Source organism: Pelobates fuscus, chromosome 5 (genome assembly GCF_036172605.1).
Source record: "Pelobates fuscus isolate aPelFus1 chromosome 5, aPelFus1.pri, whole genome shotgun sequence".
In the NCBI taxonomy this organism is placed as follows: Eukaryota; Metazoa; Chordata; class Amphibia; order Anura; family Pelobatidae; genus Pelobates; species Pelobates fuscus.
The window spans coordinates 266,985,835-267,130,013 of NC_086321.1; positions in this window are offsets into that span (position 1 = coordinate 266,985,835).

Genomic DNA, 144,179 nt, shown 5'->3' on the forward strand with positions numbered 1-144,179 from the left:
AAACACAAGACACATGTATACAGACATACACACAAGACACATACAAGACATACATACAAACACAAGACACATGTATACAGACATACACACAAGACACATACATAAGACACACACAAGACATACATACAAAGACAAGACACACACACATAAGACACACACAAGACATACATACAAAGACAAGACACATGTATACAGACATACACACACAAGACACTTACATAAGACACACACAAGACATACATACAGACACACACAAGACATACATACAAAGACACATACACAAACAAACACACATTATATTTAAGTCACCCTCCTGTTTCCTACCTTTAAGGTGCAGGAGGGTGACTTTCCCTGGGGTCCAGTGGTGGCTCAGGTGCATTGGAGTCAGAGTTCCCACTCTGACTCCCTCCTCCTCCTTCCTCCCGCGCGGCTCTCTGTATGCTGGGAGGAGTGACCGGGGAATCACTTCCTCCCAGCAGATTTGATGTCATCACAGGGGGCCCGGTCGCGCTGTTAAAGCGCCCAGCGCTGACCGGGCCCCCTCACAATCCACATCCATCGGGTGGCCCTGACAGCATGGGCCACCCGATGGACTCCTCCATATGCGGCCCCGGCGGTTTGCCGCCGGGGCCGCAAGTGGTGATGGCGGTACCCAGTCACAGTGGTACCGCCGGCTCGCGTGCGCCCGCCTGCCCAATTTATAAAAAAAAAAATTGAAAATCCCTACCGCCCACCTGGAATCCTGAAACGCCCACTAGTGGGCGGTAGGGACCAGGTTGACGACCCATGGTTTAGCGGCTAACCCTGTCAATTTATCTAAGCGCTGGATTTTGGTGGAAATTTGGTGGAAATGGTTGAATCCCAAAAATCGCAATCCTTATATTTACTAAAGTCGAATCCATTCGGAATTAGGCAAACCTGACTGAATCTGAATCAATCAGTCAGATGCATTCAGTGTCCACATTAAAATCAGTGTTTTAGCATCACTTCCTCCCAGCAGATTTGATGTCATCACAGGGGGCCCGGTCGCGCTGTTAAAGCGCCCAGCGCTGACCGGGCCCCCTCACAATCCACATCCATCGGGTGGCCCTGACAGCATGGGCCACCCGATGGACTCCTCCATATGCGGCCCCGGCGGTTTGCCGCCGGGGCCGCAAGTGGTGATGGCGGTACCCAGTCACAGTGGTACCGCCGGCTCGCGCGCGCCCGCCTGCCCAATTTATAAAAAAAAAAATTGAAAATCCCTACCGCCCACCTGGAATCCTGAAACGCCCACTAGTGGGCGGTAGGGACCAGGTTGACGACCCATGGTTTAGCGGCTAACCCTGTCAATTTATCTAAGCGCTGGATTTTGGTGGAAATTTGGTGGAAACGGTTGAATCCCAAAAATTGCAATCCTTATATTTACTAAAGTCGAATCCATTCGGAATTAGGCAAACCTGACTGAATCTGAATCAATCAGTCAGATGCATTCAGTGTCCACATTAAAATCAGTGTTTTAGCATCCAAACACTACACAAAATATAGGATTTAGAATATTTATAAAACACCAACTTTTAAAAAAAATTTGGGCCCAAATGCATTCGGTAGGATGCACACTCGCAAATTTTTTTCCATTTGCTTTTTGAAAGTCAACGATAATTTGAAGAACCACTTGCCTGTTGGCAGCACTAATCGTCAGCAGTGCAAGGGTTAATCATGTGCCGGCTGGCCAGATCACTGGCCAACGACACTAACCACGGGTGAGGCTAACTATTAAATGGTAGGCAAAACAGTTGCTATTTCTGATGCAAAGTGTTAAATATTGAGAAACGTTCTATTGATTTTCATGGCTCCTTATTTAGCTCTTTGTACCAGAATAGCACTTTTATCGTAATTAATTTCTCCATAACTAGTACACACTACACCTCAAAAAAATAATAATCTAATTTGCCTACCTATTACCCTTAAATGTATGTTGGTAGTTGGGTTCTTTGTCTTTGATGCTTTAATTACTTGAAAGCAAAGGTAGACATAACTTTTGCATTTTGTGTTTAAAATTATATATTCCATAGTTATATATTTAATTTCATTATAATATTCAAAGTTTTCTTAATATCCCACCCTATTTGGATGAGATGTCCTCTTCAAAAAGTCAACATTTGATTATTTTGTTTAATTATCCTTCTTTATTTCAGACATCTGTTCTCACTTTGAAAATCATGATTATATGACTAAAAATGCATACCGTTTAAATACCGTAGTGATCAAGCTCAGCCATGGTGATTCTCTCACTGGATCTAGGGTTTAAAAACTGGAGGTTCTCCCTCCATGTCCCAATGGTATTTTGATGATTGCTGAACATGGTCAGTTGCCCAGCTCTGAGTTCAATGCATTGGGCATATTATATTCAATAAAAAAGATAGGAAGCTATCATACTGAAAATAGCCATTAGATGGCAACAATATACCACTTTGTTTTAGCTTAGCTTTTCCTTTCTTAATATCACTACTGATTAGGATTAAATTAGGGATTGATATTGTGGATGAAGATTAGGTTTATAATAAATTATAGGTTTAGTATTCAGTTTATATTTAAGATGGGTTTAGAATTGATTTTAGGATTGGGATTAGGTTTTAGATTATGGTTTGGATTAGGGTTAGGGCCAGCAAGGGAATCCCTCTGCTGAAATCCACTATTTATAAGGTTAGGATCGAGGTTAGGTACAGAATTATGGTTAGATTTAAGGTGATGTTTATTATTAGATTTAGGGTTAGATTTGTGCTTATGATTTGGTTTATAACTAGGGTTTGATTAAGAATTTAGACTGGGATTAAGATTAAAGGGACACTATAGGCACCCATACCACGTCAACTCATTGAAGTGGTCTGGGTGCAGTGTCCCAGCACCCTTAAGGTAATCAAGGTAAAGTCAGCTGACGGCGGCGGGGAAGGAGCGGTGGCAGACGAAAGCGATTGCCAAAGGACATTGGCGCTGGACCCAGGTAAGTCACTAGAAGGGGTTTTCACTGTAGAAACATAGAAACATATTATTATTATTATTATTATTATTATTATTGCCATTTATATAGCGCCAACAGATTCCGTAGCGCTTTACAATATGATGAGAAGGTGGATTTAACTATAAATTGGACAATTACAAAAACTTACAGGAACGATAGGTTGGAGAGGACCCTGCTCAAGCGAGCTTACATTCTATAGGAGGTGGGGTGTAAAACACAATAGGACAGGAAATATCAATCAAATAGGGTGGGAGTGAAGCAGAGCTGGAGGAGAGAGTAGAGTGCTGCCCTTTAGGAGAGCGTAAGAGACAGGTATGTGAGGTAGAGGTTAGTCTGGGAGGCCATAAGCTTTCCTAAAGAGATGGGTTTTAAGGCACTTCTTAAAAGATGCAAGACTTGGGGAGAGTCTGATGGCGGTAGGCAGGCTATTCCATAGGAAGGGAGTCGCCCGCGAGAAGTCCTGCAAGCGTGAGTTGGCCGTACGGGTGCGAACAACGGACAGGAGGTGGTCATGGGCAGAGCAGAGAGACCTAGAAGGTACATACCTATGGATCTGTGAAGAGCTATAAGAGGGGCTTGAGTTGTTCAGTGCTTTATAGGTGTGAATTAGTACCTTGAATTGACTCCTATAGCATACAGGAAGCCAATGTAAGGCCTGACAGAGGGTTGAGGTGTGAGAGAACCTACTAGAGAGGAAAATCAGTCTTGCGGCAGCGTTCATTACAGACAGTAGCAGAGCAGTACGGCTTTTGGGAAGACCAATCAGGAGAGGGTTACAATAATCCATGCGGGAAATTACTAGAGCAGGGGTAGGCAACCTTTTAGCAGCACTGTGCCAAAATATGATTGTGATGTCCTGTAGCGTGCCGGTCCTATTTCTTTAAATTGAGGTGTGTATGTTGCCATATTCTGCTTGTGTTATTTATACTGCATTTGCTTTGTATCATTGTATTTGTGCGTATATGAGCTATTATATTGTATATGTTCATTAATAGTTTGTGGTATCATGTATAATACCTATGAATTTGGGCTGTGTATGGGGGCTGTTTGTGGAATTGTGTGTGGATGGATATGTCACATTGTGTATTTGGTAGTGTGTGTATGTGTGGGGCTGTTTGGGGTATTGCATGTGAGAGGCTGCATGTGGGGTTGTGTGCATGTATGTGGATTGTTGGTGGTGTTGTGTTTGTGCGGACTGTGTGTGTGTTTGTATTATTTGAATGAGGGGAGGGTTATTCTGCAGCTCTGAGGCTTCCCTGGGTTTTAGTGGGGACCAGGCTGGCCAGGTACAGCTCAAGGACAGAAGCTGCAACAGGAGGCTGTGGGCTGCTCTACTTCAGTGTGGATTCCTATTCACAAGTGCTGGGAGGAAGTGATCTGAGATCACTTCCTCTGCGTGCTGCAATGCATAAATGGAGAATTGTCCTTCACCACCTTTTCATATTAACAGATATCTTAAGTTTCACTGGGACTCCTGACAGGCCAGAGCCTGTTTGGCTCTTGTACCCTTGAGTGCCGTGCAAAGACACCTCGAGTGCCGTGCATGGCACTAGTGCCGTAGGTTGCCTACCCCTGTACTAGAGCATGGACAAGCTCCTTGGTAGCATCTTGCGTAAGAAAGGGGTGGATGCGGGCTATGTTTTTAAGATCGAATCTACAGGATTTGGCAACATACTGGATGTGAGGCTCAGAGGTGAGGCCAGAATCAAGTATGACACCAAGTCAGCGCGCTTGCAAGGATGGACCTATTTGGGTTCCACTAACTTGAAGGGAGAGCGAAAGAGGAGGATCAGTATTAGAAGGAGGAAAAACAAGGAGCTCAGTTTTAGAGAGATTGAGTTTCAGAAAGCGGGAGGACATCCAGTCAGAGATGGAAGAAAGGTAAGCAGTAACACGTTACAGGATGGCAGGGGAGAGGTCTGGGGAGGAGAGATATATCTGGGTGTCATCAGCATACAGGTGGTAGTGGAATCCAAAAGAGGCAATAAGTTTGCCAAGAGAGACAGTATAAAGAGAAAATAGAAGGGGACCAAGTACAGAGCCTTGGGGGACTCCAAACGAGACAGGACGAGGGGAGGAGGTGTCATTAGAAAAGGAGACACTGAATGAGCGTTTGGAGAGATAAGAGGAAAACCATGAGAGGACAGAGTCACAGAGACCAAGTGATTGAAGACTTTGAAGAAGAAAAGCATGATCAACTGTGTCAAAGGCAGCAGAGAGGTCAACAAGAATTAGTATGGAGTAGTGGCCTTTGGATTTAGCTGTGATTAGGTTGTTAGTAACTTTGATAAACGCAGTCTCAGTAGAGTGGAGAGGGCGGAAGCCAGATTGAAGAGGGTCAAGAAGAGAGTTGGAATTGAGGAAATGAGACACATGGGTAAAGACAAGTTTTTCCAGAAGCTTTGAGGAAAAAGGGAGCAGGAATATAGGACGATAGTTAGAGGGGGAGGACGGGTCAAGAGATTTTTTTTCAGGATAGGTACTACAGTGGCATGTTTAAGGTCAGCAGGGACAATGCCAAAAGAGAGAGAGCAGTTAAAGATGTGCATTAAGGAAGGCAAGAGACAAGTGGAGAGAGATCTAATCAGGTGAGATGGGACAGGATCGAGCGGGCAAGTAGTGGGGTGAGAGGAAAGGAGAAGAGCAGCCACCTCTTGGTCAGTAGCCAGGGAGAATGTCTGAAGGGTAGCAAAGCATGATCTATGTGTGGTTGAGAAAGAGAATGGCAAGGAGGGGAGAATTCTTTCCTTAGCTGTTCTATCTTGTCGGTAAAGTAACTTGCAAAGCTATCGGCAGTAAGGTTAGTTTGGGGGGTGGCCACAGCAGGGCGAAGAAGAGAATTAAAGGTGTCAAAGAGATGCCTGGGATTGTGGGAGCATTAACTAAGTAGAGAGGAAAAGTAGGACTGTTTGGCGAGGGCATGGGCTGCGCTGTATGAACACAAAATGAATCTATAATGGAGAAAATCTGACTGGGTGCAAGACTTCCTCCAGGAGCGTTCAGCACAACGGGAGCATCTTTGCAGGTAGCGTGTTGATTTAGTATGCCACGGTTGGGGGCATGTCCTCCTCGAGGTGCTTGTTTGGAGCGGTACTGCAGTGTTCAAGGCAGAGGTGAAGGTAGTGTTATATGCGGAGATGGCCAGTGAAGGACAGGAGAGGGAAGGGATGGATAGCAGTTGTGAATCAATATCAGCTGACAGCTGCTGGAGATCAAGAGAATTAAGGTTTGTCCTGAGTTGAGGGGGGTTAAGCTTAAGGTTGTTGGGTGAAGGGGTACACGAGAGCAAATGATAAGAGGTGGTGATCAGAGAAATGGTGTGTTGCAGATATTAGATACTGTACACGCATAAGAGAAGATTAGGTCAAGGGTATTGCCAGCTACATGGGTGGGAGAATTAGCCCACTGTGATAGCCCGAGGGAGGAAGTAATTGAGAGTTGTTTAGAGGCTGCAGAGGTCAAAGGTGGGTTTAGGAATATTGAAGTCCTCGAGAATTAGGGATGGGATATTAGAAGAGAGGAAATAAGGTAGCCTGGCAGCAAAGTGGTCAAGGAAGAGGAGAGGGGAACCAGGGAGACGATAAATAACGGCAAGATTAGCAGAGAAGGGTTTGAATGTATTTCAATGTAATGCCCTAAAATGCTCCATTCGATTTGCCATTTTTAAATTAATAACTGCAATTGGCAGGTTATATATTCAACTCTGTAATTTACCAACAACAATTGAGCACAATTTTGTGATTTTTATTACAGTAGCACATATTAAGTTTACAAAATACATTGCTAAATTGCAATGTGCATGTAAAAAATGCAAATATAAAATAATACAATAATCGCTGAAAGAAATTGGAGCTAAAATAGCTCTGTAATAGTGCTCAAATTATACCATATGACGTAGCCCATGATGTCTATAGATGGTATGCATTTATGGGGTAATTTTAATTGTCATACTGCTACAACGTCCCATTATTTAGGACAGGCCCACTAAATTTCATAAGGTGCACCAATCATACACAAATTAATGTTGACAAAACTATAAAAGAAATGTTTTTTTTCATGAAAATTTTTTTTTTTTTTTTTTAATTCTTTATTTTTGCAGTGCCTGGAATGGTTACAAGAGTGCGTATGGTACCCCAACGGCAATCCATACGTTAGAATTGAACATACATTACAATGGGTATTAACAGTCAAAGCACTTTTTTTTTTTTTTTTTTTTGAGTAAGTGTTGCATAGTGAAAGAGGCTTCAGCGAAGGGTAGGAGTACAAAATACACGAGTATGTAAGACTAGTTGGCCTCGTTTACATGTCGCAGTCTGCTGTGAGATGTGGCTAGCTGCGCGTATATTGATAAAATACATGAGATGAGTAAAGCCACTCTTTACAGCTGTAGTTTACATAAGAGTCTGCCAGGGTGCATATGAACGATAAACATGTGTAAAACAAAAACAAAAAAAAAAAAAAAAAACAATACATATGAACAAGAGAGTGGTTTTAGGTTCTGAAATGTGTGGCTGTTGTTGCTCAGAGTAACTGTGCGAGCTCAGTGTGCTTAGTTGGAGGTGTGAGCTGGGTTCTCACTAGGTAAGTCTGAGATAGGGTAGCCTGGGTTATATCCCTCACTATCCTCTCCGAGTGGGAAAATGAGGGGGTATGAGCCTTGTTCTGCTACTCAGGGCGGGCAGGTCAAGACAGGGGCTAGTGGTAATTGTAGCTATCCCGCATACTAACCGCACCGGTCTGGGGCAGTCATGTTCTGTGTGGGTTTTAGCGGGTCCAAGATGTAATAAATGGCTGGGGGGGCATTAAGCCCGTGGTTGGGGCGCTTGGGCACTGTGTAAGCCCGGGAGGGACATTTTACCCCTGCTTGCCATGTATCTTGCTCTTAACGGTGGCTGACCGTGTTAGACTACCGTCTGGTTATGTACTGTGGTCGCGTAACCGTAGGGGCTAAAACATATAGTCAGCATAGAAGCTGATTGTAGTTGTGAGACGGTGACCGCGGAATAGTACTGCCTGTGTTGAGTGCCTTAATGTCGGCATTACTACGTCTATGTGGTAGTGTCCCCTTCTCATGCCCAGTGTATTGCCTGGGCGGTCTGGGGCATTCTGGCACAGTAGGAGGCCTGGGATAGATAGGTTGAAGGTCGAACAGGCTTGTAAATGGCGAGGCACAAGGTAGAGGTAGGCGGCTGTGAAAAAGCCCTGCGGGTGCAGTGATGTTAGCATGCCTACATAATCGGCCCGACCTCTAGGAGTATTTTAATAGAGGTCAGTCATCCTTAAGAATGGCCGGGGAGTTTCCCTTACACATTAAACTTATGTGGCTTCGCATCTTGTGGTGTCTGAGTGAAATTATATAACTAAGCAAGTAACAATAATAAACATTAGTGAAACAAAATTTAAGGAAGAGGGAGTTTAAGTCTCTGATTGTGTCAAAAGTAGAATTTCCACAAAGACGTTAGGAGTCCCACTCTGCGTTCAGGCGGTCAGTCTGGGTGTAGGCCTCATACGCCGTTCAGCCGGTATTCCAGGTGCGTCTTATGGGGCGATCTTGAAGTCGTTCTCCGTGGCCCTTAGTCCTCATAGACCCAAGGACAACAACAAGAAGGTAAGTGAGGGGCTTTAAGTCCGCCTTTGGTTACAGCGAGAGTCTACCGCTTTTGTCATTTGGGTGATGTTTCTTGGGACAAATGTCTCGGAGGTGTCCGGGTTCCCCATGCGGGAGTTGGAGGGCCTACCAGACTGCTGAATGGCGTCCTGAGGGAGGCCCCATGCCGCCAAGTGCTTTTTCGCTTCTGGGAGGTCAGATATGAGATATGTGCCAGTCCCGTGGATTACTTGTAGTTTGCGGGGTGGGCGCCATTGGTATTGTATGCTATGTGCGCGGAGTAAGGTGGTAAGTGGTCTGAGGGCCGCGCGCCATTGCATAGTTCCCCTAGACAGATCCGAGTAAAAAAGGAGGGACATATCTTCAAAGGTATATGGCGTAATTCCCCTGGTGGCTGCCATTACTGCCATTTTGTCTTGGCGTTTATTGAATTTAACAATAATGTCCCTGGGTGCTGTCTGTGGCGCTGTTGCGGGTTTGGGTATTCTGAATACGCCGTCAATACTTATGCCCTTGGCCTGCTTTATTGGGAGGATTGTGCTTACCAGCCGCCGAATGAGATGAGGCACCTCGGCGTCCGAGACAGACTCCGCTACACCTCTGATCTTAAGGTTTGCGGCCCGTCGCGTGTCCTCCATTGCCGCCATTTTATGTTCCGCTTGGATGTGTTGCTGTTGTAGGGCGGCGAGGTCTCTCTGCAGAGTGGCAAGTTGCTTTGTATGGCTTGCTGTGTTTTGCTCGACGACATCCATGCGGACCGACAGGCCTTGGATGTCTCTCTTCATGTCCGCCATGTCGGCCTGGATGCCTCGTCGGAGCTCGGCCAACAGTTCCCTCATCTCCACCTTTGTGACCGGAGACGCGTCCATCTGTGCCTTAGGTGTTGTCGGCGGTTTTGAAGCGGGCAGGGCAATCTCCTCTTGGTCGGAGAATGGGTCGTCGGAATTATTGAAGTCGTCTACATAGCTCGTGTAATCCGCCATGTTGGGCTCCAGGGCCCCCTGCGCTCTCCGCCACAAGTCACCAATAGTTGCTCCCGGACGTGTGCCGTCCGATTTCAGTTTTTTGCTCCTCTTTCCCATGCTACCTAGGTTGTATAAGTTGTAAGCTTGGTCGAGTGTTTTTTGGGGGATAATAGTTTGTATTTTTGCCGAAATAAGCTGGTATTAGCACGGAGCTCTTCGGAGATGCGACCGTTCCGTTCAGCTGTTGGCTCCGCCCCCCCTTTCATGAAAAATTTTTGTGTACTTTTTTATTATAAATGAGAAGTTATATATGTATATGTCGGATAAAATTAAACCATCTTTTGTTCTTTAACAATCGAGATATATGTATTGGGACACTTGAAGAGAAACCCTAATTTTTGGTGACAAAAACCTATAGCTCAAATTCAAGTTTGGTTTTGGTACAGAACATGGACAATTACCTTTGTCCTTAAAGAATTCTAATGAAGTGGCTTTGGTGCCTATTGTGTTACTTTAGTAACTGCCAATAGTGTGTATTTATCTTGCTGTGTTTCAAAACATTATTGTTTTTAAAGGGCAGTAGCATTATCAATTCATATACTAATACAGTTCTATGCATTTCTGCCTTAATTACTTTTACGTATATTTCATCAGCTTAAGGTAAACCATTTTAGTTATTTTATTACCAGATAACAACCTGTTTATTCAGGCTTTGGTTAGTTTATTTCACGATCATGACATATGTATGTCAAAGTACTTGGCATAGTTCCACACCGCACAGCTGTGTGCATTTACATCTACAGCACACCATGTGGCAGATGGAATCTGCTTACATATGAGTGTTAAATGTATATAAGTAATGGTTGCCTGTGCCCCCTATAAGTTAAGGAACACTCCACTGCCCAAATGGGCAAAAAAACTCTGTTTAGCAGATATACCCCCAATACATACATGCACATTTTTATGCATTTACTAGTTTGCTGGTATATCGTAAAAGAGCTTGCAAAGGCCTGCAGATTTAATGAACTACAGCCTTTGCAAGCCTCCCTGGCCAACAAGAGTTCCAGACTGGCTAATATCAGTCATGTGCAAAATTGGTGTTTGACACTAGCACGCACATGCTGACATCAGACAGCCAATGGCAACACGTCCACCCTCTGAGCCGACCTATTCCTCCACTTACCCAAACCTTCTATGCTGATATTGGGGAAAGTGGAATGGGGAGGAGGGGATGGCATTGAACCATTGGCTGTCTGATTCCAGCATGCTATACGTGCTTGTGTCAGACACCAATTTTGTATAGGATTGTAAGGGGAGTTTTAGCTGGATTTTTTTTGCTTGTTTTTTTAAGTTGGTGGGAACCAGCACTGCAGAACATGGTATACTCTAAGTAAAAACAGTGTTTTATCAAAACAAATAGTAAACGTTTCAGCATATTATATTTTGGTTACAATATGCTAATTCACTTGTCAGGTAAATTAGATAGTAGTTATTATTCAAAGATGTATGTTGTATCAATAAAAATGCATTTTGTAGCCTTTGCATAAATATGTAATGAAATCCTTGCAAATATATAAAACAATCCCAGACTAAAGGTTTCAATGCTTTGATATCTAAATAAGTGTTACCTTGTTATTACTTCCTGTTTTTCTATGTCTTTTATAAATTAAAGGGACACTTTAATTACCATAACCAAACATACTTATTCTTCTGGGTATGTTTCAAATTGCCTTTTAGTGCTGTCTTTATTTGTTTGTTTTTTGTAAAGCCTCATTCAATATTTTAAAACTTTCTCTGGATTAATATTTTGAAAAAATAAATACTAATGTAAAATATTTGTAACTTTATAAACACTTGTTAAATGTATCTTAATCTGCACTTTGTTGTTGTACACTTTATTTTTTAACATCTCCAGTGCCCCTTAATGTAATTTGATGACTCATTTGTGGGGTTTATAGTGGAGACCATTTTCTGGACAGTGTCTTATTATCTGGACTGTAACAGGATTATTCACTAAGAGGAGAATTGCCAGAAATTTAAAGTCAAAATAGCCAAACTGGAAGTACATCTGACTTGAAGAATGTTGCTATTGCTGACTTCCTTGGGTGCATTATCATTATTTATACTGCTGTAGATTCAAAACCAGGTATAACTCTTTTTAAGATATTCCGAGCTGAAAATGTAAAATGAGATAGTAGGGCAGAACATGTTAATATCAATTGCTAATTGTAGATCACTGGAACAAAGGGATGTTTACTCATAAACACTTAGGAGGATTTTCAAAATTAAAGTTCTAGTTCTCTCTATGAGGTTTTGTTACATATGTGTATTATGTTTGTAAAACATATTTTTCAAGTAATATAGTTACCATTTAAACACTCGATAATTATACACAGCACCACCTATACAATTGTATTTACCTTACTTATAAGGTAATATAAAAAAAACAACAATAACAAAAAAGTCCCTATGTATATTTAAAGGACGGTGGTGTTTTAAGTATCACTCCGATGGCGATTAAAGAGTAAGGTAATATACCTATTGTTACTGGTAGCATTTATACGGCCCCATCACATTCAGCAGTGCTTCGCAATTATACAAATGAGATAGTTGAGAGGTGGAAGAAGGCCCCACTCAAATTACATACAATTTAGGAGCATGTGAGGTAAGCGGATATACAATTACCGTTAGGTATCTTGCCTAGGGGCACAGACTGATAAGGTGGTCTGATCGGGATTTGAAACAGAGTTAATGACTTTTGGATGTATAGATGAGGCCTGTCGAGTATAAAAATAAAAACCTGTGGGGTATTTGCATTCACCTGGTATACTTCAAGTTTTTTAGAAAGGTTTCAACTAGATTTAATATCAACTTGGGATTTGATTATCTGGCTATCCTTACATAGATGTCCACAGCTTTCAAAAAATAACTTTATTATTATTATTTATTTATAAAATATTTTACCAGGAAAGATACATTGAGATTTCTCTCGTTTTCAAGTATGTCCTGGGTTCAAAAAACATTGCATTGATACATTAGGGTACAATAAAATACAAAAACAATATTAATACATAATATATACAAAATTTAACATAGAACAGGTAGGAAATATATAATCAACCATGACAGGTGCATTCTGTTTTGAGGTATGTAGAGAGGGATCTTTTAAATGACTTTAGGCTTGGGGAAGATTTTAAAGTGTGCGGGAGGTCGTTCCACAATTGCGGCGCTCTGTAGGAGAAGGAGGATCGGGCTGCTTTCTTTTTGTATTGAGGTAGACTAAATAATGTGCTGGTACTGGATCTGAGGTTATAGGAGGTGGGAACAGCCGAGGAGAGCATTTTTCTCAGGTAAGGTTGGAGTTTTCCAGAGAAGCTCTTAAACACAAGGCTGGAAAGATGAAGGGTGCGTCTGGATTCCAGCGACATCCAGTTTAGTTCTTTTAGCATGTCACAATGGTGGGCCCTGTAGTTACATTGTAGCACAAATCGTCAGAACGAGTTAAACAATGTATTGAGTTTATTAATGTGGGATTGCGGTGCAGATGCATATACTACATCGTGCTGTACATTGCTGTACAATCTTTTCCTTTACTGTAGGGCTTAGGCAGGATTTGTTTCTGTACAGGGCACCTAGTTTTGGATAAAGATTAGATGCAAGTTTTTTTTTTTCTTTCAAGAGAAGTCAATCTGCTTACTTTACTCTGCTTATGTATACATATTCTAGCTAGCCATATCTTTTAGCTACACCTCAAAAACGCATTATCAAATGGGAATATTCAGATACACTTACCATATGTCTAAAGCTACAGTGTAGTAAAAGGGACATATCACACTCTCTGTTGCTATAGAATATTTGCATAGCTGAACTAGAAGGAAGACCTATATCTGGAGCAAAATGTGTGGAATGTGGACTAACCAAAGTCAAGTCATTAAGTTCTTGCCCATTCTCAGAGTTCTTGTATCTTTTGTTTGATTTTGCTTAAAGGGACTCTCCAGTGCCAGGAAAACATATCTGCAGTGCCCCCCTTTCCTCCTGCCCCATCCTATGTAGGCTCCACCCACGCTTCTCCCACGCCGAAATCAGAAGGCGGGGGGACACCTAATACGCATGCACGCATTAGACCTCCCCAAAGGAAAGTATTATTCAATGCTGTCCTATGGGGTTTCCGGCGATGCTGGAGGTCCTTGTGCTATGCATGCTAAGAACATGGAAGTCCCTCTAGTGCCTGTCTGATAGACAGTCACTAGAGGAGGACTTAACCCTGCAAGGGTTTGTAAAAACTGCAATAATTACACTTGCAGGGTTAAGGGTGGTGGGGGTTGGCACCAAGACCACTCCAATGGGCAGAAGTGGTCTGGGTGCCTGGAGTGTCCCTTTAAGTGCATTTGCTTAGAATCTCCATAAACTATGGTAATACAGATCAGCTACATCTCACTCATGAGCCACAGAGAAGTTCAAAAAAGTTCTTCATGTTGCTACTCGTGCAGAGGGGGTTTGTCAGCATTTTAGATCTTGACCACCCTTGTTTTTGGTGTGGAATCAGTCTTCTATAAGCCTGATGATGGGCAAACCATTACATTCTCAGTGTTTTTCATATCATGTGTTTGTTTTTCTTAAAAGGGACATATTGCAGTATTCTCTTACATAATATTTACTTAGCTTAACTGGGGCAAGGGCAGTTCTTTCTAACTCCAATAACCTTTATAGGTATTACAACGTTTTAACTAATGTTCATTGATAGATGCCATTAGGACATTTAGTCAAAAGGCATTAAAAAACACTGAAATGTGTAAAACTAAACTTAATGACATATGATAATAAGAACAGAAATTATATATTTTTTGGCATTTTTTATTTTTGCGTTAATACATATTACACAGAATATATATGTATAGGTAGGATCTTAATAAATATGATCAGCATAAACTTATAAAATGAACTTAGGAGCAACATATTTCTTTTGGCCCTAATTAAAACCCCAATAGCCAGCTTTACAGGGTAAACCCAGGGCCCATGTAACCCAAGGGCAGAAAAAACAAGATGGGATAACCCACTGAAGAGCTTTCAAGAAGAACCATTCAGTGGCACAAATGGACTATGGAGTTCACATCCTATGTTTGGGTGCCAGTAGTGTTCCTCAGGATGGGTAGGAAGGTCCAGTTGCTGCCAGAAAAAATCCACAGCCTTAGTAGATGTGGAGCAAGTCTGTATAGCTCGGCAGTCGCTCAACCTTCTCCCCCTTATTATTATATTTTAATATGAAAAAGTGCCCATTGCTTAATTAAAGATTTATTTTTATTTTTATTTTAACAAGAATTTGTGTCAGTTAATAAGACTTGAATATTGAATCTAACCACCATACTGGAAAAGAAAGTTGTCTTTTCTACAAAAATATCACTCAATATGCTGATGTTTAGACACTTCAAAAACATGCCATAAGCAACTCAAAACAGCTAGCTGACAGACTCAATCCGGGTTTATCTAGGGTAAGTAAATAGAAGAAGAATATATTCTATTTGGCTAATAAACCAAGTCAGTGTTTGCTTATTGTAAGGTCTGCCTCTTAGCAAGAAGCATGTGATTGGGTTTGTACATACTGCAGACTGTTACTTAATGGTTGTGAATAGAATAGAGCCTTTTTTTATTACTGGTTGCAACAATGTAATAATATTAATAATATTACTTTACTGAGAGGGTAGCGGATGCATGGAATAGCCTTCCAGCTGAAGTGGTAAAGGTTAACACAGTGAAGGAGTTTAAGCATGCTATTCTAGCTATAAGATAAGGCCAGGGACTAATGAAAGTATTTAGAAAATTGGGCAGACTAGATGGGCCGAATGGTTCTTATCTGCTGTCACATTCTATGTTTCTATGTTTCTATGTTTCTATGATCAATTATATAGGAAACATGTATTAGTAATTTAACACTTATATAGTTCATAATTGCAAAGCCCAAACTATGAATGCCTAAATTATCATGCATTTTTACCCAGACAATATAATATCAGGCAGAAATGTAAAACAGCATATCAGGTGAATTTTGTCTTAAACGTTCTACAAACATATCCACATTTCAGTGTTTGCTATAAGACAAAAACTAACCTTAGAATTGGCCTGTTGTTCCCAAAAAGTTCCAATATTATTAACCCCTTAAGGACACATGACATGTGTAACATGTCATGATTCCCTTTTATTCCAGAAGTTTGGTCCTTAAGGGGTTAAGGGACCACTCAACATGGAAGTCAGGTAGTGAGTGACACCTGTACAAAGATTTGCATGAGCATGTACACTCCATTTATATTATAAATCCACATATTCCTCGGTTTTATCCTGCACATATCTTCCATATTGCTGGTCTTACAGTGAGCTGCCTCAAATAGTCATCTATGTGCACATTTAAGCTTCACATTCTGTTCAGTGGCAACTAGTGATGTCGCGAACATAAAATTTTCGGTTAGAAAAACCGCGAACTTCCGCAAATGTTTGCGAACCGGGAAAACCGGGCGAACCGGGCGAACTGCCATAGATTTAAATAGGCAGGCGGATTTTAAAACCCACAGGGACTCTTTCTGGCCACAATAGTGGTTGAAGGGGGGGGGGGGGGGAGACCTCCTCTCCTTCCCCCCCCCCCCGGCCCCAACCCCTGGGTGGCGGGTGGGGGCCATAAAGATAATGAGGGGGGAACTACTGTCCTCCCCCTCTCCGGCCCCCACCCCTGGGCGGTGGGTGGGGGCCATAATGATAATGAGGGGGGGACCTACTGTCCTCCCCCCCCCCGGCCCTCACCCCTGGTCGGCGGGTGGGGGCCATAAAGATAATGAGGGGGGGACCTACTGTCCTCCCCCCCGCCCCCACCCCTGGGTGGAGGGTGGGGGCCATAAAGATAATGAGGGGGGGACCTACTGTCCTCCCCCTCTCCAGCCCCCACCCCTGAGCGGTGGGTGCCCTAAAAATAACAATAAGGGAGACCTATTGTCCCACCCCGGCCCCCACCCCTGAGCGGTGGGTGGGGCCCTAAAATTAACAATAATGGGGGGACCTACTTTCCCTCCTGGCCCCCACCCCTGAGCGGTGGGTGGGGGCCCTAAAATTAACAATAAGGGGGGGACCTACTGTCCCCCCCCAGCCCCCACCCCTGAGCGGTGGGTGGGGGCCCTAAAATAACAATAAGTGGGGGACCTATTGTTCCCCCCTGTCCCCCACCCCTGAGCGGTGGATGGGGGCCCTAAATACAAAGGGGGGGAACCGTAGTCACCCCGCCCCCACCCCAAAAAATTATCTCCCTACCTACCCCCCTCACCCTAAAAATAATGAGGGGGGGGACCTTTAACTAGAAACCTGTAAAAAAATGTTTAGATAAAAACAACTTACCATTCAATATTTTCTTTCTTCTAAATCTTCTTTTTTCAGCACCAAAAAAGGCCAAATAAAAAACCATAATAACCGACGTATTTAAAAAAAACGAGCGCACAAAAAAAAAATCCACCTTCACCCATGGAGGGCTCCGTGCAGACTGAGCTCTGTAGGGTGGGGGAAGGCTTATAAAGCCTTGCCACACCCTGCAATTAGGCTAAGAACACTCTGATTGGCTGGTTTAAGCCAATCAGAGTGCTCTTTGTCATTTTACACAGCATGGGACAATTCCAAAGAACTTTCCCACACTGTGTAAAATGACACAGTGCACTGCTATTGGATGGCTTGATGTCAATTTACACAACTGGGACAATTACACTTTCCCACGCTGTGTAAAATGACACAGAGCACTGTGATTGGATGGATTTCAAGCCATCCAATCACAGTGCTCTGTGTCATTTTACACAGCGTGGGAAAGTTCTTTGGAATTTTCCCACGCTGTGTAAAATGACACAGAGCACGTGATTGGATGGATTTCAAGCCCACCAATCAGAGTGGTCTTTGTCATTTTACACGCGAACCGGGCGAACCGCCATAGACTTAAATAGGCAGGCGGATTTTAAAACCCACAGGGACTATTTCTGGCCACAATAGTGTTTGAAGGGGGGGGGGGGGGAGAACTACTTTCCTTCCCCCCCGGCCCCAACACCTGGGCGGCGGATGGGGGCCATAAAGATAATGAGGGGGGGACCTACTGTCCTCTCCCTCTCCGGCCCCCACCCCTGGGCGGCGGGTGGGGGCCATAATGATAATGAGGGGGGACCTACTGTCCCCCCCCAACCCCCACCCCTGGTCAGCGGGTGGGGGCCCTAACATTAACAATAAGGGGGGACCTACTGTCCCCCCCCAGCCCCCACCCCTGAGCGGTGGGTGGGGGCCCTAAAAATAACAATAAGGGGGGGACCTAATGTCCCCCCCCCGGCCCCCACCCCTGAGCGGTGGGTGGGGGCCCTAACATTTAAAATAAGGGGGGACCTACTGTCCCCCCAGGCCCCCACCCTTGAGCGGTGGGTGGGGGCCCTAAAATTAACAATAAGGGGGGGACCTACTGTCCTTCCCGGCCCCCACCCCTGAGCGGTGGGTGGGAGGCCCTAAAATTAACAATAATGGGGGGACCTACTGTCCCTCCCGGCCCCCACCCCTGAGCGGTGGGTGGCAGCCTTAAAATTAACAATAAGGGGGGACCTACTGTCCCCCCCCGGCCCCCACCCCTGAGCGGTGGGTGGGGCCCCTAAAAATAACAATAAGTGGGGGACCTATTGTTCCCCCCCGGCCCCCACACCTAAGCGGTGGATGGGGGCCCTAAATACAAAGGGGGAGAACCCTAGTCACCCCCCCAAAAAAAATTATCTCTCTACCTACCCCCCTCACCCTAAAAATATTGAGGGGGGGGACCTTTAACTAAAAACCTGTAAAAAAATTTTTAGATAAAAACAACTTACCATTCAATGTTTTCTTTCTTCTAAAATCTTCATTTTTCAGCCCCAAAAAAGGCCAATTAAAAAAACGCAATTAAAAAAAACGAGTGCACAAAAAAAAATCCACCTTCACCCGTGGAGGGCTCCGCGCAGACTGAGCTCTGTAGGGCGGGGGAAGGCTTATAAAGCCTTGCCACGCCCTGCAATTAGGCTAAGAACACTCTGATTGGCTGGTTTAAGCCAATCAGAGTGCTCTTTGTCATTTTACACAGCATGGGAAAATTCCAAAGAACTTTCCCACGCTGTGTAAAATAACACAGTGCACTGTGATTGGATGGCTTGAAATCCATCCAATCACAGTGTTCTGTGTCATTTTACACAGCGTGGGAAAATTCAACTTTCCCACGCAGTGTAAAATGACACAGAGCACTGTGATTGGATGGATTTCAAGCCATCCAATCACAGTGCTCTGTGTCATTTTACACAGCGTGGGAAAGTTCTTTGGAATTTTCTCACACTGTGTAAAATGACACAGAGCACTGTGATTGGATGGATTTCAAGCCCACCAATCAGAGTGCTCTTTGTCATTTTACACAGCGTGGGAAAGTTGAATTTCCCCACGCTGTGTAAAATGACACAGAGCACTGTGATTGGATGGATTTCAAGCCATCCAATCACAGTGCTCTGTGACATTTTACACAGCGTGGGAAAGTTCTTTGGAATGCTGTGTAAAATGACAAAGAGCACTCTGATTGGCTTAAACCAGCCAATCAGAGTGTTCTTAGCCTAATTGCAGGGCGTGGCAAGGCTTTATAAGACTTCCCCCACCCTGCAGAGCTCAGTCTGCGTGGAGCCCTCCATGGGTGAAGATGGATTTATTTATTTTTTGCGCTCGTTTTTTTTTTTTTTTTTTGCAATGGTTATTATGGTTTTTTATTTGGCCTTTTTTGGGGCTGAAAAAAGAAGATTGTAGAAGAAAGAAAACATTGAATGGTAAGTTGTTTTTATCTAATTTTTTTCTTTACAGGTTTTTAGTTAAAGGTCCCCCCCTCATTATTTTTAGGGTGAGGGGGGTAAGTAGGGAGGTAATTTTTTTGGGGAGGCAGGGGTGACTAGGGTACCCCCCTTTGTATTTAGGGCCCCCACTCACCGCTCAGGGGTGGGGGCCGGGGGGGACAATAGGTCCCCCCTTATTGTTATTTTTAGGGCCCCCACCCACGGCTCAGGGGTGGGGGCCGGGGGGGACAGCAGGTCCCCCCTTATTGTTAATTTTAGGGCCCCCATCCACCGTTCAGGAGTGGGGGCCGGGGGGGACAGTAGGTCCCCCTTTATTGTTAATTTTAGGGCCCCCACCCACCGCTCAGGGGTTGGGGCTGGGGGGGACAGTAGGTCAAAGTAAGGGTTTAGAATGCAACTAGTACAGGATTATGAGGGTTGGTTTGACAAGTTTAAGTACCAAGGCGGCAAACTGAATTATAGCCTTGGATTTTCCTTGGGGAGTGATTAAGTACATCTAGTATGAAATACATGAAGCAGATTGCTTTGTGCAGCTGTGCTATAGTATGTTGATGTTGGATTTTAATAAATTACATGGAATTTTCACTGTTCTAGATTTATTCATGGCTAACACTTTATATATATCATAATACATTTCAGCTGTGCTAGTATTTCTTAGCAGTTGTGCTATGTAACAATGCAAACTTCATTTTGCTAATAAGAAACTACATTTCATGAAGATGCGCCTGTCACATATGCTACGCTGAATCGAAATATGTCAAATACGTTGGATATTATTTGTTTTGTTGGCCTTGTTTTATCTGATTTTACCTAATTTTCATATCTACTTCGTTACATTAATGGGATGATTTTTATTTTTTTTTTATATCTAAGGCCATTCTGTAAGTAACTAAAGGTTTTTTTGGTATGGCCAATGGCTATTTAAGTGTAAGCTCACCTGACATGTCAAGGCAAAACCGCTTAGGTGAGTCCTACACTAACAATTTACCTTACTGCTTCCAGTTAAAAGGTAAAATCTCAACACGGGCATCTGCAGCAGAGAAGTGCCCAGCCCCAACGAGGCATAGGGTGAACCACCCAGGGTGTATCGGGACGCTGCTTTTCTAGCTGGGCGACCTCACACAGCAGCCTGGTTTATTCAGCTGCCTTATCCATTTTCTGTTCATTATACCAAAGTTTTATCAAGATACAAACTCATCCTTGCTATATGATTTATTTTCTGTTATTTACGCAACTCACCTTATCTTACAGCACTTAAACCTGCACCAGTTTATTAACCTCTCGCAACTTGTTTGGCCAGTGTTTAATATGTGATTAGCAGCCTACCATTAAGTACCCTAATCTGTGTATATCTGAGTGAGAATGCCTGGATACGTTAATTTACTCTACACAATAAAAGAATCAATGCAGTATACCTCCTGCTAAGATTCAAAAAAATGTGCAATCTGCTCTCACACCTTACACCTTACAATTGTTATGCAAGCTACTACTAGGTTACTAGAAATAGGCCTTTCATGCTACATGCCTGTTTCAATTAATGCATCCTACTTAAATCAACTCACTAGCACACCATACGCATGTCTCACCACTCTCACTGACCCAGCTACTCAATCCAAAACACTGCAGACTAGTTACAGAAGTTGCTATAAAATAAAAATGTGCAAATTTTCCATTCCACTGTTTAACCTTTGTACCTACGCATATGTATAACTGTACGCTGTTGTGAGTATGTCGTCAGAGAAAAATCAAATCAAATAACTTGGCTAGAAGAAATACTTGGTAAAGAGTCGCCAAATAAACTAATAGCGATAGGCATACGACTTCTATCGAGAGATCCAGATAAACCCCTGGAAGCTATAATCAACAAATGGCAGAGGGATCTTGGAATTCAAATTAGCTACAAACAATGGAGAGAGGGTTTTATTTTAGTGTATACAAATTTACATTGTCTTAATTTAGTGGAGTGCCAGTTAAAAATTGTAAATAGATGGTACATGGTACCCAGCAGAATAAGTGAATGTTCTAATATGCGCGATTCCAACTGCTGGAGATGTAATCTAGAATGTGGGGACTATTTACATGTCTGGTGGGACTGTGGGCCTATTCAATTATTTTGGAAAATGATTATATCAAAGATAAAATCTTTGAACTAATTTTTTCACCACAGATATGTCTACTACATTTAGACATCAGAGACGTGGCCAACAATGTAGTCACCCTGATAATTCATATACTGATGTCTACAAAAAATGATTATTGCAAGGTATTGGAAGATAACTCTGGTTCCAACATGGCCGGTAGTTAATGAACAATTGAAATTCCAATAAAAAATGGAAAGTGGCCTAATTAGAGGTCAACAAGATAAATATAATTCATGGCTTTCTAGGTTAGGACACAGCTAAATCTCTCCCCCTCTTGTGAGTGTGAGGTTTGTTAATATATAAAGGGTTATTTTAAGTTGAATTTCTCCAGAGCTCCAGCAGGAATTAGGTTTTCTTTTTTTTCTTTCTTTTTCACGATTTTGACCATGGCTATGTATGTTTTGTTTTGATTTTATGTTATGGTGCTGTGTTCTAGATGAGTTAATATCAGGGGTGATACAATTGAAGATGTTAAGTTCAGATATATTAATCCTGATTATTATTAAAAATTACATATGATTACGTGAGACTTTCGTTGTTAGACAAGTTGTGAACACTGTATTATGTCTAATGTATGTAATGTATGTATTGTTGGAAAAAAAAACTTTCAAATAAAGATGAAAAATATTAAAAAAACTGTACGCTGCTGTGGCGCTAACATTGCTTTGTATTTACCTGCACAACAAAAAATATATTTTTCATAAAGTGCCAACAAATTGCATCACTGTTCAATAGGTGGACTAATAGATATGTATTTGCATCAAGACGAGCTGCACGCACAGGAAATGAGCTTACATTCTAGATGGAGTAGGATAAAACTGTACAAAGGGAAAGATGTATTTCATGTACAGGAAAACTAGGTGGCTAGAACATTGAAGAATAGTTTTTTAGATGACACAGTTGCAGGAGGGGAAGCAGGGTAAGTCTATAAGTATTTGTTCAATGCTAAAAACGTACTATTTAATGCTGATTTATGGTTATACTTTAGATAAGTCATAGTACAATATTAATAAACAGATCAGCTTAACCTTTGTTAGCAATACTTGGTCTGGCTTATTTTTATTCCTTATCTAGAGTGAATCTGTCGTGATTACATTCACAGTACATATCCTTATTTCTCATTGATTAAGGTGATATTTTATTGTGTCCTCTGCCAAGTCTGATGGTTCTGTGCAATATCTAGATCGTCCTCTTCTGGACCTCAGATGTCAATCTCCCAGTTTTTACAGATCACTGTGTGCTATATTTTATTCTTGTGGATTCTTCTTTGCATTATCACTTTCGGCTTTTAAGTTTTTTTATGGAATTTGTAAATAAAAGTTACGTTTTAACGACTGTTATCGATTTTTTTTTTCTACTGCCTTTACTTAACATTCCAGCTCTTGTCTTTTTATAACTCATATTCTTTCTTGTTTTTAATTTCAGTGTTTACAGTGCTTTCAAGGGAAACCTCTAGAACACGCTTCCTCAAACTCCGACCCTCCAGATGTTGCTGAACTACAACCCCCATGATTCTATGAATGAAATAGATAAGGCGATCATGGGAGTTGTAGTTCAGCAACATCTGGAGGGCCGGAGTTTGGGGAAGCCTGATCTAGAAGCTGTCACTTAGACAGACACTAGAGGAGCTTCCTAATCTAAAAATAGCATGCAATATAAACAAGATACACAACAGCAAAATATATTTTAAGGGACAATAATACCATATTGGGATTTTGAAATCACTTATAAACTGCTCAACCTTCAGTGTCATGATTAATTTAAGAAATCTCTAGAACGCCTCAATGGCATAATTTTAAGTCTATACCAACATTATGGAAAAATTGCACCTCCTAAACAAACTTACAGTAATTTGAGTTATAGAAACCATAATGTTCAAACTAAATGAAAGCAGGAGCTGCTTAGCAATCACAGTACCAACTCTGATGACATTGCATGATGTAAAAATGATGACCGTACAAAGTTTTTCTATTATATAATGTGCAGTGATATGATTTGTTATTATGGGTGTCCTAAGAAATAAGCAATGTGCTATTGCAGTGGGTCACAAAATGAATCTTTCATAGGAGTACTATATAATAGTTTTGCTGAGGTTAAGAAATAGATTGACCTAGTCTAAGAGTGTGAACAAATCATTTTAGATTATCCCACATATTGAGTCATCTTAACCTGAGTATTGCCTTGAAACTGCTTATCCTTCCATTACTATTTCAATTACATTATGGGAGACACTGTCACATGGATTTAAAGTGAACTGTGCAAATCACATTGATGGCAAGCTCACCTACAGATTGGTATACCTCTAGTCTCAACATTGAGCTTTTAAAAATGCCTGGCAATATGTACAAATTAATCCATAAAGTTACCGGAATATTGCTTCCTTAATACACATAACCCACTTGTTGGAGTGCTGAGTATTGAGTACAAAGCCACTGCATAATCAAACGATGCAATCTGTATTCTACATTTAGACTTCACTGTTATTCTAATGGCATAAAGGTAAAGCCCAGGAAAGAGAATTGTGATGCTTTTTAAAATTATTTAAAATTATTTTAAATATGCTGCCTCCAAGAGACCCAAATAAAGATGTAATATGAATTATTCTGGTGGTTTTAAATTCTACCATTAAAAAAAATAGACATTCTGTTTTTTTTTTTTTGGTTTTTTTTTTTTGGTTTTTTTTTTTTTACAATTATGCAATCTTTTTTTATTTCCAATCATTGAATCTCATCTTTACAGATAATTACCCTAGATCTCATTCTGGCAAAAACAAATTGGTGAGAAAATCAAAAACTGTCAGCTTTTATACCAAAAATAAGCTGTGTTACATGGTGTGCGTGGACATTGCACAATTATAAGAGTGAGGAAAGGAATGACACAGACAGCACCAGCTTTCATCCCTGTCTGTCTAGTCCTTCAGCGCAGACATGATATGTTATTTTAGAAGATATTCAAAATCCACTAAATTAATTCCATGATAATTTACAGACAGATGTGGAAAAAAAAAAAACTTGCGGGTGAACTCAAAAGACATCTCGTGAAGCTGGGCATGAGACCAGATGTACTAGAAAGCTGTATCTCAAGTCTTTACAGTCATAACCTCTTTATTTATCGGATTGGCTATATAACATTATAGAAAAATATATTGGGGAATAATATGAGTGGATCCCAATCTACTTTTAAACATTGAAGATATGTATACACCTTTGAATTACCCACTCATCCCTTTATCCTTTAAGGTACACCATAATACTACACTATACTTCATATACTTCACAGGGCAAATTAAATGGACTTCCAAATGTTCCAATCCTCACCAAGGGTTCCAAATCATGGGTCCAGAAATATACAGAAACTAATGATCTAGGCAGTGTTCCCAATTCCTGTTATTTGATGTATACGTGAAGCTATAATTAAGTTACCAGGATTGACAACCCTCCCATTAAACAGGTGCCACCTAACTAGTGTCTTTCAAATAAAAAAAATATAATCTTTATGAATAGATTTTAACAAAAGTACTATGGACTGCTGAAGGTAATATGCATTAGCACCCATGTGCCAGTTTAGTTAGGCCAGTGAAGTCTTGTTCTCAAGGTAACATAAACTGTGAAGGGCTTTACAACAAAGATTTTATAGTTGTCATCTATATTTTGAATCAATTTGACATTCCATCTTTGAAACACCTTGCATTGTCCTTTCATATTCATCATCTGCTAACATTTTCCAAGTAAACTGTTACAAATATATGAAACATTCTGTTCAAAAAAACTGTGATTTATCTATTACAGTTGTCATTAAACTCAGTCAAATGGAAAAAGTGATCCAATTATTTTATAGGGACAGGTATTTGATTTAACGTTATTCTGTAGGTAAAGATAATTCCGGGTGATATTGCCTGTAGGACAACTTGAAACGTATTGCAAGAAAGGTTCAGAAAAAAGCTCATGCAATCTGCATATCTACAATATTAAAGGTGATGCTTCTCTGTTCTCTATATCAGCAGTTCCCAAACTGTGTGTCGTGGCGCCCCAGGACACAGGGGAGGCACAAGTTAATTTCCTGGCGCTATGATGATAGCACCGGGAACTGTGCCTCCCCTGTTGGCTCTGCAGGACCGGAGGGGAAATCAAAGATCTCCCTCTCTGGCATGCTAGCACTTTGCTGACAGCTGGCGGGGAGGGAGGGAGAGAGGACCCAGGGGAGCTCTAACCTGCAGCTCCACCGGGTTCTCCTCTCGCAAGCTCGGATCGTTGCCGCGGTTACCCCCTCCTGAGGCTGCTAAAGTTCACTCTTTCCACTGGGACCACCAGGGCTTCCCCACCAGACCACCAGGGATTGGAGGAAATGTCCCCCCATCCAGGCAAAGGTAAGCAAGGAGGGGGGATATAATTTTTATGTTTAATAAAAAAACTAAACAAAGTAGATTTATTAACTTACCCTCCTACCCCCACAGACCCCACAATAACTCCCCCCATACACACACACTGTCCCTCCATACACACACACACACTACCCCCCATACACACACTGCTCCCATGCACACACACACAGTACTCCCTATACACACAATTACCCCTATACACACACTATCCCCTACACACACACACACACACACACACACTACTCCCCCATACACACAATTACCTCCCCACACACACACTGCACCCCCCCACACACACTGCACCCCCCCACACACACTGCACCCCCCCACACACACACACTGTTTCCCTCATGCACAAACTGCCCCACATACACACACAATGCACCCCTCACATACAAACTACATCATTCACAAACACAATGCACACCTGTACACACACTGCAACCCTCACACACACACATATTGCACCCCACACACACACACTACAGCCCCTATCCCGGCAGACCCCAGGCAAGTTGACTACTTAGAAACAGTAGTAAAGGGTCAGGATTGGTAGAACAAACTGGGAAAAGTGAAATTAAAGCAGCTTTCCTCCAAAAGGAAGGGAATCCCTCTACCCCTATAGTAGTGAGGCAAGTACAAAATATAAAAAAGTATAGAAGATTAGCACCACTCTAAAAAGACACTGGTGAGGATATTATAACCAACATAAGATGCCTTAAATAGGTCTACAATAGATAGATACACTTAAAAATGGGATAGAATAAGACCTAAATACAAATAAATATAAAATAAGATAAATAGCATAATAAAAAAATAAAATATAAATTATTGAATATATGTCCAAGATAGAGAGTCCAATAAAAGATGATGGTATGGAGGCGGGGCTTGAAGCAGAGCGGTCGCACTCACAGAGAGCTCCCCCACGCGAACCGCAAACAAAATGCTAAACAAGGTGATTTCCGACGTTCACCCGGGCTCAACTGCTCATAACCGACCCAGGATTAGCCATGGGATGCAAGCATAAGAAAACCTGAGCGGATAAAGACCCGACCACCCACGATATCGGGGAACTTCTCCGACACTCGCAAAAGTCCGCATGGGACAAGATGGCGGTGGGAGACGACGGATACTCACTCTCATCCGATTATTTCTCCATAGACCACGGAGAATGTATGGCACAAGCTCCTCCACCCAACCCTAGGCCCACAATACTTAAGAGCCTGCTGGCAGAGCTCAGAACCAACATAGCAGCAGACATGGGCGGTATAAAAGAGGCAATGGAGGGGGTCACTACCAGGGTCCTGAGGCTAGAGGCCTCAACTACCTCCCAAGAAGCAAGGATAGCATCCTTAGAACAAGCACTAACTGAGGTGCAATCACAACAAAGCATATCAACCAACCGGATAAACACCCTTGAGGACCAACGAAGGTGCTATAATCTCAAGATCCGAGGCATCCCAGGTTTATCCGGTTCAATAGGCCAGACAGAACTACCGCACTTCATCAGGCGCCTGCTGGCCGATCTATTGCCACCCAAACAGGCAAAAGCAGTGCGATTAGATGGTATATTCAGACTGCCAAAGCCCACAACAGCTCCAGCCACGGCACACACAGACCTGATCCTCCATTTTCAAAACCTGCAAGACAGAGCCCAGCTGTTGGCGGCCGCACGGGGAAAAACATTTGAGGGAGCAACGCTGTCCCTCTTTCAGGAACTAACTAAAAGCACCATGGGATGGCACAAGACCATGCAGCCATTCTTACAACACCTCAGGAACAAGAGCATCCAGTATAAATGGGGGACACCGAACATGATCACCTTCACATATCAGAATACCACATACCGAGCTCGGAGCTACCCTGAACTGGACTCTCAACTGCGCACAGCTGGCCTACTGTCGCCCCCCCCCCCCGCAGGGAAAGCTCAGACCTCGCCCGACTGGACCCGGACGCGGTCACTGACTTTATCCCAGGAGCACCCGACCGCTGCACCAACGAAAGATACCCTGAGGGACACTGCAATAAGGGGTTTCTCCTCAGAACCCCAGAGACTGCTGATAATGCACTCTACAGAATATGACCTCCTGCCCAAGAACTTACACATGGTCAACACCCAAGTTCCTCCTTCCCATAGTGTTTTTGTTGATCAAAGTTGCCTTTTCCTAGTTTACAAAAAATCCGTATAGGTCTCCCCAAAGTAGATTTTACACACCCGAGACACATCGACAGCGGCACTCGCACCCTATGCCGGGGACGCAAATACTCACAACCGGGTTCATTACCGACCGCAACTGCATCTGACCTACCTCCCCACACGAACATGGAAGACACAGATACAAACATACCCATTATGAAAGGAGGGTATCCCTGGTGAGGGACACATACCATACTAGGGCACCCCATCCACGATGAGGCTCACCCTCACAAACCGGGGACTGGATGGACAGTTACATTGGGGGGACCCCACGGACCTCACACCACACATACAACATACGCCTCCATAGCTGGTTTTCAAACAGACCCATAAGACAACACATGTCCAAAGACAAACCCCAAGAAGGCACACTCCTAGAATCCACCAGGTCTCGGACATGCCCGAAACAATAGACGACACCACAACTACACAATTAATATATAAAAAGTGCTATGTATATATATATATATGTCGCTACTGTATTAATATATGTTGCTAAGTATGCCTGCATGAGCTGTTGTGGCTAGGTGGACATTTCTGTTGAGTCTGAACAAAATAAAGAATAAAAAAAAAAAAATGTTGATGGTATATACTTTCCAGAGGAGCAATCACAAACTTGTTCAAGGAAACTTTTCTTGTTGGGATATCAGATGCGGTCTGTATGTGAAAAGAAGGAGAGGATAATGGTGCAGTACGTTCAGAAAATGTAAAAATAAGATTCAAAATATATATGGTTCTACTCACGTTTTTTAGAGCTTTAAACCAGCTCTAGTATGAAAGACGTACAGTGGTACAATCCCTACTTATAGGATGCGTGAAGAATGTTTTCAATGATGTGTGGACCAAAAAATAAAAGGAAACAACAATAGTGCTCACTGTATAAAATCAACCAGAAGAATAAATAAGAGAATATTAGTCACATTTGCCAGAGCAGACAAACTGCTCTATGGATATCACCTAAGGATTTCTTGAGTAGCTCTTGCTGGGAGTAAAATCAGGATACCAGACAAAAATCCCTTGGAGAGGTGGAGATCTTAAAAAAAAAAAATTTAGGTCAAAAAGAAATTAATGTAGATTTTTACCTTTGCCTCCAAATTCCCCAGAACTCAATCAGTTTGAACAGGAACAACAAATCTGATCCATAGAGGCCCCCACCTCACAACTTGCAGGACTTAAAGGATTTACTGATAATGTCTTGTTGCCTAATACCACACAACACGTTTAAAGGACCACTCAAGGCACCCAGACCACTTTAGCTTAATGAAGTGGTCTGGGTGCCAGGTCCAGCTAGGGTTAACCCATTTTTCTTATAAACATAGCAGTTTCAGAGAAACTGCTATGTTTATAAATGGGTTAATCCAGCCTCCAAATCCTCTAGTGGCTGTCTCACTGACAGCCGCTATAGGTGCTTGCGTGATTCTCACTGTGAAAATAACAGTGAGAGCACGCAAGCGTCCATAGGAAAGCATTGATAATGCTTTTCTATGAGACCGGCTGAATGCGAGCGCAGCTCTTGCCGCACATGCGCATTCAGCCGAATGGGAGGAGAGGAGGAGGGTCGGAGGAGGAGAGCTCCCCGCCCGGCGCTGGAATAAAGGTAAGTTTTAACCCTTTACTCTCCATCCAGCCCGGCGGGAGGGGGTCCCTGAGGGTGGGGGCACCCTCAGGGCACTATAGTGCCAGGAAAACAAGTATGTTTTCCTGGCACTATAGTGGTCCTTTAAAGTTCTTGTGGAGTCCATGCCTCGACACATCAGAGCTGTTTTGGCAGTACGAGGAGGAACTAGATGATATTAGGCAGATGGTTTTAATGTTGTGGCTGATTAGTGTATATTTGCTGAACATAATTACCAATCCACAGAGGTCTAAATACATTTTTTGAGGTTTGTGTAACTTATAGTACAGTGATTTTGTAATGCCATGCTATAGATAATATTAACCAGCATTAATTAAAGGCAACAATGATCATTAGTAATTGATTGTAATATGAGTGTATTTTGACATTCAGCTGCAGTATGACATTCGTACTAAGTGCCTCTAGCTATGTGCCTACTTAGCCTGAAGAAAAATTGATCCGTAATTCACACCACTTGCTTAATTAGTGCTACACAGCCTTACTATCACTGGATTTAACCTGCAATACCCTAACCTATCTTGGCATCTACAGCTGAAAAAAAAATATATAAACTGAAAATAATAAAACACCTATTTTAGTTTAACACATAGTTTAAGCGTGCATTATCTGTTCTTTTTTTACTGTTTGTTTGTTTCCATATCCAGTCACAGTAATTTAATTAAAAAATGAAAGGGTCAAACATATAATATGAACCATAAAGTATATACATGCAATCATTTACAACTATAATGGCCTTGCCAGAAATTACCCTGCAACTGTTCCAGTCTTGAAGCAGCCTCCAGCTAAGGAGCCATTGCAAAGAAAATTGTTTCCCCTGCTGTGTGAAAAGCAACTTTATAATACATTTAAAATATCCAAACTGCTGTCAGTGCAAGGCAACTTTAGTGCAAGTGTAATATGTGAGCAAACTAAATGAAATAAGGTTAGACAGAAGAGAGACTTGCATGCATAGGCGTGCGCACGGGGTGTGCCTGGGCACACCCTAATCCCCGCGGCATGCGCTATGTATTGAGACCGGCAGGGGAGATCTCAGCCTCCCCATACCGGCCCACAGGCATGGAGGGAGGCAGGAGAGGACCCGGGGAGCTATTGCCAGCAGCTCCGCCGGGTTCCTCTCGCGAGATCTGAGCATTGCCGCGGCAACGCTCAGATCTCGCGTGAGTGAACTCCAGCCCTGCAGGGCTAGAGTTCACTCTCCACTGGACCACCTGGGATGGATGGCGGCAGCAGCAGCAGGATCCCCCCTCCCAGGCATAAGGTAAGAAGGGAGGGGGGATAACTGATCTGCCCCCACCTCCACTGGACCACCAGGGAAAGCAGCAAGGAAAGATCCCCCCTCCCTACATAAAGTAAGAAGGGAGGGGGGATATTAAGTAATGTACCTCCACCCCCCACAATCACCCACACACATATACACAGCACCAACACACATACAGCACCCACACACAGCACCCACACACAGCACCCACAGACATACACAGCACCCACAGACATACACAGAACCCAGAGACATACAGCACCCACACACATACAGCACCCACACACATACAGCACCCACACACATACAGCACCCACACACATATACAGCACCTATACACATACACAGCACCAACACACATACACAGCACCCACACACATACACAGCACCAACACACATACACAGCACCCACACACATACACACATACAGCACCTACACACATACAGCACCTGCACACATACAGCACCCACACACACAGCACCCACACACACAGCACCCACAGACATACAGCACTCACAGACATACACACATACAGCACCCACAGACATACACAGCACCCACACACATACACATCACCCACACAGCACTAACACACATACACAGCACCAACACACATACAGCACCCACACACACATACAGCACCCTCACAAACACACAGCACTCTCACGCAGAACACTAACAGTACCCTCACAAACACAAACAGGACCCTAACAAACACACACAGCACACTACCAGTACCCTCACACACAAACATCACCTTCACACACAGTACATTTACAGCACCCTCACAAGTGCACATACACACACAAACAGCACCCTGACACACAGTGCATTCACAGCACCCTCACAAGCACGCACACACAAACACCCACATAGTACACTACCAGCACCCTCACACACACAACACACTAACAGCACCCTCACACAGCACACACACACACAGCTTTGTGTCTGTGTGTGTATATATATATATACATACATACATACACACACACACACATATATATATATATATATATATATATATACACGCCGCGTGTGCTTGTGCTTTAGGGTGCACACCCTAATGTAATAGGCTGTGCACGCCTATGCTTGCATGTTAATCCTAAAATTTTAATTGAAAATAACTATATTCATACTTTTAACTAAATGTGGCCCTAGCTGACAGAGATGCTGAAAGTTTCTATTAATACCTGGATCTCACTGATTTAAGCATGGATTTAAACCTGCTTGCTCTAAAAAGGCATGGTGTCATTTTCTATTCTTTCTTTGCATTTGTTCTCAAATAAACTGCAGTTTGTCTGAATTCTACAGATCATTGGTTCTGCTGAATTCCATAAATTGTAAGGCTGGGCATGTAGTTGTGGGAGGGGCTTGGTTTCCCTTCTAAAGGACACCAGATCACTCCCCACTATCGTTTCGATCTGGCAATTTGCCTACCGGGACTTCCGGTTAGTGCAAATTGCCATTTAGCTACCTTCACTTCGAGGGAACTATTACCTGATCCTTCCAGCCCCTGGGCATCCAGTTCACAGCCTTCTGAACGCTTCAGAGCCTTACCATACCTGCTCCTTGTCTGTATGTACGCGGTCTGAATCAGCGAACCCTATACGTGGTCACTCTCTCCTGGGTTTCATGTTTCTTTCCGTCTGCAGGATCTCCTCTCCTGGGTCTCCCTGGTCTTGCTGGAACCCGCCTATCCCTCCGACTTTTCAGACCTCACTCCTGGGAGCTTCCCCGCAGCTCTCATGCCGCCGTTATGGGGACACAGCATCATCCTGGTTTTGCACTATACACTTAGCTTTGTTTTCGCATGAACACATTCAAGTTGTTTTGTTTCCTTCCTCTGTTTCGTTTGTTTTGCACAAACGCTTGTTTATTTGTATGCACGAAGGGGCTGCATTGTGTGGTTTGGTTAGTTTTCCATATCATTCGTCTATTTGTCTTTGCTTTCGGCTATTTCACTTGCAGTGTTTGTATGCCTAATACCATTCGGTAGATGTAGGGCTTTTGTCTCTTTTCAGTCGAATGCTCCATGTATTTGTTTTTGTTCTGTCTTAATTACACAAGCAAATTTAGCTACATGGTGTTCGCGTAATTTCCTAACAAATGCTCCCTTTGTGTTTAAATTTCGGTTCTCACGACCATTTACACAAATTTGTTGTGGCACACGTTTCCTGGTTTGTCGGTTGTCCTGCGACAAGCAGGGGAGGCCCCTCCAGTGGTCCGTGTTCATATTGCATCTCTCTCACAGTATTAGTTATATTTCTCGATTGCATCTCACTTTCCTTTATTTATTCTTGTTGGTTATTAAGACTGGTACGTTGCTGATTTTCATGCGTCAGTTTGTTTTTGTTTCTTGGTTTCTCAGTTCTCATGTTTTTTGCTTGTATGTCTATTTATTTATTTTTGGTCAGGTACTGGTACGAATGGTGAGTATTCATTCCTTGTGTCTGCTGTCCTGCCTATACCGCCTTTCCATGCTGTTTTTTATGGGTAACTAACCATATCACTATATGTCATGGCTCATACATACTGTGACACAAACATACGTTTCCTTTAATTGGCATGGGTCCACGATCTGGCCCTTAATACTCATACACACTGTGACACGAACATATGTTTTCTTTTAGGTGCATGGGTCCATGTTCTGGCCCTTACTACTCATACATACTATGATGCGAACATACATTTCCTTTTAGGTGCATGGGTCCACGATTTGGCCCTTATTATTCATACACACTCTACTACGTCCATACGTTCCCTCTAGGTGCATGGGTCCACGATTTGGCCCTTACATCTCACACTTGTACGTTACATCATCATATCTTAGGTGCTAGGTATCTACGATTAACTGCACAACCCCCTACTTATGGTTGAACCTGACATTTCCCATCCTCCCTTAGTTAGTTTCGTTACTGGCTGACAGGGCACCAGGTGTCCAATAGCTAATACTTTCCCAGGCCTCTATGCCTTAGGTAAATGGTCCCATGAGGCCAACACCCATCCTCATACTCTGAGGTACTGCGCCCATTGGCCTAACTCTTGGTTAGTCGCCTCGCATGGTGGCATAGAGAGGGCCTCACCTGTCACTCCCATTCTATCTTATGCTTTACAAGTCACCGAGAGGCCAACAACCCGCCACAATGTTTGGTGGCCATGAAATCCCCTTGCGCCAATGCATAGATAGAACCTCTCAAGCCGATTGGCATCTAGCAGGGCCTCACTCGTCACCAACCACGTTTAATGGTTTCACCACTTGGCAATAGCTTGTAAGCCAGTACGTTCTTAAGGTACACACAATTACCTCACGTTATTTCACACATTTCAACAACTAGAGGGTGTAAGTCCTGTCCCTGACCGGCACTTATACTTGGTCTGATACTACGTAACACAGGAGACATGGCGGGTCCTGCTTCTATTAGACTTCGGACTGTAACCTTGTATCATAGCAGAACCTTGTTTGGCACATAAGGTGCCAGCAATAGCTATATTTGGTATTCAACATTGCACTAGTAGGTCTTGAATTAGATATGAACGTGACCGAAAGCATTCGGCTTTTCATCAATCGTAATAGCATGCCTCTTTTTGCTTTCAATGTAAGGTCCCTCACAAAGACATATTGATTTCTATACTTTGCCACTCAACTTGGCTCCCCCTACATGGCAGGTGTCGCACTGGCTGGATCAGTTTTAGGCCAGTCTCACAAGCTCTGTAGATATACACGCAGTGGCATACATACTGTGGTTGCAGGGGTCGTGGCTGCGACCGGGCCCGGCCCACAAGGGGGCCCGGCTGCCCTGTGACCCGTTATGTATGCCAGTGTGGCCAGCCTCTTCTCCTGAGTGACCCAGGAGCTGGCCACCTCAGGGCCCCCCGAGGCTGGCCCTGGTGTCACCTGACGGTCCTGCGGGCATGCGAGGGAGCACTCTCCCTTGAGCGGTCTCTGCCCAGCTCCCTCGTGCACCGCACTGATGCCGGACTATGACATCAGAGAGCGCTCAGGGGAGAGTGCTCCCTCACGCGCCCGCTGGACCAGCCGCTGGACAGCACCACTGGACTGGTGTGTGTCTGCTAGTGAGTGTCAGTGTGTGTGTTAGTTTGTGTGTCAGTAAGTGTGTTACTGTGTGTGTCTGTTACTGAGTGTGTTAGTTTGTGTGTGTGTGTTTGTTAGTGAGTCTGTTTGGTGTCTGTTAGTGAGTGTGTGTTTGTCAGTGAGAGTGTATGTTTTGTAAGTGAGTCTCTATGTGTTTCTGTCAGTGAGTGTGTATGTATGTCTGTCACTGAGTGTGTCTTTGTCAGTAAATGTGTGTGTCTGTTAGCTAGTGTTTATGCGTCTGTTCGTGAGAGAGTGTGTGTGTGTTTAAAACCCCTTCAGCACCTTTCTCCCTCCGCCCCGATCCGTCTCTCAGCTCCGAATGCGCATGGCTCTGCAAGAGCCGCACGCACATTCAAACCGCCCATAGGAAAGCATTAATCAATGCTTTCCTATGGACGTCCAGCATCTTCTCACTGTGATTTTCACAGTGAGAATCGCAGAAGCGCCTCAAGCGACTGTCAGTGAGACAGCCACTAGAGGCTGGATTAACCCTCAGTGAAACATAGCAGTTTCTCTGAAACTGCTATGTTTTCAGCTGCAGGGTTAAAACTAGAAGGACCTGGCACCCAGACCACTTCATTAAGCTCATGTGATCTGGGTGTCTGTAGTGGTCCTGGCGTACATACCACAGTCGCCAGGGCCGTCTTTAACATTGATTGGACCCTGGGCAAGCATTTGTTTGGGCCCCCTGGATCCTGCCATCCCTCGCCCTCCCCCGAAACTTTCACTCTCTGGCATGCAATCACGCCCTCCACCCCAACACAGTGGTAGAACTAATGTAGACAGGGCCCTGGTGCAAGACATTGTTTTGAGCCTCCCCTCTAGCGCAAGAGCAGATAAAAGATAGATCCTCATCTGTTGTACAATTCCCTCGATGCTATGCCAGCTGGGGATCTACCATTTGACCATTCTTGCAGGGCTGTATTTGTGAGCAGTGTTTGTGCATTTGAATGTGAGCATGTTGTTGTATACAGTATGTGTGTGCATGTAGGGTGTAGTATTGGTGTTTAAGTGTAGGGATGTGTTTCTATATACTTTTTGAGTTTGAATTCAGGGGTGTGTTCTATGTAATGTTTGCAGGGGTGTGGTTGCATGTTTTGTTTGATTGCCTTGATGAATGATATACATTCACATATATACATACACATTAGCACAATGATACATGCAAACATCTGGACACATGCACACACTGACAAAGACTGGCGTATACACACACAGCCACATACATAAATACACGTGCACACACAGAGATAAAGACACTGGCACATCCACACACAGAGATACACACACTGACACAGATATATACACAAATACATATGTATTTGTATGCAGTGTTGGCGTAGGAATGCGGAGATGTATGCGCTCTCACACAAACAGTGATACACACAGGAACACAGATACACATGCAGTGGTGTATTTGTGTGCATTGTTAATGTTGGAATGCAGGGTTGTATTTGTGTGCGATGTTAGATGGGATGTATGCATTGCCACACGCACAGATACACACTTACACATACTGACACTCATACACACACAGGTACATATACACACTGACACAAAGGTACATGTACACTGACACAAACACAGCCAGATAAACACACACTGACACACAGCCCGATACACACTTACACACACTGTGTCAGATACACACACACAGTCAGATACAAACACTGACACAAACACAGCAGATTCACACACACACACAGTGAGATACACACACAGTGAGATATACACACTCCCTGTCAGATACACACAGTCAGATACACACACACACAGTCAGATACACACACACATTCAGATACACACACTCTGATACACATACACACATACAGTCAGATACACATACATACACACACACACAGTGAGATATACACACAGACAGTGAGATACACACACACACTCAGATACACACACACACACACAGTCAGATGTACACACAGTGTGATATACACACAGACAGTGAGATACACACACACTCAGATACAGTCAGATAAACATACATACACAGAGTCAGATACACACACAGTCAGATACACATACACAAACACACAGTCAGATACACACACTCAGTCAGATACACACACACACAGTCAGATACACACACATACAGTCAGATACACATACAGCCAGATACACATACACACACAAACACACACAGTGAGTCATATGAATTCACATAGTTTAGCCTCCCTCCTTACCTTTATAGAAGTGTGGCTTCCCTGTAGTCCAGTGGGAGCTGGATGGCTGAGACTGATGGGAGTCTTCTTCTTGGTCTGTACCTCCTCCTTCTCTCCATGTATGTCTCCTCCTCCCCAGCGGCACTCTGTTAAATGGGAGGAAGTGACCTCACAACACTTCCTCCCAGCAGGCCGGAAGACAGGGGCTCGGTCAGGAGCTCTCTTAAAGGGCCGGGGGCCCCTGATTACATCACCTGCTGCAGCCCACTGGGATATTTCTCAGTATGGCTGGCTGTTCAAGCTGGCTGTTATGGCTGGCTGTTCAAGAGCAATTGGGCCCGGGGCAGCTGCCCTGTTTGCCCCTTGTTAAAGACGGCCCTGACAGTCGCAGGGGTCGCAGCCCTGCGACCCCTGCGACCAGGTGCCCGCCGCCATGTGTTGCGACCCCAGCCCACAGTGGTTGCAGGGGGCCCACGGATCAATTTTCGCACCGGGGCCCCGTGGGTCATGTGTACGCCACTGTATACACGATATACATTATAGACATCTATATGTGTGGGTATATGGTGGGTGGGGGGGGGCGTGTGTACCAGAATATATACGTTTATTTGTGCATGTGCTTGCGTTTTCGCACACACTCTGGTTAATTATATTTCGAACTATTGTACTTCACTGTCATGTTGGTGTTATGCAACTTATCCTCGGTTCCTATTTCATAACTCAAGGTCGGTCGGTTATTCTCCTTCACTTGACAAATCTTATGTATCTACATGTACCTCGTGCGTTTCTTGTCGTACATCGTTAGCATCCACATACTGGTCACTGTGATCGTGGAGAACTGTATTCTCTTTCCGGTTCCCCCAACTTTGCGATGTGATTTATTCCACAGGGTCGAGCTTTCATATCCAGATTACTTAACTTTCCCACTTTCTGTCCAATAAGCTCCTAACGGCACTTGTCTAACATGCCACCTCCTATTTGCGCTCGTGGTGGAACTATCTTCTTCAGGGAGGGGAGGCATGTTTTCACCCCCTTTTACCATCAAGTCCCTTGCGATTTGGACATGTTGTGGGCAATTCAACTTTCAGGTGTCGCTCAGATAACCGGCCACCTAAACAAGGAAGACACTGTACACCTGCTTCAGGTATCTACAGGTCAAAGATTTTTTCTAAACAACCCTATATAAAATAAACGGCGAACAAACCAATGACGTTCTTTGAACATACATGCATATCAGGAATCATGCCTAAAGGTCTCATTACGCTGCTTTACGCTCACCTCTGCTCGGAAACCGGGGAGTGGGGTGGCCTAATATACATTGATCAATGGGAAAAGGATCTGGGAGAAGAATTAAAGTGTATAGAATGGCAGGAGATATGGGAAGCTAGCAATACTGCTTCTGTTTGTGTAACCCTACAGGAACAATCATTTAAGACGATGTTCCGTTGGTATACGACTCCGGTCAAACTCTATAGGATGGTGAGTAGAATCATTACCTTCAGGCTTTTTGCTGTAAACACAGTCTTTTCAGAGAAAATGCAGTGTCTACATTATAGCCTAGTGATAACTTTACTGGCCACTCCTCAGATAGCTGTTAGAGATCCTTCCTGGGTCATGGCTGCCTAAAATGCATCCAAACATTCAGTATCTCCTTCCTCTGCATGCAGACACTGAACTTTTCTCATAGAGATTCATTGATTCAATTCATCTCTTTGAGGAGATGCTGATTGGCCAGGGCTGTGTTTGAATCATGCTGGCTCTGTCCCTGATCTGCCTCTTTGTCAGTCTCAGCCAATCCTGTGATTGGATAAGGCTACCACTTCTGATGATGTCAGCAGACAGCTTGTTTTATTTTTTGAGGCAAACACCATGCAAAGTTACAGCTTCAGGCTTGAATACAGTAAGATGTTGCTATATTTATGGAGGCATGAGGGGCCCAGGGGGGCTAGATGGTGGTGTTAACACTATAGGGTCAGGAATACATGTTTGTGTTCCTGACCCTATAGTGATACTTTAAGCTATCTTTACCCTTATTTTCTCGATATTGGACCCTTGCCCTGTCTCACCACTTCTGAACCTTTCTGCTTGGATTTTGACCCTTTGGATAGCCTGACGATGAGGTCCAAAAGGACACATAAACTATGCTAAACAAACTGAAATCCAATCCCATCTGCAATAAAACGAAGAAAGATGAGCAACAAATAGTTGCACCATAGAGAATGTACGTAAAATTATAAAAAAGAAAAATCTATGTTATCCAGAGGGTCATTGCACCCCAAGTCAAAGGCCCTGCACCTTACATCCCCTAGTGGAGGCCTAACAATACACTGATGGGACAAACAGAGTCTTTTCTAACCCCCCTGGATGGCCCACTGACACATTTGTAGCCACAGGAGATCAAACCACTCTTCACATCATTCCGGTTGATTTAATCTGAGAGTGATGATAGTAGTAGTGGAGGAGATTGCACTGGTGGTAGGTTATGACAACTACCTAGTACTTCTCTAGTACTTTTTGTTGTGCTTGTTCGCTTAGTAATACAGACTTGTGGTATTGTTTCAGATGTGGTTTCTTACCAGCACAAGTGAGATGACTCTTCATATAGAGATAATAGTGCTGTAGCGGCACCCCGGTGTAGTAGGGGTTTACGCCGCTGAGAAGGTGTCCTTTCCCCCAAGCACGAAGTTAGCTAAGGCATAACAGGTTCCCCATAATTACGACATCCAAGTAATAGTCATCCCCTCCAAGCACGAGACGAGACTCTGTGTTGAGGGTCAAAGTAGGAATAATGTTTATTCTGCAACTCGGGCTTTTATGCCATACAACAACTCCTCCCCGTATCCGGAGGAGATAATACATTTACAGTGGGAGTCACTCCCACTGTACCAGACAGAATATTTTACAATTATTACAAGTTTTAATACCACACACAATATGCAACGAAAATACATTGTGCTACGTGTATTAGGGAACGGAGATCTAAGGGAACAACATACGTGAAAATCCCCTAGATCGGTTGGGCCGTTCGCCAGATACACGTTTGCACCAATTACGCAGGAACTATACAATATAAACGAAAACTCTTTTGGATCCGGTGTCTTTATTTCGGTACTTTGGATCCGTCGACTAGCATGGGCGTACGTTGTCGGTAAGGTCGGAATTCGTCGTGTGGAAAGTTCGGTCATTAGTCCATGCGGTCAAAATGGCCGCGACCCATTGTTCTCTCCACGTGGCGGTGTATACCGTACGGATCCACAAGTACCCAAAATCCACAATAATCCACATACAACGGCAATTCTCCGAGATGGTATCTGTTACTCCAAAAAGGGGTCTGTCACAAGTGCTATATCTACAGTGGCAGGGGAGACCAAATTCTTTTCACAGGTTTTATCACCACTACCAACACCAGACAACGGGGGTGCTACTTTGGTACACTAGAGAGTGGCTGTGTGGCTATGATGACCCCCACAAAATAGATTCTGCTCTGCTCTTCATTAGAAGTGAAGATACCAAAAAGTATAACCCTTGAACTAGCTATGGCAGAAGGACCTGCAGTGCCAATGGCAGCAGCAGCACAAGTCATTGCGGCTTGAAAAGGTTGGAGAAAAAAAACAATTGCCTCCTGAGTGTTGAATCGGACATGCTGTTAATCACTATTCAGAGGCTGCATACAACAAATAGTGGTGGAAGCAGCAGTGATAGAGGTATCAGCGACCCTACCGCTGATGGTGGACTGTGGAATTGGTATGTGGAATTGATATTTGTAATCTTCCAATTATCTACTTTTCCATTTATTCGAGCCGATATATGCCATTTTACTAATCATTGGAATCTGTCTCCAACATTACCGATATTTTCGATAATACTTATATTCGCAGTTGTTACGGCACCCCCAGGCATAAAAGGGGTTAACAGCCATTTAGGAGATATTCCTTTCCAGATATACAGGCAGCTACTGAAGACACCAATGCACCGAACCGGATAAGCATATGAATGCTCTCAAACATATGAATGCTGTAAACAGCCGACTAGGAAAAAACCATACGAAAGGTTTACACTCCTAGCAGTCGAACTGGAACAGCATACAATAAATCCCCCCCAAGAACGAGACAAGGCTCCGTGTTGAGGGTCAAGCAGGAACAGACAGAGCTGTGGGTTAATTGTTCTTATCTACACATTCTTACACATTAGTACCACCCACAGGGTTTTGTAAAACAACCAATAAACACGTACAATACACTCAGACACTCCCACACAAAATCATCCCCTCTGCCTGTGATACAATTACCTTACACAATGGGTTAATGTAATTATCACAGGCAGAGAAATACATTTTTTCCACATTATTCATGACTTTAAAAGTATACATGACATTCACATTTTCAGAATCAGCATACTCCAAATACAAACATATGTCAAAATCATCCATATTGGTCCAGTGGTCCAAAAGATAGACCAAAGTCCTTTGTGAACAAATGAAGCATGGCTTTTCTGCCCAAAGCCAGTTCCACAGAGTCTTCTATCCTGGAGAAAATTGGGAAGTAATCCAATTATCTCAAAGGACAGGCAAAACTCCATTAAACACATGGTAGCAAAAGACAATAAAATACATAAAAATATATAACTGTGCAGCTATTGCATAAAACAGGTACATTCAACATATCCCCAGAGAGCTTAGATCTGAGTGCACATTATTACTGAATGGTGTTCAGATCACATACATACAGTTCAATTGCCATGGAGCCAAAGTCTTTCACATAGTCTTTCATTATATGAATGGGCTCCATGGCATAGCTATCTGGGGTATCACTGTTCAAATAGGACAAGTACCGAATTACCTGGCTTTCGTGTCTTTGCAGGGTAAAATCAAGCGTTTCAACATGGGGCCATAGTCTAAAGGCAGCAGGCAGGCAACCAGGCTCCTCCAATGCACATTGGCGAAATTGGTCTCGTCACAACAGTAAGTTGGCTTCCGCATCCAAATACCAATCAATGTGAGATGTGGCATGACTAGCGCCATGTTGCACGCTGCTGTGAGCAGAACATCTGTGTGTGGAGCGGAGCACGAGGCATTAGGTAAGAATGCGTTTGGAGGCATCATGCAAGAAAATCAATGACACAAATTATATATAATAAATGTTTTTGTCATATAACAGTCAATATTGTGTCAGTACCTGGAAGTATGGTGAACTGCAGACAGAGGTGATGGGGAGATAAGGGAAGCTTGCCCCCACACTCTGAGTGAGAGAGAGAGATACGAGCAAGGACACTCCACTGCCAAAATACAAAAAAATAATTACAATTTTAAATTACTATTTATTAGATATACCCCTAATGAAAACATGCATGCATTACATTTTCCATTTATTTCATTGGGGTTATATCTAAAACAGCTTGCAAAAACTGCAGATCTCTTTTCCAGGTACATCTGCTGTTCCCTGCATTTGGCATTTAGGTGATCAGTGTGTAGTGCAAAGCTTGTGTTAGTCTACCTTACCGTTCGCTGCAGTCTCCGGAGTCTCTTTTTTCTAAGTCTGGCTTTCTATTCGCCTCTTTTCATTCCAATTCGGCCAATTATTATTATTATTCTCGCCATTTATATAGAACCAACAGATTATGTAGCGCTTTACAATATTATTAGAGGGGGGATTCAACTATAAATAGGACAATTAAAAGAAAACTTACAGGAATGATAGGTTGAAGAGGGCCCTGCTCAACTGAGCTTACAGTCTATAGGACAATAACCCTTACAACATTCAAAAAGCCATATAGAGTTTTTGAGATTTGGACATTTGTATTAAAGATAGTGAAATCCACACTAAGACTTTAAAAAAAAGGTTGATTGTAACAGCTTTCTCTCTTTTGACAGTCATTATAAATGCACTTGGATAGAGAATATCCAATACAGCCAGTTCAGAAGAATTAGGAAGACCTGTTCAGAGTTGGATATTTGTCGAACACAAATGGAAGAAATGAGACAAAGGTTCGTTGCTAAAGTGTATTCAGAACCCCTGTTGGATAGAGCTATGAATAGGGCTCTATTCATTACAAGAGAAGATACACAGCAGTAGACTGCCATCGGAAGAACACAATAGAGTCCTGGCATTCATTAGCAGATTCAGCAGACAATCTCATGCAGTGAAGAAGACTCTAGTGAAACACTGGTATATACTCAAGGGTGATCCCACACTTAGTCGACTTCTGGATGACAAACCTCAGATTATTTTTTCTCAAACTCCTAATATGAAACTTATGCTGGCACCTACTATTAAGTTGAAGGTCTATGGTCATGATAATGAAGAAACAACATTAAAAGGCTTCTAACTGTGTAAGAAGTGTATAGGGTGTAGAAACATAGGATCAGGATCATACTAGCAACACTTTTTTTATTTGGATAAATTGAATAAATACAGATTAAAGTCCAATATGGACTGCAACACATCAGGTGTAATATACCTCTTTATGTATCCATGCCCTAAACAATATGTGGGACGTACAAAAAGACCTCTGAAAGTAAGAGTCTCAGAACACATACGTAGCATCAAGATAGGTCTATAGACACACAATCTCTCAAAACATTTTTGTGAATCTCATGGTAGAGAGTGGGCTTACAATTTTTAACCATTGAGAAAGTCGATGTATACAGTAGAGGGGGGGGGACCTAGATAAGAACTTGGATCAAGAGGAAACTTGATGGATTTTACTTTGAACATGCTAGCTCCTAGGGGTCTCAATGCAGACTTTGAACTTAATTCCTTTTTATGAGAAAACATTTTTATAGATCGATTATGTCTATATGTGCTCACTTATGGCTCCTGCTTGTACTTATTGTTTTCAGACCTATTTATATTTTCAGTTTTATTCCATGTTGTTATATTTATTTTGTATTTTTATTTTATTTTACATTTTTTTCCTTTTTTTTATTTTCATTTTTTCATATCTATGATTATTTTTAGCTTTACTTTTATTTATATTTTTCATTTTTTATTTTTATTTTTCTATTCTTCTATATTTATTTTTTACTTCTACAACTATATTTTTTTCTTATTTGCTTATTTCTAATTTTATCTGTATTCTTATTTTACTCTCTATCCTATTTGTCTATTCTTTTCTTGTATTCATTACAACTTTCTATCTTTTTTATTTGTTTCCTCTTTTGTATATTTTTTTATCTTTTCTACTTTTCTTTTTCTCTTTTTGTGATTCTTATTTCTGATATATTGACGTATTTTGCTCTCTCTAGATTTTAATAAGTGTTTTCCATCAAATATATTATTTTTTCACTGACGATATATATTTTCTTGTTATGTCCACTTTTCATCTTTAACATAGCGCCACTTTCGTTTTTATGAGCTTTTTATGCTTTTTCTATTTGATATAGGACTATTAACACACCTGTTATGTCCATTTTTCACTTATGCTGGTTATATAAGTGCCCTTTTCCGAGACTCAGGACACTAAAGCCTCTGATGAAGTGAGGCAATACCCTCACGAAACACGTAAGTCAGAACTCTTGAGTGTTAGACGCATTATCATACAGCTTTGCATTCAACAATCCTGCTGTTGCTTTTCTCCGAGGAGAATCCGGAGATCGATCCGGAGTAGAGTGGACAGCCCCCTTGGAGTGAAACTTCGGGTGGAACGCTCCGTGGAACGCACGTCGACCTCACCGGCGGTTCAAAATACAGCACGGACTGCAGCTCTCACACCTCATCCATCTACATGATCACTGGAACAGGTTTCAATGTGAACTGCTCTGAGCTAGTCTATAATGAATTTATGCAATATTTGCTTGTGGATTTTTTATTTTGAATATTCATTTTAGCACACAGTCTTTTTCACCAATACTGTTTTGCTTTTATTGTATTCTACCAGTCATATTTACTGTTCACCAGTAAATTATATCAACATTAACATAGGGGTCACACCACACTGTGTGTTATCCATACATACAGATATAGTGTGACTATCTCTAGGTTACATACTGTGGACTGATTTTTTTTTACCAACATTTATACTTTTTGTGGACTATTTAACACTATATTTTAAATACTCTGCAGACTTATTAAGGGCAGGCTATTTCAGTTGCTGCCCGTTCTCAGAATACTCTTGCGACCTGTTTTTTGATCTCCACGACTTATTTTACTTCAGCTGTAATGGATTGCTTTTCCCTTTTAATTTTGTATATTTATGATTTGATTGGACTCTCTAACCATGCATTATATATATATATATATATATTTTTTTTTTATTACTTTTTGCATTATTGTCTACTGTAGCTCCTGGATACGTTCTTTAATCCTTTTTTTTTTTATAAGTGCTATTCATTGCATTGTTATTTGTAACTCTAGAGGACTGGTGACCCTCTGTCCAGTTTTAGAACTACTCTGTTTTACTATTATTTTTTTTTTTTTATCTGTTTTCCCTACTCTACTTCTTCTTATATTTAGCCTTACTACTTTTATCTGTATTTTTGTATAACACTTTTATTTGTATTTCATGATATATCTTTGCTATAGTAATGCTTCTGATCTCTCTTTTGAAAAGCCAGTGTATGCATGATGGTGCATGGGACGCTGCATTCATTCCATAGTCTTTCTGATCAGATTTAAATTGAATAAAACAAATATATCACTCATACCTGACTTCTATAAGACTCACACCTGACTTCTATGAGGTTTCTACAGAATCAATTTGGTGTGTTGTAAGTAAAAAGATAAACCCTATTACCCGAATTATTCAGAATTATCATTAGTGGCTCTGAATAAAGTTGGAAAAAAATTGGGTGATTGTCTTCGCTTGGAAGTTGGAAGAGAGAAAAAAACATTGTATAAGGCTGTGGAAAGCCTCTTTAAAAAAAAAAATTCTATATTTATATGACTGGAAAATTTGTATTATAAAGACACAAAAGTCATGTACAGAAATTCTCGCTATTTTACTTAAAGGAACACTATAGTCACCTAAATTACTTTAGCTAAATAAAGCAGTTTTAGTGTATAGATCATTCCCCTGCAATTTCACTGCTCAATTCACTGTCATTTAGGAGTTAAATCACTTTGTTTCTGTTTATGCAGCCCTAGCCACACCTCCCCTGGCTATGATTGACAGAGCCTGCATGAAAAAAAAAAACTGGTTTCACTTTCAATCAGATGTAATTTACCTTAAATAATTGTATCTCAATCTCTAAATTGAACTTTAATCACATACAGGAGGCTCTTGCAGGGTCTAGCGAGCTATTAACATATCAGGGGATAAGAAAATCTTAATTAAACAGAACTTGCAATAAAGAAAGCCTAAATAGGGCTCTCTTTAAAGGAAGTGTTTATGGAAGGCTGTGCAAGTCACATGCAGGGAGGTGTGACTAGGGTTCATAAACAAAGGGATTTAACTCCTAAATGGCAGATGATTGAGCAGTGAGGCTGCAGGGGCATGTTCTATACACCAAAACTGCTTCATTAAGCTAAAGTTGTTCAGGTGACTATAGTGTCCCTTTAAGGAACATTAAAAGTAAAAAAAAATCCAAGCCTCAGAGAACAGAAAACTGCAATACTGGCACTGACCAGTAGGGGTCGCTGTCTGTGGAGAGAGGCAGGGATAGGAAGTTACAACTTCTCCCTCCCTGCTTGTTTCTACTCACTGACTGCGTGGGGTAGCAGCTCAGGTAAGTGAAGGATGGGGAGAGACAACTGGGAGGACAGGCTACAAGGAGATACTGGGTGACATGGGGACACTGAGAAACTAGGGGACAGTGGGAGACATGGGGACACTGAGAAACTAGGGGACAGTGGGAGACGTGTTATGGATGTTATGTTTGGTTTACATGCAACTAACTCTATGGTTTATTTTTTTATTGCACTTGTTTCCTGTTACTTCCTTCCTGTAGCTCCTGAAACATGGCTGCCATACACTAATAGCTTGCAGTGTCTTTATTTATATCAACTGAAACAACATGGGGACACTGAGAAACTAGGGGACATTGGGAGACATGGGGATACTGAGAGCCATGTAGACACTGGGGGGGGGGGGATTAAAGAGAGAGACAGGGAGACACAGACTGGGATAACAGGATGAGGACAGATTGGGGTTTGGACAGGAGGAGAGACACAGATATTTAGTAGATGTGATGAAACTAACCTCGCCACTGGGTTATGGAGAGACCTGATTGCCAGCCTCCTGCCTCATGACTATGGCCCCTGTAATGATATTGATGTTGCAAAGTGTTGGAGTCCAGTAGCCAGATCAGCAATGTTTTCTGCCAGAGGTAGCCACTCGTTACCCAGGTGGTTGAGCCCCTGAGCCTTGAGTGGCCTTCTGGTCTTAAGCAGAGATGGGAGACTGGAACAGAGAGATGATAATCGTAGTGAGGCAAGCCGAGGTCAGTGGGAAGGAGAAGCAGCAAAGTCAAAACGGTCCAAAATCAGCAACAGGTAGGAGAAACAGGAACAAGCTTGATTAGAGAGTACAGGAACCACAATAATCTGGCAAAGGTACAGAGACAGGAAGTGGCTTTTATAGGCCAAGAACCAGACACATGACCAGACAGAGCTGAAGAGACTTGTCACTGATACCAATGCTTATAGAGTCAAGGTTACCAGATCTCAGGTACATTTGCAAAAGGCAGGCTGGTGTAGTGGTAAGGAAGAGGTTTAGCAGCATGTAAACCAGGGTTTGAAACCCAGCAGAGTCAGTTCCTCACATTACTCCCACCTCTACAGGCGCAGCCTCTGGATGCCCTATTTCCTGGTTTAGCAGGGTACTGTGCATGGAAAGACTGAAGAAGATCAGGAGCATGAATATTGTCCACTGGTTCCCATGATCTATCCTCTTCACCATAGCCTTTCCAAAGAACCAAATATTGAAGCTTGTTGCGGAATATCCTGGAGTCAAGAATTTTTTCCACCTCGTATTCATCTTCACCATCCACGAGGACTGGTGGTGGGGCAGGCAGGGCTCGGCCAGGGAAAGTATTTTTATGAAAAGGTTTAAGCAGTGCAACGTGAAACACCGGATGTATTTTCATGGAATCTGGAAGTTGCAGACGGAAGGTGACAGCATTGATCTGAGCGATGATCTCAAAAGGTCCCATGAACTTTTGACCCAATTTATGAGAAGGAATCCTAAGCTTAAGATTCTTTGTTGACAGCCAAACCTTGTCACCAACATGATAAACTGGGGCCTCCTTTCTATGCCTATCAGCAGCTCTTTTGTAACATTCCTGAGCCTCCGAAAGAGTCTTCTTCAACAGTTCTTGGGAATCTCGTAAGGCGGTTAGCCGGTCAGTGACTGCAGGAATGGAAGTAGTAATTGGGAGACTCACTAGAAAGGTTGGATGGTAACCATAATTAGCAAAAAATGGGCTCAGAGAAGTGGAGCAGTGTTGGGCATTGTTATAGGCAAATTCCGCCGTGGGTAGAAAATCCAGCCAGTCATCCTGCAGGTAACTAATATAGCACCGCAAATATTGTTCTAACGTCTGGTTGGTTCGCTCAGTCTGTCCATTACTTTGTGGATGAAAAGCTGACGACAGATTTACATTAATACCTAGAATAGAACAAAAATATTTCCAAAAATGAGATGTAAACTGCACTCCCCTGTCAGAAATTACTTCATCAGGCACTCCATGCAAGCGAAATATTTCCCGAATAACTAGGTCAGCAGTCTGTTTAGCTGAAGGGAGACCACGAGCTGGTATGAAATGACTCATCTTAGTTAACCGGTCCACAACAACAAGAATGGTAGTGTGTTCCTTAGAGGGGGGTAGTTCCACAATAAAGTCCATGGATATAGATCCCCAGGGACGATGAGGAATAGGAAGAGGCTGAAGCATGCCAACAGGGGATGAGCGAGGAGTCTTATGTCTGGCACATACATCACAAGAGGACACATACTTCTTAACATCCTCATAATATTTAGGCCACCAAAACGATCGGGTAAGTAGTTCTTGTGTCTTTCGGATTCCTGGATGACCTGCTGGTTTTGAGTCATGGTAGAGACGTAAAACGTCCAGTCGCACTGATTCTGGAACAAACAGACGTTGTTGAAAAATCCAAAACCCATTAAGCATGGTCATATGAAGATCACGAGGAGGATCACGAAAAACTGGATCATCAGCGTAGCCCTTTTTAATGCGAGACATTAGATCAGAAGGAAAGGTAACTCCTAAAAATCTACTCTCATGCAAGATGGTGGCTTTGGTTACTGTAGTATGGAGGGGGTCAGCTATCCTAGACAAGGCATCTGCCTTGCCATTTCTGGAACCAGGGCGGTATGAAATCAAAAAATTAAACCTTGAGAAAAATAGAAACAAGCGTGCTTGTCTGGCTGACAGTCTCTTAGCTGATTGAATACATTCCAGATTTTTGTGATCTGTGAGGACAGTAATTGGATGGGTGGCTCCCTCCAAGAGATGTCTCCATTCGGCAAAGGCAGCTTTTATAGCCAAAAGTTCTTTATTCCCTATGTCATAATTTCTTTCTGCTGGTAACATCTGGCGGGAATAGAAGGCACATGGATGTAACAACATCTTAGGTCCAGTCCTTTGAGACAGTATAGCCCCAACAGCTGAATCAGAAGCATCTACCTCTACAGTAAATGGCAATTCTGGCTGAGGATGTACCAGGATTGGGGCAGATGTAAACAGAGTCTTTAATCTGGAAAATGCAGTGTCAGCCTTATTGGACCACTGAAAAGGAGTCCCTTTACGTGTAAGTTCAGTGATCGGTGTAATAACGGCAGAGAAATTCTTAATGAAACGCCTGTAAAAATTGGCAAACCCCACAAATCTCTGAATATCCTTTTCATTCTTGGGGATGGGCCAGTCCAGCACAGCTTTAATTTTACTTGCGTCCATACTTAAACCTTTAGGAGTTATTACATATCCCAGGAATTGAATTTCTGTTTGTTCAAACTCACATTTTTCCAGTTTAATGTATAGGTGGTGGGTACGAAGGCGCTCAAGAACAATGCAGACCTGTTTTCTGTGATTTTCAAGATTATCATAAAATATCAGGATATCATCCAAATATGCCACAACAAACTGATCCAGGAGATCCCGTAGTACATCATTGATTAGATGCTGAAAAGTTGCAGGGGCATTACAAAGCCCAAATGGCATTACTAGATATTCGTAATGTCCGTACCTGGTTCTGAAAGCTGTTTTCCATTCATCATTTGGTCTTATGCGAACCAGATTATATGCCCCCCGTAGATCAAGCTTCGTAAATATTTTAGCTGAACAAAGTCTCTCCAGAAGTTCAGGAATGAGGCAAGGAATAGCGTTTTTTAACAGTGATTTTATTAATGTCCCTGTAATCGACACATGGCCGTAGACTGCCATCTTTCTTTTCTACAAAGAATATAGGAGCTCCTGCTGGAGAAGTAGATGGTCGAATAAAGCCTTTGGCAAGATTTTCTTGTATGTATTCACGAAGTGCTTTCAATTCAGGCTCAGAAAGGGAGTATATACGGCCAAATGGGATAGCAGCTCCAGGTAGCAGCTCTATGGGGCAATCATAAGGCCTGTGAGGTGGAAGCTGATCAGCATTCTTCTTATCACAGACATCTGCAAAATCCCGATATTGTAGAGGAAGCTTAGTTAAGTTTGTATCAACCATTTCATTAATTGTTGTGGCAACAGGTGTTGCCTTAGAGGGTTGACAATTCATTAAGCAGTGTTCTGAAGGAAAGGACAAAGTTCTAGTCTTCCAATCAATCTGTGGGTTATGCAGAGCAAGCCAGGGTATACCCAAAATCACTGGAAACTGTGTTGAGGAAATTAGGTGGAAAGATATAGACTCATGGTGATTCACTTCCAGAATCAATTTAAGGGCACAGTCTCATGTGTAACCGGGCCTGACGTAAGTGGAGAACCGTCTACTGTTTCCATTAACACAGGTGAAGATTTAGGAATAGACTGAATTTTATTTCCTGCTGCAAATTTAATATCCATAAAGTTTCCGCCTGCTCCAGAATCTATCATAGCTGTAGTTGAAATTTTATTATCACCATATTGCAAAGTGATAGGCACCACCAAATGAGGATGTTGAGTCATCATACCCTCTTCACCCTAAGCCAGAAAAAACAAGGGTTGTGTGACAGAATCCAGTTGGTCTGAAATCTGGGATTGGTGTTGAATCTGTGCACCCTCAGCAGTCATAGCTATTGTTCTTTTAGACTTGCTAGGGCAATTGATGGCATAATGCCCTGCACTACCACAATACAGGCATAAATTGTGAGTGCGTCGCCACTGTTTTTCTTCATTGGATAATGACCCTCTTATTAGATCTACCTGCATAGCCTCAGGTTCAGAGTCTGTAGGTGTTTGTGGGGTCGGAGTAGAAATTCTTGAATAGAAAGTAGGAGTAGCACTTGGTTTAAAAGAGCCCTGTCTTTCCAATCTTCTTTCTGAAAGTCTCCGATCAATACGGATAGCCAACCACACAAATGCATCAAACTCAACAGGAAGATCAACACGAGCTAGCTCATCTTTTATAGCTTCTGAGAGACCCCTTCTGAAGTGGAACCTCTGGGCTGATTGGTTCCAAGTAGTATCAGCAACCCACTGTCTGAATTCAGCAGCATATTCAGCCACAGAGCGCCTCCCTTGATGTAAATGAAGGAGAGTGGCTTCTGCTGTAGCACAGCGATTGGGGTCATCAAAAACTAGGCACATGGCCTCAAGAAAGTCTTTTAAATTTCCCAAGACTGGACTGTCCTGTTCCAGAAAAGGGGAGCCCCAAGCCAGGGCTTCATCTTTGAATAGGGAGAAAATAAATCCCACCTTCAATCTTTCAGATGGAAAACGGTTAGGTAACATCATGAAATGCAAACGGCATTGATTTAGGAAACCCCTAAATTTTTTGCGGTCTCCTCCAAATTTTTCTGGTAGAGGCATCTTGTGCAGGTGTAACAGTAGTAGCAGCAGCAGCCGCAACATCATGTGCCCTGTAGCTGGTAAGCTCACTATGCATTGATCGAACTTCATTTTGCAGTTCAGCTACCTGATCTTGCAGCACTTGAATGGTCTGTGCCTGGGTCTGCATAGTTCTTGCATTATAAGCAACCTGCTGGGCCAATGCAGAATCTGATCCGACGGTCTCCATGAATGGGCCAGATTATTCTGTAATGATATTGATGTTGCAAAGTGTTGGAGTCCAGTAGCCAGATCAGCAATGTTTTCTGCCAGAGGTAACCACTCGTTACCCAGGTGGTTGAGCCCCTGAGCCTTGAATGGCCTTCTGGTCTTAAGCAGAGATGGGAGACTGGAACAGAGAGATGATAATCGTAGTGAGGCAAGCCGAGGTCAGTGGGAAGGAGAAGCAGCAAAGTCAAAACGGTCCAAAATCAGCAACAGGTAGGAGAAACAGGAACAAGCTTGATTAGAGAGTACAGGAACCACAATAATCTGGCAAAGGTACAGAGACAGGAAGTGGCTTTTATAGGCCAAGAACCAGACACATGACCAGACACAGCTGAAGAGACTTGTCACTGATACCAATGCTTATAGAGTCAAGGTTACCAGATCTCAGGTACATTTGCAAAAGGCAGGCTGGTGTAGTGGTAAGGAAGAGGTTTAGCAGCATGTAAACCAGGGTTTGAAATCCAGCAGAGTCAGTTCCTCACAGCCCCTCTTATCAGCCCATGCTGGACTTAAACCTCATGGCAATTTGACTGTGTTTGTGGGATCTGAGCGCTGTTTGGATATATTGAGCGCACAGATCCAAGCCATCTGGGGATAGGTTGAATGTGGGGGTTCTGTTCAGTATGATAGGAATTATGTGTTTTTGTGTGTTTTTGCTGTTGTTGTGAATGGAGATGTTTTCTGTGCCTGGAGATGGTTGGCTTGCCACACCCAGTTAAGCCAATTATCTCCAGGATAGAAGAATCTGTGGAACTGGTTTTGGGAAGAAAACCATGCTTCATTTGGTCACAAAGGACTTCGATCTATCTTTTGAACCACTGGACCAAGTTGGATGATTTTGACATATGTTTGTATTTGGAGTATGCTGATTCTGAAAATGTGAATGTGATGTATACTTTTAAAGTCATGAATAATGTGGAAAAAATGTATTTCTCTGCCTGTGATAATTACATTAACCCATTGTGTAAGGTAATTGTATCACAGGCAGAGGGGAGGATTTTGTGTGGGAGTGTCTGAGTGTATTGTACGTGTTTATTGGTTGTTTTACAAAACCCTGTGGGTGGTACTAATGTGTAAGAATATGTATATAAGAACAATAAATCCACAGCTCTGTCTGGTCCTGTTTGACCCTCAACACGGAGCCTTGTCTCGTTCTTGGGGGGGGGGGGGGGAAATATTGTATGCTGTTCCAGTTCGACTGGTAGGAGTGTAAACCTTTTGTATGTTTTTTTCTATTCGGCTATTTAAAGCATTCGTATGTTTGAGAGCATTCGTATGCTTCTCCGGTTCGGTGGATTGGTGTCTACAGTAGCTGTGCCTGTGTCTCTGGAAGGGAAGATCTGCTAAACGGCTTCTAACCCCTTTTATGCCTGGGGGTGCCGTTACAGTAGATATACCATAACAAACAAAAAACATGCATGTATTTATTTTTGTATGGATGTAGGCTTACTGTCTGCAGCCTTTGCAAGCCATCCCATCTTACCCCGGTGCAGACTGTCAGTCTGTGCTGGGGAATACTCCAATTAGAGGCTTCTCACTAAGAAGCCTCTGTGCTGGAGCCACACATGCAGTCGCATATGATCACAGCTTTCCAGTGCTGCTCAATGAGCTGTAGTACTGCTTATTTAGAAGGGCCAAGGCAAGTGTGCTCCATCGAGGTAATGGAAGTGGAAGAAAACTTCCCGGCTGTGTGAGAATTTATTTATAAAATATTTTACCAGGAAGGATACATTGAGATTTCTCTTGTTTTCAAATATGTCCTGGATATGCACGTTTATAAACTTATTAAATGAGAAACTGCAGAGACATAAAGCACTGCAGCAAGCTGAATTGATTTATGTGTCTGGGATGTGCCTTAAACACGCCTTATACAATTCCCCCTACATTCTTAAATACACAAATGCATTCACACAAAGCAACATGAAAAATACATTGCAAAAGTCAAGTCATAAATAGCCATAGCAGAACTGGAGAATTTTTCCAAATCCACTTCTTTGGCCTTAACTTTGTAGTTTGGTTTTCAATTCTCTACACTACGTTAATTAGTTTAGTAAATAAACTACAGAGGTTTAATAATTAAAGGGATACTATAGTGACAGGAAAAGAAAGCTGACTGACACATGGTGCTGTACAACCTTGGACCTGGCCTCTATCACCATGGCAGAGAATTCACATAGACTTTGCTGGACCAGTGGAAAATAAAATGTATCTGATTGTGGTAGATGCACATTCTAAATGGCCAGACGTTCTATTCATGTCGCAGAGCACTGCAGAAGCTACTGTTAAAGCATGTATGTACGTAGTGGGGAATCGCGATGCAGCCTAGAACAACATCTAACCCCATTAAACCCCCCCAATAACGACAGACCACTTAGTATGGATGAAACAGGCCACAGCATTTATTATCACAACTAAATTACTGCATAACACATCCATAACTTTATTTATTAAATCTCTTCTTTTCTGTAACCAAAACATTAGACATAAATAAGCATAAATTAACATATATACATATATAACTCCACCCATAGTGTTATACAGTGACCCAACCGTCCTTGCCAATAAAAACATGGAGTGGTTCCTAATCACCACTCCCTCTCACCTCCCCCCTCGTCATAAAAATCCTTCCAATGCCTGCCATCAGCCGACCTTATCCACGCTCGATGGGCACGAGACCTCAGGCAACCTAAAGTTAAACCTTTAGAGCAGGGGAGGTTTGAGACCTTAAAAAACTTGTTCATCTCATTCCATCTACTTAACCGTAACCTCAAACTCAATTGGCAAGGACATACCCCCGCCACAACCACCGCTGTTTTACGCCTAAAATCAGCGGGGGACCCCACCACAACCAGCCATGGCCTGTTCCACCACTTCACGCAGCGCTAGAGTGACAGAGGTCAAGTCCGACCTCCAGCAAGCGCACCCCTCCCTTCGAGATACCCAGGCCACATTTGGCCAAACCCAAAAGGCGAACTGGAAGTGTTCATGTTTTAGTTATTCATTTTGTCAGTTATACGTTTAGTCAATTTTGTTATGGCCACGACAAACCTAGAAACCCATCTATTCTGATGACCAACGGCAGCGCACCAGGGCACTCACATTGCGGAGTGCACTGCCAACAGGAAAGGGCGATAGGCGCAGCCTAGCCCCTGGGAACCTCAGGGAAGAAACATAATGCGTAACATGTCCCGATCGAAGAGCACCCAAGTCCTAAACCACCACCGACCCACGTCATTCCACCCAGGGATGACAAAACCCCTGGTACCCCATGAGGCGGGGCAGCTGACCCCGTATGAGGAGGAGCCACCCCCCTTCACGTATCTGGAGCCAGACACCGAACCTCCGCCCCCGAAGGTGGAGGATTCAACTCCGCCCCTGCCTCCTTTCCCAAATTACCCACAAAAACCCCGCCCTCCCCAGTCCGGGAGGGGGGGGGGGGGGGACCGTAAACACGGAAATAAATCCAAGCAGAGACCAGCAAGGCGAACCCAAGGAACCCATCACCCTGACTCCCACCATTCGAGCCCTCTGAACCATCGGCGCAGGCACGCCCAGCCTGGCGGTGTCCGTAGCCGCCCCCAACAAAATAAATGCCTCTTGAATTCCCCACCATCCTCATCCAGGAATTCGAGCCCCCAAGAGGAACACCCCAACTAAATGGACGCGGGGGTGAAAACCCATCTCCGAGAACCAAACAGGGGAGGAGGCCGAATAGTCCAAGGGACGGAACAGTACTCCCAATGAAACAGGCAAATGACGGAACCCTGCACTGCCCCCGATCGGAACGGTATATTACAGACTATCCAGGAAACCCATTACAGCATGGTAGGAGCTCAACCATTACCCCGTGCATCCCACCTACCTCAGGAGGATGCAGAAAGTCAACCCCGCAACATCCAAGAATTGCACAGATTCTATCGGCCCCGTTCCAACGCTTACTCAACTCCACCAAAACACCCTCACACTTGCCAACGACATTAACATGAACGGGAAGCCGAGCCCCGCTAATCGCAGAAATCGCCCCCAATGCCCGTAACCAAACATGTAGATGAGCAGGCCAATCCCGGAACCCAAAAGGAAACGTTCCCACCCGTCCCGATCACCCCAACCTTACTGGAGCGGGCCCCACGCCGCCCCAGAGATCGCCCACAGACCAGCTTCAGCAGACCGTTGGACCAAGTGACCACACCTCTACTGCCTTACAAATCGACCCCGTGACACCTCCGCCCGAAGTACGCTCTACAATGAACAAGACGGGGCATCGGCTATCATATCGGTAATAACCAGACAAAAACCTTGACCAGCCGCCCCTAGACTCAAACAGCGCCGAGCCAGAGTACCAGAGTACCACCGGGGTATAGGGTACTGTCACATGCGAAAGGCAGCCAGCATCACCACATGATGGTCCCCAAGGAAAACCCACCCACCTGTTCGTGAGCCGGGTACCCCATGCCTACCATGCCACCAGAAAGGGGGGACCTCCAAGAATACCAGAGTCCGTCAGAGCCAGCGTATTGTGCAAGAGGCAGCACACCACCGAGACCCAAATCCCCAAAACCTACTGCGGCGGCAAAACAGTTAGAAGCCAGCGGAAAGGACTCAGGGGCCAGATTGCACAAGCCAGCGTTAAAAGAGGCCCAGCAGGAACCCCATACAGTCCCAAGGGCAACCCCAACAGGCAAAGCCCAGCTTTCCCAGGAGAGCCCACGAGTAGCGCAGCCGAAACCCACAACGCCCCTCCAAACCACAGACGCCTCCTGCCTGATGCCCCAAACCGCAGCCAGGGGCACCAACGTTCCCCTTACAGGAATTGATCCCACTATCCATGAGACAAGAGCACACATCCCGACCCACGGATAAGGCCCGGGCCACGGAACTCCGAAACTCCAATCCCAAGAAAACACTGTAGCAGCAGAGCGCGTACATGCACCACTGACGGTCCCACACAAGCAACATCGGGAGCAACTCACGTGGAGGCACATAGCCACCTAATCCTGACCGTCAGAAAACACAGCCCGAAACAACAACTCGACGGGCGTACCGGCAGCAGCCGGAAAACCGATTCCACAGCCGCCTTCGTCAGAAAGGCCCCAGGGCCCCGCAGCCCCACCCACGCAGACCGCTGTGGTGAGCCACCAACTCAAAACCCAGCCCCGGAAAGAAACGACAACCGAGTAAATAAGGAATCAGGCTACATCAACCCCGTTCCTCCATGGGCACCACATCCCCAAGGGGGGACCCGCAAAGTGGACCCCCCCAGGGGCCCACTAAACGATTGGGAAGTAAGCTAATCGAGCGTTCTTGGTAAACTGGACCCACATCACCCGAAGGAGCTCTCTGAGGGTCCTGCACCGAGAGCACCCACGTCCCCACCCCGACAGATTGCAGAGAGGACGAGAAACGCACCGTGCTGAGGCACCAGGCGAGTCCTAAGTATAACCAGAGGCCGAAGCCCATCCAGTCCCAGGCCAAGAAGGGTTGCACCGCCAACGAAAGTGCAAAACGTACCTCCACCAACCCAGCTCCTCCCAGGGTCGATATGCGCCCCGAGAGGGACCTGACAGCAGCGCATTCTCGGGGAGCCCTCTCCCCGACCATGCTATCCATTCGAATGGGTGCATTCGAATATGCGCCATGGGGCGCTACCGTCCACGGCACGTACCCCATGACCCACCCGGAACCCTTAATGTTCCTTTTTAGTCAAGGCACCCCCCGAGGCAGGAGGGAACGTCCCTGCAGTAAAAAGCCCCTCCCCCCATCTGCACCCTAGCATTGCGCGCAAGCCAAGCGAGCCATAGTAGCTCAGCAACACCCAGAGTCACGCGAACCCTGGACGCTGCAGGAAAGCGCACTTAAACATACGATACATACTGAAAATTAAGGGGGAGGGGGAAGCGGCGTCCATGCACCCAAGTACTTGGATTATATTTCAGTTTTTCTTTTTTCTTTTTTTTTTTTTTTTGTGAACGTTTAATCTTCTTCTTGTATTTGTCATTGTATTTTTATCTCTCATTTTTTTTTTTTTGTGATTTATTCCATGTGGCAATTTACAGTTTATTTCTGTCCTGTAATAATTTGTTTTCATCTTTTTTTTTTTTTTTTTTGTGTTCAAAGAGAACTAGACTGAATAAAGGAAGGAACAACGTAGGTACGCGAAGCGCTAAAAGAGGGGAGAAATTTACTCACCGGTCGCAGTCTGGCGATCCAAGCCTGGCACTGCGCTCACAGAAGGCTGAGGAAAAGAAACAGCAGTTCCAGCATCCACAGAAGACATCAGCTGTGATCCAGGCGCCACCTGCTGGATGGATCCAGGAACTGCAGCAGTGTCCTGAGAAGGAAGCAGCAGAGAGGACGTGAGCCTACGCCCCAGAGGAGAAGGCCAAGGTAAGTGACCTGCAAGGGGGGTGGGAGGGAGGGGGGCCAGGCCAGGTATAGGGGGCAGGGGAGAACAGAGGGGACCCAGATAGAGCAGGGTAGGCACCAGGGGTTAAAGGGCAGAAAAAAGGGGGGAAAGGGCAGGAAAGGAAAAAAAAGGGGGGGGGAGCAGGAAAGGAAGAAAAAGGGGGGGGCAGGAAAGGGGGGCAAAGAGCCGAAAGGGGGGGGGGTAGGGGGTAAGAGGAGGACAGTAAGGGATGAGAGGGTCCCGGGGGCCCTGTCAGTGGGAAGCTGGGCCCCCCAGGGGACCCCTCTCGCGGAAACCACATGGGAGGGGGAGGAGACAGGGGAAAAAGCATACCGGGAGCCTTCCACACTGGCAGAGGAGGCTCCCGACCCACAAGGGGACCCCCCACGCACCCCCAACAGCGGTACCACGGTACCCCGCGCGGCCCTTGCGGGCCCACTCACCACAGGGGCCCCAGCGGCAGCCACACAACCCCGCCGGCTGCGGGGGACCTGGCACGTTGCCGGGCGGCCGCCTGCCGCCCGGAAATATTCATGGGCCTCCCACCGCCCCGGACCGCGTTCCAACGCTGGCGGCCGGGGCGGGAGTCAGGGGAACCGGCCGGGCATGTGGAGCCCGCCGGGTAGGCTGCGCACCAGGCCTCCGGGCCGCAGGGCGCGCAGCAGATGAAGGCCTAACCTCAGGCCTTGAGGGAGCAGGCTGCGCCACGCGCGCAGCCACGGAAGGCCGCAAATCACGGCCACAGGACCCAGGCCGCGTGTCTGGAGCCCCCAGACACGCGGTCCTGGTGATGCCTCGGGCCCAGGCTCCTGCTCCTACACCGGGCCCGAGGAGTGAGGTTTGGAGAGAGCCTGGCAGGCAGGTGGGAACGCCTGCCAGTGCTGGAGCGGCCCCCAGGGGCAGGGGCCACATGGAAGGCAGCAGGGGAGACCACAGGGGGTGCTCCAGGGGGAGGTAGGCAGCGGGGGGGGCCCACACCGGTAGCCATACCTTCAGTAATGCTTGCCAATTGTTCCCACAGGTGCCGGCCACCATCCACGCTGCAGCAGCCCTGAGGGAAGCCAGAAGCCTCAACCATCAAGCTGTGTAACCTGCAGGCCCAGGCAAACAGGAGCAGGAGGACAGGAAGCTGTTTGCTGGCCCGAATCCCAAGTGGCACTGAGGTAAGACCTCCCCCACACTGTCTTACACAGAACATAATCACACCCACAGACTCTTCCCAACCAATCCCATGCATCTATCCCCACACTCCTACATGTGCCCTTGTCCGCTTAGCTGCGCTATCTCCCCAGGGCCTTTACAGAAACTATTTGCAACATTTGGCTTGCCCAGAGTGCTTGTTTCAGATAATGGACCGCAGTTTGTTTCTGGAAAATTTCAGGCTTTTCTCAAGGAAATGGTATTCGGCATCATCGTACAGCACCGTATTATCCTGCTACTAATGGTCAAGCAGAATGTTTTGTTCAAACGTTAAAGGGTTTTTTAAGAAGTCTGAAAGCAGAAGTAAAGAGACCTGAACATCATTTGTCTGAGGTCCTTCTACAGTATCGAAATACACCTCATCCAACTACTGGACAACCACCAGCATGCCTTATGTTAGGCCGTGAACTCAGGACAAAGTTGGATCTGCTAAAACCAGAGATTCAACAAAGGGTCATCCAGCAACAATCGAAGATGCAAGTCGGAAAAGCAGGCTGTTGTTACCAGACAGGGGATTCTGTTTGGATGAGTGTATATCATCAGGAGAATCGTTGGAAAGAAGCAGTGATAAAGGAAGTTCTGGGGCCGGCGCACTATAACGTTTAAACCTCTGATGGATGTTACACATGGAGACATACAAATCAACTTCGACCATGTATAACAGACAACCTATCAAAGTGGGTAGGGTCACTCATGCAACCAGACACTAATATCTGGCATGGAGTTTGGCATGATAACATTTCTGAAGTCTGCAATACACCTGGTCCAGAGGCTCATGATGTAATAGGGGATGATTTGGAGGAAATACCCTTTGAAACTCAGGAACAAGAACTGCCAAGCCACAGTTCAAGTAACTATGAAGGCTGTGGTCATGAAAATACTGGCCATTCAACAAGAGAGAGAAGGGCCACAAACCGCTGGCAACCAGAAGATCCATTAAGGGACTATAGTCAGTGAACCTCCACAGTGAGAGGCGGAAATGGTATCCTAGTAGGAGTAGAATAAGCTGTCCTGAAAAAAAGATTGTAGATCTTGAAGATGATGGACAGAATGATGCAGATTAAGGACACATTTTTAAATTGTTCTTTTATTATTGTTGTTGACTTTTTACTATTTTGTTTTGTTTTCTTTCTTTTGTTGAGAAAGGAAGGAGATGTCATGTATGGACTGTTGGGCTGGTATGTGTGTGTGAGTGTATGAGTGTATGTATTGTGATGTATGGGCAGTTGGGCTAGTATGAGTGTGTGAGTGTATGAGTGTATATATTTTGATGCATGGGCATTGGGCAGTTGGGCTGTTGTTGGCTGTGAATGATGTTGGCAGTTGGTGGAATGTTCGGGGGATTTGAAATGGTGGCTGAAGAAACCCTGTGTAGCATGGCTGCAGTATGAAGATCCTGCTATATATGTATTAATAAAGTGAGTACTTTGTTATACAGGAATTATTGGCTTATTTGTACAAAACATCACAGTCTAGCTGTCAGCAAGTATGTGTGTGTCAGAGAGTGTGTGTGTGTGTCTGTCTATCTGTCTGTGAGTGTGTCTGTCTGTGTGTGTCTGTCAGTAAGTATGTGGTGTGTCTGTGTGTGTGTGTCAGTGTGTCTGTATGTGTGTTTCTGTCTGTCAGTGAATATGTGTGTGTCAGCGGGAGGATCAGATTTGGCACAGGGTGGTAGAGGGGGCGCTGTGGTTTAGTAGGGGGGGCTGTTTTTTTATACTGTACTTTTTAAAATAAACCTAAGTTTCTATGAAAATGTAAGGTATTTTTATTTTGCGGTCCACATACACTTAAACCTTGTTTATGTGGCCTGTGCCAGACTTTGAGTTTGACATGCTTGCCTTACACTATTGGCCCACCAGCACATTAAAAGTTAAAAAAAAACGTTAATAACTCACTCTGCCTCCTCTGACATCATCCAACTGAGAGACCTAATGAACATGCACAGCGAGCGCATTAGGACCTTCCCATATGAAAACATTGCCTTTATTCTTTCCTAGGAGTATTTTCCGATACTTGATTACCTCAAAAACAGCAATGTTTTACATTGCATGACTAAGTGAGACAGGGACACTGCACCCAGACCACTTCAATGAGCTGAAGTGGTCAGGGTGCCTATAGTCATGGGTGTGCGCCCTATGACCCCCCCTGGATTTTTCAGCTTGTGCTGCTATTTGTAGATTCAGTGTGAGAATACACTGCAATACCGGTGACGGTCAGTAGTGAATGGAGAAAGGCAGGAATAGGAAGCTACAGCTTATCTCTGCTTCTCTCTCCTGACTGCATCCTCAGGGGAGCAGCACAGAGTGCAGCCAGCAACTCCCAGCCTGCAGAGACAGCCTACAGATCAGGTACGTGAGACATGGGGGGGAAGCCTACAGATCAGGTAAGTGAGACATGGGGGGCAGCCTACAGATCAGGTAAATGAGACATGGGGGGCAGCCTACAGATCAGGTAAGTGAGGGATGGGGGGCAGCCTACAGATCAGGTAAGTGAGGGATGGGGGACAGCCTACAGATCAGGTAAGTGAGGGCTGAGGGGCAGCCTACAGATCATGTAAGTGAGGGATGGGGGTAGCCTACAGATCAGGTAAATTAGGGGTTGGGGGCAGCCTACAGATCAGGTAAGTGAGGGATGGGGGGTAGCCTACAAATCAGGTAAGTGAGGGATGGGGGGACAGCCAACAGATCAGGTAAGTGAGGGATGGGGGGAAAGACGGCCTACAGGAAGGAGCAGAAAGGTTCTGCAAGGGGCAGGAGGGGTAAGCAAGGAACAGGAAGGAGCAGCAAGAAGCAGGAATGGGTAGGAAAGGTTTGCAAGGAGCAGGAGCGTAAAGTAGAAGTAGCAGAAATGAGTGGGAGGGGTCAGCAAGGAGCAGGAGGGGTCAGCAAGGAGCAGGAAGGGTCTTTGTGACAGACCCATCTGTATAACCTAAGATTGCTGGTTCGTCTGTTTGCCCCTTTTCGTCTATTTGCCTTTCCGTATACCCCTGTTTGTTTATTTCCTGAAAGAACCGATTAAAACTACCGAACGGACGGCCACCCGGGAGAGAAGTGTGCTGCTGGTTAACCTCTTGGCCCCAATTAGAACCATTCCAACCGTATTCAGGGTGGTCGTCGTTCGTATGCCGACCACGAGGCGGCGGCCATTTTACACCATGCGAAAGACCAGCGGTGTTCGGCACAGATTCTATGGAACTAAAAATGGACACTCTTTCTGCCGAACACCGCTCAAAGTACCGACCGCCCTTCTCAGTCGACAAGGCATACGAACACCGGCTGTTCGGGAGTTTGGATTGCACGGGTGGACTTAACCCAGATAGCCGTCCCATGGAGTCAATCGCATACCGAAAGACTGTAAGAGACTTTGACTCCATGGCGATTGAACTGTACGTATGGGATCTGAGTGCTATTCGCTAAGAATATGCACTCGGATCCAGGCTATCTGGGGATACGTTGCACGAATGTAATATGTTCGGTACTTATAAACTTATGCAATTTTACACGTTTTTTATGTATAATTTAAAATGGCAATTTGCCTCTGTCCTGGAGATAATTGAATTACTTCTTGATTATCTCCAGGGCAGAGGGGAGGAAACCGGGATGCATTGTGGGAATATTTTGTGCCTGTATGTCTAAAAGTGCCATATGTCTGTCTGCCATTACAGTCTCCCATTTGGTCCCCTAGGGGAGTGTCCACCAAGTGGGAGACCTGCATAAATACGGGCCGGTAGCCCACAGAAAAAGGCAGTTCTTATTTTACCCTTAATGCGGAGTTTGGTCTTGTTATTGGAGGGGATATTTACTACACGGCTAGAGACTGATTATTGGAAACGTAAAACGCTTGGATGTTATATTTGATCGGCTGTTAGCCGCGGTTCGTGGATTTCGTATTCGTGAGTTTTGGATCCGTACGGGTCCCGGTCGGGAGACTGGTACATTCCCCTGGTTGCAGTTCGTACGGTTGGAGTATACGAATGGAGTTTGCATTATTGCGAAAGGGGAAGTTTAACTAAACGGCGCTTTTACTCCTTTATGCCAGAGGGGTCTTAACAGTCTGCAAGGAGCAGGAAGGGTCTGCAAGGGGCAGGAGGGGTCAGCAAAGAGTAGGAAAGGGTAGGAATGGTCTGCAAGGAGCAGGGGGTTACCAAGGAGTAGGAAGGGTCTGCAAGGAGCAGGAAGCGTCTGCAAGGAGCAAGAAGGAGCACAAAGGTAAAGTAGGAGAAGGAACAGAAATGGTCTACATGAAACAGAAAGGGTCAGCAAGGAGCTGGAAGGGGCTGCAAGAAGCTGGAAGGGGCTGCAAGAAGCTGGAAGGGGCAGAAAGAAGCAGAAAGGGGCAGAAAGAAGCAGGAAGGGTCTGCAATGAGCAGAGAGGGGCAAGAAGGGACAGAAGGAGCACTAGACATGTGCAATTCATTTCGGTCTGAATATGAATTCGGACAAATTTCGGGCAATTCGGACATTCGGGTACTTCCGAATGTCCGAATTGCCGAATTGCAGAATTGGCGAGGTCCCGAAGTTTCTAAATTACCGAATTTCCGAAGTGTCGAAGTGCCGAAGTTCCGAAGTGCTGAAGTGCCGAAGTTCCGAAGTTGCCGAAGTACCGAAGTGTCAAAGTGCCGAAGTTCCGAAGCACAGTATTGCCTAAGTACTAATATACTTACCCAGTGAAAGAAGAAGAATGTTACATTGTTTCCATTTTTAAATAAAAAGTATACAAACATAGCCAGGATTCAGCTGTAAGCATTTGCAACACTTTCAACAATCAACTAACATACATTCATATAAAATGTAAGTTACTTGGCCAGTCAGTGTAATCACAGGAATGAATAAGTAGATAACTCCCTAATTCCCACGTTATTATGGAGCTATCTACTAAAAGGCTTTCAGCCAAATTTACTAATACTAAGTAAAGATTACTTAGTATTAGTAAATTATGCCCCTACTCGCTATATCGCGAGTAGGGGCATGTCTATTAAACAGTGAGCAGCATGTGTTACTTAATTCACCAATCAGAGAGTTATGAGTCAAATTACACAGCATGTGAAAATTCCAAAGAACTTTCCCACGCTGTGTAAAATGACACAGAGCACTCTGATTGGTGGATTTCAAACCAACCAATCAGAGTGCTGTGACAGGTAAATGTAGAGACTTACCTGTCAGTCTCTTCATTTACCTGTCAGAGCACTCTGATAGGATGGCTTAAACCCACCAATCAGAGTGCTCTGAGCCTAATTGCAGGGCGGGACAAAGCTTTATAAGCCTTCCCCCGCCCTGCAGAGCTCAGTCTGCGTGGAGCCCTCCATGGGTGAAGAAGGATTTTTTTTTTATTGTATCGATTATTATGTTTTTTTATTTGGCCTTTTTTGGGGCTGAAAAAAGAAGATTTTAGAAGAAAGAAAACATTGAATGGTAAGTTTTTTTTTTTTTACAGGTTCTTAGTTAAAGGTCCCCCCTCATTCTTTTTAGGGTGAGGGGGGTAGGTAGGGTGATATTTTTTTTGGTGGGGGAGGGGGTGACGAGGGGATTGGGAACTCCTAGTCACCTGGGGGGAACACATTTTTCTTTAGGGCCCCTACCCGCCGCTCAGGGGTGGGGGCCGGGGGGAGGACAATAGGTCCCCCCATTGGTATTTAGGGCCCCCACCCGCCGCTCAGGGGTGGGGGCCAGGGGGGGACATTAGGTCCTCCCCTTATTGGTATTTAGGGCCCCCACCCACAGCTCAGGGGTGGGGGCCAGGGGGAGGACATTAGGTCCCCCCCTTATTAGTATTTAGGGTCCCCACCCGTCGCTCAGGGGTGGGGGCCAGGGGGAGGACCATAGGTCCCCCCATCATTTTACTTTAGGGCCCCCACCCGTCGCTCAGGGGTGGGTGCCATGGGAGAGGACATTAGGTCCTCCCCTTATTAGTATTTAGGGCCCCCACTCGCCGCTCAGGGGTGGGGGCCAGGGGGGAGGACATTAGGTCCCCACCCTTATTAATATTTAGGGCCCCCACCCACCGCTCAGGGGAGAGGGCTGGGGGAGAGGACAATAGGTCCCCCCATCATTTTACTTTAGGGACCCACCCGCTGCTCAGGGGTGGGGGCCAGGGGGGAAAATAGGTCCCCCCTTTAGTTTAAAAGCGATGGGGGCTCTGGAGGGGACCCCAGGCTGCTCACTGTTTACTAGACATGCCCCTACTCGCGGTATAGCGAGTAGGGGCAAAATTTACTAATACTAAGTCATTTTTACTTAGTATTAGTAAATTTGTCTGAAAGACCAATTTAGGTCTTTCAGCCTTTTGGTAGATAACTCCCTAATACCGTCGGAATTAGGGAGTTATCTACTAAGCAGCTGCAAAAGAAGTCCCGAAGTTCCAAAGTGCCGAAGTTCTGAAGTGCAGAAGTTCCAAAGTGTCAGGGTACCTGAGGCCTCTACCTCTAAGGGAGGTAGAGACTTGGTGGTGTATCCGTCCAGGCGAGCTGTTTCCTCCGTTCCTCGCGGTTCATCCAGTCACTTAAACACCGGCCGCGAGGAATCCACGTCCTTTTCTAGCAGGACGCTCAATACGTGACGTCATGACGCTAGCACGAGCAATCTGTCACTCAAGTGTCCGATATCCAATCGGTACTTGTCAGAGGCGTGATTTCCATCCAGAGCCAGGGTATTTAAGCTTACTCCTTACTTCAGCTCATTGCCCTGTCGTGGTTCTAGCTTGTCTAGTCACTCAGTGCTCTGGTATTCTAGTTTGCTCTTTTGGTTTTGACTCGGCTCGTTGTACTACCCTGTTTCTCTGTTATCCTTTGACCCGGCTTGTCTCTCGCTTATCTGTCTTCTCGTTCCCTCGACCTCGGCTTGTCTCTGACTATTCTTTACTCTCGGTACGTTAGTCCGGCCATTCTAAGGCCCGGTATACGTACCTTTCCACTCTTTGTACTCTGCGTGTTGGATCCCTGTCCCGATCCTGACATTACGACAGGGCCAATGGATCCTGCAGGTACAAACAGTCAGCTTGGTTCTTCGGATCCCAGGTTTGACGCCATGGAACATAGGATGGATCAGATGGCTTTGGCAATACAGGCACTTTTGTCTCGTGCTAGTAATCCACCTGAGGAGACACGTACTCCTTCTATCTCTCCTGCAGTCTCAGGTCTAGAGGTAGCCACTGTAGGTGCTTCTTCCCATATTACCCCACCAGTACGTTATGGCGGGTCACCGGAGAAGTGTCGTGGCTTTCTAAACCAGATTAGCATCCATTTCGAATTACAACCCCGCTCTTATCCTACAGATAGAGCAAAGGTTGGATTTATTATTACTCTGCTCATTGAAAAAGCTTTGAGATGGGCCAATCCTTTATGGGAAAATGATAATCCACTAGTCTATAATTATAATGCCTTTGTAGCTGCGTTTAGAAGAACTTTTGACCCTCCTGGCAGAAAGGTCAATGCAGCTAGATTAATGTTGCGCCTTAAACAGGACAATCGAACACTTGTGGATTATGCACTAGAGTTCAGATCCTTGGCGGCAGAAGTTAAGTGGAACGAACAGGCTTATATAGATGTGTTTCTGAATGGGTTATCAGATGTAATTCTTGACGAGGTCGCTACTAGAGAACTCCCTGAAAATTTGGAGGATTTAATTTCTTTTATATCTCGTATTGATGAACGCTTAAGAGAGAGGCAGAACACTCGAGATAGGACCCGTAGACCCTCCTTTAAACTAGCGCCTACCTTTCAAATCTCTGAGTTCGAAGACTTACGTATTCCTGAACCTATGCAGATAGGCAGTACTCATCTCACTGAAAGGGAGAGACAGTACAGGAGAAGGGAGGGTTTATGTATGTATTGTGGAGTCAGGGGTCATTTACGCCTAAATTGTCCCAATCGTTCGGGAAACGCTCGCACCTAAGTTCCTCTAGAGGACAGGCCTTGGGTGTTTCTACTTTGTCCTCTATTCACAACTACAAGGAGCTCAGGCTTGTGTTACCCGTTTCTTTAAAATGGGAGAAGGGAGTAGTTAAGACTATGGCACTAATCGATTCTGGAGCTGCTGAGAGCTTTATAGATCAGGGTTTTGCTGCCAAGCATGCTATTCCATCCCAGTTAAAAGAGACACCTCTGGCTGTCGAGGCCATCGATGGTAGACCGTTACTTGAGCCTGTTATTTTCCATGAGACCATACCGATTAACTTGACTGTTGGCATCCTGCATAAAGAGGATATATCCTTAATGCTCATTTCTTCTCCGTCTATTCCCATAGTCCTGGGGTACTCCTGGCTGAGGAGACACAACCCTATTATTAATTGGGAATCAGGGGAGATAGTTTCGTGGGGAGAGAATTGTCAAGAAAAATGCTTGCGGAAGGTCTTACCTCTTGGATTAACTAATACATCGAATACCTCTGACAATCCTACAGAGACACAAATTCCGCCTCAGTATCTAGATTTAAAGGCAGTCTTTGACAAAAAGAAAGCCGATACCTTACCCCCACACAGGTCCTTTGATTGCAAAATTAACCTACTCCCTGGTACCATGCCTCCCAGAGGTCATGTATACCCATTATCTATAAAGGAGAACTCAGTCCTAGAGGAATATATTCACGAGAATTTAGACAAGGGATTCATCAGGAGGTCCTCCTCCCCTGCCGGGGCTGGATTTTTTTTTGTTAAAAAGAAAGATGGTTCTTTGAGACCTTGTATTGATTATCGAGGCTTGAATAAGATAACCATTAAAAATGCCTACCCGATTCCCTTGATCACCGAACTCTTCGATCGTTTGAAGGGCTCTACAATTTTCACCAAGTTAGACCTCAGAGGGGCATATAACTTGGTGAGAATCCAGCAGGGACATGAGTGGATGACGGCATTCAATACTCGATATGGTCACTATGAATATACTGTCATGCCTTTTGGGTTATGCAATGCGCCAGCGGTATTCCAAGATCTGATTAATGAGGTTCTTAGGGAATTTCAGCAAGAGTGCGTCATTGTATACCTAGATGATATACTCATTCATTCTAGTGACATTGAGATTCATCACAAGCAAGTCAGGAGGGTTTTGCACAAGCTTCTCCAGCATGGCTTGTACTGCAAGTTGGAGAAATGTAGCTTTGATCAAACCCAGGTAACCTTTCTCGGCTATGTGATCTCTGGGGAGGGATTTAAGATGGATCCGGATAAGCTCCAATCCATTCTAGAGTGGCCTTTACCCACAGGTCTTAAAGCCATACAGAGATTTATTGGTTTTTCCAATTATTATAGGCGCTTTATTAAGGGCTATTCTTCCATTATTGCACCTATCACTAACATGACCAAACAGGGGGCTGACACTAAGAATTGGACTACTGAAGCTCTCCTTGCGTTCAAGACTCTCAAGGAGCTTTTCGCTTCCGCTCCAATTTTAGTTCACCCTGACACTTCTCTACCTTTTTTGCTCGAGGTAGACGCATCAGAGACTGGGTTAGGTGCTGTTCTATCTCAAAGGTTGGGTGTTGATAAACCATTACATCCATGTGGATTTTTCTCTAAAAAATTGACCGGTACTGAAAGCAGGTATGACATTGGTGACAGAGAATTACTAGCGGTTATCAAGGCTTTGAAAGAATGGAGACATTTATTGGAAGGTACATTACATCCTGTTACCATCCTGACAGACCACAAAAACTTGTCCTATATCGGAGAGGCCAAGCGTCTGTCCTCCAGGCAGGCTCGTTGGTCGTTGTTTCTTACCCATTTCAATTACGTTCTGACTTACAGACCTGGGTCAAAGAATTCTAAAGCCGATGCGCTATCTCGCCAATATGAACCCTCTGCTTCAGTTGAACCACTTTTGTCTTCCATTGTACCCAAATGCAATATTATTGCTAATACCAGTCTCAAAATTCATTCTCCGCTACTTGACCAGATCTTGAAGTCACAACATCTAGCTCCCGGAAACACTCCTGAGGGAAGAAACTTTGTTCCTCCTGAACTTCAACTGGAGCTCTTACAATGTTTTCATGAAAGTAAAATAGCTGGTCATCCTGGTATTCGCAAGACATACTCTCTGATATCCAAGGATTTCTGGTGGCCTTCACTTCGAAAGGATATTGAGGAGTTCGTCGCAGCTTGTGAGACTTGTGCCAAGACTAAACTACCTCATGCATCCCCATGTGGCCTGTTACACCCCTTGGACATTCCTGAGAAACCTTGGTCCTGTTTGTCCATAGACTTTATCGTTGATTTGCCTGCTTCCAAAAGACAGACTGTTATTCTCACGGTGGTGGATAGATTTACTAAGATGGCTCATTTCGTGCCATTACCTAAACTTCCGACTTCTCCTGAATTGGCGGAGATTTTTGCGAGAGAAGTTTTTCGCCTACATGGGATTCCTTCAGAGATTGTTTCTGATAGAGGTTCTCAATTTGTCTCGCGTTTCTGGAGATCCTTTTGTTCTCAAATGGGCATCAAATTGAACTTTTCCTCTGCCTATCACCCTCAGTCTAACGGAGCTGCTGAACGTACTAATCAAAAGATCGAACAGTATCTGCGTTGCTTTGTTTCCGAACACCAGGACGATTGGGTCGGTCTGATTCCTTGGGCGGAGTTCGCACACAATAACCTTGTTTGTGATTCAACTCGCTCTAGCCCTTTCTTCATGAACTATGGCTTTCATCCTTCGATTTTTCCTTCGGTTTCCTCTTCTCAGGGGATACCGTCGGTTGATGATCATGTCGCCAACCTGAAGAAATTATGGGATCAGACTCGACAAATTCTATTACATAGTTCCTCGCTGTTCAAGAGACACGCTGACAAACATAGAAGAGCGGCTCCTGTTTTTGTTCCTGGGGATAGGGTATGGTTGAGTACTAAGAATATTCGCCTAAAAGTTCCGTCCATGAAATTTGCTCCTCGCTACATAGGCCCTTACAGGGTTCTCACTCGTATCAATCCGGTTGCGTATCGCCTTGCTCTGCCACCTGCCTTACGCATTCCTAACTCTTTTCATGTCTCCTTGTTGAAACCCCTCATTTGCAACAAATTCTCCTCTAAGGTCCCCTCGCCTCGTCCTGTTCAGGTGGAGGGTCGGGAGGAGTACGAGGTCAGCTCCATCATTGACTCCAGAATTTCAAGGGGAAAATTGCAATATCTGGTCAACTGGAGGGGATATGGTCCTGAGGAGAGGAGTTGGGTACCTCAGGAGGACGTCCATGCTTCTCGCCTTCGCAGAGCATTTCACCTCCGCTTCCCATCTCGCCCCGGTTCATTCCGCCCGGTGGGCGTATCTGAGAGGGGGGGTACTGTCAGGGTACCTGAGGCCTCTACCTCTAAGGGAGGTAGAGACTTGGTGGTGTATCCGTCCAGGCGAGCTGTTTCCTCCGTTCCTCGCGGTTCATCCAGTCACTTAAACACCGGCCGCGAGGAATCCACGTCCTTTTCTAGCAGGACGCTCAATACGTGACGTCATGACGCTAGCACGAGCAATCTGTCACTCAAGTGTCCGATATCCAATCGGTACTTGTCAGAGGCGTGATTTCCATCCAGAGCCAGGGTATTTAAGCTTACTCCTTACTTCAGCTCATTGCCCTGTCGTGGTTCTAGCTTGTCTAGTCACTCAGTGCTCTGGTATTCTAGTTTGCTCTTTTGGTTTTGACTCGGCTCGTTGTACTACCCTGTTTCTCTGTTATCCTTTGACCCGGCTTGTCTCTCGCTTATCTGTCTTCTCGTTCCCTCGACCTCGGCTTGTCTCTGACTATTCTTTACTCTCGGTACGTTAGTCCGGCCATTCTAAGGCCCGGTATACGTACCTTTCCACTCTTTGTACTCTGCGTGTTGGATCCCTGTCCCGATCCTGACACAAAGTTGCCGAATTTCCGAAGTGTCGAACTGCCGAAGTGTCGAACTGCCGAACTGCCGAAGTTGCTGAAGTTGCCGAAGTTGCCGAAGTTCCGAAGTGCCGAAGTGCCGAAGGTCCGAAGTTGCCGAATTTCCAAAGTGTCGTACTGCCGAAGTGCCGAAGTGCTGAAGTGCTGAAGTTCCGAAGTTGCCGAAGTTCCGAAGTGCTGAAGTGCCAAAGTTCCGAAGTGTTGAAGTGCCGAATTGCCGAAGTCCCGAATTGCGAAAATTCCGAATTTCGGAATGCCGAACCGAACCGAAAATTTTCCCCATGCACATGCCTAAGGAGCACAACGGTAAAGGAGCAACAAGATGAAGTAGGAGAAGGAGCAAAAAAGAACTGCAAGGAGCAGAACGGTAAAGTACGAGAAGGAGCAGAAAGGAGAAGGAACAGAAATGAGCAGGAAAGGGCAGCAAGGAGCACAACGGTAAAGGAGCAGAAGGAATCAGAAGGAGCACAAAGGTAAAGTAGGAGAAGGAACAGAAAGGGTCTAAAAGGAGCAGAAAGTGCAGCAAGGAGCAGGAAGGGGCAGAAGGATTCAAAAAGGTGAAGGAACAGAAAGAATCAGGAGCACAAAGGTAAAGTAGGAAAAGGAGTAGGAAGGAGAAGGAACAGAAATGAGCAGGAAGGGACATCAATGAACAGTGAGGGTCAGCAATGATCTGGAAGCGGCAGAAGGAGCAGAAAGGAAAAGAAATGAGCAGAAAGGGGTAGGAAAGGTTTGCAAGGTTGAGGAGGGTAAAATCGAAGTAGCATAAATGAGCAGTAAGGGGCAGCAAGGAGCAGGAAGCGTCAGCAAGAAGCAGGAAGGGTCCGCGAGGAGCAGGAAGGGTCTGCAAAGGGAAGAAGGGGTCAGCAAAGAGTCGGAAGGGGTTGGAAGGGTCTGCAAGGAGCAGGGGGTTAGCAAGGAGTAGGAAGGGTCTGCAAGGAGCAGGAGGGGTCAGCAACGAGCAGGAAGGGGCAGCAAAGAGAAAGAAGGGAAAGCAAGGAACAGGAAGGGGCAGAAAGAATCAGAAGGAGCACAAAGGTAAACTATGAGAAGGAACAGAAAGGGTCTGCAAGGAACAGAAATGGTCTACGTGAAACAGAAAGGGGCAGAAAGAAGCAGGAAGGGGCGGCAAGTAGCAGGAAAGTTCTGCAATGAGCAGAAAGCGGTACAAAGGGACAGAAGGAGCACAACGGTAAAGGAGCAGAAAGAATCAGAAGGAGCACAAAGGTAACGTAGGAGAAGGAGCAAAAAAGAACAGCAAGGAACAGGACGGTAAAGTAAGAGAGCAGAAAGGAGAAGGAACAGAAATGATCAGTAAAGGGCAGCAAGGAGCAAAATGAATCAGCAGGAGCACAAAGGTAAAGTAGGAGAAGGAACAGAAAGGGTCTAAAAGGAGCAGAAAGGGCAACAAGGAGCAGGAAGGGACAGAATGATTAAAAAAGGTGAAGGAGCAGAAAGAATCAGGAGCACAAAGATAAAGTAGGAGAAGGAGTAGAAAGGAGAAGGAACAGAAATGAGCAGGAAGGGACATCAAGGAACAGTGAGGGTCAGCAATGATCTGGAAGCGGCAGAAGGAGCAGAAAGGAACAGAAATAAGCAGGAAGGGTCCGCAAGGAGCAAGAAAAGTCAGCAAGGGGCAAGAAGGGACAGAATGAGCACAAATGTAAAAGAGCAGAAAGAATCAGAAGGAGCACAAAGGTAAAGTAGGAGAAGGAGCAGAAAGGGACAGTAATGAGCTGGAAGGGGCAGAACAGAAAGAGTAGGAAGGTAAAGTAGGAGAAGGAGCAGGAAGCATCTGCAAGGAGCAGAAAGGGGCTGCAGGAGCAGAAATAATAGGAAGGAGCACAAAGGTAAAGTAGGAGAAGGAGCAGAAAGGGGCAGCAAGGAGCAGAAAGGAGAAAGAACAAAGGTAAAGTAGGAGAAGGAGCAGGAAAGAACATTAAGGAGGAGAAAAAATAGGGACAGAAATGAGCAGGAAGGGAAATCCAGGAGCAGAAAGGGTCAAAAATGATCTGGAAGGGGCAGAAGGAGCACAAAGGTAAAGTAGGAAAAGGAACAGCCATGAGCAGGAAGGGGCAGCAAGGAGCAGGAAGGGTCTGCAAGAAGCAGGAAGGGTCTGCAAGAAGCAGGAGGGCGCAGCAAAGAGCAGGAAGGGTCTGCAAGTAGCAGGAGGGTGCAGAAACGAGCAGGAAGGGGCAGCAAGGAGCAGGAAGGGCCTGCAAGAAGCAGAAAGGGACAAGAAAGAGAAAAGAGCAGAAGGGCGCAAAATAAGCAGAAAGTAGCAGAAAGGTAAAGGAGCAGAAGGAGCCAAGGAGGAGAGAAGACCGTGTCAGAAGAAAAAGAATACTGTGTCAAATGAAGGAGAAGAAAATGAGATTGGAGCAGGAAGGACAAGTGAAGTGATCTCTCCACTTCATTCTGGACACCACACCATACGACTTTGGTACCTGGGCCTGGCAAGGAAACTTTGGACCTTCTCATCTCCCCAGGTAAAAAGAATATCAGTGTTAATGTGTTCACTTTTATTTACTCGGTGTCAGGAAACACAGATGGCCGCTGGGTAGGGGTGTTGCTGATTGGCTAGAGCAGTCAGCTGGCACTCTAAGCCAATCAGTAGCTCCCCATTTATAAAAACTGAAAAAAAATGTATGAATCGGGAACTAGCGATTGGCTTAGCGAGTCAGCTGACCACTGTAGCCAATCAGCGGCACCCATGCCTGATGTCAATCTGCACTTCCTGACACTCAGAAGCCAAATACCACTGAGCGACCTGGAGAGCTGGAGTTGGAGGAAGCCTTTGGAGTTAAACCATTTGAGAGTGGTTTCACCCCTTAAAGGAAAGAGAGCGCCCTTGGGCCTCCTTGCATCATAGCATTTTCATTTAGATGAAGTTGTTATGATGAGCAGAATGTTCCTTTAATTTGATTAAAGGAACACTATAGTGTCAGGAAAACAAACATGTATTTCTCACACCATAGTTGTGAAAATTCTATTCACCCTAGCTTTATGTGATAATGACTATGCTCCTCCCCTTGATGACACTGTCAAAAAGGGGCCAAGCATGGATGTCATTACAATTATGCCCCTCCCCTTCCCCCCTGGAAACATTCTTGTGGACACCCATGCCTATAGTGTCCACAGCCAAGTTGGGTAGTGTGGGTTAGTGCTGAATACTGTATTTATATACTCCATTCTGCTGAGCTTGTTATTAAATGGAAACTGCCCGGTGATCATGCGGCAAAGAATTACACCAAATGACCACCAGTCTGCTGATTGACCATACCTTTTGTAGTTTAGTACCTGTCAAAACATTGAAGATATGTCATTTTATCAAATATGGTATGTATTACATGTTCCCATAATTAAAGGGATTATCTAGTTCCAGCACTGTAGAATGGTCTGAAGTGGTCTGGGTGCCTACAGTGTCCCTTTAACATATTTCTACTCCGTGTTATTCTCAAAGACTCCAAACCTATCACAGTCTAACAGCTTTTTATATAATCCCCATCATTTTATTCCAAAATTAGTCTAATCTGATTCCTCTCAGTCTATCCAATAGTCCAATATTGCCCTCATACCTAACTCTTGTTACTCACCCTCCTTCTGTTAATTAAACACCCCATAACTCTTAATGGCTCACATAACCACACCATCTAACTAACCTCTGGTGCCATGTAATTTTGACATAGCCCTTGGCATCCAGGAGAATATTGTCTGGCTTCAGATCCCTAAATAATGAAAAAAGATTCAAAGTAGAGAGCAGAAATATAAATACATAATTTCTCATTAGAGTAAGTTAACGCTTTCTAAATAAACAAACGCTAATACTGACCGATGAAGTATCCCGCAGGAATGGAGAAATTGGATCCCACAAACAAGGCTTGCTGAAAAGAACCTGGAGAAATAGAAAGTGCATAAAGCAATCTGTCCCAAACATTAAAGGAACACTATACACAAACATGTATTCCTGACTCTATAGTGTTTAATCCACCATTTAGGTTGCTTGTCCCCCCCCCCTTAACAACCTTAGAAAATGTTAAAACTCACCTTTCCAGCATCATGCGGGTCCGCCGACGCTGGCCCCGCCCCGATCCATCTCCTTAAAGATATAATCAGTATTCCCTATGGGAAAGCATTGGTTTGTCTGAAATCGGCAAGGAGGTGGGATGGCAAACCGTGTTATGGCCAATCAGCACCTCCACATAGAGATGCATTGAATCAATGCATCTTTATGAGTAAAATTCTGCGTCTCCATGCAGAGCGTAAAGACACTGAATGTCAGTGCTGCCTACTGTGCAGCACTGCCACGGGAAGCACCTCCAGTGGCATCTGAGTAGTTACCATTAGCGGTGTCCCAAGGGGAAAATACAGTGTTTACATGAAAATGCCTGAAGGCGATAATTATACTCACCAGAACAAATACATTAAGCTGTAGTTGTTCTGGTGACTATAGTGTCCCTTTAATAATAAATAAAATATACCTGTGCAGGGTAGGAGTATCTATACATCATGCTAAACACTCTGCTACAAATGTTTACATAACATTTTCATTTTAAATTAAACAGGACCTGTCCATGGGAAATTGGAGTTTACTTTATTATCATTTATATTATTAAAACCATTATTTCCCTAAAATGGTTTAACTTAATAATCACCCATATAGTGGAGGTAAGAGACTGTCTCTTGATATGTTATCCATTTAACCCTTTTAAGTTCTCTGCCTCAAAACACTGGCTGCTCTATGATTCTTTGAGTCTCTTTCAGTTTGTTAGATGTACAAATCAATAATCTATAAATATATGAAATTATTTAGTAGATTCATGGTAATAGAAATGTGTATTTAAAGCACTATGCACTGTGTAGGAGGTACACCCTGAAGTCCACTTAGGGCCGCAGCAGGTCAACTGACCCATAGCGGCCCCTGATCTGCTGTCAGCCCATACAGAAAGTATTCTGCTGCAAGACCTGGGTTTCTTGTATTGCCCATTGTCTGGCTGATATTAAAGTGGGAATTCTGGTTTAGTAAATTAGTATCAGTTAAGTCTGTACCCCTGATGGATCTCTATGGATAGCAGTACTATAGAGGGTATATGTAAATATGGGGGTATACCCATCGCCTCTTACATTCCTCCACCCTTCCTGCTAGAGCTTTTAATGACTCACCTTGCTTGAGCCAGGGGCAGACTTTCCCTCCCAGTCATGTATGATTGGAGACTACCCCCTGGTACGTACTCCATGACTAGGTAGGCGTGCTTCTATTTTACAAGAGAGACAACAAATATCCAGTTAATATATACTGCAATAATAACGGGACACAATCAGCCATAAAGAAATAAGAAAACATTATAGACACAGAGTTTCATACCTCGGACTGGAAGGCAGCGAGTCCCTGACATAGGAACAGACTGTCGCTCGCCATTTCCAGTATCCGCTTCTCCTTCTGAATCTCCTCTTCCTCAACGCTATCTTTGTTTATTAATTTAATGGCAACATACTTGGTGGAACATTCCTTGGTGGAAGCAAGCATCACCTGAGCATTACAAAGAGAAAATCAAGAGCCCCGTATCAGCAACAATGTCTCAAAAGAAGTTGGAAATTTAAACTACTTTTTGATTTAAACCTTCATTGAAATAGTGTGCACCTATTACCGATATCACTTTGCAACATCGATTCAACATCACCTTAGGAATGTATTTGCAGGGTTTGGTGACCTTTCCTAATAACCCTGTTTAAGAGATGTACACTGCTCAAAAAAATAAAGGGAACACTTAAACTTGTGTTGTTTATAGATTGGTAAGAACAGGATCTGGAATTAGGGCTTGGTCCCTTAGCATGTAGACCATCTTGGTATTTAGAGAAACTATCCAATACAGTTCTTGCCATCAGGGTTGGAGAAAAGTCCACCTCATTAGCCAAATCCAACAGAATGGGTTCTGTGGGTTTTTTTTTATTGCATTTTTCAAGTATTGTTTATAGTACAGTTCTGCAGTCTCAGTGGTGTGGTGCTTACTGTGAGTTCTCTTCATTTATTTTTGGTACTCCTGGGAAAATATGCTCTGCAGGTATAGACTGTAACGGATCACCTGGGACCCCTGACTGGGTACCTCCGTTGAAGGATGCTCCTAGTGCTTCCTGAGGGCTCCAAGCACTCCAGCCGGCACCATAACCACCGTAGACTCCTTTAGAGAGCAAGACAGGAACAAGCTCTTACAAGAGCTTAGTAGTGATATAGCAAGAGAGTATGACTAGCATAGCAATCCCTTGAAGCAGATTCCCCCAATAAGAGGCAGCACTCCAAATTGAGGGTGAAGTAGAACTGAACTTTTAATCAAACACTGCTTTTATGCCCATTTTACACACATAGTACTGCCCACAGGGTTTTTTAAAACAACCAATAAAACACGTACATTACTATAAAACACTCCCAGCAATTACACACAAACCCTCCCCTCTGCCTGTGATATAATTACTGAACACAATGGGTTAATGTAATTATCACATGCAGGAAAAATATACTTTTTACACATGTACTGTAACTTTGAAAATATATATCACATTCACATATAACATACATTTTCAGAATCAGCATATTTTAAATATAAACATAACCAAAGATCAGACAATTCCACCCAGTAGTTCAAAAGTTAGCTGGAAGTCCTTTGTGACCGACCGCAAGCACATTTTCCTGCCCAAAACAGTTCCATAGATTTGGGCTGTGCGGTCGTTCAATTTCACACTGAAAAAAGTCCCATTCGAATGCAAGCACGGGGCACCATTCGTGCAAATGGCTCAGAATAGCAGTACATTCAAACTGCCGAACGGGACTTAGTCTCTGTGGCTGAAACTCAGTGGAGGAGAAGGTAAGGGTCAGCGGTGTTCGTCTAAACGTGTAGCCGATTTCAGTTCCATAGATTCAGGGGCACACACCGCTGACCGCGTTCGAATGAACAAAGATGGCCGCCGCCACATGTTCGTTTGTACGAACGGCAGCCCCCCAGCGGTCGGCAAGTTACCTACAGCAGCCTCCCAGCTTGGGAGGTAAATTGCCTGCACACATCCACTTCTGGGTGGTCTGCCTGTGTGGTAGTTGGTTCAGTAAGCCCCATTTACTGAACCAAGTAGGAGAAAGCTATGCACAAATGACTTTAAAGGTCGGGGGACATAGTCTTAAAGGGGCATTGTCACACAAAGTCTCAGTATGTCCCCAGACAGTTCTTAAAGGGCCAGCATGGTCCTATACAAGTCCATAATGCCCAAATAATGTCTTTAAAGGGCAATACCCCCAGGGGCCATAGTCACAGGGCAGGAGGTGGGCAAGCAGGCCCCTCCAAAAACTCCTGGCAAACTCCCTTAAAGGGGTGAGTTTGTCACATAGACCTCATACACAGTCTTGTAGGTTTGAGAGTGGGGACAAAGAGTTAAATCTCATTGTATTGAGCTTTGCTCAATTTGATATTGGTGCTCAAACTCCTGGACTGCTGGGAAATCAGTTTTTAGAGATTTGTAATAGAAGGCATCAATACATTTATACATTTATAAAGCACATTTATGTGTATTTGTAGACCTACTGCTTGGTCCCTAATTACCCTTACAACCAAATTTTGCTCAATAAGCCTTCCAATTATGGGAGATGGGTGTCCCCCTACTATTCAGGAAGGTCAATGCTTATTACAAGCTTCCATTTTTGTTTACAATGCCCTCTCACATAATCGTTGTAATGTCAAGTTTAAAACCCAGCAGAAAAGCAATGTGTGCAGTAAGAGCTCAGGGTTTGCAGACTAAAGAATACTTGAGAAAAAGAAATATAAAAACCTTAATTTTTATTAACAATCCTTAAAAAGTCTGAGACACCAGATATCTCAGAAATGTGGTGCCAGAGAACTGCTCGTGTTCCATATCAAGGAACGGGCTGCTGGGGTATTCAATGCAATTCCCTGGGCTAAAATTTCTGCTCTATAATACGTGCAGACATGCAGCACGCCCATAATCTCTAAATTTAACAGCATTTGTAATAACTCAACTGATATGCGAGTCCTCTTCCTCTCCCCTATAAAATAATGAAAAATAGATCATACTTCTGCATCTATAGAAAAGGTAGGGTAGTTTTGAAAGGAGTAACCTTTTTATAGAGTTAATTCAACCTGCCCAGGATAAGATTTTACCCTTCCGGCTTTGGAGTACTTGCTTTGTAATCCGCACTGCCAAACAGGTAAGGTGATCAATTCACAAAAAAAAAGCAAAAGTTAGTCTCCAAGCTGCCAAGTAATTGTAAGAAAGACTAAAAGGTTGTAGGGTGACTAACAAATTAACATTTTGCATGTATGTCTGTGTGTACTTGTCTATCAATCTGTTTATCAATCTGTGTGTCTGTATGTATGCCTGTGCATCTGTGTTTCTGTATGTCTGTGTGTCTGTGCATCTGTTTGTATGTGTATCTGTGTGTCTGTATGTGTATCTATGTGTATCTGTATGTATGTCTGTGCATCTTTGTTTGTATGTGTATCTATATGTGTGCCTGTGCATCTGTTTGTCTTTAGATGTATCTGTGTATCTGTATGTATATCTATCTTTCTCTGTTTGTGTGTATCTGCGTGTCTGTATGTGTATCTGAATGTGTGTCTGTCTGTGTATCTGTTTGCCTGTATGTGTATTTATCTGTGTATATCTGTTTCTCTGTGCGTATCTTTGTGTCTGTATGTGTATCTACATGTGTCTGTATATCTGCATGTGTGTCTGTGTATCTATCTGTTTATGAGTGTATATTTTTGTTTGTGTGTATGTATATATGTGTTTCTGTGTATCTATCCATTTCTATGTGTATATATGTGTCTGTCTATCTATCTGTATGTTTGCATGTGTATATGTGTGTCTGTTTATCTGCATGTATGTCAGTGTGTGCACTTGTGTATCTGTGTGTGTTAGTGTTTGTATCTGTATGAGTGTCATTCTGTGTATCCGAATGTGTATCATTCTGTGTATCTGTACTGTATATGTTAGTAAGTGTATCTGTGAATTTGTATGGGTGTCAGAGCGTGTATATATGCATATATCTCAGCATTCAAATGCCAAAACTAAACACAAATACACCTCTGCATTCAAATGTCAACACTACATACAAGTACACCCCTACCTTAACACACACATACTCCATACAAAAATATGCTTACATTCTAGCACTGCTAATGGCAGGGATTGGCAAATTGTAGATCCCCAGCTGGCAAAGCATTGTGGGAGTACAACAGATGGAGATCTACATTTTGCCCATTCTTGCGATGGGGGGCACACAATTTCTTGCACCAGGACCCTCTCTTGTTTAGTTCCGCCACAGGATTGCATCAAAATGATATCATCAGCAAAGAGTGGTAATCTGTAGTCCCTACTTGAATGCCCATTACATCTGGGGATATGATAAGCAATAGAGAGGAAATAGGGCATTCCTGAAAGAAACTTGCCTCCTGCTTTTGCATCCTGGAGATGACTAGCAATATACAATAGACGTCTAGTGTTATCTGATCCTTGGCAACCTGAGCCTAGGTTTGACAATGCCCAATGAATCCTAATGTTTAAAAGGGCAGGAAAGGTGCTAATCTATTAACCACAAGTTTTGCATACAGTTTAATATCAGTGTTTAATAATGAAATGGTTAAAAATAAGAATAGATACCACACTCAAAAAATAAATGCTCAAAGTTAATTTTACTTTAAGGTAAAAGATATACAATTTTACAATTAAAGAGATACAATTAAAATAAAATAAAATCTGAGTCTCAGAAAACCGAGATTAAATGCAATACCAGCACTGACCAGTAGAAGTCGCTGTGTGTGGAGAGAGGCAGGGATAGAAAGACACACTTCCTCCCTCCCTGCCTGTCTCTACTCATTGAATGTGCAGGGGAGCAGCTCTGCAGTCAGCAGCTCAGGTAAGTGAGGGATGCGCATGCACGCAGGGCCAGCCTTAGGTGTTCAGGCGGCCTGTGTGAGCCAATCTTGTGGCACCCCCCACCCCCGCCATATTTGTTTGACCCCCCTTAAACAATTTCAGGCACAATCTGTGGTCTGCACCCCCTTCAACAAAACCCTGCCCCCTTCATCAGTCCCCTGGCCCCCTTCATCAGTACCCTACCCCCCTTTATCACCAGTTCTCTGCCCCTTTATCACCAGCCCCCTGCCCCACTTTATCACAAGCCCCCTTGTGAGTGAACGACTGCTAGCTGTGTTGGCCACCTGGTGCCCCTGTTGCCATGGCGCACAGCTCGTATACCCCAAAGGCTGGCCCAGGTTACAGTCACACATAAAGGCAGACAGCCAGGCACAGTTACAGTCAGACACAGTTACACAGGCAAATGGTCACACACAGTGCACAGTCTCACACACACACACACACAGGCAGACAGTCAGACACTGTTACAGTCACACACATAGTACAGTCTCACACACACACAGGCATAAAGTCACACACTGAGTACAGTTTCTCATGCACACACACACACACACACACACACACAGGCAGACAGTCACACACAGAGTACAGTCTATCTCACACACACACACACACACACACAGGCAGACAGTCACACACTGTTACAGTCACACACAGAGTACAGTCTCACACACGCACAGGCAGAAAGTCACACACTGAAGGCCCGCCCCCTTTCCTTTCATAGTTCCCAGTGGAGGATTCATTATTTTAGCTCCCCCTGCACTCACCGAGCCATGTGCGAGCTGTGTCATTAGAACCATTAAATCAATGCTTTCCTATGGGGATATAGCTGGCGCTGGATGTCATCACCAGTAACATTCTGGAAGCACCTCTAGTGGCTTTCTGGGAGACAGCCACTAGAGGCTACTTAGTGCTGCAATGTAAACATTTTCTCCAAAACATGCAATAGGAATACTGTACCCAGACCACTTCAATGGGCTTAAGTGATCTGGGTGTCTGAAATATCCCCTTAAACTGTGAAATGTAGTGAATTGAAATATTAATTGCAACTTATGGACAAAAAATAATTGATTCAATCAAATTCTCTAATTCATCCTGGGCACAGCCTGACAATTTTAACCTGCATTTTGCAATTCACCTTGTAATTTATTGCAATTTGGTGTTTATTGAATTAACTATGGGTATTTGTATGTGCATATATTGTTGGGTCTATTTAATGAATACTCAAATTAGCAGTTCAATCTCCTACCCTAAACTGCAGAGCAAGCCTTCTATACAGCAGAATCAAACTGTAGGTAGTTTTTAATTGTTTTTGTTATTTTACAGAACGTTCTGTTATGTCACTACTTGTGATTTACATCCTGTGATGTCATGCATTCATCATTAACTATGCGAATTAGCGTAGCCAGTATTTGTTTCCTAGAAAGGTGGCAACCCTACATTTACAATACAGAGTGAATGTGTGGAAAAGCTTTGTTTTTCTGGGCATGCAAGGAATGAGTGGATGATCAATGTCCCACTGGCTTTTTTCTTTAACATGTCATGATTCCCTTTTATTCCAGAAGTTTGGTCCTTAAGGGGTTAAACCGAAAGCAACACTGTTATGCCGAACTTACCTTTTCCCAATCTCTTCCTCTCTCAGGGTTTGTTCTTCTTTTCTTCCTATCTGATCTTGTTTTCTTTAAAACAGAAGACAAAGTAGGACCTATTTTGTCTTATATTTTTCCTACGCTTGACCAGCTTTGACCCAGAGGAGGAGCTAAGTCCGCTCCATTTCCTGTGGTGAAATACATTTTCCCACAATACTCACCTATCCTCCTGTTGCTTCATTCGCCGTTTGTACGGTGGTGAAACTACCAAATTTTGTCCTAACAGAATAAGAACAGTTTGTCCATTCGTGCTAGGATGCAATTCGGGACATTTTGTTAGGATTGGAATTTCATAAGAATTAGTTAACCCCTTCAGGACGGAGTCAATAGTACATGTTCTGATCAAAACAAAAAGTAAACAAAAACTGGAATTTGCGCTATATGTCTGTTCAACCGTAATTCACCGCTGTCACACTAAGTGCACCCACACTCATTATATATCATTTTGTTCAGGAGAAACAGGGCGGCTTTAATTTATCATTAACTATTCATATATGGAACATAATCTATGATGAATAACATTTTAAAAAAATGTGAGAAAATAAGATTTTTTTTAATTTGTATTTCAGTCTGACATTTTAGCTGTTAAAGTCATAATACTGTTGCACATATATGTGCAAAAAAATGCACATATTTGTAATCAGCCATGTCTCACGAGTACAACAGTACCCCCTATTAACAGGTTTTATGGCGTTTTGGAAAGTTACAGGGTCAAATATAGAACGTTCCATTTTCAAATTGAAATTTGCCAGATTAGTAATGTTACCTTTGAGACGGTGTGGTAGCCCAGGAATGAGAAGAACCCCCATAATGGCATATCATGTGACAAAGTAGACAAGCCAAGGTATTGAAAGTGGGGTATGTTTAGTCTTTTTTAGTAGCCACTTAGTCACAAACACTGGCCAAAGTTAGCGTTCATATTTGTTTTTGTGTGAAAAAAGCAAAAAACTAATATTTTGCCAGTGTTTGTGACTAAGTGGCTACTAAGAAAGACTGGACATACCCCACTTGCAATACCTCGGGTTGTCTACTTTTGCAAATGGTATGCCATCATGGGGGTAATTCTCATTCCTGGGCTACCATACGCTCTCAAAGGCAACATAACCAATCTGTCAAATTTCAATGTCAAAAAAATTAAATGCAAGCCTTATATGTGACTCTCTAACTTTCCAAAACACCATAAAACCTGTACATGGGGGGTACTGTTATTCTCAGGAGAGTTCACTAAACACAAATATTAGTGTTTTAAAACAGTAAAACATATTACAACAATAATATAGTCCATAAAAGTGCAGTTCGTTTGTAAAAAATGCAAAAAACGTCACTTTTACTTAAAATATCATCGTTGCAATACAATTTACCAGTTTGAAACACTAATATTTGAGTTCAGCGAAGTCTCCCAAGTAAAACAGTACCCCCTATGTACAGGTTTTATGGTGTCTTGGAGAGTTACAGGGTCAAATATAGTGCTTGCGAATAAAATTCTCTGCACTTTCTACCTGTGTTGTCAGGCATGTCAATCAAATTTTAATTAATCAAATCACATAATTATGTTAAAAGATTATTTAAATATACACGTAGAATTTTAATATATATGCATTTATAGGTATTTAAATTCTATGTGTATACTAATGTAATCTTTTATGTAATTATATGTATTTATCTATATAATATATATATATATATATATATATATATATATATATATATATATTAATAACAAAATACAGTTAGAATGAAATTACATATGAATATATAATTTATATTAAATTTTGTTTCAATATTTTATTTATTTATTTTATTATTTTATTTATTTATTATTGTAATAATACGTATATATATATATATATATATATATATATATATATATAATATATGTGTATATATCTATTATATATATAATATATATACATATTATATATATGTAACGTCATTCTAAGTGTATTTTAATACTAATATATGTACTTATATTAATATTAAAATACACTTTGGATGACGTTACATATATATAATATGTATATATTATATATATATAATAGATATACATATATTATATATATAATAATACTTAATTTATTAATTTTACACGTTTAATTATAATTTTTTTTACACTACCCACCAGCAGGGGGACTGTCTGACATTTCAGACAGTCCCCCTGCTGGCAGATCCACAGCCAGCTATAGGGGGCCATGTGATCGCTCTTTGAGAGCGATCACATGGCCCCGTGGGGCCTCATTTGCCGGGGGAGGGCTGCCTCACAGCCCAGGCTGCCTGGGCTGTGAGGCAGCCCTCCAGAAGAGGATCGCGGTGGAGGTAAGTACCTCCGATCTCCAGGGGCTGCAAGCCGTTACGGCATTCTATGCCGCCGCAACGGCTTTAAAGCCCTTTAAATGCGGGACGGCATAGAACGCCGTAACAGCGTTAAGGGGTTAAACTCCAATCCTATTTGTGCCGCTGCTGTAAATAATTCTGACAAAGTCATTTAAGTATACCAAATTGTTTTTATCATGCACGAGTCTATTGTGTAGCATAGTGAACTTTAAAGTCCACTTTTTTAGTGATTCACTATATGTGAATCTTTTGCTCTTTGAAATGTAAATGCTTTTGTATTTGGTTAATTTTCACTTTGATTACATTGATAGTACTGGACTTATTTATGTTTATTGTGACCTACACTTATCCACTCGGCATATTTGAAAGTTTTAATGACTATACCTCCTGATAATGTGAAAGTGGGATATAGTGTCTATATATTTCCTTAAAATGTTTTATGAACGATGTCTTTATTCATCAATAATTTGGAACATTTTTCTAACAGTGTTATTATTTTTGGGAAAACTTAATAAATTGTGGCCTGACTGCCTAACAGCTGAGCTGCCATTTAAGTAATATTTTATTCTGTTTAATTTGGTTAATTTGGCTTGAAAGTTTGCAAGTTCTTTGAACGTACCACTGTTGCTCTTTATTATACAGCTCCCTGGGTTTATATATAATTGGGAAAAAAATCACTTAAAAAAAATACAAAGCTAAAGATTTCAATCAGAGTTGTGTGCATCTACATGTGTTATGTGCAATATTGCCCTCTTCATTGTTTTATATTAGGCTTTTATATATATATTAATTGCTATGTATATATATATAATGTAAATGTGTTGTCATGCAACTTTCATGGCATGGTCTACATCAAAGTCCAACATGACAATTAGACTATGTGGGTTGATTAATTTCCGTAGCTTTCTGGTTGGCTAGAACTGATTTCCCAATTGCCATTATTTCATATGACACAGTGTCATCTTATTCATTCTAGTTAATTAAATGTATATTCTGTAAAATACCAATTAATCTACCATTCCCCTTCTAAAAGACTCATTCATTTCAGGCATCTGAATTCCAAGGCATCAACGTGGACGGTGATTAGGCAAAGCTACAGAATAAATCCATATTATGTAAAGACTGGGAACAAAAGATGTGCCCAAGAGACATCTGACAGAAGAAAGAGAGCAGGCTTAGAATCAAAGAATACAAAGATTTCCATTCTCTGCTAGAAGTTCGTATTTTTTCTTCGAAAGACCTGTTTCTTTTATTATTTTTTTGTGAGCAATTGACAAGTTCAGTCCACAGAGAATTCCCACTTGTCAACCATAGTTATACTCTCGTCTCTGAGACGCTTTCAGCAATTACTTCCAGGACATTTCAATTCATTACCTCAGCTAAAATGTTCACAAAGTAACTTTGAACAATACTAAAGACAGTTTTAAAATAATTTCTGCTGACATATCTGTCCAAGCGTCATCCTAGTCTCATGGCAAATGTGCATAATGTCATTTGCACCCAACGGTGGTGTACCATGTACATTCACTATATATGAAAGAACTGTATTCTACGAACCACTACCTTTAAAAAGTTTATTAAGTACTGCTTTTCTGAAAGATTTATCCATGAGTACAAAAATGGACAGTATTATTGACACGTGAGTACATGATATATCATGTGTGATCTTCTCCCTGCAATTAAGGGAATATCAGACATTGGGGATATGTTCTATATCCCCATTCCCCAATGTATGATTGTAAAATATGTAGAATATGTTGGTGCTACATAAAGGATGATGATACTAATAATTACAGTGAGGTGATAGTATTTTGCCTCATTCCATCTTATGTAGGTTGAACACACACCAACTACACTCTCACTCAAAATCTGATATTCCCTTTCCTGATATCTGCGAAATCTGGCAGATATGGGTCGATCCTGCCTCAAAAGATGTTTAGCTCACGTTTGTGATGAATGAGAAGAGCATGGATAACTAAACACCAGATTCCATTTTAGTTGTTTTTTTTAAAGTATACTCATCTATAGAAAATAAGAATTATGGGGAGAGCCTAGTTTAGATCTGTAGGGAATTCAGGTTAGGCCAAAGCCATCATGTGACTTACTGGGGTCAGTTTGTGATGTCATTCCACATGAGCGTAATGAACACAATTATTTTCACGTAAATCAGTGTAGGCCTGCACTCAGGTCAGATATATTGGATACTTGTGGATGGCTCCATATTTGCCAAGTAGATATAATGATTTGTATACATAAGAATTGTGCAGATCTATTCAACAAACACCAAATGAAATCAAATTACAAACCAAACTGCCAAATTTTGACTAATATAGAAAAACTGGGACTGTAGCTGAAATTGAGAATTTGGCCTAAAGTACTTTTTTTGGCCAGCAGTACCTTGATCGTTTCCTTTGTATTTTAACAAGAACATAAAATAGAGTTTATTTTACAACTTCCTTTTAAAAAAAAGACACAAAATTAAAACAGATTTTTATTCTCCTCTGCGTCTTTATACTACGTGTCTTCCTGCCAACATGGCACATGAGGCTGTATAATCTCACTTGCAGAATATATATTACCTTCATGGAATTATCAAAAAAATTAAAATATGATATGTGCAATATTCAGAGATAGAACGACCATATTCCTTCCACTTTCCTTTCAGTCATTCTCTGGGATATAAAACCATAACCTCAAGCATGCTGCTTGCCAAGAAGTCCATCTATTACAATGACATCAGTAGGTCATTTGTAGAATAGTACACAGAAGATCCCATGGGTTCTTGTTAAGAAGACACTGAGCAGTAGAAATGCACATACCTTACAAGTAAGCAAACATATTCAGAAATTATTTCTCCATTTGGCAAGAGCTGTGTTCGTCTTTGTAGGAAATGCATTAATATGTGCATGTTGTTTTGAGAACCATATTTTTAAGGTTGTCATAATGCAGCTTGAAACAAAAACAGATTTGTTATGCAAACAAGATTGTGACACATTACCAAAATTATCCAGTTCTAGCAGAAATCTACAGCTTGGCATATTTTAGAACAGCTGCTAATGAGTTGCAATTAAATCTTATTTGCATCAAAATCACATAAATATAAATAACAAGAAAACAACACTTACGCAGCAGCATTTTTTAATTAAATGTAATTTAAACTGGGTTTTAGTCATAATTTATTTAAAAAGTTGTATCTTTCACAGTGCTTTCTTTTCAACTGGTTTAGCAATCCTAAACTTTGCAAAACACAGGCGTTCATTCACTAAAATAGAAATTTAAGCAAATTAACAAAGCTGTTGCAAATTTTATACCAAAACAACCAAACTGCAAACATTCTGCAACTCTCCTATAGTCGTACAAATCGAATAAAAGCTATATAACTTAACACAACAAATGCTTCAAGTGGTTTCCCCAAATTCAACTGAAAATGCAACTTATAATGACTTCTCCAGACTCAAAATTATTCAACCCCTTCATGGCAAAAATCTTTGGTAATTAGTAAAGAACCCTTTTGCTATTATGTACTGCTCTGAATGAGATGCATAGCCAGACACCAGCTTCTGGCAGCAATCCTGATGAATCTTTGCCCATCGGTCATGAGCAATGGCCTCCAGTTCAGTAATATTTTTGGGTTTGCGTGCTGCAACCGCCTTCATCAAATCCCACCAGAGATTTTCTATGGGGTTTTAGTCAGGTGGCTATGATGGCCACTGAAGAATTTTCCAGGACTTCTTCTGCAAATAAGCCTTGATGGAATTTGAGGTATGCTTGGGATCATTGTCTTGTTGGAAGGTCCAAGGATGTCCAAGCTTCAACTACCTCAGAGCAGACATTACATTTTCTCCTAAGATTTCCTGATAAAGAAAATAGAGAAGTAGTTTGGTTTTACTTAAAAATGAACCTTTATTAATTCTGATTTAAAAAAAATACCAATAGTTTCCAACATTTAATCCCTTAAGAACACAACTTCTGGAATAAAAGGGAATCATGACAGAATATTTCCGTCATGTGTCCTTAAGGGGTTAATTGACAATTAAGTGTATTTGAAAAGTAGAATGATTAGAATATAGTTTAACAGGCAGTGGCTGAGTGACAGGCAACAGAGGGTTGTAGTCAATGGAGTATATTCGAAGCTTGGGCTTGTCACCAGTGGGGTACCTCAGGGATCTGTACTTGGACCCATTCTCTTTAATATTTTTATTAGTGATATTGCAGAAGGTCTTGATGGTAAGGTGTGTCTTTTTGCGGATGATACTAAGATATGTAACAGGGTTGATGTTCCAGGAGGGATAAGCCAAATGGAAAATGATTTAGGTAAACTAGAAAAATGGTCAGAGTTGTGGCAACTGACATTTAATGTGGATAAGTGCAAGATAATGCATCTTGGACGTAAAAACCCAAGGGTAGAGTACAAAATATTTGATAGAGTCCTAACCTCAACATCTGAGGAAAGGGATTTAGGGGTGATTATTTATGATGACTTAAAGGTAGGCAGACAATGTAATAGAGCAGCAGGAAATGCTAGCAGAATGCTTGGTTGTATAGGGAGAGGTATTAGCAGTAGAAAGAGGGAAGTGCTCATGCCATTGTACAGAACACTAGTGAGACCTCACTTGGAGTACTGTACACAGTACTGGAGACCCTATCTTCAGAAGGATATTGATACGTTAGAGAGAGTTCAAAGAAGGGCTACTAAACTGGTTCATGGATTGCAGGATAAAACTTACCAGGAAAGGTTAAAGGATCTTAACATGTATAGCTTGGAGGAAAGACGAGACAGGGGGGATATGATAGAAACATTTAAATACATAAAGGGAATCAACACAGTAAAGGAGGAGACTATATTTAAAAGAAGAAAAACTACCACAACAAGAGGACATAGTCTTAAATTAGAGGGACAAAGGTTTAAAAATAATATCAGGAAGTATTACTTTACTGAGAGGGTAGTGGATGCATGAAATAGCCTTCCAGCTGAAGTGGTAGAGGTTAACACAGTAAAGGAGTTTAAGCATGCGTGGGATAGGCATAAGGCTATCCTAACTATAAGATAAGGCCAGGGACTAATGAAAGTATTTAGAAAACTGGGCAGACTAGATGGGCCGAATGGTTCTTATCTGCCGTCACATTCTATGTTTCTATGTTTCTATGTTTCTAAGAAATGAGTGTCCTATCAATAAAATCTAAAAAGATTTAGAATATCCTGCAATGGGATCCATTTTAATTGCTAACCTCTACCAACTAAAATAGTTGGGCTTTGTACATTGGTATATTACCATATTGAATATTAGTTCACATATATTTGAGAAATTGGATATTTTGGATATTTTATCCGTGTCAATTTACTAATTTTAATAGAATCATTAAAAGTTATATTTTATTGATAGGACACTCATTTCTTGTTTGTTTATTGCTTTGGTCTATGGGTTAACCCCTTTTTAGAGTGTTCCTTTAGCTTCCTTTCTCTTTTCCTTTTTTTGAATATAGTTTAACATTTCACAACAATTTTAATTTGCAAACATTCAATTGTTCAAATAGTATTTTAGAAACTTAAATTTCAAATAGTGATAAAAAATGTTAATACTAGATACATAGAAAGTCAATTGCTATTCAACAATTTTCAACTAATTTAGAAAAATAAATCCATAATTGATCTGATTTTCTGTGTATATATATATTAGAGTCTGACACTTTACAAAATTTCTTTTTTTTATGATGAAAGCAAACAAAAAAGTGACATTTCGGCTTAAAGCTGGGTGTCAGAACACGAATAAAAGGAAAATCATTGTAGCGGACACCAGGTAACTCGACTAATTTCCCTCTCAGCCATGCTTGAACCATGTGTGATTATAACTTTCTTCCCCCCAGTAACCACACGAGACATAGTTCTGGGAGTAATCTGTCTTTATTGCTCAGAATGCAGCCTTTTATGCCAAGACCCCCAGCATTGGGTCTCCACAACATTTGCGGCTCACTTCCGTTGAGGTTCATTCGAGCAAACAAAATGGCTGCCATCTGCCAGGGAGCATGTGTTTGGTAGTACGTTTGGTAGAAAGGAAGGCACCGAACCAGGGTGTTTGAGAATAATCTTAGGGAACAATAGGGTATAAGAACATGGTACGCCACAATCATCATCTAGTAAGTGATTTTTACTGTCTGGTTCATGCAGGAAAGTAAGAGCCAATGCAGACGGGTGTGGTGGGTGAAAGGAGGGTGTTGGTACAGACAGCTCTTCTGACTTCAGCAACTTGTCAATTCTTGTTAACCAAGCAAACACAGTTGTTTGCAAATAACAAGAGTACAATGGGATAATGCTTCCTGCAGGGTGCTCCAGAAACGGAGGGCCAATCCATGAAAACATCAAATGGAAAATAAATAAATAGCCACCTGAGGTTTCTTCTAAAAGGCAGTCTTTATTTGAAACAAGGAAGTGGAGACAATGTTTCAGCTCCTCTCTGAGCCTTTATCAAGTCTTGATCACTCTGTCCCACTTTTCTATCCTAATGTAACTATTTTCTTGGCCCTCCATACTCTTTAAAATACAATAATATGTTTAGGAATCAGTCTAAGTAAATAAGATACATTGTTATAGTTATAAATAATTGTATGTGCATTTAAAATGTTATGAGGTTTAAGATTGTATTCATAAAATTCTTAACCTTCTCCAGATGTTGTGTTCTTTTGTAATATACTAGCAGTTCATATTCCCAAACTACCACCTCCACACACCTTCGAACTGTCACTTCTTGAGAAGCATAATACGGCTTCTAAAAGTAGGGTGCACCACTTGTCACAAGAACACACACGCTTTATTGCCAATGTATCAGCATTATTCACTAAAGTGGAATTTAAAAGAGACATTCATATTTTTACTAGTAAGATGATAAAAAGATGAATACTTATCTACTGAACCCCTATCGGTAATTCTGTTCTGGACGAGACACTCCCCCCATCATGGTGTTATATTGTCTACAGAGCACATGGGGTTATTTTGAGCACCATAACCACTTTATCTTACTGCAGTAATGGTGCAACAACCCAGTCACTCACTGCAACCTTTCGTTTTAGAATGTTTTATGTTGGGGATATATGCGTTATTATCGTAGTGTAGGGCTACCTCCCCATGCTATAAAACAGTCACACAGTGCCAACAGTCCTGTAGCTCAGCTCTAAGACAATTGTACTCTCTAACTCAATGATATGACTAAAACTCCTATTATGCTCAATGAAATTCTGTCTGAGGTTGGGAGAATTAAAACATTCACATCATTATTATTATTATTGCCATTTATATAGCGCCAACAGATTCCGTAGCACTTTACAATAATATGAGAGGGGTATTTAACTATAAATAGGACAATTACAAGAAAACTTACAGGAACGATAGGTTGAAGAGGACTCTGCTCAAACGAGCACTGGAATAGGGAGGCAGCCACATGCTAAAACAGTATATGGAAAATAATTGAAGATTATATTAGCTTTAGTGTACTAATAATCTTAATTTTAGTAATGACAGGAGGCGAATATTTGCATATCCTTCTTTACTGAAAACTCCAGCAGCATAGTAACATAACAACCAATCAGAAAAAGTTATGATGCCCATAAAAGGCCCTGTCTATGACATCACTTCCTCTTTCTTTGAAGCGAAACAAACAAATAACAACTATAAAAGATAAATATATTAAACGTCAACAGTTCAATATAACATAGTAGAATATCCAACTCCAGTAGTTTCGTGGTGTAGAGGTATGGAAGGTGGATCTTTGTCTTGTTGAGAAGACGTTCACACTGCAAGAAAAGAAAAAAGGTGAAAGGTCTCTGGCGTGATAACTTGTCCGCATACAAATAAACATTAAGAATCTGACATAACAATGGATGTCTGAATGAGTACTAAATCAATATATTAGTTCTAAATTAATGTTATTTAATAAATATATACACAACATATTCCGAGGTACATGTCTAATTATTCAACCTATACAATCCCTTTCAAGATACAAGTCTAAGTATAAAACATAAAACCATATATCGTACGTGTCTTCCTGAACATAAAAGCCGTATGCTGTACAACTTGAGTAAGACATGGGAGGGATCCTATAGGGCGGGAAATATTCGCCTCCTGCCATTACTAAAATTAAGATTATTAGTACACTAAAGCTAATATAATCTTCAATTTTACCACATGACAGGAGGCTTCATATTTGCATTTTTAAAGCTTCGAATTTACTAATGTGAAGGAATCATGAGATGTTTGCCGAAAATAAAACGTCCTAAATGTACTCTCTCGCATCCAATCCATGCAGCGCATAATGTCGGTTAGGGAGGCGCCTGCCGTTAAGGCTTGGGAGGCTGCCGCCCCTCTGACCGAGTGCGCTCCGAAGCAAATTTCAACGCCCGCTAACGATAATAGCCAGCGGACCCATCTAGCCAATGTTGTCGTAGACACCGGTCCGTGCGGCTTTAGGTAAGAAATCAGGAGTTGACCTGTCGAATTAGTTCGAAGGGGAGCTGTGATTTCTGTATACCTCATTAGTGTCCTGACAACACATAGTTTGGGATCCGACCCAAAGTACGGGTATGACACCGAAGATGAATCTGACTTCGTCCGTCTAGATATGGAAAAGGTAACTCCTTCTGGAGTGAGGGAGAAAACGTCTGACACCCGTCGGAATGAGACGAGACATAATAAAAGGGCCAGTTTGGCTGAAAGTTGTTTCAGCGATAGGTAGGGGTTGTCCGGCCATTTCCTAAGGAAATCCAGCACCACATCCACCTTCCAGAGGCTAGAGTATTTGGGTGCTGGGGGTCTCGTTAATTTAGCACCCCACAGTAACCGAAATACCAGTGGGTCCTGACCCACTGGTCTGCCTTGTACTGGAACGTGTGCCGCCGATATGGCAGATCTGATCTCGTTGAGGGATCGATATGATCATCCCAGCGAGAACAGATGAGCTAGGTAGTTAAGGATCAGTGGGAGAGGGGCATTAAAGAGATCGGAATCCCTTTCCACACACCAATCACTCCAGGCTGACCAGGTGGAAATATAACTTTTCCTGGTGCTTGGAGCCCATGAGTCCCATAAAAGGTCTTTAGTTGATTGTGATAGGCCGTGGACTGACCAGGAGCCCCTGAAATCGTCCAGGCCACTAGCTCCAGTTGTCCTTCCAGGACGAGGGGGTGGGGTTCCCCTCAAGGTCCCGACAGAAGTAGCGGGAAGGCAGGGAGTAGTAGGGGGTGTTCATGGGACATCTCCAGGAGGTCCGGGAACCATGGTTGATTCTGCCAAAGGGGTGTTATGAGCAGGAGCGATATCTTGCAGGTGCGTGTGCATCACAGTACCCGTGGGATCATGGAAAATGGTGGAAATGCGTATGCCCCTTGAGTGGGCCAGTCCTGTAGGAATGCGTCTGCCGCTTCGCCTTTCGGATCCGGAAGCCAACTGTAGTATATCGGCAGTTGGTGGTTGGTCCTGGAGGCGAACAAGTCTATTGTTAGTGGGTATGTCCACCGTCGAAGTTCTTGGAATATCTCCCTGTTGAGTTTCCAATTGCTGTTGTCTCGCCAGTGGCGTGAAAACCAGTCCGCCGTCAAGTTGGAGATTCCTGGTAGATATTCCGCCTGGAGCGTGATGTTCCGTCGTAGGCAGAAACTGTAGATGCCCTTTGTGGCTTCTGTCAACGCTTGGGATCTCGCTCCGCCCAGGCGGTTGATGTACTGTACTGCCGAAATGTTGTCCATGCGGAGCAGAATACAGCAATTCGATTTGTCCTTGGCCAGGCTGCGGATGGCAAAGGATCCCGCAATCAGTTCCAGGCAGTTGATGTGTAGGCTGGTCTCCTCGCCTTGCCATGGTCCTCCCGTGGAGGCGTCCGTGCAGTGAGCGCCCCATCCCCATAAGCTGGTGTTCGACTCCACGATGAAGTCCGGGGAGGAGCTGAAGCTTGCCTTGCCATTCCAGGCTTGTATGTGCAGTAACCACCATCAAAGTTCTGTCTTCACTTCCGCCGACAGTGGGATCCAGTGGTCGTATGAGTGTTCGGTGCGTAGATATCCCGTCTTCAGTCGTTGCATGGCCCTGTAGTGTAATGGGCCCGAGAATATCGCTTGTATGGAGGAGGAAATGAGTCCCACGATCCGAGCGAGCATCCTGAGTGGTATTGTGTCCATCCTCAGAACCCGTCTGATTTCTTTCCTTTTCGAGGCTATCTTTGTTGCGGGGAGACGTAGTACGCAGTCTTTCGAATCGATGTCGAAACCGAGGAATTGAACTGACTGGGAAGGAGAGAGAGACGACACTACGAAACCTAAAGATTCCAGCAAGTGAACGACAAATTTCATCTGCAATCGTAGCCTGGAAGCGGATTCGCAAAAGATTAGCAAATCGTCCAAGTATACGAGACATCTTATGCCCATGGTTCGGATGTGAGCCATCACCGGCCTCAGTAGCTTCGTGAAGCACCACGGAGCCGAGCTGAGGCCGAACAGCAGGCATGTAAACTGGCATATCCGTCCTCTCCATCGGAAGCGGCGAAATTGTCGGCAATGTGTACTGGAACAGACAGGTACGCGTCTTTGAGGTATAGACGCGTAAAGCAGTCGTTCTTGATGAGGAGGTCTTGTAGAAGATGGATTCCTTCCATCTTGAAATGTCTCTATATTACGAATGAGTTTAACTGTCGGAGATTGATAACCGGTCTGTAGTCGCCTGTTTTCTTCCTAACCAGGAAGATGTTGCTTATAAAACCTCCCCCTCCCGGCGCGTGTTGTATTGCGCCTTTTTTGAAGAGTGTGTGGATCTCCTCATCCACCAGGCATTCCTGTTCCGTTGACATGTGAATCGGAGGAGGGGGGGTGGCTTGTATGGGTACCATCTGGAGGACCCAGGCGTCTTTGGTAATCAGCTCCCAGTTCTGGAAGAAAAAGGACAGGCTGCCTGCTATAAAATTTGAAACATTTTGGTATGTAGGTGGACTCACCATTAGAGAAACGGCCGCGTCCTCGACCTCTGAAGCCTCTAGTCCTTCCCGCCCCTCGGTACGAAGAGGGTCTTTGTGTCATAGATGGGAAGAAACTCAGAGCTTGTGGGAATGTTCTGGAACCTGAGGTCCAAAAGCGGCTGGCTTGGTTCCGCTGCCGACCAGCCCTTCCAAAAACACCTCTTGTAGCCCTGGTGTGGAACACCTGTCTGAGTGAGGTTTGAGCCTTATTCAAGGTGGTGAATAGGTTAACGTGTTTTTTAAGCTCTGTGATGAAGGCATCGCCAAACAACAGTCCTTGAGCCTTCGGTCCGAATTCTTTAGCCCCGAGATCCAGGAGCTTGCTATCAATGCGGATCAGTGCCGACCTGCGTCTTTTGGTGCACAATGCGGCGTTTGCGTTGCCCAGAAGGCACACAGATCGTTGCGCCCATTCACGTATGACGTGAGGATCTAGTTGGGAGCCCTGGCTGAGGGCTAGGTCCGCGAAATAGAGTATCTAAGCGATGGGGCCGAGCAAGTCTAGCACGGGGGTCGCCCAGTTAGTAAATTGTACGTAGAAGGCGTTTTGGTATCTGGGACAGGTGCCTAGCAGAGAGGTCACCCATGTCGCCTGTTATGTGCACAGTGGTGGTGTATTGTTCTGGGTTCACCACAGTTGTACACCAGAGCTGTATGCACGTTAGGTTAGCAATCAGGGCTAGATGCGTGTTGAAGTGTAGGCCGTCGTGCATATGATTGGGGTTCACCCCGGGTGGTGTGCCGTGGTAACTAGAGGACACCCACATTAAAGTTAATGGTCTGTCAGTGACCTTGCATGCATATCTGGGGGGTCACCCCAGGTGGTGTGCCATGAAAAAATACACAGAGGACACCCACATAAATTTGTACCGTCAGGTACAGTGATGTAATATGACCCTTTGTAGGGTACCGTAATATAATATAATATGCCCTTTGTAGGGTACAGTAATATAATATGACCCTGTATTTGTATAGTAACAGTGATACAGTAAGGTCTTGTGCAGGGAATAGTAATGCCTTCAAGCAGTTTGCATGCTCACTATACAGTATCCAGTGTAAGGCACAAAATGAGGATGTCCATGGGTTCGGCTTACAGCATTAAGGGGAAAACGTTTTACTGATGTTTGGGTGTGCATTTATGGAGGGGGACCCCTTGAAGGGGTTAATGGAGGTGCAGGGCGCTGTGATCGGGTGATTCCCGATCCGCCGCATGAGCAGGGAAGGCAGCCGTCGTGGGTCTCGTGAGCCGCGAGATCCAAGATGCCCGCCGGCCGCGTGTGACAGGGATTACTCACTCGCGGTCGCGGGTAATCAAAACGTGGCGAAAAAAGATATAAATACCGACCCGGCCTCCCTCCACCCGTCCCCACACAGTCCCTGAATATCAGCAGGGCAGGTCCGTGTGGCGAGCGCGGCACGGACAGCCGTGATGTCCACGGACCGCCAGACAAAGTCCAGTATAAAGTGAAAACTGAACTAAAGATTGCCAATAAAACTGAACAAGGGGAATAGGGAGACAGGTATAGAGAGCCAGGAGCAGTAGGATAAATATAAGTCACGCAGTTAGAATATAGAGTAAATTATAGTAAATACCAGAGAGGTAAAAAATACTCTGACCTGTAGGCTGGAGCAGCAAAGAAAGAGGAAGTGATGTCATAGACAGGGCCTTTTATGGGCATCATAACTTTTTCTGATTGGTTGTTATGTTACTATGCTGCTGGAGTTTTCAGTAAAGAAGGATATGCAAATATGAAGCCTCCTTTCATGTGGTAAAACTCTAATCAACTTAATACAGTGGTTTGCTGAACAACAGTTTCAATCTGGAGTAGTTTTATATAGCATGTCACAATTGTAATGGACACTTTGAAATTAATACTTAAAAATGGCACTTAAACTAATACAGCTATAAAGTATTAAAACTACCAATCTCTATAAGAAGTTCTTCTCTAGAAGGATTTGATTAGACAATATTCTGCACTGACAAGGAAGTAAGTTGTAGGGCATAGGTGGATCTTCTGAAATAGAGAATAGAGAGTTCTGCAGTTAATGAAATACATTTTAGGGATTGTGAAAAATGTGTGCAGATTTAGTAAATACATTTTTACATTATATGCAAAATATGTTTTTTTGTAAATAGAGTTTACCTTTATGATAGAGCAAATTAGCTTCTGTAAGCAATGCTCCAGTCTTCACAGTATTACGTGGGAACTCAGTTACATTTTCAAATATAGCAAGGCAACTGAGTTCCCATGCATTCCAACTGAACTGGAGTCCTTTTTATGAACATGAGTTTTGTGTACAACGGCTTTTGCATATTAAGTTAAAACCTATGTAAATCTGGTAAACAAAGAGAAACATATGTGTCTGTCCTTGTGGGCCAGGTGGATATAACCAAGTGGTGGATCCAGATCAAAAGTGTAATTGAATGCTGGATTATTGCAAAGAAACCCTATGCCATGACACCAATGTCACCACTGTCAATAACCAATGCATGTGCACAAAATGAGAGTTAATCAAAACATAGTATAATTATAATAACATGAGCATCGGACCTGGAGATTGCCTAGATATGTATTTTACTTAAAGGAACATTGCAATCACTATAACCATAGCCCTACACTGTCCTCCTCTTGTCAGCAGTCATATTTGCAAATGTTATGACAACTTATCTGGTGTTCACCAGATACCAGTCAACTCTTTCTCTGGAGCCTGGAAGATCCTGCAAGAAGCTTACATTAGCACCCATGACCTAATGTTTTTGGCTGCCAGGGACTACTTTGCGCTCCGCCAGTCATAGATCAGTGCTTCAGCTTCCAGGCTTCAGACTAGAAGGCAACTGGATTTGATGTAAGCTGTCAAACTGTTCTAAGGGGCAAAGTTGTAAAGTGGTTTGGTCATGGGTTGAAATCACATCACTATTATTGGTTATAGGGACAGCATTACCCCATGCACCATCCTTTGTTCTGTGGAAAATCACAAATCAAGAAATGGTCTGCAAGTTACTAATACTTCCTGTACAAATAATTTTAGAAAAGTTAAAAATTATAATTTTTTGCATTATTTTTAATACATTATCTATACAATGTATTAAACATGGTGGTGCAGTTATTGACATTTGTGTTTCTTTAAATGCAGAACACGTGTATTTTAATTAAAGTCTATCTTGATGGTTTTACTTGTCCCAGAGTAAATAATATACAGTTTTTAGTTTGACTTACTGCACATTTTTAAATTGTAAAACAAGTGTTGAATTAGTGTCTTCTGCCTGCACAGATACCCCTCAGATACACCTCAATCACCACAATAAATATGAACATGTTTTCTACCATTGTTAAGTAGAACCCCGTTGCTCTTTTGAAGTATCAGCTAATTGTAATTAGAATCATTCAAAATAATATAATCTCCATCAACAGCAAGCTGGGAATCTGAAGTGCTTCAAGAATGACTCACAAGGGATGTTTCTTAATCTGGGATTGTCTTGTTCAGTACTTTATCACGTAGAATTCTACATTGAAATCCACTAATATGATTAGGGTTTATCCACATTGTCGCAAGTGGCTGTGGGGAATAATTGCCATTTCTCAAGCCAGATTCTTTTTGACAAGTTTCAGATAATCTGCGTATATTATTTTGATTTTATGAAATTACAGTGATACGCCTTTGTACCACAGCCAAGCCAGTAGGTAGTGATTACACATACAAAATTTACTCTGTTAGGGCAATTTACGATCTAAGTAAGTGTACTGTAATTGTAAAACATTACCTTGAAGACAAAACATTCTTTGCAAAAATCATTGTGCTCATGGTACCAATAAGTCGATATCATCTTTTATAACATGTACATGGTAACCCCTTAAGGACCAAAGTTCTGGAATAAAAGGGAATCATGACATGTCGTACATGTCATGTGTCCTTAAGGGGTCAAGAAGTAATTGGATGAGATGTGGATTTCTTTAATTCATGGAATCAAACATTAGACAAAAATATTCTGTTTCAGCAGAGTAAAAAGCAAAGGAAGAAACAATACAACAGCACCCTCTGAAGTAGTCATTAAAACGTAAATTGTATGGACTTCTTAAGGGAATTACAAATAGGAATCTCAAATAGCTAAAGTGAATCTGTCTGTCTATCTATCTGTCTATCCTTGTGTTCATCTGTCTGTCTGTTTGTCTTTGTATCCCCATTTGATTGTATATGCTTAAATATATAAATACAGATGTATGTTTACCATTCTTTGCTGTCATTGCTACCATTGTTTAGGTTTAGTTTATGTTATGTATTTGGATGTGTGTTAATCACGTGACTAGGTGATCACATGAATCATTTTGATCCTTAACTTTGCTGCTATGTTGAGTATATGCTTGATTGACTTTAATGTGACATGATATGCAATTAAGACTCCTAAATCTGAAACTATTTTATAAGTAGTGTGATAAATGTGTATGGAGTTACCCGATGCAGTGGATTTGTAAAGCCCATTCCTTATTTACACCAGTGCCTCCACTCAGTGATTTTATTTCTTAAATAAACTACTGCGCTGATTCTTATTTACAGTCAAAATCCCCAGACACTGATATAATATGTAATCCAATTACATTAGGTAGTCACAATAAGTCAAGAATAAATGCAGCTGCCACTACTGAGAGTGGTGTCCAATTTTACATTCCATTTATGACAGTGACTCTTTCTTCCTGTCACGTGTGGAGTTCCCCAAGGCTCCATACTCAGCCCCCTATTATTAACATTATTCATAAATGATCTGCCTAATGTCTGCAAAGCCTCAAATGTACACATTTATTGAGACTACACAGTAATATATGCAAGCAAATTCGATCTACCGCAGCTTGAGGCTGTGCTCCAAGACCAGTTCACAGAGGTAGAAAAGTAGATAGCAAAAAACAAACTCTTCCTAAACACTGACAAAACTGTCACAATGATCTTTGGAACAGTACCTAAATTACACAAATTACACAATTCCCATCTATGCATCAGAACAAAATCAAATAACACACTGACCACACTCCATTCTTTCAAATACTTAGATAGACCCCAATCTATCTTTTGGCCTTCACATAGAAAAACGCTCATCAAAACATTATCCAAAGCTGGGTACAGTGTACAGAAACAATCTCCAGCCTTTTCCACAGTAATGGAAAATATCATACAGCAAATGCTAATGCCAGTCATTGATTATAGGGATGTAGTGTAGGGATGTGCATGGGGAAAATATTCGGTTCGGCATTCCAAAATTCGGGACTTTGGCACTTCGGTTCAGTTTGGCACTTCGGATAAGTTCTCTTGCAGCCGCTTAGTAGATAACTCCCTAATTCCCACGGTATTAGGTTGCTATCTACCAAAAGGCTGAAAGATCTAAATTGGTCTTTCAGTCAAATTTACTAATATTAAGTAAAGATTAGTAAAGATGTCTAGTAAACAGTGAGCAGCCCTAGTATCCTTCCTCCCGAGCCCCCACCTGTGCCCTTAGCAACCAATCAGAGAGTTATGAGTTAACAGCGGCAGACATTTGTTCACAATTTCAAGGATCATGAGCTCATGGTCCATTTTGGACAGCTCTCACTGAAAGTATTGAGATAAGCATTAATTAGGATAAAATAGTGGTAAAGATTCTGCCTGCTTTAACCCCTTAAGGACCAAACTTCTGGAATAAAAGGGAATCATGACATGTCACACATGTCATGTGTCCTTACGGGGTTAAACATATGATATTATACATTACTGAGTGACCAGAGATGGCTGAAGATTCCACAGGCCTCCATGCAAGTTTGGGCCCCCACTTCATTATTCACTCAGGGCGAGGGATGGTGAATGGAGCCAAGCAAATTTGTGATTCTAGGTCCCGTGTCTACAGGGGCGGGCTGGGCCGGGGGGCAGGGAGGCAATTGCCCCCCAGGCCGCCCGAAATTCTTTTAGGACCGGCCGCGGCGGGCCGGCCCTTTAAATGCTGCAGCCGCCGAGCAGCTGCAGCAGCTTTTCCCTCCCTCCCCTCCCCTGTAGCGTGGCCGAGCTGGTCTCCGGTCCGCGGTCCCGGCCGGAGTGATGGGAAGGTGCACACTGAGTGTGCACCTTCCTGTCAGTCCGGCCGGTTACAGGAAACAGAAACTCCTGTTCCGCGCGGTGTGCACCTTCCCATCACTCCGGCCGGGCAATGCGGACCGGAAAGCAGCTCGGCCACGCTACAGGGGAGGGGGTAAGAAGAAGGGAGGGGGGGAGTAAGAAGAGGGGAGGGGGGGAGTAAGAAGAGGGGAGGGGGGAGTAAGAAGAGGGGGGGGAGTAAGAAGAGGGGAGGGGGGGAGTAAGAAGAGGGGAGGGGGGGAGTAAGAAGAGGGGAGGGGGGAATAAGAAGAGGGGAGGGGGGGAATAAGAAGAGGGGGGAATAAGAAGAGGGGAGGGGGGATAAGAAGAGGGGAGGTGGGGAGTAAGAAGAGGGGAGGGGGAGTAAGAAGAGGGGAGGAATAAGAAGAGGGGAGGGGGGAGTAAGAAGAGGGGGAGAGTGAGGGGGGAGTAAGAGGAGGGGGGAGTAAGAAGAGGGGAGGGGGGAGTAAGAAGAGGGGAGGGGGGAGTAAGAAGAGGGGAGGGGGGGAGTAAGAAGAGGGGAGGGGGGAGTAAGAAGAGGGGATGGGGAGTAAGAAGAGGGGATGGGGAGAGGAAGAGGGGATGGGGAGTAAGAAGAGGGGAGGGGGAGAGTAAGACGGGAGGGGGGAGTTAGAGGGGAGGTGGAGAGTGAGGTGGGGAGGGGGGAGTAAGAGGAGGTGGGGAGTAAGAAGAGGGGAGGGGAGTAAGAAGAAGGGGGGAGTAAGAAGAGGGGAGGGGGGAGTAAGAAAAGGGGAGGGGGAGAGTAAGAGGGGAGGGGGAGAGTGAGGGGGGAGTAAGAAGAGGGGAGGGGGAGTAAGAGGAGGGGGGGAGTAAGAAGAAGGGGGAGTAAGAAGATGGAGGGAGGAGTAAGAGGGGAGGGGGAGTAAGAAGAGGGGAGGGGGAGTAAGAAGAGGGGAGGGGGGAGTAAGAAGAGGGGAGGGGGAGTAAGAAGGGGGGAGTAAGAAGAGGGGAGGGGGGAGTAAGAAGAGGGGAGGGGGAGTAAGAAGAGGGGGGGAGTAAGAAGAGGGGAGGGGGGAGTAAGAAGAGGGGAGGGGGAGTAAGAAGGGGGGGAGTAAGAAGAGGGGAGGGGGGAGTAAGAGGGGAGGGGGGAGTAAGAAGAAGGGAGGGGGAGTAAGAAGAGGGGATGGGGGAGTAAGAGGGGAGGGGGAGTAAGAGGGGAGGGGGGAGTAAGAAGAGGGGAGGGGGAGTAAGAGGGGAGGGGGGAGTAAGAAGAGGGGAGGGGGAGTAAGAAGAGGGGAGGGGGAGTAAGAAGAGGGGAGGGGGAGTAAGAGGGGAGGGGGGAGTAAGAAGAGGGGAGGGGAGTAAGAAGAGGGGAGGTGGAGTAAGAAGAGGGGGGAGTAAGAAGAGGGGAGGGGGGAGTAAGAAGAAGAGAGGGAGGGGGAGTAAGAAGAGGGAGAGGGGGAATAAGTAGAGGGAGAGGGGGAATAAGTAGAGGGGGAGGGGGGAGTAAGAAGGAGGGGAGATAAGAAAAAGGGGGGAAGAAGAGGGGGAGGTGGAGTAAGAAGAGGGAGAGGGGGAATAAGAAGAGGGGGAGGGAGGAGTAAGAAGGAGGGGAGATAAGAAAAATAAGGGGTTGAGTAAGAAGAGGGGGGAGTAAGAAGGAGGGGAGATAAGAAAAAGAGGGGGGTAAGAAGAAGAAGAGGGGGGAGTAAGAAGAAGAGGGGGAAGGGGAGTAAGAAGAGTGGGGAGTAAGAAGGAGAGGGGGAAGTAAGAAGAAGAGGGGGAAGTAAGAAGAAGAGGGGGAAGTAAGAAGAAGAGGGGGGAGTAAGAAGAAGAGGGGGAAGTAAGAAGAAGAGGGGGAAGTAAGAAGAAGAGGGGGGAGTAAGAAGAAGAGGGGGGAGTAAGAAGAAGAGGGGGGAGTAAGAAGAAGAGGGGGGAGTAAGAAGAAGAGGGGGGAGTAAGAAGAAGAGGGGGAGTAAGAAGAAGGGGGGGTAAGAAGAAGGGGGGATGTAAGAAGAAGAAGAAGAAGAGGGGGTAAGAAGAAGAAGGGGGAGTAAGAAGAAGTAGGAGGGTTAAGAAGCTCTAAGGGACAGAAGGGACAGCTCTATAGGACAGGGGCAAGACAGGGAGCTCTTTCACACTATGCGCGCACACACACACACACACACACACACAATGCATCCCTATATATACACAGAAACACACAATGCATCCCTATACACACAGAAACACAACATGCTTCCCTTACACACAGAGAAACACACAATGCATCCATTACACACACACACAATGCACCCCTTACACACAAAGACAATGCATCCTTTGCACACATACACAGAAACAGACAATGCAAACACACACACACTGCTTTTCTTACATACACACAGAAACACAATGCATCTCTTACACTCAATGCACACACATACAGACACACACCTTGCATCCCTTACGCATACAAACACAGATTCACACAATGCATCCCTTACACACAACCAGAAACACATAATACATCCCTTATACACAAATACACACTGCTTCAACTACACACAAACACACTGCATCACCTGCACAAACTGGTATCCCTATACACTACATACCATAAGCACACATATTAGATCCTCTACACACATCCCCTACACACTCCACTCCCTGTGAGCGAACTCATGGGTGGGTGGAACATATAAGTGGACTTATTAGTGGGCCTTATGGGCATACCCACCGTCAGGCCCTAGGGCCCAGACCTTGAGCCCAAAAAATGGAGCTGCTTCTAATTCTCCCAGAACATTGAATTTTGTGACCACAGTTGCAAACAGCCTCCAGAGATCCTGTTCTACACCAGATCAGTGGAGCCAAACTGCAGCCCATCATCATCCTCATCTAATTGTAAGTAGGCAATCTAGTATATTATTAGTGACACTAATCTATAATTTACCTCACATTAAAGGGACACTATAGCTTAATGAAGTGGTTGTGGTGTCTATAGCTGGTCCCTGCAGGCTTTTTAATGTAAACACACACTGTGTGCAGCACTGGCGTTAGTTCATATGGCAGATCATATGGGTGGGGCATTGTGATGTCACATGGGGGGGCGGCAAATTTATATTTTGTCTAGGGTGGCAAAAATCCTTGCACCGGCTCTGATCCTGGGCAGGTGCACCAGTCTACTGGTGACCCACAGGAGGGGAGTTCACTGATTGCACTGCACTCTCCTCCTGCCCAGACCCGTCTTGACCGCAGTGCAAGTGCCCTCTGCCCTCTGCCCCTAATTTACAGTGGCTCACACTCACAACAAGCAGTGCCTGGAGCCCTTTGCAGAGACGGAAACAAAGAGGTTATGGGGCAGCTGGCCGTCCTGCAAGCATTACATTAAACAGCTGTTCCCCATGCAGCCACAGGTGGCGTTGTGCTGGGAGACTGTGCATGGGGGAGAGAGAGGAGGAAGCATGATTTAATCTTACAATAAATCCTCTAAGCAAACCTTTATAAATGTGGGGGGATCAGCTCTGTTTCCACAGTTTATTGGTGTTTACTCTGATGTCTGTATTAATATTGAGGGATGTCTAAGTAATAACGTCAGTGTGTGTCAGCAGGGCCAGCCGTTGGGGTGGGCAAGCTGTGCGGTCACGCAGGGTGCCATGACAACAGAGGCACCCGGCGGCCAACACAGCTCACAAGTTGGGTACACCAGCATATTTAATTTAAACGATTCGCTGGTGGTCCACTGGTGCGCACCAGCAGTAGGTGCAGTCAGATCATATCCTCTCCCTCGTGGTTCCGGTGCTCAGTTAGTGAGTCGGAGCACAGGCTCAGAGATTCTCAGCCTGTGCTCTGACATCATTGAAAGTCAGAGCCGTGAAGGAGCGGGTATGGCAACGAGCTACGGATTAGCATAACATCAATATCCGTTATAAAACCAGGAAAAGGTGGGCATGGATGGTGAACTGATTTGATGGCGCAATGGGCCACTTGGTTTTGCCCCCCAGGCCTAAGGCTGCCAGCCCTCCCCTGCGTGTCTAGCCCCTCAGCATGAAGGTTTTGGCAACCTTCCTCATTTTGGCAGAACAGTCCCAATTTTTGTGACACTAGGGTACTGCTCTCAAAAAAGTGTAGCACGTAGTGCAGACAGAACACCAATGTTGGGGGGTAAGCTTATAGAAACATAGAAACATAGAAACATAGAATGTGACGGCAGATAAGAACCATTCGGCCCATCTAGTCTGCCCAGTTTTCTAAATACTTTCATTAGTCCCTGGCCTTATCTTATAGTTAGGATAGCCTTATGCCTATCCCACGCATGCTTAAACTCCTTTACTGTGTTAACCTCTTCCACTTCAGCTGGAAGGCTATTCCATGCATCCACTACCCTCTCAGTAAAGTAATACTTCTTGGTATTATTTTTAAACCTTTGCCCCTCTAATTTAAGACTATGTCCTCTTGTTGTGGTAGTTTTACTTCTTTTAAATATAGTCTCCTCCTTTACTGTGGTGATTCCCTTTATGTATTTAAATGTTTCTATCATGTCCCCCCTGTCTCGTCTTTCCTCCAAGCTATACATGTTAAGATCCTTTAACCTTTATTGGTAAGTTTTATCCTGCAATCCATGAACCAGTTTAGTAGCCCTTCTTTGAACTCTCTCTAAGGTATCAATATCCTTCTGAAGATATGGTCTCCAGTATTGTGTACAGTACTCCAAGTGAGGTCTCACCAGTGTTCTGTACAATGGCATGAGCACTTCCCTCTTTCTACTGCTAATACCTCTCCCTATACAACCAAGCATTCTGCTAGCATTTCCTGCTGCTCTATTACATTGTCTGCCTACCTTTAAGTCATCATAAATAATCACCCCTAAATCCCTTTCCTCAGATGTTGAGGTTAGGAGTCTATCAAATATTCTGTACTCTGCCCTTGGGTTTTTACGTCCAAGATGCATTATCTTGCACTTATCCACATTAAATGTCAGTTGCCACAACTCTGACCATTTTTCTAGTTTACCTAAATCATTTGCCATTTGGCTTATCCCTCCTGGAACATCAATCCTGTTACATATCTTAGTATTATCCGCAAAAAGACACACCTTACCATCAAGACCTTCTGCAATATCACTAATAAAAATATTAAAGAGAATGGGTCCAAGTACAGATCCCTGAGGTACCCCACTGGTGACAAGCCCAAGCTTCGAATATACTCCATTGACTACAACCCTCTGTTGCCTGTCACTCAGCCTCTGCCTTACCCATTCAACAATATTGGAATCCAAACTCAAAGATTGTAGTTTATTGATAAGCCTTCTATGTGCAACAGTGTCAAAAGCCTTACTGAAATCTAGGTAAGCAATGTCTACTGCACCACCCTGATCTATCATTTTGTTACCCAATCAAAAAAATCAATAAGATTAGTTTGGCATGATCTCCCTGAAGTAAACCCATGTTGTCTCTGATCTTGAAATCCATGTGTTTTTAGATGTTCAACAATCCTATCCTTAAACATGGTTTCCATCACTTTCCCCACTACTGAAGTAAGGCTTACTGGCCTATAGTTGCCCGACTCCTCCCTATTACCTTTCTTGTGAATGGGCACAACATTCGCTAACTTCCAATCTTCTGGGACTACTCCTGTTAACAATGATTGGTTAAATAAATCTGTTAATGGTTTTGCTAGTACATCACTGAGCTCTTTTGAAAGCTTTGGGTGTATTCCATCAGGTCCCATTGACTTATTTGTCTTTACTTTTGACAGTTGAAATAGAACCTCTTCCTCTGTAAATTCACGTGTAATAAATTACTCATTTATCCTTTTTCTTAACTGAGGTCCCTTTCTTTCATTTTCATCTGTAAATACCGAACAAAAATATTCATTGAGGCAGTCAGCTAGACCTTTATCCTCATCTACATACCTTCCTTCTTTTGTTTTTAATCTAACTAATCCTTGTTTTACTTTTCTTTTCTCATTTATGTATCTAAAAAAAGTTTTGTCCCCCTTTTTTACTGACTGTGCTATTTTCTCTTCTGTGTGTGATTTGGAAGCTCTTTTAACTTGCTTAGCCTCTTTCTGCCTAATCTTATAGGTCATTCGGTCTTCCTCACTCTGGGTTTTTTTATAATTACTAAATGCTAACTTTTTGTTTTTTACTATTTTGGCCACATCTGCAGAGTACCACAGTGGTTTCTTAAATGTTTTGCTTTTACTGACAAGCCTAATGCAATTTTCTGTTGCCTTCAGTAGTGCAAATTTTAAATAATCCCATTTCTTTTGGACTCCATTTAAATTGCTCCAGTCTGATAATGACTCCTTTACACATATTATAATTTTAGAAATGTCTGTTTTTCTGAAGTCTAAAACTTTTGTTTTTGTGTGGTGTGACTCAGCCACTGTTCTTATATTAAACCACACTGACTGATGATCACTGGATCCTAAACTTTATATATATATTTCAAATTATTGTTACAAAGTGTAAAAGTAAAATAATCTTTATGAAAATCTCTTTTAGTTACTCTCCTTTAGGACAATATTTGATTTCCACTATTTGAGAATTCCGACGACTATACTAGGAATGTTTACTTTTTGTTTACTTTAAAACATTTTTTAAAACTTTTTTTTACTGTTAACCCCTAGCTAGCCTAACACCAATTTCCCAAATTCCCCACTAACTTCCATCCACTCCAGCTAGCTAAATATATAATTTAAAGATATATATTTTTTAAATTAATTAAATTAAAACCTGAGGGGTAAAAAAAAAAAAAAAGTTAACCCTTAGGGATTAAAACAAAAATCAGATCACAGTAAAATACTGTGATCTGTATTTTGATCATTGTAGTCAGTGATCAATTGGCAGGGAAGAGGTTAATTTTTTTTAAAGAAGTGTAAAGGGGTGGGATTTAACATAAACTTTATTTTTTTGCAGGAAGATGATCATCAGCACTGATCTGTTTCCCTGCACTTCACACTGAACGTGGAAGCGCAGGTTGGCGGATCAGGAGTCCCTGCAGCACATGTGCTGACACCCTGTCAGAGCTAACACAGCTGCAGGAACAGGATATCGAGGCAGACTGGAGGAGTGTTTAAACCCGCAATCACCACTAACTTTAGTAAATGACGGAAATGTACTGTGACGCGTCATTAACGGTAGAACAAGCATGACAGAAAATGTCCGTCATACGTCGCAAAGGGGTTAAGGGCTTGAATAATTTTGATTATAACTGCATACATGGATCAGCCACAACATTAAAACCACCTATCTAATATCATGTAGGTCCCCAGCTCTGATGCATTGATGCATGGACTCCACAAGACCTCTGAATGTGTCCTGTTGCACCTGGCACCAAGACAGCAGGTCCTTTAAGTCCTACAAGTTGCATGGTGGGGCCTTCATGGATCTGATATGCAACTGTGAGATATGCTTGAACAACATAATGAATTGAAATCTGAGGAATTTGTAAGCCAAGGCAACATATTGAACTCTTTGTCATGTTTCTCAAACCATTCCTGAACAATTTGTGTACCATGACAGGTGCATTATCCTGCTGAAAGAGGCCACTGACATCAATGAATACCATTGCTATGAATGGGTGTATGTCATCTGCAACAATTTCTAGGTAGGTGGTATGTGTCAAAGTAACATGCACATGAATGCCAGAACCCAAGGTTCCAACATAACATTGCCCAGAGCATAACACTGCAACAGTCGGTCTGACATCTTCCCATAGTGCTTGTCACGAGCGTGGGCTATAGGCCCAGCCGAGACAGTGGGGAGAGTGTGGAAGTGACAGGGTTAATGACACCAGACCCCTGGTTACCTGTTGCTAGTCCCAGCAACCACTCAATTAACCCCTGCAATCCCTTCTACACTAACCGCCTAGTACTCACTTTACTGCCACCACCAAGACTTTTAAACCCGGGCGTCTTAGGTTACCCCACACACAGGAGAATTATAGAATCAGTTCTACTTTTACTGATCAAACACATATAATTAACCCTTTTTGGTAATGTGTTTACCTGAACTTTCCTCTGGAGAGTGAAGCTCATAGAGAACAGAGACACAAGCTTATTAAGTAAACATTTAATCTGACAAAAACGATTTACAGTGCTGAGTACAAAATACAGAAATAAATGACATACAGATAACAAATTGCAAAACAGGACATAAAATACAATAGGAGAAAACACAATTCCATGTAGTTACCCCATATAGGATTCTTGTGGGAGTCTTAGATGGTATAGGTCTCCTAGAAGTTACTGACCAAAGAAAAAATTAATAACTCCTTGGATAGTCCAGCACCCTAATTATATATCTAAACTAGTTGTTTCTCAGTGGGCAGACGCCTGCGGGGGGGGGGGGGGGGGGGGTCAGAGGGGGTTGGTCTGGCAGTTTATTGCCCACTCTATGCAATTCCTTGTGTCCAGCTTCAAAATAATCAAGCACTTTGAATCTGGTGCGGTTCCTCTAAGTAGCGTGTATCATTGGTCCGTGAACTCGGAAGTATCAGATATCCACAAGGCCACTAGTTAAGTTCTGACAATTTTTTTGATCTCCTTTTTTTTTAATACAGATATAATGACATTACGTCACCCACAGGTATTTCCTTTTCTCGTACAGGTAAAGGAGTGTTCCTAAACTGTTCAGTAAGAGTTAATTATGCAAATTATTTTTCTAATTGCTGTTTGTCTTCACCTATAAATAAATGCGTGTTTAGAACTGTTTTACTATGCTTGACAAGACTGAGCAGAGTTTGCAGAGCCAAAACATAGCTCTGATAAAGTCTGCTCATATTAATGGATCCCTGTGCTCAGGCATTTGTTTATTATTCTACCCATAGTGCATCCTGCTTCCATCTTTTCCCCAGATAATTGACACACAAGCACCAGGCCATCAGCCTGATGTAAAAGAAAACATGATTCATTAGATCAGGTAATTTTTTTCCTTTGCTCCAATGTCCAGTTCTGACGCTCACGTCCCCATTGAAGGCACTTTTGACAGTGGACATGGGTCATCATGGGCTGATGCAGCTGACCAGTCTGCAGCTGCATAGTCCCAAATGCAGCAAACTGATGCACTGGGTGTTCTAACACCTTTCTATCAGGGCCAGCAACGTTTTTCAGAAATCTGAGTTAGAGTAGCCCTTCTGTTTGATTGGACCAGACGTACTAGCCTTTGATCCCCACTTGCATCAATGAGGTTTGCAAGCCCATGAAACGCCAGTTCACTTGTTGTTCTTCCATGCACCACTTTTGGTAGTTACTAACCACTTCATACTGGGAACACCCCACAAGACTTTCCGTTTTGGAAATGACTCATGAAGACATCACTATTTGGCCCTTGTCAAAGTCACTCACATATAAAGTTCAAGAACTGACTGTTTACTTGCTGCCTGATATATCCCACCAGGTAGAAAATACAAGTAACAGCAAGCTTGATTATGTACTGCAGAAGCAAACACCTTTTAAAGACTCTGCTAAAAGATCTACGTAGCTACCCATTTTAAATATACTTGTGCATTACGTAAACTAGTTAACCCTTTATAATAAAGTTCTGAAATTGTAAAATCCCCTCATTACAACACAAAATGTTATGCATCAGAAATAGACATAGCACTTACTGAAAGCTTAGAATTTGTTTTAGAGAGAAACATATATATGGGTCATTGTCGGTGCAGAAAATCCCCTCCGCATACCTTTTTGTAAGTGAATTGAAAGATTCTTTCAACACTATGTTACAGTGTCAGCAAAACTTTAAATCTAAAATTACTATAATCATGCAATGTAACTTTTTCCCCATGAATCATTATTTAAACAGTACAGTGCTTTCTGCATAAACTCATAACGCATAAACTAATCTTAAAGGGACACTATAGTCACCAAAACAGCTTTAGATTAATGAAGCAGGTTTTGTGTGCAGCTCATGCCTTTGAAATTTCACTGCTCAATTCCCTGCCATTTACGATTTAAATCACTTTTGTTTCTGTTTATGCAGCCATAACCGCACCTCCCCTGGCTGTGAATGATACAGCCTGCATGAAAAAAATGGTTTCACTTTCAATCAGAAGTAACCTATTTTAACCCCTTAACCCCTTTACGGCGTTCTATGCCGTCCCGCTCTCAAAGAGCTCTCTCAAAGAGCGATCACATGGCTCCCTATAGCTGGTTGTGGTTCTGCCAGCAGGGGGACTGTCTAAAATATCAGACAGTCCCCCTGCTGGTAGGTAGTGTAAAAAAAAAATATTAGACAAGTGTAAAATTAAATTAAAAGTATTTTTATATATATATATATATATATATATATATATATATATATATATATATATATATATATATATATATATACATATATATATATATATATATATATATATAGACGAAAAAGGAGACAGGAGCACTCACTTGGATTTTCAAAAAATGTATTTCAATAAATCACCTCCACATCAACGTTTCGACCCTTCAGGGTCTTTATCAAGATAATCATAGTGTCCAAAAATGCCATTATATACAGTGCTTATAAATAAGTAACTTACCCCATCTGTGGAAATGATTTCTATCCGATTCTGTGTTGGGTGTCAGTGCGCATGTGCAAAAACGTGGTCCGGTGCGTGATGACGTTATCATAGTGCGCCCGGTAAACCCAGCGTGCTGACGTGATAATTGTGCGTCTCGAAAAAGAGTGTATCGTAGCCATAGCAACAACCACACCTCCGTGAATGCTCTACAAGGAGAACCCTTAATTGTTAAAAATAGAGTGATAGGACCAAATGTAATCCGCTATACAAAGCGGACCAACAGGACAGGATAATGTTGAAACAGTATTACTAAATTAACATAGATAATGAGTCTGATGGTTACCCCATATGTCATGTGTAAAAATAAGAATAAGAAAAAGTGCATGTATCTAAAGATGTGAAGTGCCTATGCTAACTACAAAAAATATATTGAAAATAATAATGAAATTAATAATAATAATAATAATAATAATAAAATTGAAACAAAAAATAAAAAATATAAAAAATACAAAATAAATAAAAAATTAAAAAATATATACATATTATATACATGTAACATCATACAAAGTTTATTTTAATATTAATATTAGTATATATATTAATATTAAAATACACTTAGAATTACGTTACATATATATAATATGTATATATAGTATATATGTGTGTGAGGCAGCCCTCCCCCGGCAAATGAGGCCCCACGGGGCCATGTGATCGCTCTCAAAGAGCGATCACATGGCCCCCTATAGCTGGCTGTGGATCTGCCAGCAGGGGGACTGTCTGAAATGTCAGACAGTCCCCCTGCTGGTGGGTAGTGTAAAAAAAATTATAATTAAACGTGTAAAATTAATAAATTAAGTATTATTATATATATAATATATGTATATCTATTATATATATATAATATATACATATTATATATATGTAACGTCATCCAAAGTGTATTTTAATATTAATATAAGTACATATATTAGTATTAAAATACACTTAGAATGACGTTACATATATATAATATGTATATATATTATATATATAATAGATATATACACATATATTATATATATATATATATATATATATATATATATATATACATATAATTACAATAATAAATAAATAAAATAATTAAATAAATAAAATATTGAAACAAATTTAATATAAATTATATATTAATATGTAATTTTTTTCTAACTGTATTTTGTTATTAATATATATATATATATATATATATATATATATTGGTAACAAAATACACTTAGAATGACATTCTATATATATCTATCTATATATATAAAATACAAATAAGCGCAAATATATACATATAGATAAATACATATAATTACATAAAAGATTACATTAGTATACACGTAGAATTTAAATACCTATAAATGCATATATATTAAAATTCTACGTATATTTAAATAATCTTTTAACATAATTATGTGATTTTATTAATTGAAATTGGATTGACATGCCTGACAACACAGGGAGAAAGTGCAAATAATTTAATTTGCAAGCACTAAATTTGACCCTGTAACTCTCCAAGACACCATAAAACCTGTACATAGGGGGTACTGTTTTACTCGGAAGACTTCGCTGAACTCAAATATTAATGTTTCAAACTGGTAAATTGTATTACAACGATGATATTTTAAGTAAAAGTGATGTTTTTTTGCATTTTTTTTACAAATGAACTGCACTTTTATGGACTATATTATTGTTTTAATATGTTTTACTGTTTTAAAACACTAATATTTGTGTTTAGCGAAGTCTCCCGAGAATAACAGTACCCCCCCCATGTACAGGTTTTATGGTGTTTTGGAAAGTTAGAGAGTCACATATAAGGCTTGCATTTCATTTTTTGACATTGAAATTTGCCAGATTGGTTATGTTGCCTTTGAGAGCGTATGGTAGCCCAGGAATGAGAATTACCCCCATGATGGCATACCATTTCCAAAAGTAGACAACCCGAGGTGTTGCAAGTGAGGTATGTCCAGTCTTTCTTAGTAGCCACTTAGTCACAAACACTGGCCAAATATTTGTTTTTTGCTTTTTTCACACAAAAACAAATATGAACGCTAAATTTGGCCAGTGTTTGTGACTAAGTGGCTACTAAAAAAGACTAAACATACCCCACTTTCAATACCTTGGCTTATCTACTTTTTCAAATGGTATGCCATTATGGGGGTAATTCTCATTCCTGGGCTACCACACCGTCTCAAAGGTAACATTACTAATCTGGCAAATTTCAATTTGAAAAGGGTATGTTCTATATTTGACCCCGTAACTTTCCAAAACACCATAAAACCTGTTAATGGGGGGTACTGTTGTACTCGTGAGACATCGCTGATTACAAATATGTGCATTATGACATTTACAGCTAAAATGTGAGGCGGAACTACAAATTTTAAAAAAATAAAAATAAAATTTCTCACAGTTTTTTTTATTTTATTCATAATAAATTATGTTTCATATATAAATATTTGATATAAAAAGGAAGCCCTGTTTCTCCTGAACAAAATGATATATAATAAGTGTGGGTGCATATAATATGAAAGATGGGAACTACGGGTGAACAGACATATAGCGCAAATTCCAGTTTTTGTTTACGTTTTGTTTTGATCAGAACGTGTACTATTGACTCCGTCCTGAAGGGGTTAAAAGTGTTTCTCCTGCTCTGTAAATTTTATTTTAATTGCTCCTGCATGGTCTATCAAGCTATTAACAGAACAGGAGATAAGAAATTATGAATTAAACAGTATTTGCAATAAAAAAGTATAAACACTAAATGACTCTTTACAGGAAGTGTTTAGGAAGGCTAAGCAAGTCACATGCAGGGAGGTGTGACTACGGCTGCATGAACAAAGTGATGTAACTTCTAAATAGCAGAGAATTGAGCAGTGAGACTGCAGGGGTATGATCTATATGCCTAAACTGCTTCATTAAGCTAAAGTTGTCTTGGTGACTATAGTGTCCTTTCAAGAGTAGCATAAATTAAACGTTAACCTTATCACTTGTTATGCTCAGTAGCCATTTACTGACTTTTATTTATTAGCCTCCTAACAGATAGATAACTGCATATTGCAATTGTTTTTGGAACAATGGATGATTTGTTAAACCATAGATTTTTTTTTTATATTTTATTCATATTATTTATTATATTTTATTTTATTCTTATTTTTGTAAAGGACAATACATTATTCTCGGTAATGTAAATCTCAATTTACAAGGTATTTTCTAACAGAAAACTGTTCATTGTAAGCTTTCTTACAAGTTTTAATTAAAATAGTGTTTTATTTTATTATATAATTCAGCACTAAATGATAAAATTGATTTTTTAAACTATCATCACTTTTTAAGAATACAAATTTTAACTTGTCAAACATAACGTGTATAAAGCAACAAAACTCTCTCTGTATGAATCGATTTCCAAAGATCCCTCAGTTTGTCCTCCATGTCAATCATTCTTGATTCACTGCTTTCCGCCTCCCAATTACTTGGCCTGTGAAACTTACATAGTGTATAAAATAAGCAATACCCGTAGATATTAGTAAAATTTCATGTAAACAAAAGCAGTGTGTGCTTCTATGAAATAAATAGGTTGTGTATTTTTTTAAGTAAATCTCTTTTGTTTTATTATAAATGAATCATAACAAGTTAATTCAAAATTCTATACAAGCTATTGTGTAACATTATATTTTAACACCTTTGTGACAGATGACATGTCCAGACTATCATAGCAAGAGATTTACATAATCTATGAGATTAATGGATTATCAATGAGTTAAAAAATATATACTATTTTAATGCACACACACACATATATTTAAAATATATATATATATACACACACTGATATTTAAAATTTTCATAAATAGAAATTCATCGAGTTACAAGATGCAAAAATAAAGCATGTGTTGTCAGCCCACATTTATTGTTCTGATATTCTGAGTTCATTAAGATTTTAACATTTACTTCATAAGTATGTACTGATACAATACATAGCAACATGTATTGTACATAGAGTGCATAGTGTCTTCTTCAACACAAGCCCACCTTTTGGTCCCAGTGAGACCATGGCTCCAGGCGGTACTTTGTACACTTTGTACCTTTAACAAATCTGATGTGCTATAAGGGAGCCGCTGATTTGCGCATATATATATATATATATATATATATATATATATATATATATTGAGAAACGCAGTATATGCAGTTCTTTAGGCTGCCACAGCCTTGTCAAGCTGAGAGACCTTTCGCCTCGCAAGCTGAGAGAGCGTTGCTGCGAGTTGCCATGGCAATGCTACAGGTGGCATGCAATGCATGCCCAATCATTGCCATGGCAACCCGCGGCAACGCTCTCATGGCTTGCGAGGTTAAAGGTCCTAATGCTGCAGGAGATGGAACATTTTATCTCTGGGGCCCCTCTTCATAATACACCTTAGTATTGCACTGGACAACGAGGGAATCTCTTGTCCCTCCTTCCTGCCCGCAGGTAAGAGGCAGGGAGGGTGGAATACATTTTATTATACATTAAAAAAAAAAAAACCTCGACTCCCCACAACCTACAAACACACCTACACTGCATCCTGTACACACCAGTACACAGACACTGCATTCTAAAAGAGTGCAGAAGTAGGCAGATCACTCACAGACAAGAAAGAGGTTCCACTAATAAGAGTTCCTGTTTCTAGTTTTTGAAGGTTTTTTTTGTTCCCCTAAGCTTCTGTCTAGCAAGAGTTTATGGGATAATAAATGTAAAGGTCATCTGCAGTTGCACTTTTTACATAAAATGCTTGGAGCTACTTAACACGCTGATACAAGCAAGAAGATTTAGACACCAAATTGAAATCTCGCGAGACTACACGGTCTGCAGCTCTGCGGAGCTGCAGACCGGGAGCTGTGGCCACCGGACCACCAGGGAGCCCACTGGACCACCAGGGAAATCAAGGTAGGCTCACCATCACCCCACACAACACTCAGCCTCACCCCCCCAGTCACCATCACCACACTCAGCCTTACCCCCAGCCTCACCATCCCCCCACCACCACCCTCACTACCCCCCACCATCACCCCCACCACCCTCAGCCTCACCACCCCTAGCCCCCACCACCCTCACCATCACCCCCCACCACCCTCAGCATCACCCCCAGCCCCCTTCAGCCTCACCCCCCACCACCCTCAGCCTCACTACCCCTAGCCCCCACCACCCTCAGCCTCACCCCCCCACCACCCTCACCATCACCCCCACCACCCTCAGCCTCACCACCCCTAGCCCCCACCACCCTCACCACCACCCTTAGCATCACCCCCCTCAGCCTCACCCCCCACCCCCCTCAGCCTCACCCCCCACCCCCCTCAGCCTCACCCCCCACCACCTTCAGCCTCACCCCCACCACCCTCAGCCTCACCTCCCACCACCCTCAGCCTCACTACCCCTAGCCCCCACCACCCTCAGCATCACCATCAACCCACCACCCTCATTCCCCTCACCATCCCCCCACCACCCTCAGCCCCCTCACCATCACCCCCACCACCCTCAGCATCACCCCCACCACCTTCAGCATCACCCCCCCCCACCACCCTCAGCATCACCTCCCCCCACCAGCCTCACCCCCACCACCCTCAGCCTCACCCCCACCACCTTCAGCATCACCACCCTCACCACCCTCAGCATCACCCCTCACCACCCACCACCCTCAGCATCACCCCCCACCACCCTCAGCATCACACCCCACCACCCTCAGCATCACACCCCACCACCCTCAGCCTCACCCCCACCACCCTCAGCATCACCCCTCACCACCCACCACCCTCAGCATCACCCCCCCACCACCCTCAGCATCACCCACCACCACCACCCTCAGCATCACCCTCCCACCACCCTCAGCCTCACCACCTCTCACTATCACATAACCCCCCTCTCACTCTCACATTACCATTACCCCCCGCTCCCTCTCACCATCAACCCCCGCTCCCTCTCACCATCAACCCCCTGCTCCCTCTCACCATCAACCCCCTGCTCCCTCTCACCATCAACCCCCTGCTCCCTCTCACCATCAACCCCCCTCTCCCTCTCACCATCAACCCCCCTCTCCCTCTCACCATCACCCCCCTCTCCCTCTCACCATCACCCCCCCTCTCCCTCTCACCATCACCCCCCCTCTCCCTCTCACCATCACCCCCCTCTCCCTCTCACCATCACCCCCCTCCTCCCTCTCACCATCACCCCCCCTCCTCCCTCTCACCATCACCCCCCCTCCTCCCTCTCACCATCACCCCCCCTCCTCCCTCTCACCATCACCCCCCCTCCTCCCTCTCACCATCACCCCCCCTCCCTCTCACCATCACCCCCCTCCTCCCTCTCACCATCACCCCCCCTCCTCCCTCTCACCATCACCCCCCCTCCTCCCTCTCACCATCACCCCCCTCCTCCCTCTCACCATCACCCCCCCTCCTCCCTCTCACCATCACCCCCCCTCCCCCCTCTCACCATCACCCCCCCTCCCCCCTCTCACCATCACCCCCCTCTCACCATCACCCCCACACCATCACCCCCCTCTCACCATCACCCGCCTCTCCCCCCCCCCATACACACAACACACTTCAAGCAGCTACCCCATACACATAGGGTCTCAGACAAAAACGCAAACATTTTCAGAGACATACATTCACACACACAAGGATACTCCCTGTCAGACACACTCTCAGGCACATACACAGGTAGACAGTGCATCAATGTGTATATGTGACACTTTTTTTTTGTTAGTGGGGCCTCATGTTTGCGTTTCGCCTAAGGCCTCATAAAGTCTAGAGCCGCCTCTGTTCCAAGCCCAGGCAAGTCCTCAGACTCCCCAGTTAAAACCAGACCCAGAAGGAAGCTCACGTGCCATCAGCCAGCTGTGGAACTCTTGTAAAACAAAGTTACTGTTAAGAAAACACTCATGCCTAATTAATTGTTTCTGCACTGTATCTACAGAGAGTTTCTGGCAAGATTTGATTAAATTAGCCACAAGAGAATGTGTCTATTCTCAAGCCTCTTTTATATCAGTTTGTACATATATAATTTAAGCAGAACATCAATGCCCACAGAACCAAGAAGGTGCCATAGTCCTTAGTGTTTTATATTGGGCACAAGACAGATGAAAATCAGATTAATTGCGGTATTAATTAGCGAACACAGGAAGAAAAACACTTTCCGATCTTTTAATAGGGAGGAAAATCAGCAACAGAAGCCAGAGTCTACATTATAGAGCATACCCCAGGCTTCAAAAACCACTTTGTTATGCAGCTAATCTTTTAACAAATTAGGAATTTAATGTAAAACTAATGGGGCTCCAATTATCTGCAATATGTCACCCTGGAAGTTTTCAGATGAATATTTCTGTTTTGCATTTAATTCTTAAGCAAATACATTTATCTATTCAAGTGTAAAATACACAGAAAAAATATATACTATTATCTGTGTTTGTGTCATGTATTTAATGTTAGTTTGCAGAGCTGCAAGTTAAAGTATTATTAAATTAGGTTTAGCTACTACGATGTGTATTCATAAACAGCTATACAAGCATTTTATCCATTTTTTTTATTTGTTCAGCTTTATAAGAGACAATTTTCATCACTCTCCATACTTTTGGATTCCAATTTGGGCACATCATTTTTTTTCTTTTTAAAATTAATGATGCATTATGGATAGGCACTGGGTGATCCCTTAGGATTAGAAATTTTATTAAAGGAGCACTATAGGGTCAGGAACACAAACATATATTCCTGACCCTATAGGGTTAAAACCACCATCTAGCCACCCTGGTCTCCTCGTGCCTCCCTAAATATAGTAAAATCTTACTTGTATTCAAGTCTGCTTACTTTGTCCCTGTTTCCTTTAGACCTGCCCACTGCCATCAGCAGAAGTGGTAGTCTGATCCAATCACAATGCTTCCCCATAGGATTGGCTGAGACTGTCAAGGAGGCAGATCAGGGGCAGAGCCAGCACAATTCAAACACAGCCCTGGACAATCAGCATCTCCTCATAGAGATTAATTGAATCAATGGATATCTATGAGGACAGTTCAGTGTATGCATGCAGAGGGAGGAGACACTGAATGTTTGGATGCATTTTAGGCAGCCATGACCCAGGAAAGATCTCTAACAGCTATCTGAGGAGTGGCCAGTGAAACTATCACTAGGCTGTAATGTAAACATTGCATTTTCTGTAAAAAGACATGGTTTACTGCAAAAAGCCTGAAGGTAATGATTCTACTCACCAGAACAAATTCAATAAGCTGTAGATGTTCTGGTGACTATAGTGTCCCTTTAAGGTTTATAGTAAGGCATTTGAGTTTGGATTATAGTAACAGGTAGGGGACCAAATGTTTGCTCAACCTTGAAAGAAAGTTGGACCACATTTCAAAATCTATGAATTATGAGAAAGGGGGAACAAAATATAGAGTGTAAGGAGGACTAACAGGTTATGGATGGACATAAAGAAAAAAAGAATAAATTACCTTCTGAGAAAGCCATGTATTGACATGCAAGTAGAGGCGGCTCTCTAATAAGGTAATTTAGGTGGCCACCTAGGATCTTGCGGCCGCCTAAACCGCCTTAGGCCAGACTGACAACAGGAGGCCACTGGGTGGGAGGCCTCTCCAGTCTGCCCGGTCAATCGCAGATACCAGTCTACAGCTCCACAGAGCTGCATACCATGTGTCTCGTGAGATGTGGCCAATCAGAGCATTGCCGTGGGATACCACGGCAACGCTCTGACTGAATCTCATGAGATACATAGTCTGCAGCTATGCGGAGCTGCAGACCGGATATTATTGCCACCGGACCACCAAGGAGCCTATTGGACCACGAGGGACCACACCAAGGAGCCTACCGGACCACACCATCACCTCCCCCCTCACACCACTATCACCCTCCTCTCACTATAACCTCTCCCACAAATTATCACCTTGTCAGGGTCTAACTGGACGTGGGAGTCTGGTAGGCAGATATTTGTGCTTACCCTTGCAGATATACACAGTCCAAGATTATAAAGTTAGAAATCACCAGGACTGTGAATGGGAGCTGTGCATGAAAGGTGCTCCAGTTCGCAGTACAGATAAGGACACAAGCAGAAGGATCGTCAAGGATAAACCAAAGTTGAAGGATGCTAGAGGTCAGGATAAACAAGGAGGAAAGCCAAGGTCAAGAGCTGGGGTCAGTCTGGAGAACAAGTATCAGGAGTAGTGATGTCCCGAACTGTTCGCTGGCAAATAGTTCCCGGCGAACATCTCTTGTTCGCGTTCGCCACGGAAGGCGAACACATGCGCTGTTCGGTCCGCCCCCTATTCGTCATCATTGAGTAAACTTTGACCCTGCCTGTACCTCACAGTCAGCAGACACATTCCAGCCAATCATCAGTAGACCCTCCCTCCCAGACCCTCCCACCTCCTGGACAGCATCCATTTTACATTCATTGTGAAGCTGCATTCTTAGTGAAAGTAGGGACAGTGTAGCTGCTGCTGGTTTGATAGGGAAATTGAAAGCTAGGCTAGTGTATTCAGTATCCACTACAGTCCTGAAGGACTCATCTGATCTCTGCTGTAAGGGCAGCACCCCAAAAATATCTTTTTAGGGCTAGAACATCAGTCTGCTTTTTTTTTTCTGTGTAATGTAATTGCAGTTGCCTGCCTGCCAGCCTGTGTGTCAGGCTCACAGCATATACTGTGCCCACTTTCCCAGTGCCACTCACTGGTGTCACAATAGCTTGCATTTAAAAAAAAAAAAAAACTTGTTGGACTGTAATATAATAGCAGTCAGTTTCCTTCACGAGTGTGCGTTTCAGGGCCTGCCAGGGCACAGTGTCACACCAGTGCAACTCATATCTGGTGTAACAGTTGTGTACATTTATACAATTTTGACTGTAATAGATTGAATAGCAGTTAGTTGTCTGCCAGCATGTGTGTCAGGCTCACAGCGTATACTGTGCCCACTTGCCCAGTGCCACCACTCACTCACTGGTTTCCCAATAGCTTGCATTTAAAAAAAAAAATAACTTTTTGGACTGTAATATAATAGCAGTCAGTTTCCTTCACTAGTGTGCGTTTCAGGGCCTGCCCAGTGCCACCACTCACTCATATCTGGTGTCGCAATAGCTTGCATTTAAAAAAACTAAACTTTTTGGACTGTAATATAATAGCAGTCAGTTTCCTTCACGAGTGTGTGTTTCAGGGCCTGGCAGGGCACAGTGTCACACCAGTGCAACTCATATCTGGTGTAACAGTAGTGTACATTTAAAAAAAAAAAATTTGGACTGTAATAGATTGAATAGCAGTTAGTTGTCTGCCAGCGTGTGTGTCAGGCTCATAGCGTATACTGTGCCCACTTTCCCAGTGCCACCACTCATATCTGGTGTCCCAATAGCTTGCACTTAAAAAAACCAAACATTTTTGGACTGTAATATAGCAGTCAGTTTCCCCACAATGTAGTGTCACCATACTCCCCTCATGCTGTCACCTTGCCAGCTCCCTCACACTGCCAGCATCTTCACGCATTCACACTCACATTAATAACTCCTAATCCTGGTAATCTCACCCCTCAGCTGTCCTGTCAATCCCCCTGTAAAATTAACCCCCCCCCCAATTCTGTCACTAGAGATGTCCCGAACAGTTCGCTGGCGAATAGTTCCTGGCAAACATCCCTTGTTCGCGTTCGCCATGGCAGACGAACATATGCGATGTTCAGTCCGCCCCTATTCCATATCATTGAGTAAACTTTGACAACTCCCCCACCCGCCGCTCGGGGGGGTTGTCAAAGTTTACTCAATGATATGGGGCGGGGGGACCTACTGTCCTCCCCCCGGCCCCCACCCCTGAGCGGTGGATGAGGGCCCTAAAAAAACAATAGGGGGGGAACTTCTGTCCCCCCCGGCCCCCACCCTTGAGTGGTGGGTGGAGGCCCTAAATACTAAGAAGGGGGGGACCTAATGTCCTCCCCCCGGCCCCCACCCCTGAGCGGCGGGTGGGGGCCCTAAATACTAAAAAGGGGGGGACCTAATGTCCTCCCCCGGCCCCCACAGCTGAGCGGTGGGTGGGGGCCCTAAATACTAAAAAGGGGGGGGAACCTAATGTCCTCCCCCTCGGCCCCCACCCCTGAGTGGCAGGTGGGGGCCCTAAATACTAAAAAGGGGGGGACCTAAGGTCCTCCCCCTGGCCCCCACCCCTGAGCGGCAGGTGGGGGCCCTAAATACTAATAAGGGAGGATGACCTAATGTCCTCCCCCCTGGCCCCCACCCCTGAGCGGCGGGTGGGGGCTCTAAATACTAATAAGGGGGGGAACCTAATATCCTCCCCCCTGGACCCCACCCCTGAGCGGCAGGTGGGGGCCCTAAATACTAATAAGGGGGGGACCTAAGGTCCTCCCCCATGGCCCCCACTCCTGAGCGGCGGGGCCCTAAAAAAATGCCCCCCCAGGTGACTAGGGGTTCCCAAACCCCTAGTCACCCCCTCCCCCCCCCAAAAAAAATGAACCCCATACCTACCCCCCTCACCCTAGAAATAATGAGGGGGGACCTTTAACTAAGTACCTGTAAAAAAACAAAAACTTACCATTCAATGTTTTCTTTCTTCTAAATCTTCTTTTTTTCAGCCCCCAAAAAAGGCCAAATAAAAAACCATAATAACCGACGCAATAAAAAAAAAAAACGAGAGCAAAAAAAATAATCCATGTTCACCCGGCGAGGGCTCCGCGCAGACTGAGCTCTGCAGGGCAGGGGAAGGCTTATAAAGCCTTGCCCCGCCCTGCAATTAGGCTCAGAGCACTCTGATTGGTGGGTTTAAGCCATCCAATCTGAGTGCTCTGACAGGTAAATGAAGACACTGACAGGTCTCTACATTTACCTGTCACAGCACTCTGATTGGTTGGTTTGAAATCCACCAATCAGAGTGCTCTGTATCACGCTCAGGGGTGGGGGCCGGGGGGGGAGGACATTAGGTCCCCCCCCTTTAGTATTTAGGGCCCCCACCCGCCGCTCAGGGGTGGGGGCCGAGGGGGGAGGACATTCGGTCCCCCCCCCTTTTTAGTATTTAGGGCCCCCACCCGCCGCTCAGGGGTGGGGGCCGGGGGGAGGACCTTAGGTCCCCGCCCTTTTTAGTATTTAGGGCACCCACCTGCCGCTCAGGGGTGGGGGCCAGGGGGGAGGACCTTAGGTCCCCCCCATTGGGATTTATCTTTTTTTGTGGGTTTTTTTTACAGTGAGCAGCCACTGGCTGCTCACTGCTTACTACACATGCCCCTACTCGCGGTATAGCGAGTAGGAGCAGAATTTACTAATACTAAGTAATCTTTACTTAGTATTAGTAAATGTGGCTGAAAGACCAATTTCGGTCTTTCAGCCTTTTAGTAGATAACTCCCTAATACCGTGGGAATTAGGGAGTTATCTACTAAGCGGCTGCAAGATGCAGCCGCGGATCGGAGTTTGCATGCCACAGTCCAGGTTTAGTCCCCTTGAAACAACTTGTGGGTTTTAAAATTTGCCTGCCTATTGAAGTCTATGGCGGTTTGCCCGGTTCGCGGGTTCGCGAACATTTGCAGAAATTCGCGTTCGTCATTCGCGAACCGAAAATTTTATGTTCGCGACATCACTATCTGTCACACTCTTCCCCCAAACCCTGCCACACTCACCTTGTCACATTAACCCCTCCCCCCCCCGTCATATACCTGTCACACTCCCTCCTCCAACCATACCACATTTACCCTTCACCCCAACCCTGACACACTTTGCCCTGACACACTTACCTCCAGTGGCACTGTCACACTCCCTTTTCAAACCATGTCAACCATGGGGAAAATATCTATGGCACTGTTTTGTTTTTATCTGTAACTTTATTATTTGGTAAACAATTTTTTAAAGATTTTTTGCTCAAACAATAACCCCTTCACACCAGTACTTATTTATACACAACTGCCAGACTATACAACCATAATGCACAATTGTGTATAAACGATTGGCAGATTTGCAAACTAAATTTATTTATTACAAATGAATTTTGTTTGCAAATTATGCTACAACTATACCCAGAGAGCTCACAATGCAGGGGCACAGGAACCTGCGATACTGCAAGCTTCTAAACAATGAATGCAGAGACTAACTCTCTGCATCCATACTACAAGCCCGCCTTTCAATACAGCGAGTGCTCCTTATACACACACAAGATGCAACCCTATTTTTTTCACTTTGGGTGTTAGTGGGGCCTCATGTTTGAGTTTTGCCTAAGGCCTCATAAAGTCTAGAACCGCCCCTGCATGAAAGTATTATATAGTAATACATGAAAAATATACATGAACATAAAGAAAACAAAAATGAATTTTACATTTCTTATTAAAAACCATATAAGACGGGGGGCGGAGCCTGGCAGAGTACCGGAGCAGACACACTTTCTCCGAGCTCCGCAACAATCCATGAAAATCGCAAGTTTTGCGGCTGATAACGGGCACATAGACGGTCCACAAAACATATTTACGATACAGCAACCGACATGGGCCGAAAAAATAAAAAGCCGAAAGCTGATAAGGACTTCCCAAGTCGAGATATCGGCGAACTGTTCCGCAATAAGCAGCAGGCCGCGTGGGACAAGATGGCCGCCCTGGGAGAGGATTTCTCCTGTTCCTCGGAGGAATACTCCGTCGACCCGGAGGAAGGAGCTGCCGCTAACCTGAGTGCTGGCCCCGGGCACAAGAAGCGGGACGACGGGGAGCCTGTTACGGCAACTATGCTGAGGGCGATGCTTGCGGAACTGCGCGCCAACATTGCGGGAGACATGGCCCACTTCCAAAAGGCGGTGGACTCCGCGACTACCAAAATTGCCCAACTGGAGGCAGCGCACAGCACCCACGACTCCAGACTATCTGTAGTGGAGAAGAGGTTGGAAGAGCTGGAAAAGCTACACGCTAATACAACGGGCAGACTGGACACGCTGGAAGATGTGAGGAGAAGGTACAACCTCAAGTTCAGAGGGGTGCCGGAATCTGTAGGGGTCTCCGACTTACCTCACTTTCTTCGAAGGTTCATTGTGGCCTACATGCCGCCTAAACAAGCGAAGGCAGTCAAACTCGATGGTATGTTTCGGATCCCGGTACCAAAAACTGCTCCACCTTCTACAACTCCAGACCTCATAGTTCGTTTCCAGTCGCTACAGGACAGGGCCCTGCTCCTCGCAGCAGTGAGGGGGAAGAATCAAATAACATTTGAAGACGCCACACTGCAGATCTTCCCGGACCTCACCAGAAACACACTAGCCTGGCGCCGCTCCCTGCGCCCACACCTGCAGCTTATGCGGGCAAAGGACATTACCTACCGCTGGGGCATGCCGAGGACTCTCCTTTTCCAGGTACAGGGAGAAGCATACCGAGTGAGCACCCTGCAAGACCTCAAAGAACAACTGCACAAGCTGGGCTTTCCCTCCCCGACTGCTACTTCTGGGTCTGGACTGGCTCGTATTGACCCGGCTGAAATCCGGGAGTTCGTGCCCCGCGCTGCACGGGTCTCCCCAAAACCCGGACCTGCGACCTGAATGCAGAATCTGAGACCGTCCCAACAGCAGCATACTAGGGCTTTACAGCTCCATAAATATCGGGACCAGCCGAAAGATGACATCCAAATGTTTTTTTTTCTTTTTTTACACTCAGTTTTATTACCACCGTATGGTCTTTCATTTTAATGTATTTTATTTCCTTTTTGTTTAAAGTACCGTGCACTTGCTATACCCTGTCATAGGTACACGCATACGATAACTACGACACATAGTCACATAACGGGGAGAGCTTCCTATTGCCTTATAAGGCTGCTTATACAGCTCGGAACACAGACCAAACTGGCCAATAACACGCTGATACTCTGTCTAACATGACACATAATCTACTGAATTACCCCCCCCACCTCTCACTTATCATAACCCACAGGGACTCTTGAGCCCCCTAATCCTACCCCAACAGGAAAGAGAGGGTGACCCCATAGGTGGTGGCACCTATTAGTTCTCATAGCGATTTGCATCACCACCAATGTTATGCCTTTTCTGACACTAACTTTCTGTTAACATAAAAATGTGCAATGCTTATAATGTCACGTATGTATACAAATATGCGATTGTGAAGCCTGCATACGCTGTTGTGGCAATGTATGCTTCTATTGTTCTTTCCTGCACAACCAAAATAAAGAATTAAAAAAAAAAAAAAAACCATATAAGACAAAATAAGCACAATATTAAAGTAAATAAATAGACCATTCTTTGATATATGAAAAAATGAGAAATGGTGAAGAATGGATAAATTAGGTATGCGTAAGATTTGTGAAGAAATTGGAACAGGTACAGGAATACATAGCCAGTTGCAATATAAGTAACATGTTGCATTACACAAAGCTAAGAAAGAAATGAAATGCAAACTAACTCACCCCTTATTATTATTATTATTTTATTATTTATATAGAGCCATCAGATTCTGTAGCGCTGTATGGGTGGACTAACAGACATGTAATTGTAACCAGACAACTGGATGTACAGGAACAGAGAGGTGGAGGGCCCTGCTAAATGAGCTTACATTCTCATATTTGTATGTTAACAAAAGTAATTTACAAGCAAAATACATTGTGCATGGATGGAGATATTTTATAATAAAAGTCAATTTAAAGTACTGTGGGCTGGTTTCTCTTAGCAAAGTATGGGTTTTGCAATTTTCTCATAGACTTTGATGGATGAATTGCTATTCAGTAAGTAGAGTAACACATTTATTAGATTTGTCTTTACCTTTTGTTTTACATTATCCCCATATTACACCAAGCTGTGTTAGAATAAACTAAATATCTCCCTTTCAGGAAAATCAATGACATGATTTTTATTCCATAACTTACATACAGTCCGAAATACAAGAGACAGATTATAAACTACCAGTCTGGTGGTGTAAAGCACCTACTTAACTCGATATCTGGCTTCAGTATGCTAAGTTAAAGCCAATTTGAATGATGAAACCATTCATGACATATATGTTGGGACTTTACTTTAGCTCATAAGGTGAGGATAAAGATAATGCACTTTCACCTCTTTTTAACCATATGACAAAACCTTCTACATTGGTTATGCTGTATTTGCATATGAATGATATATGGTCAGATAATAATCAGTTATTACTTATCACTAGTGTTGTCGCGAACCCGAAATTTTCGGTTCGCGAACGGTGAACGCGAACTTCCGCAAATGTCTTGACTTCAATGGGCAGGCGAATTTTAAAACCAACAGGGACTCTTTCTGGCCACAAAAGTGATGGAAATGTTGTTTCAAGGGGACTAACACCTGGACTGTGGCATGCCGGAGGGGGATCCATGGCAAAACTCCCATGGAAAATTACACAGTTGATGCAGAGTCTGCTTTTAATCCATAAAAGCCAGAAATCACCTAACATTGACACCTGTCCTCAAAGCCCCTGATACACACTGACACAGAGCAGAATAGAGACTGTTCCCCGTCCTCAGAGACCATGATACACACTGACACAGAGCAGAATAGAGACTGTTACCCCTACATAGGGTCACTTGGAAGATATGGATTGACACCTATCCTAATGATCCCTGATACACACTGACACAGAGCAGAATAGAGACTGTTCCCCCTACATAGGGTCACTTGGCAGATATGGATTGACACCTGTCCTCAAAACCCCTGATACACACTGACACAGAGCAGAATAGGGACTGTTCCCCCTACATAGGGTCACTTGGCAGATATGGATTGACACCTGTCCTCAAAACCCCTGATACACACTGACACAGAGCAGAATAGGGACTGTTCCTCCTACATAGGGTCACTTGGCAGATATGGATTGACACCTGTCCTCAAAACCCCTGATACACACTGACACAGAGCAGAATAGAGACTGTTCCCCCTACATAGGGTCACTTGGCAGATATGGATTGACACCTGTCCTCAAAACCCCTGATACACACTGACACAGAGCAGAATAGAGACTGTTCCCTGTCCACAGAGACCATGATACACACTGACACAGAGCAGAATAAAGACTGTTCCCCCTACATAGGGTCACTTGGCAGGTATGGATTGACACCTGTCCTCAAAGCCCCTGATACACACTGACACAGAGCAGAATAGAGACTGTTCCCTGTCCACAGAGACCATGATACACACTGACACAGAGCAGAATAGAGACTGTTCCCCGTCCACAGAGACCATGATACACACTGACACAGAGCAGAATAGAGACCGTCCCCCCTACATAGGGTCACTTGGCAGGTATGGATGGACACCTGTCCTCAAAGCCCCTGATACACACTGACACAGAGCAGAATAGAGACTGTTCCCTGTCCACAGAGACCATGATACACACTGACACAGAGCAGAATAGAGACTGTTCACCGTCCACAGAGACCATGATACACACTGACACAGAGCAGAATAGAGACTGTTCCCCGTCCACAGAGACCATGATACACACTGACACAGAGCAGAATAGGGACTGTTCCCTATTCTACTTGGCAGGTATGGATTGACACCTGTCCTCAAAGCCCCTGATACACACTGACACAGAGCAGAATAGAGACTGTTCCCTGTCCAGAGTCCATGATACACACTGACACAGAGCAGAATAGAGACTGTTCCCCGTCCACAGAGACCATGATACACACTGACACAGAGCAGAATAGAGACTGTTCCCTGTCCACAGAGTCCATGATACACACTGACACAGAGCAGAATAGAGACTGTTCCCCGTCCACAGAGACCATGATACACACTGACACAGAGCAGAATAGAGACTGTTCCCCGTCCACAGAGACCATGATACACACTGACACAGAGCAGAATAGGGACTGTTCCCCGTCCACAGAGACCATGATACACACTGACACAGAGCAGAATAGGGACTGTTCCCCCTACATAGGGTCACTTGGCAGGTATGGATTGACACCTGTCCTCAAAGCCCCTGATACACACTGACACAGAGCAGAATAGAGACTGTTCCCTGTCCACATAGACCATGATACACACTGACACAGAGCAGAATAGAGACTGTTCACCGTCCACAGAGACCATGATACACACTGACACAAAGCAGAATAGAGACTGTTCCCCGTCCACAGAGACCATGATACACACTGACACAGAGCAGAATAGGGACTGTTCCCCGTCCACAGAGACCATGATACACACTGACACAGAGCAGAATAGGGACTGTTCCCCCTACATAGGGTCACTTGGCAGGTATGGATTGACACCTGTCCTCAAAGCCCCTGATACACACTGACACAGAGCAGAATAGAGACTGTTCCCTGTCCAGAGTCCATGATACACACTGACACAGAGCAGAATAGAGACTGTTCCCCGTCCACAGAGACCATGATACACACTGACACAGAGCAGAATAGAGACTGTTCCCTGTCCACAGAGTCCATGATACACACTGACACAGAGCAGAATAGAGACTGTTCCCCGTCCACAGAGACCGTGATACACACTGACACAGAGCAGAATAGAGACTGTTCCCCGTCCACAGAGACCATGATACACACTGACACAGAACAGAATAGGGACTGTTACCCCTACATAGGGTCAGGGCCGGATTAACATAGGGGCTGATGGAGCTGCAGCTCCAGGCCCAGGCCCATGGAATAGGCCCATTGGTTTAAATAAAAAAAAAAAAAAAAAAAAAATTACAATTTTTTTTTTTTTTTTACACACTACTCTTAGGGTTGCCAGGTATTTCTCATGTATCTCTTAGGATTGCCAGGTATTTCTCAGAAGTATTTCTCAGGTATTTGAGGCTTCCTAGCCGGTGCCGGTATTGCAGTAATACCTGCAATACAAATGTCTGTCTCAGTATAAACATAGATTATTCTGCAATACCAGCGCCGGCCAGTAGGGGTCGCTGTTTGTGTGGAGAGAGGCAGTGATAAGAAGTTACGGCATCTCCCTCCCTGCCTCTCTCTACTGTCTGATCTGCGGGGGAGCAGCTCTGCACAGAGAGTCCAGACAGCAGCTCCGAGACATGGGGACGCTGAGACATTGGGACACTGGGGAACATGGGGACCCTGAGCATGGACGTCCGCAGGAATTTTTCCGTGGGGGGGCGGGGGGCATAATTGTAATGACATCCATGCTTGGCCCCTTTTTGACAGTGTCATGAAAGGGAAGGAGCATAGTCATTTTCACATAAAGCAAGGATGAATAGCGTTTTCACAACTATGGTGTCAGGAATATATGTTTGTATTCCTGACACTATAGTGTTCCTTTCATCAAATTACAGGAACATTCTGGTCACCATAACAACTTTATCTAAATGAAAATTCTGTGATGCAAGGAGGCCCCCGGGTGCTCTTTCTTTGAAGGGGTGAAACCGCTCTCAAATGGTTTACCCCCAAAGGCTTCCTTCAGCTCCAGTTCTCCAGGTCGCTCAATGGTATTCGACTTCTGAAACAGAGTGTCAGGAAGTGCAGATTGACGTTGGGCATGGGTGCCGCTGATTGGCTAGAGTGGTCAGCTGACACTCTAAGCCAATCGCTAGTTCCCGATTCATAAAAATGTTTTACGTTTTTATGAAATGGGAGCTACTGATTGGCTTAGAGTGCTAGCTGACCCATCTAGCCAATCAGCGGCACCCCTACCCAGCGGCCCTCTGTGTTTCCTGACACTCAGTAAATAAAAGTGAACACATTAACACTGATATTGTTTGTTTTTACCTGGGGAGATGAGAAGGTCCAAAGTTTCACTGCCAGGCCCAGGTACCAACGCCTTATGATGTGGTGTCCAGAATGAAGTGCTCCAATCTCATTTTCTTCTCCTTCATTTGACACAGTCTTCTTTGTCTTCTGAGGCTCCTTCTGCTCCTTTACCTTTCTGCTACTTTCTGCTTATTTTGCGCCCTTCTGCTCCTTTGTCTTTCTGATCCCTTTCTGCTCCTTGATGGCTCTTCCTGCTCCTTGATGGCCCTTCCTGCTTCTTGCAGACCATTCCTGCTTCTTACTGCCCTTCCTGCTTCTTTCTGCCCCTTCCAGCTTCTTGCAGCCCCTTGCTGATCCTTTCTGTTCCTTCTGATTCTTCCTGCCCCTTCCTGCTCCTTGCTGCCCCTTCCTGCTCCTTGCAGACCCTTCCTGCTCCTTGCAGACCCTTCCTGCTCCTTGCAGACCTTTCCTGCTTTTTGCAGACCCTTCCTACTCCTTTCTGCCCCTTCTTTCTCCTTGCTGCCCCTTCCTACTCCTAGCAGACCCTTACTACTCCTTGCTGACCCCTCCTGCCCCTTGCAGACCCTTTCTACTCCTTGCTGACCCCGCCTGCTCCTTGCTGCCTCTTCCTACTCCATGCTGTCTCTTCCTACTACTTGCTGCCCCTTCCTTCTCCTTGCAGACCCTTCCTGCTCCTTGCAGACCATTCCTGCTCCTTGCTGCCTCTTCCTTTTCCTTGCTGACCCCTCTTGCTCCTTGCAGACCCTTCCTACTCCTTGGTGACCCCTCCTGCTCCTTGCAGACCGTCCCTACCCCTTCCTGCTGCCCCTTCCTATTCCTTGCTGACCCCTCCTGCCTCTTGCAGACCCTTTCTACTCCTTGCTGACCCCTTCTGCTCCTTGCTGACCCCTCCTGCTCCTTGCTGCTCCTTCTACTTTACCCTCCTGCTCCTTGAAAACCTTTCGACCCCTTCCTGCTTCTTGCAGCCCCTTTCTATTCCTTTCTGACCCCTCCTGCCCCTTGCAGAACTTTACCTTCCTCTATGCGGTATCCCCCACCCCCCATCCCTCACTTACCTGCTCTGTAGGCTGCCTCTGTGCTGCTCCCCTGCGGTTTCAGTCATGAGAGAGAGAGGCAGGGATAAGCTGTAGCTTCCTGCCTTTCTCCATTCACAGCGCCACCTACTGGACAGCGCTGGTATTGCACTGTATTCTCACACTAAAACGAAAAATAGCAGCACAAGCTGAAAAATCCAGGAGGGGGAAGGGGGAGGCAAGTATCCCCCTTTACCCCCCCATTCGGATGCCCATGACCCTGAGACACTAGGGACACAGTTGCCCCATGTCTCCCAGTGGCCCCTAGTCTGTGTCCCCATGTCTCCCAGCCACTGTCCCTAGTTGCTCAGTGGCCCCATGTCTCCCAGTGTCCCCATGTCTCTAAGTGTCCCCTAGTGTCCTAGTGACATCAGGACACTGGGAGACATGAGTACACAGACTCTAAGGGACACTGGGAGACATGGGGATACAAACACTAGGGGACACTGGGCGACATGGGGACACTGAGAGGCATGGAGACACAGGGAGACATGGGGACACTGGGCGACTTTGAGACATAGGAGACATGGCAGTGTCCCCATGTCTCCCAGGCAGTGTCCCTAGTATCTCAGTATCCCCATGTGTCCCTGGTGTCTCTCAGTGTCTGTAGTGTGCCAGTGTCCCTAGTGTCTCAGTGTTCCCTAGACTCCCAAAGTCCCCTAGTCTCCCAATGTCTCTGTGTCCCCATGTCTCCTAGTGTCTCAGTGTCCCCTAGTATAAAAGAAAAAATCTCAGGCACTCACTATGATAGATTTAGGCAGGTTTATTGGACACCGCAACGTTTCGACCTGTACCCAGGTCTTTATCAAGTCTCCAATGTCCCCTATGTATCAGTGTCTCTCAGTGCCCCATGTCTCTCTGTGCCCATAGTGTCTCTGTGCCCGTAGTGTATCTGTGCCCATAGTGTCTCTGTGCCCGTAGTGTCTGTGTCCCCTAGTATAAAAGAAAAAAAATCTCAGGCACTCACTGTGATAGCTTTAAGCAGGTTTATTGGACACCACAACATTTTGACCTGTACCCAGGTTTTTATCAAGTTTCCAGTGTCCCCTATATATCACAGTGTCTCAGTGCCCCATGTCTCCCCGTGTCCCCTCGTGTCTGTCACCCAGTGTCCCCAAGAGTCTCAGATTTCACAGGTCTCCCAGTGTTCCCTAGTATCTGTGTCCCCATGTCTCCCAGTGTCCCAATGTCTCTCAATGTCCCCTAGTGACATGGGGACCCCGGGAGACATGAGGACACAAACACTAAGGGACTGGGAGACATAGGGACACAGACATTCCCCCTTTTTGTGTATGTTCGTCCTTTCGGCCGTTCTGGTTATGTGAGTTGTGTCAGTAGCCCACCCTTTTACCACATCCATAGACTTCCTGCTTTACTGGACACTGCTGTTAGGGGGTATGGGTTTACTTGAAAGATGAAAGCATGAGATTAGCAAAGGGGTTGTGTTTTCTCATAGTTGCATCCTATGAGTTTCCATACAGCATCATCTCCATCAGATACATGACGCTTAGGAGGTAGGACTGTTTTAGTGTTGTTGGTCAATAAGATTTTGTAATTAGGCCCATCATAATTATCAGCACCAGGCCCACTGGGCTCTTAATCCGGCCCTGCATAGGGTCACTTGGCAGGTATGGATTGACACCTGTCCTCAAAGCCCCTGATACACACTGACACAGAGCAGAATAGAGACTGTTCCCTGTCCACATAGACCATGATACACACTGACACAGAGCAGAATAGAGACTGTTCACCGTCCACAGAGACCATGATACACACTGACACAGAGCAGAATAGGGACTGTTCCCCCTACATAGGGTCACTTGGCAGGTATGGATTGACACCTGTCCTCAAAGCCCATGATACACACTGGGGGGAGCTACTGTCCTCCCCAACCCCTGCGCGGTGGGTGGGGGCCATAAATCACAATGGGGGACCTACTGTCCTCCCCCCCTCGGCCCCCACCCCTGCGCGGTGGGTTGGGGCCATAAATCACAATGGGGGGGCCTACTTTCCTCCCCCCGGCCCCCATCACTGCGCGGTGGGTGGGGGGCATAAATCACAATGGGACGGACCTACTGATAGGAGTGGAGTATTGTTCATATCAGTTTAATACCTTCCGCGTCTCCTATCAGTGGACATGTATATGGCAGCCATTTTAGGAACCGCACACCTGGGACCCGTGCAAGGTCACCTCTTTCAACAGGCGACATGATTTGGCCCTGTAAAACTATCATGGATATTCTCTACAATTTCTATGGATATGGCATTGATTTATGTAACAGGGAGATGGAAGAAGATGCTTGGTCGGTCCTCTTACTTGAAATTTGGGGCACTGCGCGGGCAAGCTAATGTGCCACCAGATAGGAGTGGTGAGTTTAGTATTGTTCATATCAGTTTAATACCTTCCGCGTCTCCTATCAGTGGATATGTATATGGCAGCCATTTTAGGAACCGCACACCTGGGACCCGAGCAAGGTCACCTCTTTCAACAGGCGACATGATTTGGCCCTGTAAAACTATCCTGGATATTCTCTACAATTTCTATGGATATGGCATTGATTTATGTAACAGGGAGATGGAAGAAGATGCTTGGTCGGTCCTCTTACTTGAAATTTGGGGCACTGCGCCGGCAAGCTAATGTGCCACCAGATAGGAGTGGTGAGTTTAGTATTGTTCATATCAGTTTAATACCTTCCGCGTCTCCTATCAGTGGACATGTAAATGGCAGAGATTTTTAATTGTTGAATCACCTCCCCTTTTTAGGCCAAGGTGGGAAGATGCTTAGACCACTGGTATATTGGTGCCATCTTGGAGGATTTTTTTTTGGTTTGGTTTTTGAAGCCACAGTGCTGCACCAGTGGGCCTAAAAATTAGGCATGTACACATGCCTGAAAAATTTGGTATTGTTGCAGCCGCTGCTGTAGCAGCGGCCAGAAAAATTGATGTTTGTTTCACAGGTAGAAAGTGCCCTAAAACATGGCGGCTTGAACCCTAGTTGGTGGCGGATAAGTCACGCAAGTCAAACGTCATTCAGAGCTAAAATACAGCAGCGTGTGGACCATTTTTAGCCCAAGGCAGCTCATCTCATCAGGCCTTTTTTAATCGAATGTATCACCCAGTGTCAGTCCCTTCGGGATCCATCCCTCATTCATCTTAATAAAGGTGAGGTAATCTAGACTTTTTTGACCTAGGCGACTTCTCTTCTCAGTGACAATACCTCCTGCTGCACTGAAGGTCCTTTCTGACAGGACACTTGAAGCGGGGCAGGCCAGAAGTTCTATCGCAAATTGGGATAGCTCAGGCCACAGGTCAAGCCTGCACACCCAGTAGTCAAGGGGTTCATCGCTCCTCAGAGTGTCGATATCTGCAGTTAAGGCGAGGTAGTCTGCTACCTGTCGGTCGAGTCGCTCTCTGAGGGTGGATCCCGAAGGGCTGTGGCGATGCATAGGACTTAAAAAGGTCCGCATGTCCTCCATCAACAACACGTCTTTAAAGCGTCCTGTCCTTGCCGGCGTGGTCGTGGGAGGAGGAGGAGGATGACTTCCACCTCTCCCCCTGTTAGATTCCCGTTGTGCTGTGACATCACCGTTATACGCTGTGTAAAGCATACTTTTTAATTTATTTTGCAAATGCTGCATCCTTTCCGACTTGTTGTAATTCGGTAACATTTCCGCCACTTTCTGCTTATACCGGGGGTCTAGTAGCGTGGACACCCAGTACAGGTCGTTCTCCTTCAGCCTTTTTATACGAGGGTCCCTCAACAGGCATGACAGCATGAAAGACCCCATTTGCACAAGGTTGGATGCCGAGCTACTCATGTCCCGATCCTCGTCCTCAGTGATCTCACTGAAGGTATGTTGTTCCTCCCAGCCACGTACAACACCATGGGTACCAGATAGGTGACAACGAGCACCCTGGGATGCCTGTTGTGGTTGGTCTTCCTCCTCCTCCTCAAAGCCACATTCCTCCTCTGACTCCTCTTCCTCACAATCCTCTTCCAGCGTTGCCGCAGGTCCAGCAAGCGATGCTGATAAGGCTGTTTCTGGTGGTGATGGTGACCACAACTCTTCCTCTTCCTCTTCACGCTCATCTACAGCCTGATCCAGCACTCTTCGCAGGGCACGCTCCAGGAAGAAAACAAATGGTATGATGTCGCTGATGGTGCCTTCGTTGCGACTGTAATGGAGCTCCGTGTACTCTGACCGAGTACCCTCCGTTGATGGATGCTCCTAGCGCTTACAGAGGACTCCAAGCACTGCAGACGACACCATAACCACCGCAGACTCCACAACCACCGTAGCTTAACTGGAGCCGCGCCGTCATCCTTCCACCCTGGATCGGTTTCTGTCCTCCAGGACCGTGTGGGGAAGACCTCTCCTCCAGGAGAGCGTATCTGGAACAAGCTCTTAAAAGAGCTAAGTGATTAAGCTCAGGGGAATATGTAGAGCATAGCAATCCCCAGTGTGATACAGCAATTCCCTCCAATAACGAGACAAGGCTACGTTTTGAAGGGTCAAGAAGAACTGAGGACTGGGACACCCAGCCTGCTTTTTATTACAAAAAGGTACATACAGGACACTCCCAGGGGGAGGATGAAATTAACCAATCACATACATAGTACCACCCCCACGTCTCCTCCCCTCAGATAAACATATAACATAATTATAGCATACAGTAAAAATACAGTTTTCACACATACACTGTAACTTTAAAACTATACAAAAAAAATACATATTTGAACTCAGCACACTTCAAACATAAACACTTCCAAAAATCAGCCAAATCCCCCCAGTGGATCAAAAGTTAGCTGGAGGTCCCTTTATGACCGACCGCAAGCACAATTTCCTGCCCAAAACAGTTCCATAGATTTGGGCTGTGCGGTCGGTCAATTTCATGCCGAAAAACGACTAAGTCCCATTTCGAACGGGACTTAGTCTCTGGAGCTGAAAAACGAAGTGTAGGAGAAGGTAAGGGTCAGCGGTGTTCGGCAAAATGTGTAGCCGATTTCAGTTCCACAGAATCTTTAGCATACACCGCTGACCGCATTCGACTGAACAAAGATGGCCGCCGCCACGTGCAATTAACCTGCAGTAACCTCACAGCCTGGGAGGTAAATTGCCTGCACACTTTAACTTCTGGGTGGTCCGCCTGTGGTACTTGGTTCAGTAAGCCCTATTTACTGAACCAAGTGGGTGAAAGCCAGGGGTAAGTTATTTTACAGGTCTGGGGACATAGTCTTAAAGGGGTATTGTTCAGCAAAGTCACAATATGTCCCCAGACGGTTCTTAAAGGGCCATACACACCCAATAAAAGTTCATCAGTTTTCAGGGGCACAATCTTCCAGGGGCCATAGTCATGAGGAAGGAGGCTGGCAAACATGCTTTTCCACAATCCAGGGAAGCAGGGCAATTTCTCATTTAAAGGGCCAGTTACAAATAGCGATTTGTAACAGCGACTGACTAGGTTTGTCACCTCCTCAAAAGGACGCATGTGCCTACAGGCATTGCGCATGAGCGTCCAGTAACGTGGCAAAAAAATTCCCAGCTCCCCAGAGGCTGTCCTAGCACCCCAGTCATACAAATATTCATTAACAGCTTTTTCTTGTTGGAGCAGGCGGTCGAACATTAGGAGTGTTGAATTCCAACGTGTAGGGCTGTCGCAAATCAAGCGCCTCACTGGCATGTTGTTTCGCCGCTGGATATCGGCAAAGTGAGCCATGGCTGTGTAGGAATGCCTGAAATGGCCACACACCTTCCCGGCCTGCTTCAGGATGTCCTGTAAGCCTGTGTACTTATGCACAAAGCGTTGTACGATCAGATTACACACATGTGCCATGCACGGCACATGTGTCAACTTGCCCAACTTCAATGCCGCTATCAAATTTTTTCCGTTGTCACACACCACTTTGCCGATATCCAGTTGCTGCGGAGTCAGCCACTTTTCCACCTGTGCGTTCAGGGCGGACAGGAGTGCTTGTCCGGTGTGACTCTCTGCTTTCAAGCAAGTCAAACCCAAGACGGCATGACACTGCCGTATCTGGGATGTGGAATAGTACCTGGGGAGCTGGGGGGGTGCCGTTGATGTGGAGCAAGACGCAGCAGCACAAGAGGACTCAGCCGAGGAGGTTATGGAAGAGGATGGAGTTGGAGGAGTAGAGGAGGTGGCAGCAGGACTGCCTGCAAGTCGTGGCGGTGTCACCAACTCCTCTGCAATGCCACGCATTCCTTGCTTGTCAGCCGTCAGCAGGTTTACCCAATGCGCAGTGTAGGTGATATACCTGCCCTGACCATGCTTTGCAGACCAGGTATCAGTGGTCAGACGGACCCTTGCCCCAACACTGTGTGCCAGACATGCCATGACTTCCTTTTGCACAATCGAGTACAAGTTGGGGATTGCCTTTTGTGAAAAGAAATTCCGGCCGGGTACCTTCCACTGCGGTGTCCCAATAGCTACAAATTTTTTGAACGCCTCAGACTCAACCAGATTGTATGGTAAAAGCTGGCGGGCTAATAGTTCGGACAAGCCAGCTGTCAGACGCTGGGCAAGGGGGTGACTTGGTGACATTGGCTTCTTACGCTCAAACATGTCCATGACAGACACATGACTGTGGGCAGATGAGCGGGAACTGCTCAAGGCGGGAGACAGAGTGGCGGATGGTTGAGAGGGGGCAAGAAGGACAGCAGTGGTTGACGTGGCTGAAGATGCTAGACCAGGAGGAGGATGGCAGCTTAGAGTAGGCGTGCTGCTTGTACTCATGTGTTGATCCCATAGGCGTTTGTGATGTGAGATCATGTGCCTACGCAAAGCAGTTGTACCTAGGTGGGTGTTGGACCTCCCACGACTCAGTTTCCTTTGGCACAGGTTGCAATTGGCATCGCTGTTGTCAGAGGCAGACACACAAAAAAATGCCACACTGCTGAGCTCTGCAATGACGGCATTCTGGTGGTGGACACAGCATGCGTTGATTGGCGTGCTGTCGGGCTGACATCGGGTGCCAAAGCATGCTGTCTGACTGTGGCACTAGCTCCTTGCGACGACCCCCCCCCCCGCTTCCAACTCGTCTCCTCCTCCTCTCTGTCTCCCCATCTGAACTTTCGCCCTGTTCTTCTTCTTGCCGAGCGGGCACCCAGGTGACATCCATGGACGCATCGTCATCATCAACCGCTTCGCTTGTATCTGACAACTCAGAAAAGGAAGCAGCAGCGGGTACAACATCATCATCATCACACCGTACCTCCATGTGTTTAATGCTGCCTGCCTGAGACATATCCCTGTTATCTACATCCTCTAGCAATAATGGTTGCGCATCACTCATTTCTTCAAACGGGTGTGTGAATAACTCCTCTGACATACCAAGTAAAGCGGCTGTGGTGCTAGTTTTGGTGGTGGCGGCAGGTGGGTGAGTGGTATCTTGAGAGGTGCCTGAAGCTAAGCTGCAGGAGTATGGTGCGTCAAGGTTCCGAGCGGAGGCTGTACAAGATTGGGTGTCCTGTGTTAGCCAGTCAACTATGTCCTCAGAACTTTTCAAGTTCAGGGTACGTGGCTTCTGAAAACTGGGCATTATTCTAGGGCAAAAGGGAATCACAGCACCACGACCACGACGGCCCCTGCGGGGTGGCCTGCCTCTGCCTGTCATTTTTTTTGGGATTAGTGGTACTATGCGTGCAAGCTACTGTGAGACCAGATATGATTGGCAATGTGAACTGTAACAGTTCTGCAGAGCACACACTGTAGGCCTGACACACCCGCTTGAAGACAAGTAACTGCTATTCAATCTATAACAGTGAAAAACTAATTTTGGTTTTAAAAGCACGCTATAGAGACACCAGATATGATTGGCAATGTGCACTGGAACAGTTCTGGAGAGCACACGCTGAAGGAAGGGCTGACAGAGCCGCTTGAAGGACACTGACTGGCTGCTATTAGCTTACACTGGAAACCTTTTTTCTTTGTAAAAGCACGCTATAGAGACACCAGATATGATTGGCAATGTGCACTTGAACAGTTCTGCAGAGCACACACTGTAGGCCTGACACACCCGCTTGAAGACAAGTAACTGCTATTCAATCTATAACAGTGAAAAACAAATTTTGGTTTTAAAAGCACGCTATAGAGACACCAGATATGATTGGCAACTGTCAAAGTACGCTGGCAGGGTTGTGCAGAGCACACGCTGAAGTAGGCCTGACACCCAGACGCTTGCAGACAACTAACTGCTCTTCTATTACAGTGAAAAAAAATTATTTATTTTAAATCTAAAGCTTAAGCTATTGTAAAAACAGATATGAGTGGTGGCACTGGGCAAGAGGGCACAGTATCCACTGTGAACCTCACACAGAAGCTGGCAGGCAGGCAACTGCTCTTCTATTACAGTGGAAACAAAGTTTTGGTTTTAAAAGCACGCTATAGAGACACCAGATATGAGTGGCAACTGTCAAAGTACGCTGGCAGGGTTGTGCAGGGCACACGCTGAAGGAAGGCCTGACAGAGCCGCTTGAAGGACACTGACTGGCTGCTATTAGCTTACACTGGAAACCTTTTTTCTTTGTAAAAGCACGCTATAGAGACACCAGATATGAGTGGCAACTGTCAAAGTACGCTGGCAGGGTTGTGCAGGGCACACGCTGAACGAAGGCCTGACAGAGCCGCTTGAAGGACACTGACTGGCTGCTATTAGCTTACACTGGAAACCATTTTTCTTTGTAAAAGCACGCTAAAGAGACACCAGATATGATTGGCAACTGTCAAAGCACGCTGGCACAGGTCTGCAGAGCACACGCTTAAGTAGGCCTGACACTTAGACGCTTGCAGACAACTAACTGCTCTTCTATTACAGTGAAAAAAAATTATTTATTTTAAATCTAAAGCTTAAGCTATTGTAAAAACAGATATGAGTGGTGGCACTGGGCAAGTGGGCACAGTATTCAATGTGAACCTCACACAGAAGCTGGCAGGCAGGCAACTGCTCTTCTATTACAGTAAAAAAAAATATTTCTTTTAAATCTAAAGCTTAACCTATTGTAACAACAGATATGAGTGGTGGCACTGACTGTGCAAATGGGCAAGGCATCCAACCTGACACAGAAGCTGGCAGGCAGGCAACTGCTCTTCTATTACAGTGAAAAAAAATATTTATTTTAAATCTAAAGCTTAACCTTTTATGACCCCAGATATGAGTGGTGGCACTGGGCAAGTGGGCACAGTATCCAATGTGAACCTCACACAGAAGCTGGCAGGCAGGCACCTGCAATTACATTACACAGGAAAAAAAAAAAAAAAAAAAGCAGCCTGATTTTCTAGCCCTAAAAAGGGCTTTTTGGGGTGCTGTCCTTACAGCAGAGATCAGATGAGTCCTTCAGGATTGTAGTGGACACTGAATACCCTAGCCTAGCTATCAATTTCCCTATCTAATCAGCAGCAGCTAAACTTTCCCTCCTCTCACTAAGCATGCAGCTTCAGAATGAATCGAAAATGGATGCTGGGAGGGAGGTTGGAGGGTGTGGAAGGGAGGGAGTGCTGCTGATTGGCTGGAATGTGTTTGCTGACCGAGAGGCACAGGGTCAAAGTTTGCCCAATGATGACGAATAGGGGGCGGATCGAACTGCGCATGTGTCCGCCCGCCGTGGCGAACGCGAACACGCTAAGTTCGCCGGGAACTGTTCGCCAGCGGACAGTTCGGTACATCACTACTTATCACTTGTTGCTCTTGTTTTGTAGTACATATGTTCTTTAGTCTTACATTGTCTGCATAAAATTATAATTGTTATTATTTTCTCTAATTACATTTTGTGAAACCAATTCAATATCCCACATTTACATATCAAAACATATTTTATAGGTATCTTTTGTTTAATATTTTTTTTTTGTTTTCCATTTTGGAACACTTTCAATGTAATATTTTTACTTATATGTATAATAATAATAATAATAATATTTATGTAATTATCTCAGCAAATTGTCATACAAATAGGGTGACTTTAAAAGCTAAGTTTAGTGATAGGCCGGTGAGTCTTCAATTACGTCTGTGC